General features: G+C 33.0%; 6 protein-coding genes and 1 long non-coding RNA gene across 10 annotated transcripts in view; 2 read left to right on the plus strand and 5 right to left on the minus strand.

The window, feature by feature from the left end:
• Positions 1–11,115: 11,115 nt before the first annotated feature.
• On the minus strand, positions 11,116–18,799 carry LOC129905322 (uncharacterized). The gene is made up of 6 exons (XM_055980778.1): positions 18,359–18,799; positions 17,740–17,907; positions 11,875–12,059; positions 11,683–11,760; positions 11,495–11,620; positions 11,116–11,433 (listed from the first exon to the last, which is right to left on the minus strand). Exons 1-6 carry the CDS (start codon positions 18,516–18,518, stop codon positions 11,179–11,181), a joined length of 972 nt encoding a protein of 323 aa, XP_055836753.1. The 5' UTR covers positions 18,519–18,799; the 3' UTR covers positions 11,116–11,178.
• An 11,408-nt stretch (positions 18,800–30,207) lies between these two features.
• On the minus strand, positions 30,208–73,827 carry LOC129905314 (AP2-associated protein kinase 1). Of its 2 annotated transcripts, XM_055980766.1 has the most exons (9): positions 73,588–73,823; positions 48,155–48,276; positions 47,955–48,088; positions 47,334–47,886; positions 41,542–42,200; positions 40,937–41,331; positions 40,589–40,876; positions 31,664–33,219; positions 30,208–30,329 (listed from the first exon to the last, which is right to left on the minus strand). In XM_055980766.1, exons 1-9 carry the CDS (start codon positions 73,724–73,726, stop codon positions 30,321–30,323), a joined length of 3,855 nt encoding a protein of 1,284 aa, XP_055836741.1. In that variant the 5' UTR covers positions 73,727–73,823; the 3' UTR covers positions 30,208–30,320. The 2 variants fall into 2 exon arrangements, with proteins under 2 accessions (XP_055836741.1, XP_055836740.1); XM_055980765.1 differs by lacking the exon at positions 30,208–30,329 and having other exon boundaries at positions 30,793–33,219; positions 73,588–73,827.
• A 7,736-nt stretch (positions 73,828–81,563) lies between these two features.
• Positions 81,564–82,647, minus strand: LOC129905155 (uncharacterized). Its single transcript, XM_055980557.1, has 4 exons — positions 82,547–82,647; positions 82,200–82,487; positions 81,791–82,136; positions 81,564–81,723 (listed from the first exon to the last, which is right to left on the minus strand). The coding sequence occupies exons 1-4, from the start codon at positions 82,555–82,557 to the stop codon at positions 81,610–81,612; spliced, it is 759 nt and encodes a 252-aa protein (XP_055836532.1). The 5' UTR covers positions 82,558–82,647; the 3' UTR covers positions 81,564–81,609.
• A 2,176-nt stretch (positions 82,648–84,823) lies between these two features.
• LOC129905745 (glutathione S-transferase C-terminal domain-containing protein homolog) lies at positions 84,824–91,273 on the plus strand. The gene is made up of 2 exons (XM_055981308.1): positions 84,824–85,802; positions 90,277–91,273. Exons 1-2 carry the CDS (start codon positions 85,005–85,007, stop codon positions 91,240–91,242), a joined length of 1,764 nt encoding a protein of 587 aa, XP_055837283.1. The 5' UTR covers positions 84,824–85,004; the 3' UTR covers positions 91,243–91,273.
• An 837-nt stretch (positions 91,274–92,110) lies between these two features.
• Positions 92,111–94,143, minus strand: LOC129906522 (kelch-like protein 2). Its single transcript, XM_055982302.1, has 2 exons — positions 93,846–94,143; positions 92,111–93,784 (listed from the first exon to the last, which is right to left on the minus strand). Exon 2 carries the CDS (start codon positions 93,770–93,772, stop codon positions 92,111–92,113), a length of 1,662 nt encoding a protein of 553 aa, XP_055838277.1. The 5' UTR covers positions 93,773–93,784; positions 93,846–94,143.
• A 4,458-nt stretch (positions 94,144–98,601) lies between these two features.
• Positions 98,602–107,548, minus strand: LOC129906461 (uncharacterized). Of its 2 annotated transcripts, XR_008770790.1 has the most exons (10): positions 105,751–107,548; positions 105,240–105,696; positions 105,022–105,152; positions 104,390–104,562; positions 103,705–104,320; positions 100,986–101,136; positions 100,511–100,919; positions 100,363–100,450; positions 98,894–98,998; positions 98,602–98,827 (listed from the first exon to the last, which is right to left on the minus strand). It is a non-coding gene; the product is annotated as an uncharacterized LOC129906461 (long non-coding RNA). The 2 variants fall into 2 exon arrangements; XR_008770791.1 differs by lacking the exon at positions 100,363–100,450 and having other exon boundaries at positions 105,751–107,547.
• A 35,271-nt stretch (positions 107,549–142,819) lies between these two features.
• The window catches only part of LOC129918990 (WD repeat-containing protein on Y chromosome-like), a 5,627-nt gene continuing 4,267 nt past the window's right edge, over positions 142,820–144,179 (plus strand). For both annotated transcript variants that reach the window (XM_055999784.1, XM_055999775.1), the window contains exons 1-4: positions 142,820–143,338; positions 143,394–143,505; positions 143,567–144,096; positions 144,148–144,179. The exon at positions 144,148–144,179 is cut by the window's right edge and continues 922 nt beyond it. In XM_055999784.1, the coding sequence (XP_055855759.1) occupies positions 142,892–143,338; positions 143,394–143,505; positions 143,567–144,096; positions 144,148–144,179 (1,121 nt within the window). In that variant the 5' untranslated portion in view covers positions 142,820–142,891. The remainder of the gene's footprint in view (positions 143,339–143,393; positions 143,506–143,566; positions 144,097–144,147) is intronic.

Consider the following 144,179-nt stretch of genomic DNA (forward strand, 5'->3'; position numbering starts at 1 on the left):
TTATCATTACCTAGTTACAAGCTATTTACATGATCTATTAATGGAGCCCTAGATAATAGAATAATCAATTTTGAACCTTAATCTATTAAATGGATATTTATGGTGGGCAATTGTAGTGAGTGTGATTCTAATGAAAAGGATTATCATAATATTTATAGTGGTAAGTAGGATATACTATTACAATAATTAAATAATTTAGTTATACGAAGTTTCAATTTCAGTTGAGCTTGACAATGTACCTACTTATTTTTGAGTTTGAACAGATCTCAAAAGTCAAATGCACTTCTTTTTTTTTTGGCTGACGTTCCTCTTTAAACTGTTTTGCTCTGTTCTATTCAATTCTTCTCATTAAACAGACTTGCAGATGCAAAACTTGACTAAAAATTTGATCTCTAGAGTTTTTGCTTTGGCAAGAAGAAGAAATGTTATTAGTATAATTTTTGAAGTTTTAAATACCATCCGACTTAAATTGATCAAAATTAACTACGTTTGCAGAACGAGTGTAGAAAAGACCTATTAATCCAGTTAAATAAGGGTTTAACCTCGGAATGAATGTTAGTAGAAATTTTTTTTGCTCAATATCTTCCTTTTGCCATTCTATAACATATCTCAAAAGTCTAGAAAAATCTCATGTCCGCTTGTCGCGATTTCAAGGTCATATCGCGAAATGGAGATTTTCAAAATTAGCAAAAATAGGCTATGGTAGTATATACACATATGATACATGATTTCAAGGTATTTTCTAATGCTGATTCCAAAAAATCTAAAATCAAGACAATCTGACGTCTCTGGAAAAAGTTATACCTGTTTTTCATCTGTCAACTCATATTATTATAAAAGTTGCAAACTTACTGCCGAAAAACCCTTAAAAGTTATGGTAGATGGACCAAATTTAGCATGAAGATTTTAGAATCCATCATTATTAAAAATCAAAACAATCCCTTACAAAAAATATATATACCTACGAAATAATGGTATTTTTTGATGGAGGGGCAAATTTTAGGATATGCACTAAAGAAGATTCTTGTTTATCTTAGGAATAAGTGCAAATAGGCTAATTTTTTCATTTTAATCTTTGTTTGGATATTCTTTAACTACCCTCAAAAATCTAAAAAAATCTCATGTCCGCAAGTCCTAATTTTCTTGGTTTGAAAATAAGGTGCAGATTTTAAAAAAATGGAAAACTACACTTCAGATATTTGTGTCAGATCAACATGAATAAGGTGCATTACTTTTCAGGGATGGTCAGGTTGACTTGTTTGTGAGTTTTGTTGGAATTAGTGTTAAAAAATACCTTTAAATCATGTCGCTTATGTTGGTATACATATAAAAATTTAAACTTTTCTTATTAATTTTTTAAAATCTGCACCTTATTTTCAAACCAAGAAAATTAGGACTTGCGGACATGAGATTTTTTTTAGATTTTTGAGGGTAGTTAAAGAATATCCAAACAAAGATTAAAATGAAAAAATTAGCCTATTTGCACTTATTCCTAAGATAAACAAGAATCTTCTTTAGTGCATATCCTAAAATTTGCCCCTCCATCAAAAAATACCATTATTTCGTAGGTATATATATTTTTTGTAAGGGATTGTTTTGATTTTTAATAATGATGGATTCTAAAATCTTCATGCTAAATTTGGTCCATCTACCATAACTTTTAAGGGTTTTTCGGCAGTAAGTTTGCAACTTTTATAATAATATGAGTTGACAGATGAAAAACAGGTATAACTTTTTCAAGAGACGTCAGATTGTCTTGATTTTAGATTTTTTGGAATCAGCATTAAAAAATACCTTGAAATCATGTATCATATGTGTATATAATACCATAGCCTATTTTTGCTAATTTTGAAAATCTCCATTTCGCGATTTGACTTTGAAATCGCGACAAGCGGACATGAGATTTTTCTAGATTTTTGAGATATGTTATAGAATGGCAAAAGGAAGATATTGAGCAAAAAAAATTTCTACTAACATTCATTCCGAGATTTACCCCTTTTTTCTCCTTATTTTACTGTATTATATGGATTCTAAATAATGAAATTGGAGGATTTGAACGGAAAAATAATCTAGTAGTTTTGTTTTTTGTTCAGCTATAGAGATCAATTCATTATAAAGCTGAAACTTACGTGGTCACTGTGGCGTATGAGTAACATGTTTTTTTTTATTTTTTAAGCATTCTATACGCGAGTAAAGTTTTTATTTAAGAGGCTATTGTGCTGTGTCAATTTCAATTTGACACGAAAACATTAGATATCTTTTTGTTAACCAATTCTTCCAAAGTATGAATAGAATATTAGTACCTTTATCTTTTTTGAGCAATCAATAGATAGGTATATTTTTTATTTTTTTCGTTGATCAAATAAAGTAATAATCTATCTAATTAGGGCTGGTATTTAAAAAAAAAAACTAAAAATATGGACCTCATTTTTATGTTTGTGTAAGACTTTGGATGATTATCTTTGCAGAGGACTAACGGATAACTTTTTCAGTTCAATTGTTATTTGAATACCAAGACTGTTGTTTTTAAAAATTCTCCAGAAACATCTCCAATAATAAAAATTAAAATAATTGATAAGTACTACACTAATAAAATTTGAGATGTGAATATCCTAAGGGCATTAAAATTTGGGGGCCCTATTAAAAATCTAATACCTATGTATGTATATAAAATTCTCGTGTCGCAGTAGTGTTTGTTACCAAACTCCTCCGAAACACTGCTGGACCGATTTCTATGAAACTTTGTGTTCTTATCGGATAGGTATGAGAATCGGCCAATATCTATTTTTCATACCTCTAAATTGTTAGGGTGGTCCTGCCAATTTTTTTATATCTTTTTGAAATGATCTTTACAAAATTTTTTGTGTATGTCGGGTAGGTCTGAGAATCGGTCAGCATGAATTTTCATGCCATAAAATGGTTAAGGTGGTCCAACCAAAAAATTTTTGAAAGTATTTTTGGAACAATTTTTTTTGAAATTTTGTGTGCATATCGGGTAAGTTTAAGTATGGGCCAACATCTTTTTTCATACCACTTAATGGTTAGGGTGGTCCACTCAAAATTTTGTCTTTTAAATTGTTTTGGATTTTTTTATGAAATTTTGTGTGCATATCGGCTCTGAGAATCTACTAAATGGTGCGCGAAGGTATTTAAATTACAAATTAAAAAAAAAACTTTTTGACTAGTGAATTCGAACAAGGCTTTCGATTTTTTCTTCCCTGTTCGAACAAGGCATTCGATTTTTTCTTCCCTGTTCGAATTCACTAGTCAAAAAGTTTTTTTTATAGAAATCAAAGTATATTTTTCTAATGGTTTCTTGTGCGCTGAGCTCGAACCCGAAGTCAGAAAAATTCTATCACATCACGTTTTTGAGATATTACCATGCAAAACATCACAAAAATAGTGTTTTGGACGTTCAAAATTCAATATCTCAAAAACTTTTCACGTTAGAGCTATTCTAATGCTAGATTCAAATTAAGAAGGTCAAAGGCCATTAGGAAAGTATAATTTAGTTTCTATGGAAAATTATTTCTCGCCAATATTACTGTCATTTACGGAAAAATCGATCTTAAAAATGGTTTTTTTGTTTTTTTCAATTTCTCTCAATATTTTCTAAAACAAAAGTATAGTTTTTCCACACAATCTTAAATAACTGGTTTTAATCTAAATAATTTCATTCCAAACTTTTCAAAAATCAAAAATTTTTTCGGTAACTTTTTTGATTGAAAAATAGGCTATTTTTTCAAATTAAATTCGTCAAAAATCCAAAAATTCATTTTTTGCTCAAAAAACATTTTTAATAGATAGAAAACATAACAAAGTAGTTTTAAACCAAGTTTTGTTAAAATCCAACCATTTTTGTAAAAGATAAAAATAAAAAATCAAAAAATCGTATTTTTGCATTTTTCCAATATTTTTGAGGTTATAGAAAAAATTGTTTGAGTAAAAGTTGTAGACATTTATACTAGCTACAACTTTTGCATTTGACTTTTTTCGATAGGACGTCTAGTTTTGACAGAAATCGTAAAAAACCATGATTTTTGACACCCACCCCACTTTTTCGCCCACCCACCCCCTTTCCACCAATTTTTTTGTGGGCAATTTATTTTTCCCCTTTCATATACCATTTATCCTAAATTTTCCCACCACCCTTATGCTGCTAATAATTTGTTCAACTTTTGCCCTCTGAAAACCGGATTGGCACTGGTCTAAAAATCTATTAAAAAGAAACAATATTTTTAAAGTGTAGTTAAAGCGCAATCTGCCCGATGTTGAGGACATAATGACGTTTTTGAACAGCAGCTACCGCAGCTTGACTGAGTTAGTTCGATCGCAGATCTAACTTTATGAACAGGTCTAACGCAGGCCTTAGTTAGACAGACGTTTATGAAAACACCCCAAGCCACCTATACCACCTATGAGACGAAAGCTTAAACAAAAAAAATGAACTAATTTTGACTGCGCATTTCATCAGTTCTATTGAAAAGTTTTATTATTTGTGGAAATAACTTGTGGAAATGGGCTCAATTGAAATGGGACTGCTTTGGAAGCTTTGAATTAAAAAAAGAATCGGTTCGCCAAGTCGAATGTTCTGAGCTAACAAACGACTTACAGTCAAATTTAGAACCTCCACCTTTTGAGAAGTTGACAGCAAATTTTAGGAGTGGAGGTTTAACCAAAATGAGAGTACATATTTAGTTTTATAGCCTTATGCGTTAAACATAACGAATTAAAATGTCTGGCAGCTTCAAGTTGCAGTTATAGTTAATAGTTGATAGTTTTCCAACACATATGAATAAACTGAATTCGTACTATTTCATATTTAAAATACTGGAACTGATGCTCCGTCATTTAGTTTGAGACTGAAAACATCAATTCTTGATAATTCGATCAATAGAACTCAAAAAACATTATTCTTTTATTTATAAAGTCCTATATTTGATATTGTGACCCGATTTTTTTTTTTAGAAAAGATTGACACACTCCAATATTGGAACTAAATAGCAGAAGAGGTGTAAGGAAGTCCGCCCGCCGAATCAGCTAGTAAGTTATAATTTTGAGGGACCATTTTTTATGGAAATTCCGATAGACAAATTCATAAATACAAATTATATTTAAATTATGAAGCGTTGTTTATATTTTCAAAAAAATGTATTTATTTAGTACCGCTCTTAAATTGTTGTTAAAATTATTTTGACCTATTTCTAGAAAATATTTCAGATATACCTATTATATAGAAAACAAACAAAATCACGAAATATTCCAACACCTCTTCTGTTTAATCTTATCATTATCCTATGTATGAAAAATATGCCTACATCTTGATAACTAAGAGCACGATAATAATCTTTTTTCAAAAACAAACATTTTTATATATTACAAACATATGTAGCCGAAAATTTGTGTATGTTTGTGTATCTAAAAGTTCATAAGATATTTTGGTTTCGATTCTATTTTAAGAGTTTGTTGATTTTTTTTTTTGAACTTTCTTGTGCACGCATTTGAAAGGTGATTGTAAACAAAGAATTTAAATATGTATTTTTTTTTATTCGTAAATAAAATTGATCTTGAAAAAAAATGCACTTTAACGATAACACCTAAGCTTTTGGATTTTTTTGGTTCAAGTTCTTAATCATTATGTTTCTTTACAAAATTCAAATTAGAACTGTACTTTGATCACATGATTTAATAAATTATTAATTTTCAATTTATTGTTATCAATACTTGATGGATTGATAGTAAAAAAAAAAATATAAGAAATCTCAAAACTTACATTTTTTTTTCGTTTAACACTATCTGTTAATTATTTATTTATAAATGCCCTAATTTATTATAACTTCAATTTTTTTAAACAAAACCACTGACTGCTTTGCTTGCTTATAAGTCGTGTAACCTCAAACTCTTGACGATTACTGACGGGAGAACTCAATTCTGAATTGTACAACAACAAAAAGCGAAAAACAAAATAACAATAAAATACAAAGTAAATCAACACCTACAAAGCTTATAAATAGAAAAAAAATGTTTTTTTTTTTTTATTTCTTACATCTGGTCGATAGATAGTTTGGAATAAATTTGATTAAAAAAACAAAAACAACAACAAAAAATTATTAATTTCACTTTTAATAAAATATTAGACTCAGTGATAAACACTTGAGTCAGGGTCAACTTTAACTCAGGTTTCTATTATAAAACTATTGAACTTGTACTCATATCGAAGTAGCATTATGATAATGATAAATATTGTGTTAACATAAAAACAAAAACAAAATTGAACTCACATTTTGAATAAATAAAATATAAATTTGATCAAAAAATTTGTTGTTATTCTATTAGCTCCAATCCACTCGCGAGGGTTTATCAATTGAAAATGTTTGCCGCAAAGATTTTCCTCGGCTTTTATATTTGTTGTCATCTGGCTCTGGCTGTTGTGTTCTGTTCTGTTCTTATCAGGCCTAAGTTTTACATGAGTGTGTTGTTGTTGTTAATAAAATAAATAAAGAAAAAAAAGTTCGCATACATTAATAACATTCTCTATAATAACAATGTCTATTTGTAGAGTAGAGTGTCTTGCTATCAGCTGAAAAGGCCAGGTTTTTATTTTGTTGACGAAGAAATTATAAAATTTCTCTTGGTTTAAGTTGTTGCTTTAATTTGTTTAGAAGTTAGATTATAATAATTAGGATTGTATTAAAAGGTTGACATAAATATATGTAAATAGCGATAAAAGAATTAAAGTACAATATTTAATATTACCAAAAGCAAGTAGGCATTTAGAAGTGGAGATCGTGATCTGATAGCAAACTTATATAAACTGTAGATTTGTCTTACAATTATACATTATAATTATATTACGAGTACACTAATATATGTTCATATATTCACACACAATACCTACATATAAGTTAGATCTCAGTTGGTTTAATCACAACAAAAACATAGGTGCATGATAGGAAAGTAAAATTATAAGAAATAACATTTTTGCATTAAGTTTGTCAAACAAAATAGTGAGATATGAAAGAGTACGTGTGGTCATATACACTAGCCCAAACAAATTTAAGGAATTTTCATGATTCTTTAAAAAATGATCGTATCATGTAAAAACAGAAAAAAAAATTTCTGAACTTCTTCTAGTTTTAGGATTTTAGAATTTTCTAATTTTTCCAATCGATGAACCATGGTAGCATCCACAAAAAAGTGACGCCATTTTCTTCCGTTCCATTTGAAATTTTTAGCAGTGCGGCAAAAATTTCAATTCAAAATTAAAAATTAGCTATTAGAGATACAAAAATCTTCTATAGCTTATTTGAAAGAAATTAACCTAAGGTTGAATACAAATTTAGGATTTTTTTAGGGTAAATATTGGTAAAAAAAAAATTGAAAAAAGCGACTTTTTTCTAAACGCGATGCTGTAGAAAGTTGAATTTTTTTGTAATCGATAGATAAAGTTATTGCAGGGCTGACATTAGTACTTAAAACAATTCTTACAAATTTCAAAACCAAGTTAAAGGTAGACCTTTGACATAGCAGTGATTATAGGTAGGGGAAATTTTTTTGACAATTTTAAAAACGTCATTCGAACTATAATAAAAAAAAAGGTTAGGGGTCTATTACGGATTTTTTTAAGTCTCTGCGAAATATGAATTTTTTTGGGGTATTTTTGGGTAAGTTTTTATTTTTTTAAATATTTCGTAGCCTTTAAAACATCTCAAACTTATAGAAAATTTAGTCTATAACCGTGCGCAAGTATTTTTACCGGTTTTTATTTTTATCTTTTTTCTTCAACATAAAAATAAATGAAATGTATGCTGTAGATAGATATTAGACAAAATTTCAATCAATTTTGTAGCCACAGTTTTGAGATAACTGTAAAATAATGTTCTTTTTTTCAACACGTTCTTTCTTTTGATCCAGAGCAAATAAAAATAATAATTTAACTTTATTGAGCATGCTGATAATATTACCTTTCATTTGATATATCACACATAACGGTACATTCACTAAAAGCTACACAATGTTAAATTAAAAACTTCAGAAATACCTCAAAAGACCTGTGGAGATTTGTTGAAATTTCGACATGAGGCGTATTTTTTCTATTACTCAGTAGCTACTCATTTTTGATTTTATTCGCAAAACAATAATAAAAATTACACAAGTAAGTATTTGTTTTTATTGTTTTTCGAATAAAATAAACTCCTGCTCAAAATTAACGCACACTTTTTTTTTCTTTAGTTATACCCCTGCATCTTGTTTGAAATGGCTTTAAAATTATTTGTTGTATTTTTTTGTGTTTGCTTATTGTTTAGCAAGTCAGAAAAATGCTAAATTGCAACAGTATTATTAACCAGAAAAAAGATAAACCAAATTTAGCAATTCAAGGTCTGAAAACTGATATTAAAATAATTTTTGTTTTTTAAGAAAAAAAATTTAAAAAAATGGAAACGCGTGACAGTTCTTTCCAATAATTTTTTTCAATACTTGGCATTGTCTCCTCTAGCGCATATGGTAATTTGGAGTCGTCTATTCATTCCACGAATTAAGTTTTGAAGGTTTTGTTGTAACTTTTCTTTCACTGCAGTTTTCTGTTAATCAAGAATGCTTGGAGGTGGATTTCGGCCGCAAATGCATTTTTTTCAACATTTCCTAGACATGTTCTATTGAATTTACATCCGGATATCTGTGTGGTCAATTCAAAGGTGGCACATTTTAATCATGAAGATATTCTCAAACCACTCTAGCATGCATTATCGTGCATCAGACTGATTTGTGGACCAAATCTAGGGGTGATTGGAACCGCATGCTGTTCGAGAATATCAGCCAAGTATCTTTGGGTACTTAAATTAGGTCTAGGAGATCTCACTAACTCCGTAGGTGTTGTGAGGCAGAGTTTACTCCATGAAAATTTATGACTCATCTCTAAAAGGTGCGCGGGTTGACAGATAGACTTCAGCATACCTCTCCAAATCTTCCCCACAAACATTTTATTCCATACCTTCAATTTAAGCTAACTCCTGTCTTATTTGAGAAAATAACCACGATACTGTGAGATAAAGTAATAGTAGGACTTTTTTGTAAAATAAATATGATGTGCGTTAAATTTGAGCAGGAGTGTAGAAAAATAAGTAGCTACTGAGTTGTAGAAAAAACACGCCTATGGTTGGCTTTAAAAAATTCTTACTTTTTTTGTAGTCATCGCAGAAATATGGTTGAAGCGTCATATGAAAGGTGAAATAATAAGCTTTCTTATGATATAAAATCTAATATAGATTGTTAAAGAAAAAAATGTATTTAATGGCGTGAGAAGATAAAAAAGATTGATATTTTTGCTTTTTTTGATGAAAACTGATTGGGTTCAAAAATTGTACCTCTTTTTGTAGACGTCGCAACGCGTCGCACAGACATGGACGATATAAATGTTTTGAGCTGAAATAATAGGCTTTCAGATGGTATAAAATTTATTATAGGTTGTTCTACAAAAAAAAAAATGGATTTTTGGGTGATGGAAGTCATTTTTTCACTTTTTTATTTTGATTTTATTTTTATTTATTTTTTGATTTTACATTGTTTTTAATAAATTATTTTAATACTTTTTGCGCATTGTAAAAATTTAAAAATGGTTTTATTCTTTAGAAGAAATATTAGGCTTTTTAATATTGTAAATTATGATTGTTTGAAATAAATAAACGCTTAAAATGACTCATTTTAAACAAAAGCACACAACCTGTTTTCTTACTACGTTATCACGTAAAATCATCGTTGATTTTTGTTTGTTGTTTTTATTTTTCTTTTAAGAAATTGAAATTTTTTTTTTTAATAAATGATTATAATTTTTAGAAAGGCTATTTATTAAGCTTCAAGTTTTTTTTTTTAAACTCCTAATATATTTTTTTTTAAGCTGCAATATCCACCTCAAACCAAAAAACCATAATCTTGACTTTGACTATCAATATCTTAACAACGGATCACGTTACAGAAAATTCAAGGATTTTAAACATTTCATTTAATTTTCTACAATAACAAATTAAGTTTACTTTGTAATTTGGATTCAAATTTTTTTTACTCTCGAATTTTGTTTTCATTTTCTCTGATAACATAATCAAAAGCTTTAGTTGAACTTAAACAGTAAGTACAAACGAACCAGTCCTATATTTTATTTCGAAGCAATCTTTTAGAGATGCTTTAATTAAAAAGATAATTAAGATGTAAATAAAGATATATGCAGTTATCTTAATCATCATTTAGCATTGGTATCTTTCAAAATATGGGTTTAAGGTATAATGCCCATTTTATCATAAGAGATCAGCATTTTCGAAATAATTTTGAGAAAGCAACAACAGAAACAGATCAAAATATTTCGTCTACTTAGATTTAAAAGTTAATTCTAGCCCTCAAAGACCATGTTAAACCGGCAGAAAAGCAAACCTTGGTATTAAATTAAAACTGAAACTATCTAGCTTGGAAAACGAATAAATTAAACAATAATTTTGCGTCAATACCAAATAAATTAAACAATAATTTTACGTCAATACCAAATTTGTAGAACCTTTAAAGAATTATTTATTTTGACAAAAAATGTTCTTGTACGGTAACTCTTGCGAAAACTTGTGTGGTCACCATGGTGTTAATTTATAAAATGAATAGGCATAAGATAACTTAAATTCAAATGATAACTGAAAACTAAAAACTTAAAGTAACTTTAATGGTTACGAAATAAAATGTACGTATTAGGTCACTGTGGCGTATGCGTAACATTTTTTTTCCCATAGAAAAGCTTATTTAATCGAACCATTAGATTTGTATTATCATTTAATAGTGTTTGGAAAAGCAAACACATATTCAATTTGTACATCATATTTTTTTGTAATCGTGGCAACAAGCTCAACAAAACCTGGTTTTTTACATTACTATCGCTTATTTTTTTATTGGACTAATAGTTTTTATTGGACCCTAGTTTCATCGAATCGAATATAGTGCTACTTGGATCCTATGAAATGCCAAAGTTATTGGTAAACTTAAAAACACAATCATGTAAAACATTGCAAAGAAAATAATTTTATTCTTTGAATTTAAACGAATCCAAACGAATCGAAAACAGAACATTTCATAAATTAAAAAAAAATAAAATCATAGGAAACATAAACTTACAAATATTAAGTTAGGTATTAAAAAAAATAATATTTATGAAGTAATTATCGTTTTAGAAAGATCATCAATACATTTTCTTATACTTAAAATATCGCTAGGATACACACGGCAGCAACCTCCAATGATTTTCGCTCCCAATTGAGACCATTCTGGGACAAATGTTGCTAAAGGAACACACTTTTCGGCACCTGTCCAGCCGTTTTGTTCGTCAAATTCTTCACCACGATTGCTATAAACAATGAATGGAATGTTTTTATCTTGAACGGATTTGAATAGTGATGCTACAATCTGAAGAAGAAACAAAATTGTTAGTTAAATTTCAAGATTTGTTTAAGATTTTTTGTATAACCTTTGGATCGACGCAATTAACTCCAATTGCCATACAATTATTTGTGGCTGATTTTTCTTCAAGCCTTTGTTGAATGGACAAAAATGCATCTTTAAACTTCTGGCCATGGGCAAGATGTTCCTGATCCTAAAATTATTAAGAAACTTTCCATTAAACACTGATAGATAAGTATTTTCTTTCATACATACTTTACATTGAAAAGAAACCCAGAATTTCGTATTTGGGAATTCATCACATAAAAGATCAACTACTGTTTCGGCTTCTTTCTAAAATAATAAAAATATTTCATTAGTTCTTGTCAAAAATGTATATATAACGTAATTTGCTTAAAATACAAAAAGGATCAATGTATTGTAAGACTAGAGAGGGTCTGGACTTACTTGACATGGGATTGTTTCAATTGATAGTCCGTCAACGCCCTCAGATAAACAAGCTTCAATTCGAACTCTATGCCAATCACGCATCACATCATTTGTTACACTTTCGTCATAGCTTCCCCGGTATTCCGATTTGTCACATAAATGTGCACCATAAGGTCCAATAGATGCCATCACAAGAGGTAAACCTTTTAAAAGAAAGTGTGTTATAAATAATTTGTGACAGGTAAAATTGTGAAAAACATAATTTGTTATGATTTGTTTATTGGTTTGTTATAAAAAAGGAAATAAAAAGGTATTCGAAAACAGAAGAACTTCGAAAATAGACGTCTTATTCAATATTTTAAACCAAAAAGGGCACATCGCCCAATATTTGTCAAAATCCCTTTTTTTGTGTAATGTAATGTAATCTAAATGCCAGGAAGCATCTTCAATGCTCAAAGAAGAGTTCAAAAGCAGTGCCCTTTTCGAATAAAATTGTTTGTAACATAAAAAAGAAACTTTAGAAAGAAGATTCGGAAATGTGAACTTTTCTGTAAAATGCATGTTTGATTATTTATGTATGTGATATAAAAGGTCAACAAGCTAAAAATAGTTTCATCAAACTATGAAGCTTTTAATTTTGTTTTTTTAAGTACAGTCGACTCCCTCTAAGTCGAATTCCCTCTAAATCGAATTTCCCTCTAAGTCGAACTCTTTCACCATTTTTAATGAACAATTTTGAAGAAAAAATATTAAATAAATCCCTCTAATTCGAATTTCCCTTTAACTCGAAATGATTTTCGAGTCCCGTGAAAGTTCGACTTAGAGGGAATCGACTGTACATATTCCGCATACGTCGTAGTGACCAAATTCGAGCAATGTTTTATCACAAAAAGTAAAAAGATAATCAATTCATATTTATATAAAATAAATATTCCCATTATTATGGCCACAAATTGGAACTATATAAGAGTTCGGAAGTAATTTTCTTATTTTTTTTATAAGATTAGATAAGATCTAATGTACATGGAAGAGCCAGTGGGGGTATTTTATATGGGATTAAAAAATCTTTATGGGGTAATCTTATTAATTTTAAAATTATTGAATCTAAAGTTATTTTTCATATGGTAAGCAACAACTTAAACTATTATATCATTCCTATTTACTTAAACTGCAATAATTGGCTAAGCGATTTCGATGAACTTGTTGATTTTATGAATAACACGTCTCTTGAAAATGTATTAATCGTCGGTGATTTAAATGCTAGGATTGGTGAATATCAAAATTCTTCCGTTAATTTATTGCGACCACGAGGTGCGCTGGCTGAGAGTAGATGTTCTAAAGATGAAATTTATAACCGCAACGGGCGGAGTCTAACAGAATTTTTCGAAGTTTTCGGTCTATTCGTTTTAAATGGGTCTTCTAATAGTGATGTGGTGAATTTACTTTTGTTAGTGGACAGGGACAATCCGTGATTGACTTTGCTGCAATGTCAGGGGACTGGCTTAACGTTATAGACGACTTTGAAGTTGCGTTAGTCAACTATTCGGCTCATTTTCCATTAGTTATTAAAATTCAGCTTAAGGAGTTAAATCAACAAGCTACACCTTCTAGCTTTAACAAGCTCAAATGGTCGGAGAACAGTGCAAACCTATATAAAAGTCTCCTGTCCCGGCACTTCCAATCTCTGCCTCAACAATCCATTGTCTCTTCTGAAAAGATATGTGAAAGCATAGAACAGGTTGTAAAGGCTGCAGCCCCTTTTGCTGTGAAGAGTACTCACACTTTTGTAGCTAAAAATGTATGGTTTGACAAGGATTGTAAAAATCTTCGGAAACTTTCGTTTGTTTACCTAAAACTGTTTAGAACTACCAATTCCCAGTTTTTCAAAAACATCTACCTTCGTGTTAATAACGACTTTAAAAAAATGCTTTTAAGTAAAAAAATTATTTATTTAAAAAACGTGGCTAAGAAATTAGAAAACTGCACTAACTCAAAACAATTTTGGGACAATGTACGCGAGCTTGGTGGGCGCAATCAGGGTATGAAGTTCTCTTTAGAAGCTGAGACGCTAGCAGCTCATTTTAAAACTCTGCTCTCAGCTGATGAAGACCTTCATACCTTTCAATACGCACTGCCTGACACTAGAGTCAACGAGCTGGATATGGATTTCTCTTTGTCTGAACTGGAAGTAACGCTCCAAAAGATGAAAAATAACAAGGCTCCTGGTGTAGACGGCATACCAGTCGAGTTTTATAAAAACAGCACCACTGATTTAAAAAACTACCTCGTTTCTTTCTTCAATAAATTGTATAGTGATCGATGTGTTCCCAACAGTTTCAATGAATCTGTTATTTTTGCCATCTTTAAGAAAGGTGACGTTAACGCTGTGGAAAATTATAGAGGAATTTCAATTTTGAACTCAATTAGAAAAACTTTTACTGCAATTCTGAACAATCGGCTTACAAAATGGATTGAGGATAACAGTATTTTGAGCATCTTTCAAGCTGGTTTTCGCCCAGGTTTCTCGACCACGGATCATATCTTTGCTATTTCAAGTATTGCCCGCCAATTTATAGATAGAAAAAGCAAACTATACACTTGCTTTGTTGACTTTAAGGCTGCATTTGACAAAGTTAACAGACAAGCTTTAATATACAAACTCTCTTGTATTGGTTTGTCACGAAAGTTTCTCCAAGTCTATGCCAGTCTCATTTCATCAACAAATGCAAGGGTATGGGATGGCCTCGCATTTTCAAATCGTTTTGAAACATCTGCAGGTGTTCCTCAAGGATGCATCCTCAGCCCATTATTATTTGCCCTGTTTATAGATGATGTTTGCAACTTCCTTCCGGGTGGAGTTCATTTTTCAAACTTAAAAATCAAAGTCCTCTTGTACGCAGATGATTTAGTTATGCTTGCTGATAATCCTTTTGCGCTTCAATTGCAAATAAACCGTCTAAGTTCATTTTGTGAGTCTTGGGGCCTACAAGTAAATACCCAAAAAACTAAGATCGTCATATTTGAAAAGAGACAGTCAAGAAGACGTCCAGAAGAAAACTGGTTGCTAAACAATGTACGCATTGACGTTGTACAGGAGTTCAAATATTTGGGAGTCCTTTTGACCTACAATTTAAGCTTTTTAAAGCATGCCAAAGAAAAAAGCGACGAAGCGAAATTAGCATTAAATATTATGTGGCCAAAGTTTTTCTCTAACCAAAATGTTGATTTATCGTCAAAATACAAAGTTTTTAATGCGACGGTTAATGCTTGCATGACGTACGGAGTTCAGGTGTTCGGATACACGTACCTTGAGGCCTTTGAAACCGTACAAAGAAACTTTTTTAAGAGATAATTCCGTTTGCCAAACTCAACACCTAACTATGCGATATATGTGGAGTCTGGTATAGCCCCTATATACATACAAAGCTTAAAAGCAAGCGCAGACTTCATCACTAAAGTAATGAAAAGAAGTGAATCATGTCTCCATAAAATAATTTTAAAGAAATTACTAAGAGTAAATGCTTCCCCGTTCAAAGACTGGAACGAACTAGCTGTTTATTACGAAACATCTTTAAACTTATCTGAAAGTAACGTGGCTGATTGGCAGGCTCAGTTTGCTGATGTGATTGCTAAGGTTGATCACAAAATGTGTCTGGATAATCTTTCCAAAGCATCTTCTACAAGATCTAGAGCAATTTACAGTAATTTAAATCATCAACTACTCTCGGACGTAACATACTTTCGTAACGGTTATTCAGCCTCTGTTATAGGTATCATCTTTAGAACTAGAGTTGAAATTTTAAATTTAAACTTCATACCTCACCGTCCGGATCTGCCTCAACTTTGCGATCTATGTAACGGAAGAGTAAACGAAGATATTTACCATTTCGTTGCGGCTTGCCCAATTTTGCAAGAAATCCGTCGGCTACATTTTCAGGAGAGTTTTCTATCCTTACAAAAACTTTACGAAATCTTAAATGGAGCAAGAGGCTGGATCAGCCTCTATAATTATTGCCAACATGCTCTTTCGTACCGTAATAGTTTCTTATATTAAAACGAAGTCCTATACCCACTTCTTGCAGTTTCTAAAGTAAATAAACTCTGTCAAATTACTTTTAACTTTTGATTGATATGTTGCTGATATTAAACTGATATTAAACTTAATACTTTTTCTTTTGTGTTTCAAATCACGATAAAATTGTTAGTAATTTTTTAATAATGCCTAATCAAACAAACTAAAATGTGTAAAATTTTGTGTTTCAAATCACGGCAAAATTGATAACATTGTTAAAAATTTGTACAAATACCTATTTATTTAAAGCAAATTGTGTAATATATTTTTTGTGTTTCAAATCACGGCAAAATTGATAACATTGCCAAACTAAAAATATTTGTTTGCAGTTTTATATATAAAAGTGAAAAAAATCTTTTATTCATATTTTCTAATTTTATTTTTGCATTTTATTTCTTTTATTTTTTAAATCATATTATGAAATGTCATATCAGGCAGACGGCAGTATTGCCATGTCCTTATTCTTAACTATAAAAATTGTAAAATTTTATGATGAAAAAATAAAGAATATTATCTATCTATCTATCTATCTTATTTTTTTTTTTCGTTTTCAAGTAAAAATGATTTATAGGTATGATATTGGAAGAAGTTTCTTTCAAATGGAAAACTGTCAAAATTTTTGTGTGTAATGAAGAAAATAAGAAGGCACAATTGTGATAAAATAATGTTTTTTTCGAGCTGTTATTAAAAGTCCCTGCTATAGAACCGTTTTTTAAATTTCTAAATTTCTGGTAATCGATTTTAAAAAAAGGCTTAATATTTTGTGTTGATTAAACCAATTATTTAAAACGGATTGATTATTTTTTTTTAAGAAAATTGGCCAACAAAGATCCCACAAAAGCTATACAAACTATATTTTTCTTCTTTTGAAGCTTATAACATGATTTTTAAATGTTGCTTTATCGAAACAGTAGGTACACAATATTTCTTATAAATGGCAACCAATAGTTTTTAATTGGCAGTTAATGTTGAAAGTTGGGGTTTTTTTTGAAAATAAGCAAAAATTACGAAATTCAAAAAAAAATATTTTTCCTTTATTTTTGGATTTTAGGAGAGTGCCCAAAAATAAATATTAAATAGTTTTTTGTTTAAATTTTTGCATTTATGTACAAAAATAAATTAATTAAACTTATTTTTTTAGTATTTAAATTTCGAAATATGTAAGTAAATAATAAAGATATTGAATTTTTAAAAAAATATGTGTTATATTACAATTAAAGGCAAGTCAATTGACATTATTAATTTTAAAATGTTCGATCATGGTTTAAAGCGGTAAAGTGCTCATTAATATTTTCTAAAAAGTGGCACACCAATTTTTATTTTTATAATTCTCCAGCGATATGACAAAAATATAAAACAATATTTTTAACAAAAACTGTTGTAATAACTATTGTAATTTAGAAAAAATACATGTGCTGTCGAAAATAAAGTCCGTTTGAACCGTTATTACCCACAGAACCGGTCTCTTGACTTCTGACTTTCTCATAAACGACGTAACCGATTTCAACCCAAAATTTTGAAATTTTGTTTGAAATTTTTTTTAATAAAATAATGTCCAACAGTTAAAAAAAATTCTTTGTTATAAAAGAAAATACGTTACATACTTAATTTGGAATTAAATTTAAAAATATTTTAAAATATTTTTTTGTTGTTGTAAAAACAAATTTTATAGCACGACGCACAAACCGAAGAAAATCGTAGCTCTGAAGCAATATATCCCTAAAAACTGTTATTTTCTTAAGAATTCAAATTTCATACGAAATAAAAAAGTGCTAAAATAGCTATAACAAAATTTTCAATATAAAACTTACCAGTTTCTTTTGGAGAGTTTGTCTCCAAAAATATCTCCCGAGCCCTTTTGGCCAATCTGACACTATTTTTCATCACATCGATACTTTCCTCACGAGTTAAATTCAAATGCTTCATGAATCCTTCCACACTAGCTTGATAAGTATTCGACAAGATAATATCAGCGCCATCTACATTAATTCAAATACAAATTCAAACACAAAAAAAATACCGTTAAATTCAAATCAAATATAGTTCATTTCATTATCTCTGAACTCATTCACAACCTTGAGAAAAATAAAAGCAAATTATTCATTCAGAGAAATAACTAAATGTAAACAAAAGAGCTTTGTAGTGCAGAAATTTGGAAAGAAGTTGTGTTGTGTCATGGTGACCTTGTCTGTGGTGAATAATTCATTTATTTTTTTTTATCTTTTATTTTTTTGTTATTTTGTTGAAATTGTAAGAATGAGATAGTCAACCAACAAACACGTACTTCTACTCTAGCACATTGAGTTTTTGTTTATTGGGCTTAATTTTTTTTTTCTATAGGCACACTGGCACGTAGCGAACAATAATGAATACGTAATAAACTAGACTTTTGCAATAAGAAAATAACTTTTTTATGGAATGTTAACTTACTTTCAAGGAAATCCAAATGGGTTCGAATTACTGCATCGGGATGTGTTACATCGTAACGTGCACTCCAAAGCGGGTCACCATCGATAGCTTCATTTACGTGCTTCGATAGTTGAGTTGAAAATCCTCCACATTTAACAAGGATACCTTCTTTTTGATTCATTTTTGGAATAGAACTGAGATAGGGCTAAACCACACCGCTACGAAGTTTGAAAGTAAATGATTTCCAAAAAAATATTTCAAGAAGAAAATGCAACAAACGAAAATAACTTCTTCACTGCAGTTGGAATGTAGTAACAAAAAAAAAAAGAAAGAAAATAATCCCAACGACAAGAACGAGACAATCAAAACAAATGTTGAAAACTTAATGAAAGCAGCAGTGCAAGTGTCATCTGTAGGAAAGCTTTTTTTTTAAGGTTGGAAGAGTGATGTGAAGACGTGGAAGAAGAAGGTTGAATATAGTTGTGAGGGGAAAGTTGGTCGGCGGCGAGACTCGTTCAAAGAAGTTACCAACGATAACCGTTTTTTTTTCTTGTATTTGTTTTTCTTTTATTTTTGACTAATTGCTATTAAATTGATATCAAATTGAATTTGAATTTCAATTCTGCTGAGTGTTTTTTTTCTTTGTTTTTCGTAGACAATTGATTTGGTACAATGGGGCGTATACTTGTTTATTTTTTTCTTATCGCTGCAATGATTAGGTATAAGACTTAGAACAAGGGATATCAAATGTATTTATTTTTGATTGGCATTTATCTTTACCAAAAAAAAATTGAAATCTTTTTTGATAAATTAGCCAAACGAGTTTGTTTTAAGATTGAATTGTTTGTGTGTAGTTTAGGTTATAAAGATAAAGATTCTGTGCGGCAAATTCTGTTTAGACAATGATAAAAAGAACATGAAAAATGTTTCCACAAACAACAGAAAATTTAAATGAAAAAACATGTATTTTTAAAATCAAATATTATTTATTGACATCTTTTGAAAACATTCTATAAAGACAATAAACTTTGGCATAGGTTAAGTTGGAAAAACCGAGGTGGTATCCTTAGGGCATGTTTTTCATAGCGAGATTAAAGTTAATTCTGGATCTAGAAGAAAATTAAACTTAGCCAAAGGTTCCTATTTTGGATGGAAGAATGTTTTTTTGACGGGACAGAGGGAGTAATATGCAAAGGGAAATAATCAGTAAAAAATATGTTCTTGGGATAAAATTGGACATATTTTTGTTAAGTTATTTTTTAATGCTGAATACCTATTATGAAATAAATTGAATGAAATTATTGGCAAATTATAGGCAAAGGCTTGTTTTTCCACTCACAACCTTGAGAAAAAAAATATTCATTCAGAGAAATATGTAGGTACCTTAACAAAAGAGCTTTGTAGTGCGGAAATTTGGAAAGAAGTTGAAGAAACAAAAACTGAATTAAATTATAATATAGAGAAGCACTTATCTATACATGCTTTGAAATTTTTTTCAATATTATAGAGTTAAAAATATATTTCAAAAAACTCATATTTTACAAGCTAAGTACAAAAATTCGAAATTTTTGAGTTTTGAGTACATAAAATAAAGCAAACCACAAAGTGCACAATTATCTACTAGTTTTCAAAAGAAAACTTTTCGATACGTCTCACGGTTTAAGCGTAATATGCAAAAAACCGTTATTTTCGACATTTGACACATTTTCAAATCGCGATATCTTCTTAACGATTGCTCATAGAAGAAAAAGTGATTTACAATATTTTTAGGAAATTATAAGTACTCCAGTCAAAGCGTCATTTGACCTTGCGCGGAGAGGCACTGTCAGTTTTTATTTCATGGATCGATAGGGGTATATTTAAAAGGCTTAAACCCAATTTCTCACCACCTGATCATTCTTATTAGCGGAGTTATTCGCAAAAATGCATTTTTGGGATATTTTACTTCTAAGCTAATATCTTTGCTCCAGATTGTCGTAGACCAAAAAATAAACATACAATCTCTTCCTTATAATATTTTCTATCGTTGTATGTAATTTCATTGTATTTAAGTGAGTAAATACAAAATGGCAGCCATTTAAAGTCAAATTCTTCTTATTAAAAAACACAATTTTGTCATTATTTCGAAAAAGTTTGACATTTTTTTAATCTATTTTGTAGCCCTATTCATGTCCTGCATTTTACAGAAAAAATCAGCTCTTTATCACCAAAGATGGCCGAGCAATTGATAAATGAACGCATGCAAAACCGGTGTGAAAACACCCAAACATATCGTTTTTTGGGAATAAGTCGGCTTCAGAGTGTCCTACGACAAAAAATAAAGCTATTGATTGTTCGTTACAACATTTTCTATCGATTCAGTGCACATTATTTTTGTTGAAACAAATAAAAAATAAGTAATATTAAGTCAAAGACGTTTTTTTGTTTAGCAAACTCTTACCTTATTATTTTGTAAACGGTGCAAGTATTGGCTAAAAAAATAAATTACTGTTGTAGTCCTTTAAATTATCTACAATTTAAAAAAAAAATTAGCTCTCTACGACCCACACGAGCTGAGAAATTAATTTTTTTTAAAGTTCCAAATGCCCAACGAAAAACATGAGACAAATCCTCTTATAACAAGAAACAAAGAAAACAGCCCCACTCACTGAGAACTATTATTCGCCTTATAAACAAGGGAAATTTTTTTAAATTTTCTTACGGAATGATGCTTTCTTAAAATTATAATAACTCGGCTCGTGTGGGTCGTAGAGACCTAATTTTTTTTTTAAATTGTAGATAATTTAAAGGACTACAACAGTAATTTATTTTTTTAGCCAATACTTGCACCGTTTACAAAATAATAAGGTAAGAGTTTGCTAAACAAAAAAAACGTCTTTGACTTAATATTACTTATTTTTTATTTGTTTCAACAAAAATAATGTGCACTAAATCGATAGAAAATGTGTTAACGAACAATCAATAGCTTTATTTTTTGTCGTAGGACACTCTGAAGCCGAGTTATTCCCAAAAAACGATATTTTTGGGTGTTTTCACACCGGTTTTGCAAGCGTTCATTTATCAATTCTCGGCCATCTTTGGTGATAAAGAGCTGATTTTTTCTGTAAAATTCAGGACATGAATAGGGCTACAAAATAGATTAAAAAAATGTCAAACTTTTTCGAAATAATGACAAAATTGTGTTTTTTAATAAGAAGAATTTGACTTTAAATGGCTGCCATTTTGTATTTACTCACTTAAATACAATGAAATTACATACAACGATAGAAAATATTATAAGGAAGAGATTGTATGTTTATTTTTTGGTCTACGACAATCTGGAGCAAAGATATTAGCTTAGAAGTAAAATATCCCAAAAAATGCATTTTTGCGAATAACTCCGCTAATAAGAATGATCAGGTGGTGAGAAATTGGGTTTAAGCCTTTTAAATATACCCCTATCGATCCATGAAATAAAAACTGACAGTGCCTCTCCGCGCAAGGTGAGGCCCTTTTTTCCGACGCTTTGACTGGAGTAAAGTCAGCAATATACTTTTTTTTGTAGCTTCCTCCGTTTCAAAGTTTTATACGAAAACCTACATTTTCGACATTTCACCTTTTACTCACTCAGAGACTTTTGGGGACTTTTGACAATGCTGTAGCAATTTTCAGCTCTATGCGAATTTTTTCTGGGGTCTATTTTGATCGATGTAATCATTTTATAAAATGATTAATCTTTGGCATAGGTTAAGTTAGGAAAACCGGGGTGATAAATGTACCTAGGCCAAGTTTTTTAGTGCGAGATTTAAGTTAACTTGGATCATTAAACTTGGCAAAAGGTTTTCATTTGAAATAAGGATAATGAATAAAAAGTCTTTACAGTATTTTGGGTGGATAGGTGTTTTTTCGCGGGAGAGAGAGAGTAGGCCATTAATCATTAAAAAAATATGTTCGTGGGATAAAACCATACGACACCATATTTTTTAAGTTTTATTTGAATGCTGAATAGGTATGTAGTATTTTAGATTTATTTCTTTGCGGTTATTATCTACACATTTTTAAATTTAAATTTTTCGGACTTCCCACGATTTTGTTTTGTTTTTTTTTTTTATCGATACATTTCGTGTAATAAAAAAAAAATAAAATTGCCGTAAGTCCGAAAAATTTAAATTTAAAAAGGTACGGGAAAGTTAAACTTTAGCTGGGAAAAAATTCCGAAATACATTTTGACCTTAGGGCTCGAAAGAGCATCAAGACACGAGTCTAAAACCACATTTTGCATAATCGCACCTAGAGTCTTTTGGCCACCATTTTGTTTGTTTATAAAAATGTTTGTTTTTCACATACATAACTTACGTATTTTTGAACCTACAGAAAAACAATGTATGACAAACTTGAAGATAATTTAATCACCTACAATATAAATATGTTAAATAACCTTTTTCGATTATCCCTTTGGTTTAAAAGTTAGGGTGGTTTATTTAAATAAGTCAAAGGGTATGATTTTCTTATATTTGTCATATCTCTTTTATTTGAGTTTTTTTTTGAAAATTAGTTCGTAGTAAAAGTTGTAGATTTTTTTATTACCTTCATTGTTGAATTAACGGTTTTTCGATTTGACAGACCGTTTTCAATTTGTAGGCAAAAAACTTCAAAAAATTTTGTTCATTGGGGACAGGTACTAACACAGGGTAATTTGTATAAGGTAAAAGAGGGAAATAGACCCCCTCCCATACGATTTTTTTCTTGTCTGACTGCAACTTACACCCCCTTGGTTTTTGCTACACTTTATACAAATTACCCTGTGTTAGTACCTACCTTTGTCCCTATACACAAAATTTCAATTGTTTGAAGTTTTTGCCTACAGATCGAAAACGGTCTGTCAAATCGAAGAACCTTTAATGCAACAAATGAAGGTTATAAAAAGGTCTACAACAAACTACTTTTCAAAAAAGCTCAAAAAACCACCCTAACTCTTAAATCGAAGGGATAATCGAAAAAAGTTATATTGTTGTTACCTTATTAAATTATCTTCCCGTTTGCCATACACTTTTTTCTGAAGATTCAAAAATACAAATATATATATTTTCAGTGGAATCCCATGCATTTGCATGCGCACACTTGGCCCCAAATTTTTGCGTACACTTACCATAAATGCAATTTTTTATTGTTTTTGATGAAATATTAATAAATAAATACTAAAAACAATAACATTTTAATTGGAACATGAAGTTTAAATAGTAAGCTCAATAAAAAAAATCAATTGCCTTCACTTTAAGTCAAAGACAAATCACTGTCAGAGTTTGAAAATTGTGAAAAATTTTAAGGAATGTTAGCTTTTTTCTCTTTTGCTTCTTCTCGAAACATTTAAAACAATAAAAGCATTAATATAACGGACTTCGACGAAGATCAGATATCTAATTAATTGTGCATCAGCAGAAATTTAAATTTTTACACTAGTTTCGAGAAAATTGCAATGCGCACACTTACCGGCTGCGCACACTTACCACGAACGACTCTAAGCAGTATTGTCTTATTTTGCTGGGATAAATGATTCATCTTTGGCGGCAAATGGAAATTCAAATATCATTTCATATGAAGAAATCTTAATTGTAAGTGTTGCCGTTAATTCTGAATAATTTTTCTTTTTGAAATTTGGGCCTCTTAAGGGTAATTTATTTAATTTTTTTTTGGTAGGTATTGGCTAAAACTCTCCCAAAACTATTAAAAAATTATGTACAAAAGCCAATAGTACTATCCACAAAACGTAGACTAAAGTCAAACCACTCATTTTCGCAAGATTTTTACTCTTAAAACTTTAAACGCGTTTTTCTTGAAACCATTTCTTTTTCATCTGAATTTTTTTTGTGTAGCAGTACTTACGCTTACGAGTGATTTTTTTCTATATATTAAAATTTAACATTTTTATGGTTCTTTTTCCCCAACTTTTTTCGAAAAATAATTTTTTTTTCAAACACTAATGTCATTCCTTTAATAATAAATTAATCAAAAAAATCCGTTGTTTTGGTGTGTAATTTAAAGAGAATTTTGTTTTTACTTGCGATATAGGTACTATAGGGCAAGTTCAGGATTCGTAAAAAAAATCGAACTCGAGATAACAATTTTACATGACATTACGATGATGGAGAAGGCCAAAAAAGTGGGTCCGGCAATTCTGTCTGTCTGTCTGTGTGTCTGTCTCACTTGGTAGTTAGCAGTTTTTGGTGATTCCCTAGAGGGGAAATTGAAATTTTTTTTATGACCAAAACTAACGGTACTTGCCATATAACGGAAATAGAAAAAATAATTTTTTTCAAAAACGGCTCTAACGATTTTGATTTAAATTTTTGTGTGTAGTACTACACATAAGAGCCAACTTTTAAAATAAAAAAAATATTTTTTGTACAGTTATTAACGGTACCTGTCATAGAACGGTTTTTTTCGTTTCTGAATATCTCGTACAATATTAACCCTATTATAATGAAAATTTTTATACAAAAGTGTTTAAGTAAAGGTAATATTAAAATTTTAGAAAATTTTCAAAAAACGCATTTTTGGATTTTTAAAAAATATTTCAAAATTTTTTTTTTGAAAATCAATTTTTCGAAAACGGATTGATGAAAAATTTTGAAATTTACAGCCCTATGATGGTAGCCGATCGGAAAAAAGTTCCGATCGGAAGATTTTTGTATTCACGGTACCCGAATTTGACAAGAAAAATTAACTTCCAAACAACGCACTCATTTCCCATTTTTTTTGGTTTTTATATTTTTCGGATAATATTTCACGTTTGAATTTGTGTCGGGAAGAATCGGAAAGAAAAAACAGCAAAAAGCACAACCCGCCGCAAATATTTTGACAGTTCACTGCATAGCATCGCATTTATTTTAAATTTTCAACGCGCCTAAGATTTTTTTCGTAAATCTGTCCGATTTTACAGTCGGAAGGGTAAAAATCATATGAAAACTGAAAAATTCGTACAAATCGGATACAAATCTCTTCCGATCGGCTACCATCATAGGGCTGTTAGTTTTTATGTGTAAATTAATTATTTCTTCAAAATGACATACCAACTATTTTTTTGAAAAATGTTAGAAATTTTTTATATACAAAAAATTATTTTTTTAAAAAACGGCTCCTACGATTTTCGAAATTTTTTTTCTTAAAATACCTTTTTATACAAGTAATAAAATGGCATAATTGTTTTTTATTTTAAAACATCATTTAAGACGGTGTTTAATTAATTATAAAAACAGATTTTATTTTTTTACACTACCTATGAAATTTCTTGAAAATATCAAATTTTTCCTAATTTTCTTGAATAAAAAGCTTTAACATTAGAGTTACTTTAAGCATAAGAGCAAGTTCGTGCGACCCCAGTCGTGCATTTTATTTATAATGAAATTTGATGTCATATTTTCTAATTTTTATTTCAGGATATGACTCATCAGATCTTATAAAAAAAAAATATTTGACTTGTTTTGTAGAGTAATCAATGTACAAAATACAAACCTTCTCAAGCAGCATTTCAATTGTCCAACGCTGTGTCACCCTAATCATTAAAAACTATTTAATACAAATAAAAAAATAAATAAAAACTTTACCTTGTGGACGATGATAGATAAAAATAGTACAACAAATCTAAATAAAATCATGACAGAAGCCTCCAGAAGTAAATTAATAAAAAAAAAAAAATAAATAAATCAATAAATGCTTGGTTGTGTATTTTTTTTTTTTTCCAATAAATAATATTTAATTTTTTTTGTTTTGTTTTAATGATACATAAATAACTGAATAATAACTATGGTACAGTATTTTATATAATATAGATACTTTAGGTTCAATATATATTTTTGTATGTATAATATGAGTTTATAACAATATAAAGGTATTTATAATATTTTGTTTTCTTTTTTTTCATTCCATTTCACTTTTTTTTTTTAATAATACTCTTATTCTTTTATTTTATTTATAATAATCATTTTAATAATAAACAATATTTTGTATTTTTTTTTTTTGCTTTTGTATTTTAAATGAGTACAGCTGCATGAAAGGTAAAATAAATTCTCCCATAAGAAACAAAATATTTTTAAACAGACAAAAAAAAAATTTAACTATATCAAACATCAAAAATAAAAGCATTTCGTTGTGAATTTGCATTATTTTATATAATATATCAGAGCAGTAGATGTAGATTATTTTGTTTAAATTAATTAATTTTGTTTTGTTGCTAAGTGTAAATATTTACCTGAATTTTGTTTTTGCGTGTGCTTTTAAAGCATTTTTTTTTTGTTATAATTTGTTTATTTTTATTTGTTTTGTATTTTATTGTAAGTGGACGAGTGTGGTTCTTTATTTTTTGTTTTAAACAACTACATCTCCAAGAAGGAATGTCTTTTTTGTTTTAACTAAGTTTTTTGTTGTTGTTGTTATTGTTGTGTGTAGAAAACGCTAAAATTAATGGTTATTTTTTGTTATTTATATAAATATAATATATTTTTTAATAAATTTTTTCTTCGCAATAATCACAAAAAATTTGTAGTTTTTTACAACTAATAAAATGCTAACATTTCTCTTTTATAATATTTTGTGTGTTGATTTTTTTTTGTTTGTTTTTCTTTTCATTTAATTTACCAGAAATAAAAAAGAAAATTAAATCTCACAATTAACTTTGGCTTATCTAAAATTCAATATTACAATTTATTTTTTATATTTTTTTTTTTTCATTGAAGTTGTTAACAACATTTAGTTTTTTTTTTTATTATTTTTGCTTTATTTTACTATGTATTCAAAAAATATTCAATTTTTCTCTGCAATCCCATCTTGTTCTAGTTTTTTAGATGTTTTGCAATCATTTTTCTAAGAATACATAACATTTAAAATTTTGCTTCATGATTTCCTTCTTTGTTGTTTTTTTTTATTTGTTTATTTTGTATTAAGATCGAAATATTTAAACTCAAGGGATTTTGAAGAAAGAGATATGAATTGAAATAACAGAGAATGAATAAAATTAAAAAAAAAAAAAAATTACTACTGAAAACCAAACTAATACTGCTTTAACTTAAGACCACTGTTACATTGATACAAATCAATGTAAAAAAAACCATAAACCTATTTTTCTTGTTTGGAGAATTTATAAAGTTACCTCAAATTTAAGTTCAGAATCTACTAAACTTTTAATATACGCTTTCAATTCATGGCGCAAGTTATTATGGACAATCCATCAAACCACAGCCTAGAACAGGGAACATGTCATGAAGCAAACGAAATTTTCTAGGAGCTTTTTTCAATGTATGGGACAAAATAAGTTACGGAGCAATTGATTACACTGGTCGGCAACGAAAATAGAGCTAGAACCTAACCATACTTTTCTGAAGGATTTTTGTGTGCTGAGTCCGAATCTGAAGTCAAAATTTCACTGGCACATCACATTTTTGAAATACTGGAATATTTAAAGCTTAAAAAAGTGTTTTTCTGGGTACATTTGACGTCAAATTACACCACCGTAAAATACTTTTTTTGCAAATCTTTTTATGCAATCTCATAACGCAATATTGTATCCTCCTAAATATATTTACTTTTTTTTCAAAATTAATTTTTTTCACAAAGATATTGGAAAAAGAAATTTATGATATCTCAAAATCTTGCTACATAATCATAGTGAATGGTTGTTTTGATTCAAATTTCAGTTTGCGACTTCTGATTTGGATTTTAAAAAGCAAGATATTAAGGAAAAATGTATTTTTTTTTTTTGATTACACATTAAAAATAACTCCATTGAAAATAAGTTTTTGAGACTTTATGGTAGAAATAGTTATGAGTATAGCTCAAAAACTAGACGTGATAGAACAAAACTGTAAACAGTTTTGGAATTCAGCACAATAAATTTAATTAAAATCACTTTACAAAGTTCTTGATCCCGACTTTTTTTTTTAGCCGCCCAGTGTTATCGATAAATTGCTTAACTATAAATTTCCATTCCCCATAATCTATTCTCTTATAACCTTTTTTTTAATCTTTGTTTTTGGAGAAGAAAAACCGTACAGGTTGTACAAGGACATTAATCTGGTTACGAGTAAAGTTGTAGCGACTGAGATGGCTATGTAATGTGGATAACAATATTCCTGCCCGGAAATTTTCAAACTCCAACCCAGAGCAGTAGAAGAAAACCTTGTCTAAGGTGGCGAATGCAAGTGGAATGGGACCCAACTTTGCATGCGAAACTGGATGCACCTGGCTTAGGATAGAGCTGGCTGGAGAAACTTGTTGGTGGGGATTTAAGCGTGGCTAACAGATCAACATCTACATACATATTTTAAGCCGTAAACCGGAATACTATTACTCCCTTAATGACTGACTAAACAGAGACGCATATATTTTTTGTTTCATTTAAAAGGTACCGTTATTCTTTCTACTACAATTTTTCATATTTTATTTATATATTGTATCCTAGATCCTGGTTTAGATAAAAATATATAAAACACCAGCATGCAGTTGGCCTTAGAAATAGAACTTTACAAAGCCGGCAGGACTCCGCTTTCTGAAATCAACTCGGTCCATTCGGCGGCGGATTACTAGGGTGAAGCCGATACGTGGGAAAGTTATGATCCCCTCGACAACGAGATTGTAACAGCGTCGAATAATAGGAAGGAGAAGGACATTTTAATCGTTTCATAAAATATTCAACTTTTATTGTACTTATTCGTTAAGAATAGTCAATGAATAAATTTATGAAACTAGAAATCAATACGGGAATGACCGTACCAATAAAAACTTCCTATTATAATTTTAAAGCAGAGATCAAAAATAAATCTCAACCTTTTGAAAGGTTCCTTAATAACTCTTATTTGTTGCCATTTTCAATAAAGGTCATAAATTAATTTTTATTTTTAAAAAGGACAAATTTCGGTCAAGGTCTGAGAGAAACCTTTATTTTGTATTTTGTTATGTTTCGGACAACCAGAGAGATTTATCGCTGAGAGAAAAAAATAAATTTCATCTGCAAATGTATCAATTAGAACATCGGTCTCCTGATATATTCGAAATTGCATTGGTTAAACTTGTTTTCCCAGCGACTCAAATCACAGTGGAAAATAAAACATTTTCGTCTCTACATTTATTTTAAACGAAAAGAACTTTGAGAATCTATTATTAGTTGAACAATACATAAACTAAGAAAAAACATCCTTTTCATATTTATTTTTGCAAAATAAAGACATTCTTGACATATCCGACATTTTCCTTTGAATTGACCATTTTTGATTTATTTTCAGCGAAAATGGTTAAAGGTCGACCTTTTCCATTTATTTTTTTGTAAAAATCTCAACCATTGAGAGATATTTAAAAAAATAAAAAATAAATCTCAACCGATAACCTTTATTTTTTTATTTTTAAAAATAAATCTCAAACCTTAACCGAAGCTATTTAAAGTAATGTGGTAACTCTCAGAGAGAAACCGATTGAAAATAAAGGTTGATTGTTATTTCTGGTCTCTGTTTTAAAGTTAAAATTTCTATAGATTTGGTTAAATAAGAATTTTAAATAAGGTTAAGCTTTCTTATTAAAAAAAAAGTTAAACATTATGCGAATTTATACTCATAAATATAAATTGTAATTATGTAAATAAAACTGTGTCGTGTTTTTTTTTTTTAAGTTTATAACTTATTTAATACATGCATTTGTGTTAGTAATAATATAAATTTATTTATTTATTTAAAAAAAAAAAAAATACTTTAATCAATTTCCTTGTTATTTTTAATAAAAATTCTTCAAATAACATTTCGATCTTTATATACAGTTTATGGTTTTTTTTTTCTTCTTCTTCTTCTTTTTTGTTTTCAATGAATAATAATACTTCGTATATAATAAATTTTTCTAAAAATATTTTTTAACTTCTCCATTAATTCTATTATGTTTCTGTTTGTGTATTTGTATCTTTACATTGTTTTTTTTGTTTCTTATTTGTGAATTATAGTTGTATATGTATATGAATTTATTTTTCATTTCAAAAATGCTGAAATTGTAAATTAAAAAAAATAATAAGAATTTATATCAAATTACAATAAAATAACAATATTTTTTTTTTGTCAAATTTTTAACAACAATGGAACATAACATTCAGAAGGGTAGAATAGACAAAGGAATAACACTTATCCACTGTGGAGAGAGAGATAGGGATAGGCTTAGATTCGATAAGTTTCGTTATATTGCGCATTTATAGTAGTTTTTTTTTTAAATTCCCATAAAATAATATAGTTTATTTTTTTTTTTTTTTTGTATAATTTCTCATCAGTCTCTTTCGTCACAATTCTGATTTAGGTTTTTTTTTTTTCATTGAAGACTTTCGAAAAATAATTTCGATTTTCTTTTGTTTATATATGTTAATTGACACATTTGACACTTTTACAACATTTTTTTATATTCTTATTCAACACACATATTATTATTTTTTTTTTTACTTAATTTTTAAAAAATACTTATTATTTTTTTTTTTAATTAAAAGTATTTTTGCAAAACTTGCTTAAATTCTTTCTTCAAAGACTTTTTAGTCTCGAAGATTCGCTTCTAGGAGAATAAATTACTCCGTCTCTTCAAAGAGCCAAATTTCTTTTCGGCTTCCAAAAGCATCTTCTCATTGCGTACCACTTCGAATGGAATCGTCTTTGACATACGATCGATTTCTTGATCCGATGGAAAATCTTCAAAGCTCATATTACTAAATCCAGCTTTGGAACTTTGTATAGTATTTGATTTAAAGTAGCCAGCTTCTTCTTCGTCATTGTCATAGGAGGATTGTGATTTCTTACTTTTGGATGATGAGACTTTCTTGTAGGTTCCGACATTTGATTTAACTTTTTGTGAGATTTTTGCTGGTAGTGTTCGCACTCCCAGATGAGATTTTTCTTTTTTCGGTTTGGATGAACTACTACTAATACCTCCACCAGCAGCAGCAGCTGAACAACCCCCACCACCACCACCACTGCTGCTGGATGGTGGTACTACAGGTTCTTCTTCATCGTCTGGGGTAAAATCGGAACAATGATCTTGGTTAATTTGCACGAAATCATTATCGGCAATGGGATAGAAATCGTGCGGGGTTTTTAGAGCACTGGACGACGACGACACACCGACAGGAAAACCACCCATATATTGGGTATTGGTGGTGGACGAGGATGAGGACGACGAGGGAAGTGGTTGTTGATGCTGTTGTTGATGCTGGTGTAGACCAATAACGTTTGGAGATGGTTCAGGGGTTTTATTTATAATTATCGAGTGATTAACGGTAACCAATTGCTGGACTGGATCGGGTGTAAATTGACTTATAGGGGTGACACATTTACTAATTACCTGTGGAAATGGCTCCGAGCCAAAGAGATCACGCCCATTAGTCGTCGATGATGATGATGATGGGACTTCGATGGGTGGCATAGGCAAAGGCGGCAACGGCTGGGCCGATATTACTGTCACCATACCAAAATCTGAGGAACTTTGAACTTTACATACTGCCGGCACTTTTGATGGTTTGGGCGGAATAGCTGGAGGAGGAGGCATAATTGGTGTAATACCATCAATAAATGGATTAAAAACCGGCTCATTGAACTCATCAAGTTGTTGTCTTCGAGGTTTTGGTGTCAATGTTGAGGGACGCACCGATACCGGCGGTGCTGGGAGAGCTGGTGGTTGCGACTCAGTTAAATAGGTTACGAAAGAATTCCGTTTACCTTGTCGACTGTCCTCTTTAATTGGTGTAGAAGTCCAAATTTCATCTTCCTCCTTCTTCGAATCGACCACAGGAAGACTCTTGGCTCGACTTTTCTTCTTCTTCGGCAATGCTACAGGCATTTTGAATGGCGCCATAGCAAAGACATCCAATTCTTCTTCATCATTTGCAGCTTCTGGAGATTCTTCACTCTTACCCTTCGAATCACTATCTCCAGAACCATAATCTAATTCATCATCGAGTAAAAGTGGTTTATCACCAAACTTGTGTAGGAAATCATTCGATGAAGGACTGAGTTCATTCTCATTGACAACATTAATGCCCCCTTCGGCAGCCATGCGATCCTTCTTCCTCATTCGAACTTTAACAACAACTCGACTTACGTCATCTTCATGAGTTGTCACACTTTCACATTCAGCATGATAAGCTGATGAGCTGCATGTCTTCACACTCTCACTTATTCCGTCATCCATGACAGGTTTTTTGAATCGATTTGCCGAATTCATGTTGTTCTCATCGAAAAAGTCATCATCTTCAGCACGCAAATCACTTGCCGATCCAATTGAATCAGCATCTTCGTCACGTTCTGCTGAAGATTTCTTCCCATCAACAGATGGCTCTGAATTGTTGTTTTTCTTTTCATTTTTGCTTCCAGATGATCCAGAGGCGGCTGCCTGCTGTGTGGAAGTGGAATTTGATGATGACAAATTTTTAGCTTTCGTAGAAGATCGTAGTTTTTTAACTATTGGAACTTTGATTTGAGTCTTATCGACTTTATGATAAGCTGCTTGTTGGATTTTGTGAATCTTCTCTGGAATGTTATTGGTTACAATGTGTTTGAATATGGTCTTCTTGCTGCTTCCATAGTCTTCATTGAAGAACTCTGAATCAGAGTCATCAGAAGTTGGATTATCGTTGCTACGCAGCTTTTCGTATTTATTTCGATCTTCTAACGGTATTTTGACATAACTACTACCACCACCGCCAACACCGGCAATGGTTGTAGTATCACCATCACGTTCGGAATCAGAACGCAAATTATTGAGCAATGAGGCTTTTTCTTCACTTGAAATCACTTCTAATGTTGGTGAGAGCAGCCATTTGGATGAGGTTGACGATGTGGTGCCACAGGCTTGGGGAATGGTGACTGAGGTGCTACCACTGGTGGCGCTCCCACGATGAGCTGAAATAAATCGAGGTCTTTTATGCAGTATAAAAATTGAGTGAGTGTTTTTTTTTTTGAATTTTTTGAATTTTAATTTGTGTGTGTTTCATCAACTACTAAGCATTTATTGATTTGTCAAGAGAAGAAGAGACAAAAGCAAAAGAGAAACAGAAAGAGAGAGAGAAGAGAAAGAGTTACCACCACCACCACCATTACAACATCTCCAATTACCATCAAAGTTGTCTATGTTTTTCTCTCTTTTAAAATTTTTTTTTAAATTTTTATTCAGCAGAGACCAAACTTATTTCCTAAATAAAAAGAAAGAAAAACACAAAAGACCATCTTCCAAATTTTACATATTTTCTTTTTAGTAAAGAAATAAAATAAAATACTATGTTAAAATATGCAGAAGAAAAATTTAAATAAAAAATAATAATATTAATGCAATGGGTGGAAACATATAAAACAAAAAATAAAATATAAAATAAAATAAATAGTGCCACATTCTTTCATAATATATATGTATTTGCATTTTATTTAATCATTTAAAATAAATATATATATTTTTCATTTTTTGTTTTTGTTATAATTTATTATATAGCTTATATATTAAATAATTTTATTTGTTTTATATATGCATTTGACAATATAGCTATTTTAAAAATGTTTGAAAATTCTTCATTCTTTTTTTAGACCCTTTTTTTTTTGTTCGATTGATTATAACAGATTTATATTATTTTTAAAAAAATAATAAAAATTATATTACTAATTTAAAAAATGAAAATTAAAAACAAAAAACCTTGACCATTGTATTTTCATTTTTTTTTGTATTTTTCTATATGACACTCAAACTTGTACACTTGACTGAAAAAATATTAAAAAGATATTTACAATTTATATATTTTTATTTTTTTTGTTTAATTAGTATGCATATTATATTATATATTTAATATATTTTTAAAGATTAAAAGTTATAGTTAATATCGTGTTGGTTTTGTACCTAGCATTTTTTGTTTTACTTTTTTTTTGTTTAATATTGTTCAGACGAAAATTTAGGAAGTTATGTGTGTGTGTGTGTGTTTTTGTATTCAATTCGACTATGCTAAAAGGATATTTTTTATTGTGATTATAATGATGATGATGGTTGTGGACGTATGATGACACAGAAATATGTTATGAATATAAACATTTAATGAAACTACATAAAGTTTTATTAAGAAAACATATTAAATTGTTCGAAAATTAGGTCTAATCAAAATTATTTCTCGGAAGAATTTAAAAAAAACACTAACATAAAGATGCTACATGAAGTGAACTACTAGATTCTTCTACCTCAACTACAAATGCAGACTCAAAACATCTTGATAAACGCCTGAGTTAAAATTTTAGAAACCATTTTTGATAGACATTATAATGAAATATATTTTAGAAACAATAGAGTTGAAAAGTTTTGTTATATAAAAATGAGTACATAGTTTCTATCCCCGCAGACAATAATAAAAATCAATTACAATCAGGCCAATAAGAAAATTTGAGTCGTCTCGCATTTGAATCTTTACGCTTTTCAATACTGGTGTTGGCGTTTGCTTCAAAGTGAAAGCAATATTGGAATGCACTTTTATACGTACATGCCCTTCAATTCCAAACGCCAAACAACATTTTTTTAATTTTTCGTGTTTTCACACTTTATGACTAGATTTACCGCTGTTTCATGGATGGCAATCCGATCATCAAATTTCTTTTATTCCATTTGGTGGTGGTGCTTAATAATTTGTTCACTTTAGTTGAAAAATGATTTGCGTGAAACTTGAGTATTGAACCATAGTTCATAGACTAGTACACTAAAAACTACGAGAGCCCCACCCATATGATTTGCATCACCCAATTCTATGTTTTTAGCTTATAAACGATTATTATCAATAAGCTTTATCACAAATTCCATTGTAGGTGAATACATCCTACGTGTCCCAAAAAAACTATCTCAAAATCCGTCGTAGTAAATTCGGAGTAGAAAAAGTTCTACGATTTTCGAAATTCGTAAAAATCACTGAATTCGAGTGGAATGGAATGGAGCCCTTTTTTCTACGGCAGAATATTTGTGTCAGAGTCTGAATGAAAACAGGTTTTATTTAGGTAAAATGAAAGTTATTTACATGTTGTGTGAAGTAATTTACAATTTTTTTGGTTTAAAATTATAATTTGTTTTATTTTAAAGTTCAAAAACAACAAATAATGCCCAAACTCAAAGGCTCACTGAGTTGTTAAGTTGGTTCGATAGGAAGTCTTGTATAAAAAGCAAGTTGACATAAAAGAAAAAAGTTATTTCCATTAGAATGTTTACAAAATATTTATTAACATGGGCCTTACTAATAAATCCATCAATAAATACGCATTTAGATAGATACCTACCTACTCAAATTTTAAAGACGCCCTAAAAATGTGGTTTTACCAATAACAAAATTAATCACTTCTTTTACTAACTACCGCTCTTTCACTAAATTTACTGCAATTTATAACAGCAAAATTTATCAAAACTCTTAAAATGTAGATACAAAATTAAAAAAAAGTCTTCCCAATCTTGGAATCGAACCCCAGACCTTTCAGGGGTTTGACAAATTTTTTTTCTGAACAAGACAAACGAGAACGAAGGTCAAACGATAGGCAAATGACAGTCGTAACATTTGAACAAGAACGAAGTACATAGTTTCAACGATTATGGTTTTACAAAATAGGGCCCCAGATACTTTTATGCAGGCAAAATATTTCTCCTTAAGTCTGGCGCCTTAAACCGCTTGGCCATCCTCACATAGAACTGAAGATCCATTTTTTTCCAAGCATTTTTGCACTGATTTTCTTTTAATAAATTGAAACACAGGAACAGAAATAGTTTTCTTAACGTTTTGACGTTAAACAGCTTATTTCGAAAACGAGTATGAAAGCTCTCAATGCGGCAAAGGTTTTTTCGATTCCACTCGGAATTAGTGATGACAGCTTGTCGTAGATCGGGACGTAGCTCTCCGTGCGGAGATTTATTACGATGGAATTAGTGATATGGCTGAATCAATAGACCAGCATTTTCACTAGTTCTTTGAAGTATGCAATCGTTTTTCAGGGGTTTTCTCCACACTCTATTGAATATTAAAAATTCGTTGCATATTTAAAGAGTGCAATCAGAAAAAAATAAACCGTATCCCATTGTCCCCTATAAATACCCGTAGCCTAGCATACAGAACTTTTGTAAGTAACTGAATGATCGTTCGAAGTGTTTTCAGAATAATTGATTGATTGGGCGCATCACCAACTCCCAATGGAACCTGACATATTGTAGTTGCAATACAGGGAACCAGAAGTTTGCCAATGATTGCCAACTGGTTGGAAGAGCTATTCTTCTGTTCCGCTACACCTCAGCGTTCGAATGGACTGCAAAGACTTAAATGCAACACAAGCCGATAAGCTGAACGACACTCTTAAAATAATAAGTTAATTCTTTACAGCAAAATATTTGCGATAACGATTTTATTCGCTTGGAGTTTGAAGACAAAAATCACTTCGGAATATCGAAACAATTTTCCTTCAACATGATTTGGCCACTTGAAATATGTTTTTTTCGACAAAATGCAGTTCGGACACTTTAACAGCCACCATACAAGGTACTATTAAAGATTTCGCGCTGTTACAAGACTTCTTTCGATAGCCTGAAAGCAGCGTTCATCGCGTTCACTTGAACACTCGATCTATTGGGGTATGAGTTTAGTGCAAAATTACCAATAAGATTTTTAAGTTTATTAGTTTCGTTGATTTTCTCGATATTCAGTTTTCATTAACATTTTACGAAGGCGATACAATTTATAAACCTTACAAAACTTTAAACTTTGCATTCAAGCGAAAAGTCTTGAGTGAAGTGAGAACTACACATGAAAACCAAATATGGGTCATCTATTCGATAAACATTCCATTTTCTAATAGCATATTTAATTATGAAAATAATAAACCTACATTACGAAAAGTATATTTTGATATTGGCTACATGCAATCTCTATATTTCTAACATGCAGGTGGGATTGACTAAGCTCATTTGTCTTAAAGAGTTTGCTGCTGCGTTAAGCGATATAAAATGTTAAAGTGAAGATTTATATTTTCGTATGCAATTTAAAATATTTGTTTTCATTTCAAACAGCTTTATAACTAGAGTTACCACGGGAAAGCAATTTGTATCTTTTTGTCATAGTAAGGTTTTTTTTCAATAAGCAGAGCATAAGATTTTTTACTTTCGACAAAGATATTTCGGTTCTTTAATTTCAAAACTCATTGCATATGCCCCAAGGTTGGCCGAAGGCAATTTTTTTTTTTTTCGAAATTTTGAATTCAATTGATACATTGCCGATTATGTGGCCAACTTTTAATATTATGTCAATAACTTTAAATGAAAACATTGATATTTTTATAATTTTAGAAAAAGTTAATGAAATGGAAGCAATGGTTAGAAACATATGAAATGATACAAATTTGGAAAATAGAAAATAGAATATTTGTGTTAGTAACATGAATGCTTAGGAATTGATTTGATTTAATAAAAAGGATAGAACTCAAAATTTAAAACACAAATTAAAAAAAAAAATAAACATTAACCATCAAACAAATTTTTAAAAATTAAATTTTGTGTATAAAGTTTTTGTTTTTTTTTGAAAGAAATATTTAATAAAATAAAATACCCCTTTACAAACTCTATTTTATATTTTCTCTATTCCCCATATATACAATAATTATATTATTTATGTATAAGTAATTTAATAACATTTTGTTTCATTTAAATTTATTTGTCTATTTTTTTTTGTTTTGTGATTTTTTTTTTAATTTAATATTTTCTGTTATTTGCGTATTGTTGAAACATCCTGACAGAAGAGAGCTTTAAGTACACTACATATAGAACACAAAATAAAATTTTATTAATTTTATTTGATTTATTTTATACTTTTATCGTAGAACAATAAAGCTTGTCTACGCTGCTAAAAATTTTCACATTTAAACTACATGAACGCTGGCAATGTTGGGGGCTTTGTTGTGCCAAAGAGAATTTTTTGGTTTTTGAATTTGTTCAAATGTCAGTCTTCTTTTTTTCTAAACGATTAAGTAAGGATACAAATAAAGAGAATAAAATCATAAACAACGAATCAAAATATATTGCACCAAAAAAAATTATGAAATACTACATCCGTACCTTGAGTATTAAACTTGGCTACTGAATCCTCTAAATTTTCCCGGCAGTGGACCGATATGAACTCACAAGCAAGAATACTAAACTAAGGGTTAATGTTTTCTTGATTATATAGGCCTTTATCAGCACGAGAATAGCAGCCCTGAATGAGATTGATATCATTTAGCCGAAGACGAATGATCTGGTTCTGGGTTGGCTATAGCTCCAAAACTCTACATTCAACTCAAGAAATCTTATTTTAGCCAACTCCCGACCCCCCCACATCTCCTTTCCAGAAAGTTCAATGCTGTGTTTTCTTGAGAATTATTCATATTAAAGCAAAACATTTTCTACAGGTATATAACTTTGAGTATCAAGAGTATCAATGTCATGAGAAAGTGCATCTCTGCTTAAACGTTTGGAATCGGTAGGTCCCTTTCATTTTTTTAAATTAATTACACGAACACTTTTATGATTGAGTGTTGTTTGTCACTAGGTCGTGCTCCTTCATGGGATATTGCATGTGCCACAATGTTTTTATAACTTTGAGGTGGTCAAGAAATTTGTCTATCTGACACTGCTGTAAACTCGGCAAATTACATTAGTACAGAGCCAAAATTAAGGCTTAATTTAAGCAACTATCGTATCATGACATCAACATTGTCATTAACAATGGTCAGGAATTGTGTGGAGGCCATTTCGGTAGATGAATTTTTCAGCAATGCAACGCACATTCTTCGCATCAGCTAGTTTTATCACATAGCGCTGCATAAGGCGTTACTGCTATAGTGTCTGATTTGAGGGAACCTTTTATTTAGTCGATGCGATTGATATTGGAATTAGTGGTAGTGTTTAGCTACTAAAAGTGACTTTGAGAGAAAGTAGAACTATTTTGCCTCGAATACATCTTAAGTCACTGTATAGATTGCGTACTTCTAATGAGCTTTTATGTCGCATCGTGGTTTTCAATCGTTCAAGGATTATTAAATCCTTTCGAGTTTAAAGTTTAAGGTTCAAGCTAGGAGATCAAATTCTACCAATTCAACTTAAGATTCGGTAAAACCTCAGTTGGAAGTTAAAAGGGGGGAGAAGAATTCCCACTAAGGTACTTCTCCTTAGATCCATCCGGCAGTGGAAAAATCTCTAGAATGAGATCAACGGTGGCGTCTACAGTTCCAGTTAGGATGAACTACTTGGTGAAAACCTTATATGGGCTACTCCGAAATATTCAGAGCTAGGGCCAATAAGGAGCGGCTTGCGGCCTGCACTCGGATAAAAATACTTCATCAAAACGAAAATAAACTTCGAGAAGGCTAACAAGATCGAATTGAATCTCCTCTAATTCCGAAAAGAAAATCCATTCGCACCTTAGCTCTGTCGACCGCTTTTAAGCGACACAATGCGAATTATAAGGGCACTAAAGAGCTTGGCAGTCATAGGGAAGATTATTCATTAATTACAATTGAATGCATAAAAATTATAAACAGAAAAAGGGGTACTTGGTAAGTCAGTGGTAAATTATAAAAAATTATTAAATATAAAAAGAAATAGGGAATTCGACTTTCGGTCTAAACTAAATCCAGTGCATTCCATTGGACATTGTGAAGATTTTTTAAGTGTTTCTGACTACATTTTCCAACTTTTCCCCTAGAGTAAATGTAATCAGAATCACTTGGTAGCAATTATTGTAGTCTAAAGAAACACAAATATAATATAAAAAATAATAAACCGTTAATCTAAAAATATTGCTTGCAATTTCTATAGTTACACAAAGTACATAAATACAACATCAAACATTTACATATTGATATGCAATTAAGCTTTGAGCAAAAAATACCAAATTCACAGTCATTATTATTATAACTATACACCTTGGAAACAAATCTTCAATAAAAAAAATTCTCTTTTGCCAAAACCCACAACATTGTAATGAAATTTTGTGTTTGTTTTGAATTTGTTTTCTGTTTTTTTTTTTTTTGGTTTAATTTTGGTTATTTTAAATTTTGAATTCCTGAAGGACATCGACTGATGTGTTTACTAAGAGCTGGAAGAAAATACAACTAGATCTAAATGGGACTACTCCTCTTCTGCATTGCACTGGGTAATCAACACGACGGCATCTATATCGTCTGTGTGTGCGATTTCTAAGTTATGCTAATATAAATTTTATATGAAAGAAATTTCATGCTTTACCTCCGGTTTTTCTTAGTGCTGAGGCTTTCTCACGCAATCCGGGTGGCAAGCTAAATGGTGCCGAACCAAATGGGTCCTCAGGGATGATGGGGTTGTTTATAGTTGGCCCACCGCCACTGACACCAGTGGTTGGAGCTGCTACTTGTGCTACAACTGGGGCTACTCCTGCTGGGGGAGCAGCAGATGCCACCACGGGAATTGGTGTGGACTGCATTTGATTGTTGCTGCAGTGATTGTTTTCAGTCGGTGTCAATGTGGATGCAGTCGAGCCTGATTTTGCTGTAATACCTTTAATTTGAAGACATAGAAATTTAGATTAAATTGAAATGAAAAAAGGAAAAAACTCACTTCCTTGACTACCACGCTGACGAATCTTATCAAATTCCACTTCAAAAATATGATCCTCAGTCATTTGACTGAATGGCTGCTCTTCGAATGGATTCCAAGCATCGACCCTTGCCTCAAGGGTGAGCGAAGCACCCGCAGTAGCTGCAGCTGATTCTAACGACGTTCCTGTCGTATTAGCTGGCAAACTAGAAAGCTCTGTATTGGAAATGGAAGCAGAAATCGATTGCGATAGCAAGCGTGCATTGGCCATATTCTGTTCGGATAGGAAAAGCCCGGGGTTGGAGCCTTGACTGCCGCCACCAGCGCTGTTGGGTGGTGATTCAACGTTACCACTGCGGCTCTTCACAGACTGATCGTAGGGAGCAAGGAACTGGGAAGTTTCGTTTGCAAAAGTTCTGGGTGTGGGACAAATTCAATAAAAAAACATTCGGGCAATTTGGAATCGGAGAGCATTCAACAAGCACAGCGTAACAGAAATTAAAAAAAAAAACAAAAAAAAATATTAAAAAAGAATGAACAAAAAAAAAAATACAGAAAAAATACAAAAAAGGACAATATTTTCAAAGGATCAGTTAGCAGGGCAAGAATACAAGACGGATACTTACTTATTGAATGCCGAAGTGTCGCTTACATTGCGTCTATGACCACCGCTAGACTTTGGTGGTGTCAGCATTGTTTTTGTTGGAGTTCCAAGTGCGGCAATCATGTCCGGTGGAAGTGACATCGGCTGCTCGGGCAGAGTATTCTCAATGGAAGCAGCTGCAATACTGGCTGCTTCACTAAACGGATCTGGGTAAGTTGATTCAAAGAGTCTATCCAAATTGGCTCTGTTGCCTGTTGTTGGAGGCGGCGGTACTTGTGAATGTGCCGTCGGTATTGGCTGTTGCATTGCTTGAACTGGTGTTGTGACTGGTGCTGGCTGTTGCTGGGTTTGTGGAGCTGCTATTTGTTGTTGTTGTTGTTGTGCCGGTTGCTGAGATGGAGCAGTAATTGCTGGGAAGTTTGCTTGGAATTGTTCAACTACGGGTTGGGGTGATGTTATATTATTGCGTGGCGATGGACTAGGTGGTAAGCCCAAGGACAATGGGTGCTGACTGTGTGCTGAACTTCCTTTAGGTCGTTGTCTAGGTGCAACACTTGTTCCAGATTCTACAATAGGTACACTTTGGGGCTTGACTTTGACGGAAGCAGAACTGTGGAGGCGTTTAAATTCAGTCTCGAATGGAGGCACTGCCAGTTGTTCGAGTACGGGTAGAGGTGATTTCTAAAAAATTCAAATTGTTTAATTTATTTAACATTTATTTTTTAGTTTAGTTACAAATTTTTTATTATTATTTTGTTAAATATTCAAAAGTAGGTTGCAAAACATCCATTAGGTATGTCACCTCTGAGTAGTTCTACTAAATTGTTAAAAAGTCAACAATGAACTTTGGAAGGATCGGATACCGCAACTTACATGCAAATGAGGGGTTGGGTTCGATATCCCGCTTTTTATATTCCCGTTTTTTTAAATCCCGCTTTTAAAATCCCGTTTTTCATTATCCCGCTTTTTATAATCCCGCTTTTTAAAATCCCGATTTTTATAATCCCGTTTTTTATTATCCCGATTTTGCAAGCAAAACTAGTTGTTTTATTTTAAAAAATCGCGCGATTTTTTAAAATAAAACAACTAGTTTTGCTTGCAAAATCGGGATACTAAAACAAATTAAAAAATGAGACATTGTTCTAAACGCATTTAAGGGGTAATAACACCTTGTAAACCATGAAATCGAGCGTCATTTTCATCGGCGTATAAAACAAAGAAGAAATATTATTTTCTTTTGGTGTTTGTTTAGTTTAATTAAGTATATTAATAGGTAACAGAATAGGCTAATGTTAAATTTTTAATGATGTGAAATTTTTTAAATGGCGGTGTAGTTCAGGATGATAGTAAAATCCTGTGCTCCCATCGGGCGACCAACTAACTCCTACAGTTTTTAACCGATTGGGCTGAAATTTTGTGTGGAGCTTAAAAATACTATTCTCTAGTGAAGATTTTTAGTTTTTAAAGAAATGGCATTAGTTTGAAAAAATTATTTCATTCCAAAAACAAAATTCGTTGAAAAAAAGACTATAAAATCGTTAAATTTTAATATTTCAAAAAAATCCTACGTACTTCACTAGAGAATAATATTTTTAAGCTCCACACAAAATTTCAGCCCAATCGGTAAAAACTGTAGGAGTTAGTTGGTCGCCCGATGGGAGCACAGGATTTTACTATCATCCTGAACTACACCGCCATTTAAAAAATTTCACATCATTAAAAAATTTAACATTAGCCTATTCTGTTACCTATTAATATATTTAATTAAACTAAACAAACACCAAAAGAAAATAACATTTCTTCTTTATTTTATACGCTGATGAAAATGACTCTCGATTTCGTGGTTTACAAGGTGTTATTACCCCTTAATTAAAAGCTTTAACAAAAAATATAATATATAAAAAAATAAGAAAAAGTAAGGAATGTGATACTAAAAAGAAATCAATTAACGAACTAATATTTACTTTAAAGTTTCAGAAGAACAATCAAATCGTGATAATCCCATAGATTAATAATAACATAAAATGATCACAACACCTTAAATTAAGTACACACTACATAATCAAAAGAAATTTCATTAAAATATATTTCAACTTATATTTGGATGCATTTCAACAATTTTGATATTTAAATAAATGAAATTTCTTTTACTTGTGAACTCAATTTAAGGCTTTAATCATTTTATATTTTTATAAAAGAAATACCGTTTTCATAATGTGTTGAATTTTTTGTCTATTTCTCATGATTTTTTTTATTTGTGAATTAAGCATGTATTTGGTTAAAAAATCGGGATTTTCGGGATTTGACGGGATTTTAAAATGCGGGATTTCAGAAAACGGGATTTAAAAAAGCGGTATTTTAGAAAACGGGATTTTGAAACTTTTTTTTCGGGATTTTCGAAAAACGGGATTTTAAAAAGCGGGATTCCGATACGCTCCCGCAAATGAGTATTCTTTTTTGGATATTGGTCTTAAGGGAGAAAAATAAAAACAGTCACGCGTGGACTTAACAAGCCAGCTCGAAATAAATAAACTTTTGTGATAAAATACAAAATATTTTCAGAAAAAGTGGAAGTGGAGTGCTTTATGGTCGTGTCTTCTTGAGAAAACCAAGAATTCCGCCAGTTATCTGTAAAACCATAGAAATGGATGAAAGAAAGCATAAAATCGATCGTTTTTAAAGACGAAAACTAAACTTGTAAGGAGAGTGTAACAATCTTAAACAATATTTACTTACGATTCAAAAACAAGTAAACGAAATTCAATAGAGAAATCACAAGCATGATTTAAAAATCTGAAAATACCAAATCGACAATTTGCTAAATAGCAATGAAGAACAAAATTCCTCGAGCGAGCAGCCACGAAAGTTAATGTGGATAAAAGAGCCACAACGAGAATCAAAAATTAAATGAAGTTACTAGCTACTAGGTTTTAGGTGCTAGAAGCAAACCTTTGTAGCTTGTTGTAACAAGCTTATAATTATGATCCCGTTTTCAAAAAAAAAAATTAATTTGTGAAGAAATCCAAAAATATATTTTATTCTTATTAGGGTTATTTAAACGTTTCTGTATGAAATATTCGTTGAAATCGTGTTAACTGCTTACCAAAAATTCAAAAATAAAAAAAATTCCATTTGCATGTATACATATTTTTTTTTATTTCAGAAATTGGAACACTCGTCAGTTGACTTATTGTGAGACACCTTGTCAATACGCAAATTTTGTTTACATTCAGCTCAACTTACATAGATTTTTTAACAAAAACCTAATGTGAACTATATCCAACCAAATTAAGAGCTCAATTGATAGTCGTTGCTCAAGTTGAGATTTTTCTCAACTTAAGCATTCCCTCAAGTAATGTCATTTTTCGCAGCAAGAATAGAGCGATCCACTTGAGTAGAGTACAATTTCGACTTGAGGATAGACGATATTTAACACTAAAGAAATAAACGAATAGGGAATTATTCAATAATATATATTTTTAGATGATAGTTTCCTCAAATCAGTCAAATTTCATTGTGAGTTTGATTGAAAAAAAAAAATATTTTGTCAATTCAAGATTTAATTCTACTAAGTGAATGCTTAAGTTGAGAAAATTCTTAACTTGAGTAACGACTATGAATTTCGCCCTAAGATTTTAATCATTAAAACCGTAAAAAGCTATTTAAATCAATAATTTAACAAGTCCAATTAAATATAGTGCTTATTCTTCTACTTTACTGATTTCAATAGTATATAAAATTTGTATTATAAAACCAATCTTCTTCTTCTTGGAACATTTCGCAGAAAAATCTTTAGAGCCGTTTTTGCAATCAAAGGCAAATAGAAGATTTGTTTCATTTTCTAGGATAAAATCCGAAAATAAGGAGATTTCCTTTGCTTAAAAGAACCCGAAGATTAAATTGATTAAGAAAGTGAAATATTCCGATATGAATTCCAAATTTCAAACGGTATAGTTTTCATTCCATTTGGACTACAGAGTATACTATACTTTATTGTGAATGGACCCCATCATTTTCTAAATCATGTCATTCAAATGAGGTGATAATCATAATCATTTCAAATTAAAAGTTTGAATGGAAAATTTTCCCATTTGTCCTAGTCAAAACAGGTTTTAAACTAAGACAGGTAAAATGAATACATGGGAACTATACCAAAAATACTTAAAAATTTAAATGCCTGCATCTATTTAAGTAGAATAACCGTAGGTAGTACTATGAAGGGTTGTTTCACCTGAATCTACGAGTTAAGGAAACAACTTGCACAACCATATATTGAAGTCAAATAGGTTTGAGGCTCAATCATAAGAGCCTCGCTCCAGAGGCAAGAGAACTGGCGCTTATATCTCGAAGTAATTCAAATACTAAAAGCAACTTAATAACTTGGAGACAAAGCTTTAAAAGGAAATTTCCTATAACTCAAATAATTGCTGGCACAATAACCTAAAGGTCATTGATAACCCACAAAAGACACTTGTTCAAAATTCTTAGTTATTTATTGGAAATTAAAAAAAAAATATTTATTATAAACCAGCGCCAAAAACACATCATCATTATTTAATCTGCCTATAACGAGTTTAAACCAATTCCAATAGAATCTATCCAAACAATGAACACCAATTAAATATAAATTTTTTGTTCAATCTTTTTTTATTGATACAAAAACAAAGACACAACCCAACATGAATAAATTCTTAATCATTTTCAACATGAAACAATAAAGACCACGACATCATACTCCTCCAAGTCCACCCCGAGCTATGAGTCTTCGATTCATAACACTGGTCAACAAGGTTTTTGCCACAAGAACCAAAATATACTTTCCTAGTAGTTTTTGGGGTGCTGAATCCGAATCTGAAGTCAGAAAAATTTGATTGGCCTTCGTTTTTGAAATATTACAGTTAGAAAATGTCAAAAAACGTAATTTTGGCTGTTTTCGAGGTTATGTTTTTATGTGGAGTAATTAATTGTGAATAAATTTGTAACGGTGCCAATAAGAGCTAGTTTTATTCATTCAAAAAATGTTTAAATCTTTCCGATATCTCTTTTATTGCCCGAGATATTTAAAATTTAAGTAGCGGTCTTTGAATCAGAAACAACACTGGCCAACCAAATTACACTTTTTTTTGCCACAAGAATCAAAATATACTTTTCTGAAGGTTTTTGGGTTGCTGAACTCGAATCCACAATCAGAAAAATTTTATTAGCCTTCGTTCTTAAAATATTACCGTTATAAAATGCAAAAAAGGGTTTTTTTTATAACGGTTATATTTCAAGAACGGAGGCTAATAGAATTTTTCCGATTGCGGATTTGAGTTCAGCAACTCAAAAACCTTCAGAAAAGTATATTTTGGTTCTTGTGGCAAAAATTCTGTGGCCAGTGACTTAAACTTTAGATTAAATTTAGTTTCTCTTTGACTTATTAAATGAAACTAAAGATATCTCGAGCAATAAAAGAGATATCGGGAAAATTTAAACAGTTTTTGAAAGAAGAATATCTGTTCTTATAATAACCTTTACAAATTTGTTTATAATGAACTACCCCACATAAAAACAGAACCTCGAAAACAGCCAAAATTACGTTTTTTGACATTTTCTAACGGTAATATTTCAAAAACGAAGGCCAATCAAATTTTTCTGAATTCAGATTCGGATTCAGCACCCCAAAAACTACTAGAAAAGTATATTTGGGTTCTTGTGGCAAAAAAAAAGTTAAATTTTGTTGACCAGTGTAATTAATTCGATAAAAAAAAATGAAGACAAACAATTGGAGGAAGAATAAATTGAGAAAAAAACAAAACAAAAAAAAACACTTACGTGCAGATTTTGTACCGGATTCTCTTTGCCTGTTAGCTTGAAGGCAATCTCACACACTTGGAATATATTGGGTCGCTTTTCCATATCTGGTTCGAGCATAAATTTTATCAATTGATGCATTCCTTTTGTGTACTTTGAATTGTCAGGAATCCAAAAGTTACCACTCTGAATAGCGAGTGTACTCTCACCAAAAGGCAAATTAAAGAAACATAATTTGTACAGCAAACAGCCCAAGGCCCAAATATCTGCTTTTGTTGTTATGGGCTTGCCACTATACAAATCAATCATTTCAGGTGCACGATAGGACAGAGTTGTGTATTTTTGAATTTCTTCTTCAACGGCAGTTACACCGTGTGTTGTAGGATTTAGGATTTTTGCAGTGGCCGAACCAAAGTCACACAATACGAAATTGCCAGCATCATTTTGCAGTATATTCTCAACTTTGAGATCACGATGGATGATCGGTGTTTGACAATAGTGCAGGCGTGAAACTGCCTCAGCGATATCACAGAATATAGTCAACACTTCTGATTCGGTGAAGCCAACTTGCAATCTAAAATAAAGTAAGTTACGTGTTATGAATAGGAAATATAATTTATTTTTAAAGGATATTTGACTAACCTTGCATTCATCATGGCCAGCATGTGATGCTTGCAGTAAGGCATTAAAAGAAGAACCTCACAAACTCCATTGCCCGTATGAGTAATGCTTGAGTCGATATAGCCGATTATATTTTTGTGGCCATTTAAATTGCTCTATTAGGGAAATATAATGGTAAATTAAATTAGATAATTTTTTTGGGGTAAGATGATCATACTTACGGATATTTGAATTTCTCGTTTAGCTACATTCAGATCATGCTCATTATTTACATACATACGCTTAAGGGCGTATTTAGCATTTCCTGAATTGGCTTTTGCCAGAAATACCATCGCAAAACCACCTGAAAAAAAGATAAGAATTTCAATTATTTCAAAGAAGAGGTAAATGGTATTATTTGTTTTATTTATTTAATTCTATTGTATAAGGAAATCATGGTGACCAATAAATAGATGGATAAGTGTTTTTGCTAGTAAATGAATTACATACTAGGTTTGTTGGTAAGAAACCCATTTTTAACTTGTGATATACATATGTACAAGTACATTAGTACATTATATGGCAAGTTATGCATTCGGAAAAAAAAATGAACTTGAGATAACAATGAAATATCATAAAACGGTGGTAATTCGAATGGGAAAAAGTTTCCAAAGGAATAGTCCGAAAAAAATTTCAATGAAAAGGTTCTAAATAGCCTTTATAAATGAAAACAAAATCACAAAAAGGTGTATTTTTTTTTTGAAAAACATAAAAAATAAATCCAGTAAGAATAGACGAAAAATAATTTTTTCAAGGTAAAAAATTGTAACAGGCTGATTTTTGGTATACAGCTTGTTGTAAGGGTGGTTTACAATCTGTGAAAAGTCCTGAAGTTTCCTCTGTCCGCTAGTCCCATTATAAGGGGTCAAAGGTCACAACATCTAAAACCTAACGTTTTTAAAATTAAAAATGTTGTGATCTTTGACCCGTTATAATGGGACTAGCGGACAGAAGAAACTTTTTTGAATTCATCACATCCAAAAACATTAAGATTGGGTACAAAAATGAAAACAGTTTTTAATATTATTTGTTTTCCAGATCTATGTTATATACATTTATGTACATAACTAAAAATTATCTAATAACTTTCATTTTCATTCTGAGTAACAAAGTTGAAAATTAACTATTTTCAATATAGTCAACTTTCTTTTTTTTTGTTACTTTAATGTAACTCACGCCCACCCATAAACTAAAAGTACCTATGTATCTAAATATTGTATAGTATAAGAGTATATCTACTCGTACTCTTATAAACTGATTATTTAAAAAAAAAAGTAGCAATGTACGATCTAATTAATTTCCATAAATAGACAGCGACCTAATACAAGAAGGTAAAGCATCAGTGAAGCGGATGGAATAAAAAAAAGGGTACGGCATAAATGTCAATCAGAAAATAACGCATAATAAACATGAGAGCTGAAAATGACCTCGAGGTTGTTACTCAAAGAGATATTTCAACTTGTATATTATTTGTATATATTTTAAAAGCAACTTCTAATTTGAACGTAAATATGATTTTCAAAATTACATGTGTGGCAGTCATGATGGAGCAATCAGACTCTTATAATTTTCTTATTAAAGTGTCGTCTTATAAAATTGTTAGTTATGGTTTGATGAATTTGAAATAGAACGAAGTAAAATTAAACTATTGAGTCACATACATATCTTATGAAAGAGATTCAAACAAGAAAACCTTCGTTTTAAAAATTCAAGCTGATTTTATAGTTTTCATTCCTTATCCTTATTTATTTAAAAAAAAATAAAAAAGAATACAAAAGATATGTCCTGGAACAACGATGCCATGTTCGTATTTTTAATTGCCTTAAGTTTGAACTTCTATGACATAATAAGCCTTTTAATTTTATCAAGACAAAAATTGAATTGAAGATTTCTAATGCAAACATACTCGTTAATATAATCTATAGATTGTTTAAATGACCATATCATGGTATGTTATTCGTTATAATTTATCACAATTAATTAATTTAAAGAGGAATTAAAAAAAAAAACAAATATTCTCTAATAGAAAACTAACATCTTGTATAAAGCCAGTAGTGTTGCCAATAATAAATTTTATGACGTCGTCCTATAATATTGATGAATCATTTCATCTCATAATATAAACAACAATTCTTATAATTGCCCCTGAAAATGTCGCTATACGCGAATTGTTTATGTTCTTGAATAGTTACATTTTTTTTTTCTCAATCAAATAATTAGCAAGATTCAATGAACTTGGTTGTTATTTGCGTCTTGTTTTAAATGAAATTATGTATGAATCTGAAGAAACACAAAATAATTTTTTAAATGAGTAAATGTCTTCAAATTTTTTTTAAATGACCGAGAATTACACCACATCTCCTTTTTGAGATCCTTCATCCTTTTCGAAATCGAATCTTATTATAAATTAAGTTCTTACGATGTGGAGTTGGGTTTTATTACCGTGAATAATTTGAGTTATTTATAATCAAATACTTAAACTAAATAATTTAAGTTCAAAAAAACAAAATTATTTATCTCAAATCACGTTTTAAAGAAGTTACACAGTACACACATAAAGAGTAAGTGCGAGTAAAGCATTTGAATGAATCACGAACGTTGTTATTTAGAATTTATGAACTAATGTACGTGTGGGTTTTATTGTTTTGCTGGTTGGTTTGGAATTTCGACACAATTGAACGTTTAAGATGACAAATAAATAATTCGACATAATTGGTAGGTATTTTTTCACAAATAATATGTAAGTAAGGAATGATTTTATTGTTTGCATTTAGAGTACTTATTCTAATTTCAAGATTGTTAAATGTAAACAAAAGTAAGTACAATAAAAAACCTGAGGCTAAGAGTTGATTGTTTAACTATAGTAAGCTATTCAAATCTGTTTATCTTGTATAATTCCAAAGAAGTAATGTTTATTTCTGCTTCTATTTCATGGATCGATAGGGTCTTATTTACAAGCTTTATGCCTGAGCTTTACTTCCTGATGTGTTACTTTTTCTACCAAACATAGTTGTTATAGTTATTCTTTTTTATTTGCATTTATTTATTTTAAGCCATTATCTAGGTAAACGTATGTCATAAAAAAAGGATTTAAGATAAGAATATTTATAAAATTTGAATTTCTACTTTCAAATTAAATTCAAAATTAATATAAAATAAGATAAAATAGAATAATCTCGATGAGTTTTCTTCCAATTTGTAAAGCAAGTGAAATAATGAAATAGTGAAAAAACTTTTATTTTTAATAACAGCAACAATTAAAAAGAAATATTTAAATTATCCTAACGTTTAGGATTTTTTCATTTATATTTTCTTGTTCAGCACCCCACTTTACATTAAAAAAAAAAACAGTACCTACAAATTCTAAAATAGACTTTTAGCCCAGTCGGGATGTACAAAAAATTAAGCTGAAATGGAAATAATTAGATCGTGCAATTTTTTTTCATAGGAAGGTAGATGGGATCATTGAGAGCTTAAAACCAGTTTTTCGGGGAAATCGACCTTGTGCTTAAGCCGCCATCTTGGATTAAAGGTAAAAAACGTTTTAGTGAATAACTCGGCCATTTTTGATTTTTGACAAAAATTATATATATGTATAATACTTGTAGAAAATTTTATTTTCTATAACTTTTATCTTAATAAATTTTTCTATATGACCCATATTTTTCCAGTTAACTTGAAAAAACTATACTCCTACTCAGCTTAAACTTTATACCCGCTTTGATTATAGACTCATAGATCCACGCAATATGGGAGTGTTTTTCTATGTTTTTGGGCATGAGAAATCTAGGTGCAATGTTAGTTTTTGCAAATTTCTGATATTTTATAAACAAAAGGAACTATCTCAAAATCGGTAAGTGTCGTTTTAAACAAAATTAGTAAATATTATAATTGATGTCTAGCAAGACAATTAAGTCTTTGAATTTTTCAAATCGCTTCATTAATGCCTGAGATATGACCAATTGTTTATAACTCACTCTCTCTTTTAAGCTTTTATTATAAACAATTGGTCATATCTCAGGCATTAATGAAGCGATTTAAAAAATTCAAAGACTTAATTGTCTTGCTAGACATCAATTATAATATTTACTAATTTTGTTTAAAACGACACCTTCCGATTTTGAGATAGTTCTTTTTGTTTATAAAATTTCAGAAATTTGCAAAAACTAACATTGCAGCTAGATTTATCATCCTCAAAAACATATGAAAATACTCCCATATTGCGTGGATCTATGAAACTATAAATCAAAGCGGGTATAAAGTTTAAGCTGAGTAGGGTATAGTTTTTTCAAATTAACTGGAAAAATATGGGTCATATAGAAAAATTTATTAAGATAAAAGTTATAGAAAATAAAATTTTCTACAAGTATTATATATATAATTTTTGTCAAAAATCAAAAATGGCCGAGTTATTCACTAAAACGTTTTTTACCTTTAATCCAAGATGGCGGCTTAAGCACAAGGTCGATTTTCCCGAAAAACTGGTTTTAAGCTCTCAGTGATCCCCTCTACCGTCATATGAAAAAAAATTGCACGATCTAATTTTTTCCATTTGAAATGTTTAATTCGACTGGGCTATTTTTTAATGTAGAGATGTGTATTCGTAACTATCAATGAAAACGATACCTGCTGTTTTTTTTTTTTTCAAATCTGATTTTCTCCCAAATTACTAATTGAATATCGATGACATTTTTTATTTAAAAACATTTGTTTAGTTTATAAAAAATTACCTAAATTTTGAAAAAAAAAAATGTTTGAATTAAAAAAAATTTATTTATTATTTTTTTTTTTTGAAAAATCAAATTTTCGAAAACGTGAAAATGATTTCTTTTTTTTATTTGCGTTTCCGTACAGTATAAAAAATTATTTTTTTAAGAAACGACTCTAAAGATTTTGATTTTTTTTTTCTAAAAATGCAAAGAAAAACGAATTTTATGTTTTTTTTTTAAATTTTTTTCGCAAGCATTTACCAAATTTCTACATAAAAATCTTAAAAAGTTTAGCAACTTGAACTCTAAGAGCAAGTTTGTGCGATCAAGTCGTGCATTTTATGTAGTTTACATTTCAGCTAATCATCTTGTGATGATTTATTAATGTACAAATACACAATATGCGCAAAATACACAAATGAAACTTATGTATTTTTACAAATCGTCTGATATAAGAATGTTTTTAAAATGTTAGCAACTACAATGATTTGTAAGCGACTAATCATGCATTTTATTTTTAGGTAAGTTTTTTCCAACCAAGTTGTATAAACACCGTTGGTCCAAAAATTTGTTCTCTCAAATCTTAATTTTTGATTGTTAAGTTGAATGTTGGTTAAGTTGAATATTTTTTTGGCAAAGTAGAGGCATCAATCCAAAGAAAAGAACTCATTATTGTTTATAAAGTTCAAAACAAAAGAACAAAACAAAAACTTATGGTCTTCTATTTTTAAAATTTAGTATGTATGAGGTACTTCAAGTTTAATTTAGTTGATAATTGTCCAATAACATACGAAATTATTAGATACTTAAAAAAAAAAAAAACCAAGGCGGTTCCACATTGTGAAGTTGTGCAATCTTATCGATCGTGAACGTGATTTCAGACAGACAGTATAAAGGAGTTTTCCACATCCACCACCACTCCACTCCACTTTTATTGAGTGTTTCATTTTAAAATGCAATTTTTGTATCCATTACTTTACTTTTGCAATAAAATAAGATGGCGCATAGACTTATGGCCAGTCAGCGAACATACTGTCTGTCCAGTCCATCGTGAAAATACAAAAAATAAAAAATACTCGACTTTTGGGTTTTACTTCTTTTTTTCGAATTGAACTTTTTCCGTTCCTAAACATATTTAATAGTATGGAGCGTCGTCGTCGGTCGTGTACATGATATGAATCCCAATCTCAATATATTTAGTCTGTCCGCACTATGCTTCATCACACAGTTTTCATCGTAGTAATATGATTAGCCGGCAATGATATGGCGAGAACCACTTCCGCTTATGTTTCCGTTTGAATTAGTTTTTGGGGTTTATTTTGGAGCAGGTGCCTTCTCTGAATGGTGGTCTATTTAAAGTTTTTTGTTTTTTTCTTTTTGAGGAATGCCGCATTGAAAAAAGGTGAATCTTTTATTTAGCCTTGGCAATAGGAAATTTTTGGTAGCATGAAGAATTTATTGATTATTATTTTTTTTTTTTTTTGTTTCGTTGCAAATTCAACTAAAAATAGGAAATTTTTTCAAATGTAGGAACACATCAGTATATAAATTCTAATCGATTTAAGTGGTTGAATGTCTCAATGCAGCTTGTACAAAAACACTTGATATTTTCAGGGTAATAATAGGCAATGAGCATGTTATGTTTTTTTTTGTCCCAAAAAAAAAACCTTTGAAGTGAACTTTAAATACAAAGGTTATAATATTTTTGTTTGCTTTCAAATACCGACAGTAAGGGCCAATTTATTGAGCTTCCATTAAATTTTGAAATTTATCGTTTTAGTTAAAAGCGATTTTAAACTATTGACGCCTTTAAGTAAACATCATTAAAAATTCATTTAATTCACTCTTCTTTAGTTAAAGCCTTTACTTTTAATGGAAACGTTAAATTTAAAACTCTGTTAAAAATATCCTAGGGAATTTTTATTTTTTTTCAATTCAAACTGTCAAAAGCAACGATTTTGTCAAATTGAATTTGAAGATTTTAATTATAAACAATATGAAAAAACATAAAAACTAAGGCGCGTAATTTTTTTGGAGCTGAAAACGGAAGACGAAATCCCACAGACAAAAGTCGCGATATACAAAAGTGTTCTGAAATGTTCTGAGATGATTATATAATGCAGCACCTGAACCCTGATTGGTTTTACTAGTAGTGTTTTTTTTTTTTAAGTGGAGAAGATAAATCTAGGAGATCTAGTTCTATACATATGTGCCTTTCTGAGCTAAGAAATGCATTTTCTTTGAATTTTCTTCTATTAAAAATCTAAAATGAAGTGTTGTCTCTCCCCTCTAAATATCAATGAAAGAATTTCTGACGAGTTGCAGTCATTTTTTATATGCATAACTTGTTTATGGAATAAATACATTTACATACATATGTATGTACCTACAAAAAATTCGCGTCTGGACTTTATTCATAATTGTTTTGTTGTTTTAATATGTTTTAATAATTCTTTAGCTCATTTGACGTTTTTCTAATAAATTAATAAAATTAAACAATAAAGAAATGACATTTGACTCTAATGGAGAGTGAATAAATAGAAATCCTGTTTAAAACCTCAATTTGCTCTAAAAATCCCTCTTAAAAGGTCGAATTTGGTGTTTTAACAAGGGCTTTAAAATTTAATGCCCAATTAATTAATGATGTGAAACTTCATAAAAATTCTTAAAAGAGACTGAATTAAACGAATTTTGTTTTTAAATTTAAAATTTCCATTTTTAATGGAGATTTAAGTTTAATGGAGAGTCAATAAATTGGGCCTAAATAGACTTTATTGATTAGTTTTATTTGCGGCGCAGATATCTATGGATAAGGTTGAAATTGGTAAAAAATTACTTTGAGTTCTCCATACAACTTAGTACTAAAACCACACAATTTATTTATTTTTTCAGCAATTCTTTAATTTGTTTTATAAAAGTAATGATGCCATCAGATAGTGCTCCGTAAATACTACAAGACCTCATCATTAGTTTATTTTTGACAAAAAGTGGACATATGCCCTTTTTACCCTGGACCCGTCAAATAAAATGAACGACTGGGGTCGCACGGACTGACTCTTGCAGTTTAAAGCACTTTTATGTTAGTTTACTTGTAGATTATAGGATTTGGTTTATGTAGGGGAAGAGCCAACATGGAGACCAAATTTGTGTTAAATAATTTTTTTTTTTTGTTATTTGACTTTTTTGAGAAAAAATAAAAGTGTAGTTTTATTGCAATTGCTAATAATATTACGTAAGCAAAAATTGAACATTGTTAGAGCCGTTTTCAAGAAAATTGCAATAACTTATTAAAGATTTAAGGGAAGAGCCGACATGAGTGATTTAAAAAAACGGAAATTCCATATTTCCATTATGTGTATTTTTAGGGAAAAACTAAAAACGCAGTTTTGTTAGAACTTAGTACAGCATTACGTGTGTTAAATTTAATCAAAATCGTTTGAGCCGTTTTCGAGAATTATTCCAATAACTCGAAAATTTTGTATAGGAGGTATACGTTCTAAGCGAGATATTAAAAAACAAAGAAAAAATACAACCTTGGAATTACTAAAAAAATTACTTCAAGAAAATCTGTCCACCCGTTTAGGCTGTAGCTACTTGTACAGATGGACGCCCCGACGCACAGATGCACAGACCGACGTCATGGCGAAACCCACTTTTTTGGACTTCTCTATCATCGTAATGTTAGTTTTGATTAATACCTCGACATTTTTTTGACACGAAACCAATACTTGCCCCATTGAGCAAGTAAAAAAAGCGGTCCAAGGTGGCTACCTTGTGTAACACTTAACGTTGCGTTGATTAAACTTGACGAGCTAGATCTAAAATGTACCCTATGATGACGGTTCGACAAATAAGACTGGATTTATGGTACATATAAACATTTGTTTACAATGAAAGTCTCCGGAAACATTTTTTTTACCTATTCGTGTGGTATATTGTACATCAGATAATAGAATAAGGTAAAAAATCTCAATCTTCAATTCATAAAATCAACCCTCAGGAATGAAGGAAGCTGGACTCAAATTTTTGTCCAACAGTGTAAATCAGACACGGAACAATTTAAATCTCTCTGTTTTCTAAAGTAAACCCAGCGAACCCCACGGTTGGAGAACTTACATAAGCCATGTGCGGGAGTTGTAGTCTGGCCTTCAAGTTATGTACGCTTACACAATCAACGGGCAACCCAATATACCAAACCTATGTTGATGTTGAAAACAAATTAGTTAAGATCAGTAAGCTCAGAATTCAGCCATTAACTAAAGTAAGAAAATGCTCTAAGAACTCCTTGAATAGAAAATTAAAATTAATTAACTAAAAAATTCAAACTTAAAAATTGGGCCTTAAACTTGAATAAATTTCTTTAATTTATATTAAATTAATTTATGCATTAATCATACATTAAATTTATTTTTCCCTGCAGTTGAAATTTTGCATTCAAAAAGCTCATGTATTAAAACAAAAGAAAACACTCTTGTGTCACTTGCCTTACACTACCTAAACTTTCAACTTTCTGGCGAGTGCAAAAAATTACTTTAATTACAGTTAATTTAATATTTATATCATCTGCCAAGTTCATGTGTGTTTATTAGCCATACATCATCATTACGGTGATTCCGCAGCTGAGTTATACAAACAAACATGCATGTAAAATGTGTAAGCATGTTCGTTAAAGTTCCACTCACCTCAAGGAAGAAAAGTAGACATCAATTTTCTTAAACCCGCCCCTCCAACCTCCCCCAACCCCTTCCACCATCCAACCATTCTGCTTTACCTTAACGATATAGTTGGAAGAAAAGTATAAAACAGAGATAGCAAAATGTTCAGCTAACATGTCAAATTCAGATTCAGAGTACCTTACCTATACAATAAATGGAAGAGAGAATGAAAAGCTAAAGCAACATGCCAAGAATATTGTGAGTAGGTATTGTAGACTTGTGATAAATAAAAGTAGGACACGTATCCATAGACTATAGCGGCGACAGCTGACTCACCGTTCGTTGCTATAAGCGCAGCCTAGAGTAGAGTAGGTATTATGGCAAAAATTATGAAACCAATTTATTCGACTGGCTCTGAGAAGCGTGTGTGTTTTCATTTCAGTTCAGTTTTCAGTAACAACAACAATAAAAACAAAAGAAAACTCAAATTTCTTCCCAGTGGTGTGCTGTGTGCTCCGCTTTTAGCCAGCACCAGCTTTGTGGTTCATTCACACTATACGCTGTCAATTTGAAGTCCATAATTGAAGAAGAAAAAAAAAAACTATTGAGTATAGAGAAGAATTAGAATAATGGAAGTGCTCCGGTGTTCCACCGCAATTTGCCATTGAATTCCAATGAAGCTTCTAAGGCTAACAACTCGACCGACCGACCAACGACGATGTTGCGTCGTGTCATCGACAACACAGCTGCAAACTGAGACTTGCTTTCTGCAACAAGCAATATGCAATATATACAGCGATAAACAAATTTATAAAAAAAAAAACCAAGTAATTGTTTATTGAAAATTGAAGCAAAAAACAAAAATAAACGCCGTTTGTTGTTTGAATTTAAGCTGGGCGGTTTTTTGCATTGACTTTTTTTTTTTAACCGGTTTGGTATTTTTAATTGCAAAAACGTCTCACTTGATGTGTGTGTTGTTTTTGTTTCTGTTTTTATTTTGTTATATTTTTTTCTTCAAGCCGTGTAATTGGAATTAGAGAGCAACAAATTGATATTTTCATGGTGTTGGGTGATTTTTTTAAAGTTTTTAATTACACTGTGCAAGTTTTTTGAAAAAAATTTTTGAGACAGGCGCGCGATTAACTGTTTCGCCCTATTTCTTACCCGAGAAATTCATTGGCATCATTAGTTTTTCGATTTATCGGTACGACTTCGAACAAAATTTTTTTTGAAAGTTTTTTCAATTATTTTGAGAATTTTCCACTGTTTTTAGTCATTTTTCAATCAAAAACAATGTTTATATTGCTAATAATTCTGCTCAAACGTTATTTGCTACATTGTAAACAATTTTGAACAATTTATTTGAAAGTTTAGTGATTTTTTTTTAAATTTTTTTAAAAAAATCGGAATTTTTTACATTGTTATCGTTTTTTCGCACAAAAACAAAAACATGTTCTCTTTTGCACAAATACATAGCATTTTTTCCATTAAAAATTAATTTAACTGTTAATTTAGTGTTGGTTAAACTTTGACATAATATCGATAGCATCGATAACAAAAAAATATCGAGTATATCGATACTTCACAAAACTATCGATAGTTTCAATACTTCCAAATTATTTTACCACAAGGCTACCGATATTATCGATAGCTTTGAAATTAATTAAACACAATTTGAACTACAAGTTAAGTTTTCGTTTGACATATTGGATGTAAACAACGAATTAACATAGTGTTTGGTAGATATCGATAGTTTCCATTGTCGATTGTATCGATAGTTTTAAGAAAAAAATATCGGTAGTCTTGTGGTATAATAATTTGGAAGTATTGAAACTATCGATAGTTTTGTGAAGTATCGATATACTCGATATTTTTTTGTTATCGATGCTATCGATAGTATGTCAAAGTTTAACCAACATTAAATTAATTTTTAATGGAAAACATGCTATGTATTTGTGCAAAAGAGAACAAAAACAGCGAAAAAACGATAACAATGTAAAAAATTTCGATTTAAAAAAAAAAAATTAAAAAAAAATCACTAAACTTTCAAATAAATTGTTCAAAATTGTTTACAATGTCTTTCTACTGGTAGCAAATAACGTTTGAGCAGAATTATTAGCAATATAAACAATGTTTTTGATTGAAAAATGACTAAAAACAGTGGAAAATTCTCAAAATAATTGAAAAAACTTTCAAAAAAATTTTTGTTCGAAGTAGTACCGATAAATCTAAAAACTAATGATGGCAATGGATTTCTCGGGTCCGAAATATGGCGAAACAGTTATTCGCGCGCCTGTCAAGAATTTCGACTTGCACAGTGTTATAAATATACATATAGAATATTGGCTTGATGTCATTTTAAATTTTCATATAACAATAACTATGTTTTTTTTTATTAGTCAACTCAATCTTTGATTTTATTTTTTTTACTTTAGATTTATTTATTATTTTACTCTTCCAAATGAATATTGGTGTTTTTGCCTCGGTTTGTACCAAAAGTTTTTTTGGGCCTACCTTTCTTCTGGCTTTTAGCTTTCCTTTGCCCGTCTCGCTTTCCATTACACTTCTTGAATGGCATTTATATCTACATTACCAACGCATAGAGCGTCCCCAAGTGGTTTTGGCTACTCATGGTCTGTTTAGCGACCCCACATTCCACGGGCAGATCCGAAATCCTTGTTTCGTTTGCAGGGTTTATCATCAGTAAATCCGTCCGTATCCGAGGTTAGTTGTCGTTTCATAACAACATCTTACCCTACTTAGAAAACGAGATCCTCTGAACTTGGCCAACTAAAGAGGAATCAGTTTTCTTAACATCGCAACAATCTGGTTGATCATTATCAATTTTCAATCGATCAACCAAATATTCAAATCACGGCAGATTTAGGAAAAAAGCCAGGAACATCAATTCGATACTCATCATTTATTTATTCAAGATCGCGTATGATTGTACGTAATAACCGCCAGGTTAAGCAAAGTTTTATCGAGAAAACACACTGGCCAGGCAATAGTCGGCCCTTCATGAGTCGCCAGCGGAAGTAGTTAACATTCCCATAGGAGCCATGAAGGCTGAACTAGTTGCAATGAATATAGCTTACTATTGTCCATTTCTCGAGTACAATTCGATGAGATGATTCAATGCAATTCTATTTAATATTAGTAAAATTATTGGTTATTCAGAAAAAATGAGTAAATGTTCAGCACGTTCAGCACCGAAGAAAAGTGGTCCGATAGAGGTTCTTTTTTAATCGGACAGGTCCATTTAGAAAGATTTTTCTCTCATTCGTACCTATAAACCACGTACAAAATAACTGCCAATATAGGTACCAACAAATTTCAAAGCGCTTTTTAACTTTAACTTTCATTTTCAAATCAATTTCACTATGTTACTCGTACTGTGCTCATTCTTTTCCTTTTTTAAAACAAGTATCGAAAAACAAAACAATCAACTTTAAAAACTCTATTGCACTCTCAAATAGTTTCCTAAGTCCGTTGGTCAAATTAAACAGGTAAAACAATTAGAAAAGAATATTAAAAACGTGGTCCATGGTCCGATTAGCAGTTGTCCCGATTATAGAGAGAAATTTGTATGAAAAATAGCAGGGAAAGCATTAAGTGCGGTCCGAATAAGAGGTGGTCCGATTAGGGCTGCCAGACGTCCCGATTTCGGCGGGACAGTCCCGACATTTGGACCCTGTCCCGGTATCTGTCCTGATTTACAAAATGTTCCGATTTTGTCCCGACAATCCATTTTCGTTCGAAAACTTTGGGGAAGAAAATCAAAGTCACTGCTATATAAAAATAAATGAATAACATTTGACATTTCCTTACTTGGAGCATGTGTGAAAATTAAAATTATTGGTCCATTATTTCTTTGACTTTCTGTTGTGTATTAAAATTTTAAACATGAAAAGCTTTTAGCTTCAATTTATTCATTCTCAATTATTTTTAAAGTCCACATTAAAAATAAAAAAAACTGTCAAATCGCATACAATTTTTAAAACTCCTTCTTTCAAAAGGGAACGTTAAATTTAAGGGATATTGGTGCTTGGTACCTACATTTATTAAAAGATCTATCTCTTGATAGTTTTTTTATTTTTAAGGAGGAAGACTTTGTTATTTTTCTTTAAGTTCTGTTTTCAAAAAATGGAATTTTTTCCAATAAGATTCATACTTTTGCATAAAATGTAAGCAATAAGTCAAATGCATGGAAAAGTTTGGAATCACACACGGTCTATTACTTTTTTATTTCTTTTTATTTTTATAAATTTTCCATTTCATGTATTTTTTTCTGTCCCGATTTGAACCGACTTTTAAGACATGCTGTTTATCTGGCAGCCCTAGGTCCGATTATAGAGTGTCCCTATTAGCAAGTTTTACTGTATTAGGCGCACACCGTAAGTTGCTGGCATTTGAAATAAAAATCCAAAATCTTTTTTCCTTTCTAAGTGACGACGCACATCAAGAATTCAACAAGATTTCAGGAAGATTTTTCAATAAAAATCAGGATCTTCTTTTATAGCAAAACTCAATTCTACGAGTAAATAAAACATTTTTTAAATTAAAATCTAATAGCTTATTTATAATTAATTTTCACCTATATAACTATTAAGGTCTATTCAATTTTCTTACTTCTGAATTTGTTCTACTTGTCGGAATACAATTGAAGGAGAACACATCAAGACCTCATAAAATAATTGTCACACTGCAGCCTACCACGGCAGTTTTTTTTTTTTTTTTTCTAAAGTCTCTTTTCAACTAAAAAATCAAACAATGAACATGAAGTACATATAGTATTATAAAAAAAAAAGAAACAAGGAGCAAGAAAAGGAGAACAAAAACTTTAAAATGTGAGTCAAGGAATATAGACAGTTTGGAGCCTTGAAGGAAAATTGTTTTTGTTCTTTGTTTTTGTATTTCTTTTATGCTATTATGTCGTCTTGATTAGATGTTTATAATATTGTTCCTTATAAAACACCCTACTTTTGTGTGATGCCTATCAAAAATGAAACAAAAAAAAAAAGGTGAGCCACCAACATTTTATTGATCCGAGGACACAATTTTCATTTGATGATTAGTTTCAAGGGTTTTTTTTTGCTGGAGGCAGTATGTGTGTTTTCTTCTAACGTCTGAGAAACCCATAAAGTCATGTTGTATTTTCTAGACAAAAAAAACTGCATTCTGTGCTTAAACAATTACAATTTATTGCACTTAATTAGCATTGTTATTGCAAGTTGGTACGTTTTTTTTTTTTTTGTTGTTCCTAAATTAATTTGTAACTTACATGGATTTGTGAGTAATGTATTGAACTTTAAGCATTTGCAAATGTGCAAATCAATCATCCACCTGAAGAGATAAAAAAAAAAACAACGTATGTTTTATGTAAATTAATTAACTTTTATACTAAAAGTTCGTATACACACTTTGAATATTTTATTAAAGGTGCTAAAGCTGTGTCGTTTCTTTGCAAATTTTTTGCGATAAGATTTTCTTTACGATGTGACCTTCCTTTAGGTGGGTATTTTTCTTATTTTCTGAGTGTGTATATAGTCGATAACTACAATATTCACACCAATTTGCAAAGTTAACTAGCTGATTTGTAAATTATTCGTAACAGAATGTTCCTTCTGAGACAACAACGACGAAAAAACCAATAGGGTATCGTATAATTAAAATAAATCAAGTTCAATGAAGGAAACAAATTTAAACATAAATATATGGATTGGAAATGAGTGAATACATTATTTAAAATTAAAATACTTTTTCAAAAATTGTAGACTAGAAATTTGAATTTTAAATATTAAAGAAAAAAAATCATACTCGGGAAACCAATTTTAATTTAACTAATTGAATATATGTACGAAATTTCCTATGGGTATAGTCTAAGAGCCCGGTCGATTTGAATGTGCTGAACTCCCGGACGATTCTTAGATTTACATACCAAGTGTTTTTTAATTAGAATTAGAAGTACAAATATCATCTTTCAAAAAATAAAAGACGACAGCCTTAGTTGGAAATCTGTTAACTCGAAAATGATATCTGTGGTGGAATCAGTTAAAGCCGATAGTTGATTGTCAAAAAACGATAATTTCAAACAGTTTTGAAAAATGTAGATACAGTGATGGACAAAACAATAAGACCATTTCGTCTTACTTTAAAAACAAATCATAAAACACACATTTTATTAATATAAAATTTACAGTATCAGGAACTTAAATCAATTCATTATCTAACAAGATTTTTTGTTTAAATAAAAAAAATAAATAAATACGAAAATAAATTGATTTCTAAAGCGGTCAAAACAATAGGACCACTACTCAAAAAATGGAAATTATTTCATATTTCAATTCTTTTTCTGGTCCAAACCAATAAATTGTCGAAAAGCCCTTATTTACCATCACCGCACATACTTTTGGAGGCTTTAATTCCACTAATTTGCGAGAAGTTCGTCTCGGTATTACATACCAAGTCTCTTGAAGTTTTTGCCACAATCCTTATTTCTCGACTTTTTTGCACCCAATGAGTTCTAAGATAGCCCACAAATTTTCAATTGGACTTGGGTCCGGCGATCGGGCAAACCAAGACATAACATTAATTCTATGCCCCTTAAGCCATATTTGAACTGGACCCAATGTATATTTACGGTCATTATAATGCATAAACTGCCATTTTAGGGACATTTTCCATTCCGTATATTGAAAAAAATCTTCTTTTAAGAAATTGGGATACAAATGCTGGTCCATGTTTTCTTTAAACCAAAAAATTATACCTACTGCGTGCCAAGAAAAATACCTCCACACGATGATGTTTCTACCACCGTGTTTAAGCGTTTGTCTTGTGTATTGCGGTTTGAATTCTGCGTACTCTGGACGCCTTATCCATCTTTTGCCATCTGATCCCACTAATTTGACTTTACTTTCGTCGGACTACAGAAGATTGCGCCATTTTTTCTTCATTATCTGGTCCAATCCAATTAAAAAGGTTTTTTGCAAAATTGATTCGGTTTTTGCGATGCCTCTTGCTGAGGAGTGAAACTTCCCTGGGGATTGTTTGGAAGAGTTACTTTTCTTATGGTCTTCTTCTGAGCGTTTTCTCACTTATTAGCAAGTTAAGCTCTAATTTAATGTCCAAAGATGACCTGAAAGTGTCTTTTTATGACAATCGCATTATTTCTAAGACGTGTTTTTGTGAAGTTTTTCGCTTTGTTCCTATTTTAAAATTTTCTTTTGGGGGATCTAGTGCGTTTAATACAAACTTTTTTTAATTAACCTATAGTTTCGGCAATTTCCCGTTCTGATTTGCCTTCTCTTGTCAGTTAATGCATCAATTCTCTCACGGCTGAAGAACAATGGACTCCAACCAAGACCCATTTTAATGTTTTCCCAATTTTTTTTTGCTCCACTAATATTAAATGATCTCACAAGAGTATTCTATTTAAAATATTGTTTAAAATTTGAATCCTAGGTAATACAAAAATAAATGACTTCACTTGGTCCTATTGTTTTGTCCACACGATTTGAGAGTTCTTTTTAGTTTATACATTTATTTTTTGCATCAAATTATCTGTGCATGTTCTTTTTCTTTTATTTCATAATAGTTCCTTTATTTTAAGCCGAATATAGTAAAAAGAGCCTTTTTATATAATTTTAAAAAGAGATAGAGAGAATATTTTAAGAGTGATAGAGGTGGTCTTATTGTTTTGTCCGTCACTGTATATTTTAGCTCAAAATTTTTATTGAAAAATCATAGGGTGTTCCGCAGGAAAATCACTTGGGACCTCTTTTTTTTTTTTACCCATCAATGACGTACTGTTATCTTTACATAAAAGTGAAATTCTTATATTTGCAGATTTTGCTTGTATTTTAAAATCAGCAGATGGTGTATTTTTAAATCTGAGAGTAAAAGGAATACCCATCAGATTTTCTTTTGAAATTAATGAACTGATAAAAACGACGAGGTTTAGAAAGAAGGCAGTTCTACATTTTGTTTAAGTACAAATTTTATAGAGGTTTAAAGAACATTGAAACATTTGAGGATGCAAGCAAAATTTGTATTGCTCGTTGATTTTAAGAATGATATCCAGAATTTGGTTCATTTATTACGAAGAGATTTGAATTCTTTATTATACCACGGAGGGGAAGCCGGACAACTTTACGAACTTCAAAAGGAATGTAATGCATTATACAGTCAAAGAAAGCAGTTCAGAAGAATGTCGGAGCATTTGTGTGAGTTTGTCATTGGTGCTTTATGCCCCTTTCTGAAACAATTCAGAAAGGAGCAAGTATAGGCATTTTCTGTACATAATTGATTTCAATTCTTAACTGTTTAAAATAGAACTGTGTCAAGTATATGTTGTTGATTTTTTGTTGTCTGACATTTCTTATGAAACTATTTGTTTCTGGGGTGGAATCGGCTTACTTTATAGTCGATAGTTAATAGTCAAACACCGACGATATTGCTCCGTAATTTGTCGTTTTTAAACTATCAACTATCGACTATCGGCCTTAGCCGATTTCAAAAAGCTATAGTCTCTTTGAAAATGTATGCCATTGAAGCTCAATTTTCTGGGTAAGCCTAGTATACAGATTGAGCTAAAATCTTACCCCATATACAAAATTCTAATCCAAACTAAAATTAAGGACAGAACGTCTTATGAAAGCTTAAATTTAGCTCTTACTGAATACTAGGTTTTAAGAAGCGGCAAAAGCGACGTTTTTGTGTCATTTCTCATTGCCAAATTTTCCTTTTCCTATCTCTTCACCCAAGTGGACAACTATGAAGTAGGTTTTCGCAATATACAATCTTGGCCTTCATGTCTTAATCGTTATCACAAAAGTGCCATACCTACCTACCTATAGTTTATTTTTTTTAAGAGTTTTGTTTTTTTTTTAGATTATTTAGGTTATTTGTGTCCTCGGTTGTCGTTAAAAAAACCTTCTTTCTAAAGTGCTCCCAAGTAGGTATAATAATCTATTAATTTATAATTTTATTTATTTTATTTGAGTTACTTCATTTGTTATCTTATCTTACTCGTCATTCACTCGCTTAGCTACATTAAATCAGTAGAAGAATCTTTTTAAGGTAGGACACAATCATACAATTAAACGCATTCTCTCTACATTTCATATTTTAATATGCTGATAAGGAAAATGTGCAAATTCATAAGAATCGAAAATACAGTAAACCCCAAAGGAACCACCTGCTCGAACCTACAATTCGTTGGCTGAGAATTATTAGGTTGCATTTCACACAAAATACAAAAAATGAGTTTTATACACCAAAATGTTCGTAATTTCAACGGCTTTTAGGTTAAATTTAAAAAAAAAAATTAATTAATGGCGAAGATACTGGTAAAAACCACATACAACATCAATGGTTTCAAACAAACTTATTAATATAATAAGGTTACATGTTACAAAAATAATTTTTGAACTTTTTTGCATAAATTTCTCAAGATGAAATCTTATGGAAATGAAATTTTATTAATTAAAGTAAAAATAAAAGATTTTTTGATGTTTTTGCTAGTATTGAACAATAGGGCTATTGCTAAAAGACAAAGAATTTGTCTTTTCCCGTTTTGTACTCTCCAAAATATATTTCATCCAACTAAAGCTTTGAAATAATTCAATCGGATTAGGTAGTTAGATACCTATTCTTACATCTGAAATTTTTTTCCAAAAGTCAAGATGTTACTCTATTCACGAAAGTGAACTCTTCGTTTTTCATCTTAATTATATTTATTTATTTCTATTTATAATTTCATCGTATAAAACTTTTTTTTAACTTGAAATAAATTTACTTACTTTAAACATGGAGAAAAATAAGGCACTAAGAATTAAGATTATACTCTACGTCTACATAGTTCACATTTTCTTAAAATAATAAGATTTCTAATAAAAAAAAAAAAACTAGAATCCGTTTAAACCGTATTAAAATCATAGTGAACTTCAATTTACTTTAATAAGAATTTTCTTTTTAAGAAAATTAAACTGTATCTGGTTATTGAAAATTAAATATGAAACAAACGTTCAATTTTATTAAGACTTACATTTAGCACCGTAGATAATTGTTTTGGAAAAAAAGTATGCAGATTTTCACTTAATTTAATACAGATTCAAATAATTGTTTTTAGCATGTCTTTTTTTCCGTAAATCTAATTCAACAAAAAAAGGAATTGTTGTTTTCTTTAAATGCAACTACGTGATTTGCGGTATTTTTTCTCTTATTGAAAATTATAAGATCTCGTGGCTTAACCCTTTCGAACCCAAGCTATGAAAATCAATATTAAAAAATGTTTTTTCAGTATTATCGTGTCAAAAACATCACAACTAAGAAATATGAATAGCAAAAAGTTATGTTCCAAATAAAATAAGTAGCAAAAGTAATGTGTTATTCTCATGTTACGTGTTAGTAACATACACTGACAACTGAGAAAATAACTTTTTATAGAACAATAATATATGCTACTTCTGCTATGCCAAAAAGCAAAACACCTTCTGGATTAACTTTTTTTATAACTTTTTTTTCAAAATTATGGCCATGTATAAAAAAAAAATTTTTGCAAAAAAAAAAAGAAAAAGTGTGAAATTCAGTTCTTTTTTCGATAAAAAAAAACTAAAGGTATGATATTTGATTAAATTTTTGTAATAATCCAGTAACTAGGCATCATTATCTTTCAATTAAGCCATCGAAACCTAAAAAAATATTTAATGGAATATTTTTTACGAATTTTTAAAAATATGTTACATGAGAGTAACGCTGGGTCCGAAAGGGTTAAAGTGAACAAGGAAGCTAATGTTCTGATTTAAATCAGAATAAAGAGAAACAAGGATTTGACGCGCTTTCCTGGAAGTGGATATAGCCAAATTGTATAAGTATTTTTTCAGTCAGATTTGGGACAGTTGAAAACTGCCATATAAAATCGTTTGCACAACCTGTCAATGCGAGCAGTTATTTTTACTTATTACACCTTGTGGAAAAAATGGAAGTAGAGAAGAGATTCCAGGTATCAGGAAGAAAACATTGATGTTACTACTTTTTTTATTTTTTATTTAAAAAGTTTTTATGACCTGTAGTCCAAAATGCGTTTCGCCCAGGTATACAACAGTTGGGCCCCTCAGTTAGTATTTTTATTTTCATTACTTCAGTTTTCTGTTTTTTTTTTTTTTTTCTTCTGGTTTATAAAAACTAAAGTTTTACCTTTTATTTCTTTTGCGGCCCATACAAATTTAGATCTCGCTGTTTTGGCCCCTAGTAACCAATACACATGCGTGGTGTAAGCTCTTTATAACTATAAGGCTTTGTGTTGAACATAGGACCTTTTGATAAATTTTTACAAACTTTTTCATGAAAAAGTTTTACGTATTTAAAAAAAAAAACGCTCATTGAGATCTATTTTGGGTTGAAATCAATAATTTCTTCATGGTTTTATGAATTTTGTATGGTCCTTTATAGGTTAGGTTAACGTGGCTATCAGCAGGAGAGCTGATACACTTAGACCATGATTGGTCCGTTGTGATACCACAATGAATCTTTGAGATTTTTTCTCTTCCTATTCGTTGAACCATTTGGAGCTTCTAATAAAGCGAGCGAGACTACCTATGTCTATATTTGCTAGCTCACTAGGGTTGTTATAGAAGAATTTTCCCAAATGGAGTCTACGTCTTTGAGACAACGCAGGAAATCATTGGAATAAATTTCGAGGCGTGTTGCGTGCTTGCCTATTATACAGTGTCCTGTTATGACACCTATTCTGCCCATAATCTCGTAAAGGCCCTAAACACAAAAAATTTAGTTAGGGCCTTTACGAGATTATGGGCAGTATTACGGAGCTGATTTGTGATCTGCTTAGAGATATTAAACAATTAGAACGCTTCAGATCCAGTATTGGAAAGATCTGTTTAGTCTCTATACATGTGGTGATATTATTCCACTTCAGGTTTGTTTTTATTTGTTGCATCTTTTTTGAGCATTAGTTTACACGTAGCGATGGGAATACCTATGTTGACCTTATTTGGAAATAAAGGTATCTGTGTTCCACATTTGGCAAGTTCATCAGCTTTGCAATTTCCTGAAATGTCTTTGTGACCCGGCACCCAGCAAAGGTGAATGTTAAACTGCTGTGCCATCTCTATCAGAGATGATCGACAGTTAAAGGCAGTTATTAAATTGGTAGAGACAGAATCAAGAGATTTAATGGCTGCCTGGCTGCTGTCCGAGAAGATACGGATATCTTTGTTTGATACCACGTTTTCTTTCAGCCAAGACAGGAGTTCCTTTATTGCCAAAAGTTCTGCCTGGAACACGCTACAGTGATTAGGAAGACGAAAGGAGAGATTTATATTTAGTATATCTGAGTAAACACCTCCACCAACTCCATCTTCAGTTTTTGATCCATCCGTGTAAAAATGGATCGAATCATCTTCCAGGAATTCCCTATCCTCCCAGACTGATCTAGAGGGGATGGTTACCTGAATGTTTCTATCAAATTGCAGTTGTGGGATGGTGTAGTCTATTTTACTTGGGATTGATCCGAAAGAGTTCACAATAATAGAATGACCAATGGTATTATTGATCCATTGTGAAGAGGCTTTGAGACGAATAGCTGTACTTGCAGCCATTTGTTTGCCATATATGTCGAGGGGTGTTAGATGAAACAGCATGTCCAGTGCTGCGGAGGGGGTTCTGCGAAGTGCTCCTCCTGTGCACAGACAGGCTGAACGTTGGACTTTGCTTAGTTTAACACAGTAAGCATTAATTTCTAGAGCAGTCCACCATACTGACCCCCCCCCCCCCCCCTATGTTAGAATCGGTCTTTATAAGATTGCATCAATACTTTACTTCTATGTAAGACTAGGAAACATTCAGACAATTATTAAACACATTCAACATTTTTGATTGAAAAATTTGTTGATAAGGAAAAATGTGCAAATTCATAAGAAAATAAAAGAAGGTTAGGTTAGGTTATATGGGCTGACAGTTGATTTTGTTACCGTCACACTTAGATCAATGTAGATCCCTTGTGATACCCTGAAGTATTGTAACTTCATGAAAAAGTGTTAACCTATGAATGCTATGGTTGTTCAAGCCATTTAGAGGACTTGACAAATTTCAGTAGGCTATTGCCTGAGAGTTCCGATAGTTCTTCTAATTCATTAAAGAAGTAACTTCCTAAGAATTTTTTCCTAGTGCGACAGAGTGCTGGGCAGTGACAGAGGAAGTGAACAGTGTTTTCCTGTTCGTCCTCATTTCCGCAGCCTCTGCATAGATCATCCGTACTAAGCCCCATTTTCTTTTTGTGGTATCCTAGTAGGTTATGACCCGTTAAGACGCCTATTAGGGATCTTAAGGAAGGCTTACTAAGTAGTAAGATCTTATTTGATTTTTTCTTGTCGAAGTTCGGCCATAGTTTCCTGGTGTGACCGCAGGATTCTAGGAGGTTCCATCTATCATTGGTTTTTTGAGAAATCTTGTTGACGATATTTCGCTTTATTTCACATTGTGGGATTCTGATGCTATGGTCTATGAGAGAGGGATCAAGAACTGAGCCCTCCCTTGCAAGCTCATCCGCTTTTTCGTTGCCGAACACATCACTGTGGCCGGGAACCCAGCAGAGTCTTACATTATGCTGCATACCAAGAACCCTAAGCTCTTCGCGACAGCAAGAAACAAGCTTTGACTTGATTAAGGTGGCAGAAATCGCTTTTATTGCCGCTTGGCTATCAATGAAAAAGGTGATGTCAGCAGGTGATATCGCCATCATGGATATTTGTTTAGCAGCATTTTTCACTGCCAATATCTCGGCTTGGAAGACACTGCTGTGATCGGGGAGCCTGAAGGAAAAACCTGCACCAACCCCAGTGTTCATTTTCGAACCATCAGTATAGATAACGATAGTCGACTCATTTGAGAAAGGTACACTGTTTTCCCAATCTTGTCTGTTAGGGAAACTGACATTAAAAGACTTGTTGAAGTCTAAGTAAGGGGTCATGTAATCTGTACTTACGTTGTTGCCAACGTAGTTAGAAAGGATCGTAGTATGGCCGTTTTGACTAGTATTCCAAATGTTAGTTTGACTGAGTCGTAGGGCGCTGTTCGCTGCTAATTCTTGTACGACTAGATCTAAGGGAGTGAGATTAAGGATTGCTTCCAGACCTGCGGTTGGAGTGGACCTCATCACCCCCGTAGTGCTAATGCATGCTGCTCTTTGTACTTTGGTTAGGGTCTTCAAGTTCGTGGATTTCTCCAGAGCTTGCCACCAGACTAAACTGCCATAAGTCAGAATGAGTCTGACAATGGCGGTATACATCCACATGATTATTTTGGGATTTGGTCCCCAGTTTCTGCCAAGAATTCTATTGCATGAGTAAAGTGCAAACTTGGCTTTCTTATATCTTTCTTGAATGTTTGGACCCCAGTTAAGTTTCTTATCCAAGATCACTCCGAGATATTTCGCTTTATCCGAAATCTTAAGTGGGGTGCCATCAATTTTTGGCACTGGAAAAGGAGGAATTTTCCTTCTGTTTGTGAAAAGTACCAGTTCTGTTTTAAGGGGGTTTACTTTAAGACCGCATCTCCTGGTCCAGTTACTGACCTTGGATAATGCGCTTTCTAATTGTTCGCTTACAGTGGTTAGGTATTTACCTGTCGCTAGAAGAGCTAGATCGTCCGCGTAGGCTATAACCTTGACACCGCTGTTATTCAGTTTGATGAGAATCTCATTCATCACCAAAATCCAAAGAAGAGGTGATAGAATACCGCCTTGTGGGGTTCCTCTAGATGCGTACATTTTTATATGTGACCCACCTAATTCACTATTTATTTGTCTGTTTTTCAACATGCACACGATCCATTTTATGACCGTGTTTTCTATTTTAAGATCAGTGAGTGCTTTTTCAATTGCACTGTTATGAACATTATTGAATGCTCTTTCTATGTCTAGAAATGCTGCGAGGGTATATTCTTTAACCACAAGTGACTTTTCTATTGTTCTGACTGCACAGTGTAAGGCTGTTTCAACACTTCTACCTTTTGTGTATGCATGCTGAAAGGGTGATATAGTCCCCGGTCTTAAATAACTGCGGATATGTACATATATCGATTAATCTTTCAAGAGTTTTGAGTGTAAAAGAAGTTAGACTGATAGGTCTGAAATCTTTTGGTTCTGTGTAACTGGATTTACCAGCTTTTGGTATAAAGACAACTTTGACTTCACGCCATGTTTTAGGGACATATCCCAGTTGTAGGCTATTTTGGAATATTGAGATCAGGTATGGAATAATGAATTCACTACTTTTTAGCAGCATCAAGGGGAAGGCGCCATCTAGGCCTGGAGATTTATAAGGAGAGAAGGAGTTGATGGCCCAGATCAACTTTTCTTTCGTAATAATTTCTCTAGGAATTTCACATATTGAGTGCAAAGAGTTTGTAGAATCATTTTCCAATTCAGAGTTACAACCTGGGAAATGGGCTTCCACCAGGAGTTTTAGACTGTCTTGACAGGATTCTGTCCATCGATTATCAGGCCCTTTTAGGGACCCTATAGAAGTATTCGTCTTGGAGAGTATTCTCCTTAGTCTCGCCGAATGGTTAGTACATTCGATAGTGCTACAGAAGTTTCTCCAAGAGCTACGTTTGGCTCGTTGCGTTTCTGTCTTGAACTTTCTCTGACTGGTTTTGTAAGATTCCCAGTCACTTTCTGCTCTAGTGCGTTTAGCACGGTTGAACAGTTTTCTTGTTTCTTTTCTTATGCTAGTGAGCTCAACAGTCCACCAGGGTGGTTTGTTGTTTTTCTTCGCCGCGGTAATGAGAGGACAGCTTTTGTCCAATGCATCGCGTAGAATTCCTGTGAATTCCTCTGTCAGTTTATCAAGACCATTTGTGTTTAGGTTATTGTCAATGTTTAAGTGACTAATGTTTTTTACTATTTCCCTATTGAAGACATGCCAATCGGTACGCCTATTATTCCTAAAAGGCTTAATGTGCCGGGCAGCATCAGGGACATAGAATTCTATTAGCCGATGGTCGGAAAAAGAGATTTCATCTAAAACCTTCCATTGTTCTAATTGGCAAGTAACTGAATTACTCGTCAAGGTAATATCAAGAACTTCTTCCCGTGTTTTTGAAAATAAAAGAAACAAAATATTATAAAACCTAGAGGAACCACCTGCTTCAACTTACAATATTTAACAATTTTGAATATAATTTATGAATAAATACAAAAAAGAGTTTTCTTAAAAACACTTCACTTACCTTCTGCCAGCACATCTTCAACCGTCACAGACACTCGACCCACAACAAACACCTTGCCGACAAAACTATTTGTCTCCTTTGTCGTTGTGCTGTTTTCGAGCTTCTCGTTTTTGTCAAATTTTGAGAATATTTTCTTCATTGTGCCTGGATTCTTTTGTTTCAAAGAGACACAAAATCTGGAACACAAAGCTTACTTGTGTCTCTACTTATGTATTGGTTTGTTTTTTTTTTTTTTTTTTTTTGTTGGCCAAGATTAACCTTCGGCTGTAGGTTAATCCCTGCTCTAGATTCTTTCCTCCTGCTTTTCTCTTGTTGTGGATTAAAAAAAAAAAAACTAAACCAAAATTTTTAAAGAAAAATGCTGCGAGTGGGTGGCAATCTGGCAACACTGATTACACCCTCTCTCTCTCGTGTGTTTGCACAATTTTTTTTTCTACTTCTTCTTTTTTTAATATTTTTTTTTTTAAAGCACACTTGTCGAGTCACCCTCAAATCCTCATCACGATTTGATCTTTTCTTTTCTAGCAAAAAAAAAAAATAAATAAATACAAAAAACTTTTTAAAACTTTATTAATAAAAAATAAACAAAAATTAAATAATAACACACGACGAGTTGGCGACAATCACACACACACACAACGACGACGGTGAATTAGATTTGCATTTTTTTTTTTTTGCTATTCCTTTCCTATCGGAAAAGACGACAAACGACGACGACAGCGACGAAGATCCAAATCAGACGAAATTGCACACAAAAAAAACTTCAAATAAATTTTTTTTTTTCTTTTTGGAAAAAAAAAATATAAAATTTCAGATTGATGGGCGTTTTGGAATTAAAACATTTTCTTGATCATCATTTTTTTTTTTGTGGGATTTTCAGGGCAAATCGAAGCTTGTCTTCATGCATTTAACTGCGATTTAACTTATTTCAATTTGATTAATTTATTTGATTGTGAATTTGCACAAAAAAAAATAAATTGACATTTTCAGGATTTTCTTTTTTTTTTGTGAAATTCTTGTTTTTGTTTGCGTCTCGCCCACACTCTACTCTTCTCACATCGAATCGATTTTTTATTGGGAAAAAAGTTATACAAAATAAAAAAAAAAAGAAGATATTGCTGTTTTTTTTTTTTATTTTCTGTTTGAAAGGATAAATTGATATTTTTTATTATGTTGGGAATAATTTAATTTTATTGGTTTTTTATTGAAAATAATTACAATATTTTTTTTAACTTGGTTTTGTGAATTTTTTCGCTTTTTGTGTGTGTCGTCCTCACCTGGAGAACTTTTCACTTTTTTAGCGAGCGATTGCGATTCCCCTTTTCTTTTGGTCGACTGCGATGAGAAACGTCATTGAAAAGTGGAGAGTGTGGATTTTATGTTTGGAGAATTTAGAGTGAGTGGGTTTTCATATTTTGGTGGCTAATGTGATGTTGGGAAGAATTTTGTAGAAGATAAATTTTTGTATATAGGGCGATTCTGTAACCTGTTTAAGAAAATAGGTGTGTTTTTTATTACAACCGGTCTTAACTAGACAAAAAAAACGCAGTCTGGGCTAAGCAATTTACATGTTAAATACAACAACACCTTAGCCCCTTGGGCTTAGTTGTTTAGCCCGGAGATTTCTCTGGGCTTAACTTTTTGAAGAGTTCTAAATCTGTGCTACCAAACTAATTTTTTCATAAATTGTTTAGAATTTGTTTAAAAACGTGAAAACTCACGCTTGGAAAGGCAAAATGTACTAAAATAGTTTTGCTAGCATACATTTTTGTATCTCTTTGTAAAACATACATGAAAAATACAAGGAAATGACGAAAGCGAAAAATATGACAACTCTAAATTTTTGCTGTGTCAGCTGTTTTCGGAACATTCAATATACAGTGCTGCCAAGATTTCAGGTTAAGCCCCGAGGCGTTTTTTTTGTCCAGTTAAGACCGGTGGTAATAAAAAACACACCTAATATTAAAAAAAATGGAAGCACACATTTTCGAAATTGATCAAAATGAATTGCGCAAATTTTATTGAAACTAAGTGCCAGTTGTACAAACGTGGATCAGCCTTGGTTCAGGAATTTAACCCACCGATTTCGGCGGACTAGCTGCGGGTCAACTTCGGTTCAAGCATGAATGTGGCTATTTTTACATTTATGAACCTTGAACCAGTGCTAAAATTCAGCCTTGCTACCTATTTCAGAAGATAAAAGTTGCTGATCCACGGATTAAATATTTGTACAACTGGCCCTAAGACAAAATACAAATACAAAATTCTCTGCAAATTTTAACTTGGCTAAAATTTGATCAAGAATTTCAGTCGAGTTGTGCTAAAAAATCATTTTTCTCAAAAAAAAAAAAAATCCAAACTAAAGCCTAGTACGCTGCTGATGCGAAACGAAATTTTTTCGTTAACGAAATCTTGAACGAAATTAAATTTATTTTGTTTTTGCTTTTAAACTTATTTTCTGATGTTTTTTCTTGAATTTTTTTAGTTGTATTTTCATAATTTTTACTTTGCTATAATAGCCGATGGTATTTTTTGTTAACATGTGAGCGCTTTTGACTTTGGAGACTTCAGAATTTTTCGTTTCGCTTCAGCAGCGTACTAGGCTTAACTCAAGAAAAATGGAGAATACAATAGCCGTTTTTTATTATCACACATGATCCATATAGAAGATCATTAATTAACACGTTTTACAACAACTACATGAGATCTTCCTTTTCATCAGGATCACAATTCGTGATTCTGATGAAAAGTAAGATCACGATTTGTGATTTTGATGAAAAGCAAAAGATCTCATATAGTTGTTGTAATACGTGTTAATTGATGATCTATATGAATCATGTGGAATAATAAAAAAACAGATAATGCCAGCTAAAATTCAGTGAACAGAGGGCTTTAAACGTAGTACACCGCTGAAGCTCAGTAATGCCGATTTTTCACGACTCGATTTTTTCCGTGCGACGAAGGCTTTTGATTCGTGTGAACGTAAGCATATTAATTCAACTGATTTTTTTTTCGTATTGTATTTTTTCCGTGTGACATAAATAATATACAAAATTTGAAGTGGGAAACTAAAATGCGATTTTTTCGCTGAAGTTCCGCAGAACACAGCTGAAATTCTTAAATCAATTTAAATTGCTTGTTTTCACTTGAGCCGAAATGGGATAATTTCGCATGTCAAATCGTATAGAAAAAAAATTTAATTTGAAAATCGAACTGACTTGCGTAATTCATTTTTTGAAGGGTAATTTTTTTAGATATACCTAAGAAATAAGGTGTTTGATGGGAACTTTTCACGAGTCGATTTTTGCCGTGCGGCGAAGCTTTATTTCGACTCGTGTGAACGTAAGTCGCAGGCGACTAAAAAGTGACAAATCTCCATAGAAAAATTCTAGTCGACCGACATAAATCGTGCGGCTTAAATCGACTCGTGAAAAGACCCAATAAGTAATTTGCGTGGAAGGCAAAACACGTTTATTTTGCCTCAAAACGACGATTTTATCAATAGCATATTTTCACTCGACACTAGAATTCATAAATGAGATAATTTCGAAAATTATAACATTTCGAATGTCAAATAGTATAGAAAACAAAACAATTTATTTTGAAATTAAAAAGTTTTTTTTTTAGAATTTGTTAGGTAATTTTGTTTTGATCCCCACTGTTAAAAAAGCATTATGTTTGTTCGAGAAAAAACTGCAGTTCCAGTTAAGTGTCAACACTGATTCTACAAAAAAGAAAAAAAACGCGGGCTTCTAGTCTATTTTTTTAGAACCAAATTGAACACAAGACCAAACGGTAAATCGTAAGTATGTACCAAGAAATTTGTTTGTATAAAATTTAATTTAAATTCAACTTTAACAAGAAAAGGTGCATACATTTAACCAACTTTAATATATTTGACCTCAAAATTCTTGTAAGTTCCAAGTTCTATTATAGTTTCCTGCTTCTGACGAGGTAAATAATTTTAATTTGACTTTGTTTCAAGTTCAACCATTTCATAAATATATCCCAGATCCATCACGAATCACAATGCAAAACCAACAGCGTACTCGCACCCCACTTCACAACAAAGTCGACAAACTATATCAAAAGTTTATCTGAAAGACTTTTTACTCTATGCAACAAACAACAGTTAACCGATATTTGTATCATCGCTTCCGATGGAATCAGATTCAATGCCCATAAAGTTGTTTTGGCAGCTGGAAGTGATTTATTCATGGAGATGTTTGCAACTCCTTTAAAAGAGTCAAAATCAAATGAAGTCGCATTCAATGATGTAAATGGTGAGACTTTAAAATCTATTTTAGTCTTTATCTATACAGGAACTATTGACCTTAAAATGGATACAGTAGAATCCATTTTGAAAGCATCAAAAAAATTTCAAATAAAACCGTTAATGGAAGAATGTTCCAATTTCATGGCAAACAAATTGGACATTTCCAATTGTTTGAATAATTTACTCTTTGCTGAAAAATATGACTTAAAAGAACTCTGTGAGAAGGCGTCCAAATTTGCTTATAAATATTTTGAAAAAATATCAAATAATGAAGAGTTTTTAAAGCTTAACGAGAATCAAATATTGTTGATTATTCGTAACACAGATAATTATGGGATATCACAAAAAATTGTCTTTTTAAAACTGATTGAGTGGATTGAACGTGATCCACAGAATCGTGAGAAGTCGGCCTTTAAATTATTTTCTCAAATTAAACATCAATTGTTACGTCCGGATTTTATTAGACGCAATCGAGATAAGCTTCCCAATGAGCCTCAATGTTTGAAAATGATCTGCAATTGGTATGAATGGCATTTGTTTTCGGAAAATACGAAGTCGAAGGTGAGCAGCCTAGATGCTAGTGAACTAAATGAAAGTGAACTTGAATTTTTACAAGCGGAAATTGAAGAAACAAAATTGATTTGGTAATTTCGTTGTAACTTTTATATATTCCAACTGTTTTCTTTTTTTTTTTTTTTAATTCCTACATAAAATATACCCAGTTGATATGTATTTTTCTTTTTTGAATTTTTATAATACAGACACTTTTGTGTTTGTATTGCTGAAAGAGTGATTCTTCAAATTACTTGTTTAAGCCTGGTACGCTGCTCGCGCTAAATTTTAGCTCCCATACAAATTATCGAAAAATTTTATCTGACCTAAAATGGATCCCATACAAATTATCGATAACTTGTATGGGAATTTTATCTTGGCTAAAATTTAGCGCGAGCAGCGTACCAGGCTTAAAATAAAAATTGACTTATGCTTTGATGAAATATGTATATGAACTTAAAAAAAAAATGTCCGCATTTTTTGAGAAAAACTAAAAACGCAGTTTTGTTAGAATCAATAAGTCTATTATGTATACCAAATTTACTCAAAAACGTTAGAGCCGTTTTCGAGAAAACTGCAATACCTTGAAAACCTTATATGGGAGATATGCGTTAAAAAGGAGATATTAAAAAAATAAAAAAAAAATTTGTCTAGGGAGTAACGTAAAAATCATCTGTACCAAGTTTCAAGCAAATCCATCCATCCGTTTAGGCCCTATCTCGATATACATATGGACGCACAGACACACAGACCGACGGACGGCATGACGAAAACCACTTTTTTTATCTTCTCCATCATCGTAATGTTGGTTCTGATTAAGGCTAGGCGCACACATGCGATTTTGATCGCGCGATTATTCAAATTAGATTACAAGAATTTCAATGACTGTAGACATAATTTTAAAATTTTTAATCGCGGGAAGCATGTGTGTTTACAGGCATTGAAATCCTTGTGATCCATTTTTGCGACTGAATAATCGCGCGACTAAAATCGCATGTGTGCGCCTAGCCTAAAACCTCAAATTTTTTTTTCTACATGAAACCAATACTTGCCATATAGAGCAAGTAAAAAATAAATCAAACATATCCAACCTTCTTATCGGCCCAATTCTGCTATTCGATTCACGTGAAACTCTTAAATAAGAAGCGTTTAAATGGGGGTTGAAATAATATTTAAGCAATTTTTTCTTCCTTAGAATTCCTAAAATAGACGGAAACAACGTTTTGCCTAAGAAAGTTAAGGGTTTTTCAAAGCCAAGACGTTTTATCATAATGCTAGATTTATGTTCGATTTACATTGATCTGCATACCGAAAAGTAAAGGGGGATAGGTATGACCGTAGACCGAGAGCCGGGATCAGATTTCTTGCGCGAGAGGTAACCGATTCATATGAATGTCAGAGGTAGTCTGGGTCATGGTGATGACGAATACCTTAGTCTGCCTGCATTTATTGGGGGCTTTGTCGAGAAAAAGCGCATCAAAAGTACCATTTTTCTGAAAATCGATTTAGTGAGGGTAACCACTTAAAATTAATCACAACAAAAACATAATTGTTAAAAAAAGAGCCAAATTCTCCTATGTTAAAATTATGTTGGCACAAAAAGTACTGAGATATAAAAGTTTAACAAGTTCTAAAGATTGATTTAAAATTTGTATCAATTAAATTTTGTTTGCCAATTTTTCTTTTAATTAAAGATTTTTAAGGTTATTTGAAAAATTGCCAAGTAAACAATCAAAATTTATTTGATACAAATTTAAAACCAATCTTTAGAACTTGTTAAACTTTTATATCTCAGTACTCAGTACTTAATTTTTTCCTTTGTATGCACCTCAAGACCCATCACTGTACCAATTACAAGTTTCTACGATAGCGGGAAGTTCTTCATAATTTTGATGATCTGTCAGTGAGTGAGTCAGTCAGTCAGTTACGGTTTTTGCGATTTCTGAAGCTCAGGAACTACTCATCCTAGGTAGCTGAAAATATGTAAGGAGTTTGTGTTTGACCAGCTCAACAAATGGAGCGAGTTTGAAATTTCTGACATATTTGGTATAGAAGTTAAAGGGGGGTCGAAAATGGCCTGAATTGTTTCCTGTAAATAAGGTTATAGTGCCAAAGTTGCTAGAGAACTTGGCTGGGCACTACCGTGCCCCTTGATAGATATCCAATGCCACACACTCACTTATAACAAATATACCAATGGCAGACATTTTAAGTGGGGCCAAATCCCGGCAGACGGTCCCGAAAATGCGTTTTTTTGTGGCGTTTTTAGACTCTTTTGTAACCACCTAAAATTAGTGGCATCCTGTAGCGGTGGACTCCCTGATGATAAAAATACCCATGGCAGACATTTTAAAAGTTGCCAAACCTCCGGTATACGGTCCTGAAAATGCATTATTTATTACTTTGAAGTTTTTTTGTCTACAGATCGAAAACGGTATTTCAAATCGAAAAACCGTTAATGTAATAAATGAAGGTAATAAAAAGATTTAAAACTTTTACTACGAACTAATTTTCAAAAAAAGCTCAAATAAAAAAGATATGACAAAAAAAAGAAAATTAAATGTTTCAAAAAACCAAAACCAACCTAACTCTTAAACCAAAAACCAATTTAACATATCGTCGGCACAACGCCAAAACCGCGAATCTGCCTTTTTGCGACATTTTTACTTTAATGCGTCATTTTACTTGTTAACGGTCCCTCTATTGACTGCCTCGATCCCAATCCTCCATTTGTTGCCTAAGAGCATTAAATATCAATGTCCGTTGCACGAGTTTCCATAAGATTGCATGAGTTTACAAAACTTTGAAGCCGTTTTTCTCAAAACTACAATTTTGCAGATTCGTGGTTTTGGCTTTGTGCCCACGATATATTGCAGGAAATTAAATTATCGTCAAGTTTGTCATACCTACATTATTTTTCTGTAGGTTCGAAAATAAAGTAAATTTTTTATAAAAAAAAAAAAAAAAAAAAATGGCGGCCAAATGACTGGGTGCGATTGTGCAAAATGTGGTTTTCGACTCGTGTTTTGATAGTCTTTCGAGTCCTGAAGTCAAAATAAATTTTGGAATTTTTCCCCAGCAAAAGTCTAACTTTCCCCTATTAACACCTAATAATAAAAAGTCTTGTAGGCAGAAAATACATTTTTTTTATTTAACTTAAAATCTACGTCGTTTAAAAAAATCCTAAACATAACTTATAGGCACCTACTGACGAGTTCATTGATGGCTGCTTTTCGGTTACCATATTCTCCGCCTCTCTTGAAACTAACACTAACCTTTTTCTGCCAACCGTCTTTAGGATTTCCAAGCTAAAAAAAAACAAACAAATACATATTTTAATTTGATTAAAATTCTACAAAATTAAACACAACTTACCGCAAATGGACTAATAAATGAGGTAACTCTTTCGAAATTCGGTCCAACTGTGAATATCTCATGAATGATATCCTCCAAACAAATGATTCCCTTCTCGCCAAGATGCTCTTCAATCATTGTATTCGATTGAATTGGTGTCTTCTTGCGGTCAATCATGGCGAAACCTTTTTTGAATAACAATTCGCGAACCGTTGCTATTGTGGGATAACCATAACAGACAAAAGGTTCAGCCAGTCTCAGAAGAATTTGGTTTTCTTTGTTATTCTTTAGGAATACGGCCTGATGACGTTTTGGTATGTTCCAAGCTTTGAATATTTTACTTGTTGTTTCGTCAAAGACTTTCTTGCTGCAAATAAAAAGGCAATTTCGATAAAATAAATACTAAAAGTTTGTGGCTGTTTTATTTTACCCAGCATGTCTAAATACAAGCAAAAGCTTTTCGTTTGTGTCTTCTTCCCTAGTCACTTTGCTATGCAACAAAGTTTGCTTGATGCGGTTGGAAGTTCTTTCGGCTTTTATGTGATTCATAACAAACGACTCGGCACGTCTGAATTTGTGGTGTTCCTTTTTTTTGGCTAAACGCTTTTGATGCTCTTTGCGTTTCTGTTCGACCACTGATTTGTCTTGTAGAATTCGACGCCTTCGATGGGCAAGGACTGCAACAGTTTTGCCAGGAAGTTTGTTAGGAACTGCATATCTATAATGGTTAATGGTCAAGTTATTGTATTGTTAAATTCATTTATTATTTTAATTTACTTGTCAGACATGGTTTTATTTTATATTAAAATTATAAAAAAATATATTTTTAAGCGACGTAAAGGCAAAGTTTCTCACTATAAACACGTGCGGGTAAAAAGAAATGTGTCAAAATTGACAGCCCCACGTCAAAGTAAAAAAAAAAAAATGATTGTAGTGAAGTTGGATGCAGTTTAATTACACATTTTTGAATTTGTACACTACAAACCAAAAATAAACATTTTTTTTCATCAAGCGTAGTACGCAGATGAAGCGAAACGAAATTTTTCGTTGGTCAACGAAATGATTTCGAAATCTCAACGGAAAATATAAATAATAAAAAATAAACCTAAACACTAGTCTCAGAAAGGTATACCATATGACAAAATGAAAAATAAAAACAAATAAAAAACAATAGGATCATTATTCCGCACACAATTAATGTCCCAGCGGCGACTCTGTTTGTGTGCGAAAAAGAGATGTAGACTTATCAATTTCGCTGTGTCGAACTGCGTACTTCAGAACGAAAAGCAGAACGGAATTTTCGGCTACATTTTCGTTGCGCTATTTTTGTATTTGATTTTTTGTATTAAAGGCTTAAGGCTTGGCCACACCGGAGGGTACGCGGTAGCGGTAACGATATTTGTATTAAAAAAATTCCACATCGGAACGTTGATGTGTCGGTTTGAAATTTTTTTCATACAAGTACCCGTACCCTTACCCGTACCGCTACCGCGTACCCTCCGATGTGGCCAAGCCTTTAAGGCTTGGCCACACCGGAGGGTACGCGGTAGCGGTACGGGTAGCGGCAACGATATTTGTATTAAAAAAATTCCACACCCGAACGTTGATGTGTCAGTTTGGAATTTTTTCCACCCGTACCGTTACCTGTACCTCTACCGCGTACCCTCCGGTGTGGCCAAGCCTTTAACCACACCGGAAGGTATGCGGTAGCGTTACGGGTGCTTGTATGAAAAAAATTCCACACCTGAATATTGATGTTCCAGTTCAGAATTTTTTTTATACAATTATCCGTACCGCTACCGCATACTCTTCCGGTGTGGTTAAGCTTTTAAGGCCTGGCCACACCAGATGGTATATGCGGTAGCGGTACGGGTAATTGTATTGAAAAAATTCCACATCTGAACGTTGATGTGTCAGTTTGGAATTTTTTTTATACAAGTACCAGTACCGCTACCGTCTACTTGTATGAATAAAATTCCAAAATGATACATCAACGTTCAGATGTGGAATTTTTTCATACAAGTACCGTTACCGCTACCCGTACCGCTTTCGCTACCGCATACCATCTAGTGTAGTCAAGCCTTTAAGGCTTGGCCACACCGGAGGGTACGCGGTAGCGGTACGGGTAGCGGCAACGATATTTGTATTAAAAAAATTCCACACCCGAACGTTGATGTGTCAGTTTGGAATTTTTTCCATACAAATACCCGTACCGTTACCTGTACCTCTACCGCGTACCCTCCGGTGTGGCCAAGCCTTTAGTCTTCACGGGTATGTACATATAACTAAATTAACACAGCTTCTCCACCGAGCATACAGCTGCCCAGCATCACAGCCACAATCCAACCCATAAACAGCACAATTTTTTCTGTTTTTGCTCTTGAGTTTGGAGATATATGAAAAATGTGTTGTTTTTCTGTTCTGATGTTTCTCAAAAAAACTTTTCTGATCTGTCCTTTTCCTCATTGAACAAACTTATTTGCTCAATATTCAAAACTCACTCCCTGAACACATCCCACCACCATAAAAAAAAATTCTTCATCATCTGTCAAACCTCCTCATCTGGGAAACCATTGAATAAGAAGTACAGGAAGGGGTGTTTATCCAAATAAGTGAAGCCGCTTTTTATTAGTGTGAGTTGTACAGATGCACATGTATTGGTAAAGGGTCGGAGTGCAGATATTTTGTTCACTCAAGGGGCGCCAACAGAAATGTAACTGGTCTCGTGAGAAACTTCCGTATAAATGCTATTTTTCATCATAATTATATACGAATTTTAAACTGTTTTTTTTCCTAAACTAAAAACAGACTGAAAATTGTTTTAAAATCATCAAGAGTAGCTGAAACATTGGCGGTCAATGATTGCATCGCCTTGTCATCACCAATAAGAGTGAGTTCGCCCCTGGAAAACGAGCTCGAAATTTGACAGATTATATAAAATTTTTGACAGTTTATATAAATTTGTTTTTTTTTTTTAATTTTTTTGTGGCTTCACTCGCCAACTCTATAGGTGTGATATACACCCCTTCCTGTACTTCTTATTCAATGGGGAAACCATTAAACGAACCAAAAACAAAAAAATTATTTCTTTTTGTTTCAACTTTCTATACTTTTTTTTATTATTTTTATTTAAAACCAGAAATCTATTCTGCCAAAACTTTTATTAAAGTCTTCCTACACCCACAAAAGTTTTTTTTGCTTCCTCTTCTTCCTAAAAAACTTCAAAAACTTAAACATGGATCAACTATTTGTCGAAATCGAATTGATCAACAGAGATAACCAAACCGAAATATACACCACCGTGCACTCGTTCATTGCCCTGTATGTCTACAAGTACCTGAACTCTCCCAGCAATATCAAACTCAATTATGTCAAGACATACTTCCACCAACATGCTAAAATAAGACTTAACACTGAAGCTCTCAACGAGCTCAACGACGATAGAATTATTTGTAAGAATAAAAGTACAATTCAAGCAATTAGGGATCTCAAATTACCTGCTTATGTCAAGGACAAGAACACTTTCATTTCTGGATTGTGTGCTGTGTGCAGGGAAGTTGTTGACCGCAATGTCGATTCCGATCGAAGAGAATTGCTGGGCTTTAAACAGAGTTGTCTGTTGGCACCAGCAGAGAGTTCGATATGGACACGTTTTTGTGAGGTTAATATTCTGCAAGCTCTGGAGGAGGTTCTTTTGGGAACGACGACGACGAGCACAGAGTCGAAAGTATACGAACTGCCACAGGAATTACCCAGATTTGAGGCTCATATGGGTGAGCCTGTGCGAATGCATAACATTTACAAGTTGGCCAGGGAGAATGCCAATAAGAAGAAAGAGAAAAAGGGTAAAGTTATTATTGAATGCACAACACCAAAGGAAACTCTGGGCATCGAGCATCGATTTGCCGAGGGGATCACATTTACAATTGCCGATTTGTTGCTCTATCCATGCTTCAGACTGATTTTAGGACAAATGCCAGTTAGTTTAGTGACGGCGGATGAATTGCCTCGGATTCATCGGTGGATGAAGGAGGTGAGTTTTTTTTTTGTTTTTGTATATAGCTTTTAAAGTTTTAAAAGAATTCTGAATTAGTTAAGTCGTTAATCGGGTTTTTGTACATTAGGGTAGTCCATTTATAACAGTTTCTGACCTATCGTCCCTTCTTTTCGCAATTGTTGTTAGATCTAACTTTTGTTTATGCTTCTTAACATCGTCTTAGGGCAAAAATTGGGAAGGGGTCATAAAAAAAATAGTGAACTTTGTTCAAAGTAGCATTCAAACAGACTATGCTCTTCGATATACTGATTTTAAGCCAGTAGCGCTGATAGACTTAATAACAAGGAAACTTTGGGAGACTAACCGGGTAATGATTGCAGATCACGTCTCGGTTTTCACTGACGGGTCCAAAACAGACCTAGGAGTAGGGTCAGGCATTTTTTTCAGATAACACTCCCATAAACAAATAATTGAAAGTCCCAAACTTCGGTAGTGTTTTTCAAGCGGAAGTTTTTGCAGTTTGCGAAGCAGCTTCTTTTTTGAGATTGATGTACATATGTACAGTGGCCATTGTATATATAAACTATAGTACTATCATGAATGTGAATTTATTAGGTCCGCTTCCTTGAACTAGGGTGCGCTGCAGTAGCTTTATTCCAGTTTTGGAAAGTAGAATGAAGGAATAAAATACGTGTGTAAGAGGGAGAAAGGTACTTTCATCTTTTTAAAAGGATAAAGAGAAAAAACCGAAATCATATGTTTGAATTTCGACCTTCGAAATAGGGAAGGAGAAATGTAAACAAAATATTTTTTGTTTACAACGCTTTGTTTATTTGTTGTTGCCTAGGTGATAGTAATTTGAGTATATTTAAATCAAACAATTTATTTTTGCGAATTTGAATAGATTTTTGTTTTGGGACCTTTATTTGATATATTCTAAGGCAATGTTGCAACATTTAACTTATCTTGTATCGCTTATTATTTATTAGGTATAGTTTTTACCTTATAATTAAAATTGATAATATAAAAATAAGTTTTAAACTGCATCATTTTGAGTTATAAAGTAAGTTAAAAACTAAATCATAAAAGGGAGCGTCAACGAGTCAGATGAAATTCAAAGGAAGGTCATTAGTTTTTGGCATAACAAAATGTTAAATGTTTTCTTAAGTTTTATGATTTTTGTCAAGTTTTAAACCTTTCGTTTTAATTAATAAAAAAGCTCAAAAATTTAACAAAAATCTTAAAATAAAAAAAATTAAAAACTACATTGTATGTGTACAATGTACCTACAATTGCATATCTACAAATTTTTAATTATAAAAAATCCACTTTTCTAGAATAATCAGTTGTAGAGCGCCCTGTATTAAGAAAGCAAAAGTTTTTGTTTTTATGTATTAAAGTACATAAAATAATAATATAGCATTACTCGCTTTATTATTTCATTAATAAAATAAATTACAGTTAAGTTAAATGTTGCAACATTGCGTAAGAAAATATCAAACAAAAATTCCAAAACAAAAATGTATTCAAGTTTTCAAAACAAAATATTCTATTCGACATCAATCACCTAGGAAACAAGGAAAAAATATTTAAAAAAGAAGAATACAAAAAAAAAAAAAACATTTTCAAAGAAGAATACAATTTTATTTTTAAATTTTATTTCAAACGTGATTGCCACATTAGTCAAATTTAACTAAAATATTTAAGCAGATTTTTATAAACGCGAAATACATACACTTAAATACAATCATCTTATGCCACATTCACTGCAAGTATTGATAAAATGTTTCGAGACCATGTTTGAAATTTAATGTTTCATTATTTTCTAAGAAGTTAAAAATGCTTCTCACTTATTAAAGAGAGAAGATTCAAACAAATATTCTACAGAATTTACGTTTTGTTAATTTCGCTGTCAAAAAACTGAATCTAAATGAAATTCAAAAATATTAAATGTTTCTGGACATCATTAATCTGATGGGGGAATTTTATAACTCTTTTACGAAACTTAAATATTTTTGCTATTACTATTTATCATATAAGACTTTATATATTTGTCTTGGTTAAAAAACAAATATCTACTATGTATTTATTTACAATTTTTTAAATTTATTTGAAAACAAAATAAGTTCTTAGAATCTAATCTGTTTAACTACATAAAAATAATAATTTTTACTTATGGACATTGGACAACCGTGGTTGTACGTTTTAAGTTTTTTTTTTTCAATTTTTAATAAACAATTTCCATTTCTACTTATGCATCTTTCTATCTCCCTCTATCTACAAAGCTAAATAGTGACATTCCCCCTAAATTGAAAATTTAAATAATATTCCAATATTTAAATAATATTCCAATATTTTGGTGACTCCTTCATTATCTGATTATTCTTAGTCCCCCACTCCTGCCTAAATCATTCCAGGATTAGGTCCGCTCCCTTGAACCAGACGGCGCTTCAGTCGATCGAATTCATGATAGTACTATAGTTTCTATATACAAGGCAGTGGCGACAAAATAAATAGCACATGTACCCTAAAATTTCTAAAAAGAAAGTTTTTCGCACTTTTTTAACTTAAAAGAGCTGTTTTATTAATGAGGAAGTAAGAACACAGATATATTTGATTTATTAAAAACGAAATTAAGTACATTGAATTCTTTAACAAAAAATAACAACAAAATCATTAATACACCTCATGTTTTTTAGGACAAAATAAATAGCACATTTCCTAAAAACAAAAACAAATTAACAAAAATTTTAACACAGTTAAAAGAAAATAACTAGTATTTGGTTGGGTAATCCTTATTATTTATCACAGCATAAAACCAGCGGTTAATAGACGTAACAAGACTCCGAAATCGTTCAAAAGGTACTGAGTACCAAGCTCGTCGAAATTCCTGCCAAAGTTTGTCCAAATTTGAGGTATCAGACCTGTTAATCGCTTTTCCCACGACACTCTACAAGTCCTCAATAGGATTCAGATCTGGGGACTGGCTTGGCAATTCCATAACACCGATTTTTTGGACGGATAGCAATTGTTTCACAGACTAAGTCTTATGTTTTGGATCGTTATCCTGTAGAAATGTCCACTTAGGATTTCCTTGTACTTTAGGTGGTCCATAATACCCTCTATCCGATGAAATGGCCCCACACCATGCCCCACCATCCTTTATAGTCTATATTTTATACTGCGGGTCACATTTCAACTGCCCCACGCGGGGAATTTCCGTATGGGGCACTTGGAAATGCCTCTTATGCCGCATAGGGGGCATTGTGAATTCTTGGCCTCGGTGTTCGTTCTTTTCCCTGACGATTGATTGGAAAAGTTTGCTTTGGAGTTTGAGAAATTCCAGAATCTTGGGATCAGTCGTCATTTTTTTAAAGATGAATGTTGTTTTGATAATTACGAATTGAGTTCGTCGCCAAATTGTTATATACGTTCAAGAATACAAGTCTTTATTTAACAAGCTAATAATTTAATTTAATTTTCATATTCATATTGTTCTACTACATTATAACAAAGCTACGTGATTGATTTTAATATAAATAGTTACAATATTAGTATATATTACCAAGTGTTTTTCTATATTGCTAACAATTGATATCTTCATAGATAGCCAGGCTGCAATTAAAGCCATTTCCTCAGTTGTCACGAAGTCCAAACTAGTTGACCCTAATGCCGACTTTTCACGAGTTTGATTTTAGCCGCACGATTTGTCGTACGGCTTAAGTCGACTAGAATTTTTCTATGGGGATTGTCACTTTAGTCGAAAAGCTTCGCCGCACAGCTAAAATCGACTCGTGAAATGTCGGCATAAGCACAACAAACACAGTTACCCTTCGATGGGTCCCAGGACATCGTGATATATAGGGCAGATGAACTGGGTTTCAAGAAATCTGTGGCCGATCCTTTCTAAGAACAAAATCGAGATCCGAGTGGGATGATTCGACTTGTCGGATTATCACCCCGTTCAACCTAACCTAACCTAGCATATGTTTCTGAGGCATTCGATGGTAATGGATTGGATACCTTTCATGGTAATCCAAAAGATCTAGGATCTTTCTTTTCCAAATGGCCCAGTCTAATTCTCCAGATGAAAAATTTATATTTCTGGAACCATCCATCGCAATCAAATAAAAATTCTCCATATTCGTCTTTAAAAAATTTCAAAATCTATCTTAAAATTCTTGTCCTTTAAAAACCTTCTTCTTTCAAATTTTGTATCTTTATAAAACAAGTATTTCACGAATAGGCGAAGAGGGGCACATAACCTTTTATAGTTTTTAAAGTTTCAAAAAGATTCTGCATTCGTAAAGAAATAATTTTTTGATTTTGTTATTTTCATATAATTTCCAATAAAAATGTATTTAATATTTTATTTGATATCAAAAACAAATTTAGAGAAAATCGAAAATGCAACAAGTGTAGTTCTTATTTAAAGTAAATAGTTTTTATGTAAACAACTTCAACAAGTTTCCACTTGAAATGGCTCTAATCAATTTTTCTTCATTTCAAGATTGAATCCACAGACGAACAATGTCAGCAAGTTTTGGAGGAACTATACCCTGAGATTAACATATCAAAGAAAACGCATACATCGTACAAAATGCCCGAGTACGAGCACACAAGTTTGTACAAGAGCGATCCGAAACGCTACAAACCCCGCAATAGAATCTTCACCGAGCAGAGTGAAATCGATTCGAGTTTGGAGAAACTGTCGCCGCTCCAAATCGAGTTCTCGAGCGACACCGATGTTGCTTACGATATGCCAATCGATTGGAATGCCATCGAGCCAGACCAAAGTAAAACTAGTGCGCTGCCTGAAGAGCGGCTGGATAGAAAACGAAAGCAACTGGAGAATGTAGCGAATGCTGTCAAATCTCTGGCTGAAGATGGCGATAGAATTATAGACTTTTGCAGTGGAACTGGTCATTTGGGTATTTTGTTGGCCCTAACACTGCCCAAGTGTTCGGTAATATTTCTCGAGAACAAAGCAATATCACTGCAAAAGGCCAAAACCCGAGCTGAAGAGTTGGGTCTAACTAACTGTCTCTTCTATCAATGCAACATTGACTATTTCGAGGGTATCTTTGATATTGGGACATCTTTGCATGCGTGTGGGACAGCCACTGATATTGTCCTGAATCAGTGCATTCGGAGCAGGGCTAAATTTGTTTGTTGTCCGTGTTGTTATGGATCGATTCAGCCAATGCCACACATAAAGTATCCTTTGAGCAAGAGATTTCAATCGGCATTGAGCGAAAGAGATTTTTTGCACATAGCTCATGCTGCAGATCAAGCTCACGAATTGGGAACATTGAATTGTAAGCCAGAGACAACGTTCCAAGGGCAAATGTGTATGGACATTGTTGATTCGGATAGGAAACTTCATGCCGAAGAAGCTGGCTATGAGGTGATATTGACACGATTACGTCCTGAGAATTGTACACCGAAGAATAGATTACTTGTTGGAGTGATATGATTGTGGAAATAAACTTAATAAACGATATTAATTATTTTTTTTTATATTTCATTATTTCTAGGAAGATTATTGATTGTGACTTATACTTTCGTCTTTAAATTTATATTAAAAGAAAGACCTCACCTATATAAGTTTATTTAATTAAGTCATAGAAACCATTTTCCCTTTCAGAAAAAAGCTTTTCCATAAAAAAGAAAAAAATTCAAGTAACAATTAAGTTCCATTCAAAGCAACATCAATCTTTGCATTTGGTATACTTATGATATCATAATTATCACCATTTAAATGATCCACCGAAGACCGAAGAGGAGTCGAGTCTATATATATAAAACTCCATTCATTAGAATAAGGTTTAAAGCAATTGATTTTACCATTTTCACCACAAATAACGTATTAAAGTCCACCTGCAACAGTACCTAGAGGACTACAAAGTGGTTCGTTCATAGGAGCGACAGCTTGCCATTTTTTGAAGAAAAATTATATTTATTTACAAGCCTCTTCCAAGAACAGTTAGCATAGCAACCGCCAACGATATACAGCTCATGATTTAGAACACCTAATCCAAAGCCTTATCTTGGCATATCACATTGAAGTAGATAAGTTAGTTCATTTGACTGGAGATCATAGCACTTTAAAGAATTATTTATTTTAACAATAAGCTTGTTATTAGTTGTAAGTAATTTTTCAATTATTGACAATGGAAAGCCTGGAAAAGTTTCAGATGCTTTGCTAATCCCTGTAAATTTATTAAGAAAAAGTTAGAGGCAACCTCTAGAATCCGAATGCAATATATAGATAAAAATTATACAAACAAAAACATGATTTTGCAGTTTTATTTTATTTTGAGAAAAAAAAAATTAAATAACAATTAAGTGTTTCTGTTTGGTATTGTAATGATATCATAACTATCATTGAAATGATCCAACGCAGCCAAAGTTTTCAATTTCTTTGATTCGGGATTGTATTCTTGAATGAAGTTTTGAAGAGTATTAGTATTGTCATATCCTCCACATATTATAAGTCGATTATTCCAAGATGTGCATTTAGGTTTAGACAGTGCGAGCCTCATTTCACACTTATTCCATAAACCATTACATAATATTGAAACAGAGTTAGAAATCGGGTTGTCCCAGAGTTGACCTCCAACAATAACAAGTTTTTCTTTAACATTGGAGAAACAATAATTTGAAGTTGGTGAGTTCTGTGGAAGGTTTTTGTGAGTCCATTCATTAGAATGAGGATTAAAGCAATGAATTAAATTAGTTTCTTCATTAACAACGTGCAAAAGCCCATCAGCAACGGCTACACTAGGATAGAAAAATTTTCCGTTCATAGGAGATACAGTTTGCCATTCGTTTAAAGAAAAATTAAATTTATCCATAAGCCTTATCCAAGCCTTTTTGCCGGTACTTAAACCACCAACGACATACAGCTCATGGTTCAGCATAGCTAATCCAAAGTCTGATCTAGGTATATCCAATTGAGGTAGACTAGTTAATTCTTTTGACTGCAAATCATAGCACTTTAAAGAATCATTTACTTGAACAATAAGCTTATTATTTGTTTCAAGTATTTTATCGAATGACAATGGAAACCCTGGAAGAGTTTCAGATGTCCAGGTGTCCAGCTTTGGATTATAAGTGTGCATCTGATCCTTAACGATCACAACAAGTTTATCTTTGGAAAACTCCCTGGACTCCAGTCCAGAACTATTTGGTGCCAGATGCCATGCAAGCCAATCGCATATCATAAGCAAGCATTCAATTTGTTTGGGCAATTTGTCTCGCTGTTGTTGTATAAAATTGGAACTCAACGACCAATATCGAACATGCGAAAACAATTTGAAGGCATCTTTTTCACGATTAGGCTTGTCATGCTCCATCCATTTCATCAGACTCAAAAAGACAGTTTCTTCCGATTCCACATAAAGGTCTTTATGAGAAATTATCATATCGATTTGATCCCCAGTGAGTTGGAGAAACTCGTCGTTATTTGCCACTTTTTCAAAATTCAAAATAGCAAATAGAGTTGCTTTCTCATGAAGCTCTTTTAAGTCATGTTGATCAGCGAACAAAACTATGCCCAAACAGTTGCTACAATCCAATTCTTCGAACATGAAATTGTAACACTCCTCAATCAATGCTTTTATTTGAAAGAATTTAGCTGCTCTCAAGATGTCCTCTACTGTGTCGGTTTGCAGATCAATAGCTCCAGTATAAATAAAAATGAGAATAAGTTTTAAGATATCACCATTTACTTCTTTGATTTTGACCTGAACAGCTTTTGATTCCATAAGAGCACCGTTAAACATAGTTCGAAAAAAATCACTTCCAGCTGACAAAATAATTTTGTGAGCATGGAATTCGACATCATCGGAGGCGATAATACAAATATCAGAGAGTTCATGTTTTTCAAGAAAAGTTAGCTGATTATCGCATAAATAATTTACATGCTTAATCGATTTAGCTATTTTAATCTTCTTGGGAGCAAGGTTAAAATTTGGAACAGATTTTTCTTGTTGCTCTTGCATTGTTCCGGATACCTATCTGGAAAGAATTTGGGTTTCAAATTGTTTGCTTGTTTTTAAAATATGGTAGAAGTACCTTTTTCTGCTTCAATTTTGTTATTTTCAGAGTTTACTTTTTCGCGTAGGTGGGTTTTTGTCTCTTGAAGTTTAAAATTCTTTTTCACTTTGTATCGTACGACGTGGTCGTACCGATGAAATAAAATTGTATGACTGAAAACTGTGGCCGCAATCAATAACCGCTTCAGTCTGAAAATCCAACTTTTGAGGAGAGCAGTTGGAAGTTGGATTTTCATTCTGGAAAAAAATAACCACTTTTAGCACAAAAACAAAAATGATTCATAGAGTGCATGGTGTCTTTTTATAGATACCATGCATAGAGTGGACTTAACCCTTTATCTTATCAACTACTTATCTTTTGTTATTATTGTTTATTTTATAACACAAAAAAAATTCCTTAAAGTTGTTTTTGCTAATTTGATTCCACTTCTTCTGGGTAGCCTATGTCCAGTGTTGCCGCTGGGAAATTTAGGCTGGTCGCAAAAAAAGCAAAAACAGGGGTCATGACAAAAAAAAGTCGCATTTCCAAATTTCTTTGTGTATGAATCAAAATCAAACCAAATATATATAAATTGAAAACAAAAATATCAATTCAAGTGTTTTTATTTATTTATTGAAACATAACAACTTAAAAAAAAAAAATATTTTCATTTAATACTAGTGGAAAATTTACATTTGTATTAAAATAATTTACATATTACATTTATGTATACCTACTTACCTATGAAAAAAATTAATCGGAAATATATTAAACCCAAAAAATTAATTATTTAATAAAATCTATTTTTAAAACTTAAAAAAAAAATCAAATAAAACAAAACAAAAATGTATTTAACCTTTTCGATACTTAATATGTGAACTAATGTCTTTTATTTAACTTATACTAAAATGTATGTCCTATTTTAACAAAAGATTGAAATAAGTAAACAAATATGTATATATGCATTCTAGGGTTAAGACCATGACCATTAACATTAGTTTTGCGCCGTTCTTGTGTTATAAGCGTTTGAAGGTAGCCATATTTATTTTTTTTTTTTCGATTTTTTAAAAATCGAACGTGGAAACTTTTTTATTTTTATTTCTAATTTTTCGAAACAAACTTTGGTAATTTTATGTATATATTTGTTCAAATATCTTATCAGAATCCATTTAAGACTTTTATATGAAAAGTGCATTGCGTATATCTCGAAATATTGCCATTTCAATGCAATCATGTCAAACAAAATTTCGCTTATTTTTTCGATGAGAGCGTTTTTCAAACCCCATTTTCTCCGCTTTTTTTGTTGTTAATATTTTTATATATTTCTGTATAAAAACCCTATAACACTACAAATAAAGTGCCTTGGCACGTCTGTTTTTATCGAGAGAAAATAAAAACTGGATAATTATCTGGATTTTTCAAAAATCTATAAAGATAAAGTTTTTGCTGCTTTTAACATGTAAATTGTTTTGATTTCAAATATCTCGATGTCGTTTTTTTTGTTCAAAATCTATATAGATAAAGAAAAAAAATAACAAGCCTCATATAAATTGTTAGTGAATGGTAGATAATCAAAAATGAAATTCACAGAACAACGTGTTTCCGGAGTATTGTTAAGATTTATAAGTGTTTGTAACAGCATTAATTCTTTTGTTTTGGATCAAAAAAAAAATTTAGCCTCGTAAAATTAATCCCAATTCAGACATATGTATAAATTTCACCAAAGATAAATTTGTATTCACATCCATATAAATGTTAAAAAATTTACCCGCGGCTAGATATTTAATCTGAAATAGGTTGTCACTATTTTTCAAACAACTTAAGATTGATTTAAGCCTTGTACCCAGATCGAGCTAGATTTCAGCTCCCATACAAAACGTCTGTAAAAAATGTATGCTCTGCAAGAGTTTTTTTTTATTTTTGAAATTTTTTTATCACTAACGGGTCCCTGTTCTTTAACTTTATCACTGGCGATAAATGTTTTTCAACATCTATATCCAGTTACAGAACATGTGCACATGCCTTAAAAGAAAACGATTAATAAAATCATCGATATTTTCTGGTTTGATAAAAAATATCGTTGATGCACTCTTGAAATTACTCATCCCTAGCAAAAGCAATAGCAAAGTGCCTGGCTACACAGTGATTTTTCAATCGATTGAAAAATCACATGCGGTGGCTACACACTGTTGTGCCCAATCACGTTCCACTTTTACATTTTCTAGGAACAAACGTCAAAAAGAGGAAAAATTTAGGAATGGAACTGTACTGCCCTCAGAAAATTCAGTTCCCTTCGTGAGCATCTTCCCCCTTCACTCCTCATCCCTCTTGCCTACAAAGTGCCTGGCCACACAGTGTTGTGCCCAATCACGTTCCAATTCACATTTTCTGGGAACAAATGTCAAAAAGAGGAAAATCCTCACCCCTCTTGCCCACAACCTGAATGGATAGGCGATTGAAAAATAACTGTGTAGCCAGGCACAAACTCACTGCTTAGGCGATTGAAAAATCACCGTGTAGCCAGGCACAAACACAGACATAATTGCAGAGTATTGTTAAACAGATACAGAGTGGAGAGCAGCGTTGCAACTTTGCTGCTGATCCTTCAAATCAAATTCCAAGCGTTTTAAGGAAATAATAAACTTTGTAATAAGTTGTGTTGAAATGTACAAAATCTGCTCTTAACTCAGAACCAGCTCTAAAAAGCTGCAAAACACCAAGATTAACGCTGTTTAAAGTATTTTTGGCCCAACAGATAGAGCCTATATTTGTGAAAAAAAAAAAAATCTAAAAGGAAGTACAAATGCTTAATTTAAATTCTTTACATGAGTTTGGTTGTAATAAGAAAAGTATTCTGACTGTTAGCTCAACATACGGGTATTTTGATTGTTAAATGAAATCTACTGCGATTTTTTTTAATCTACTGCATTTTTTTATGGATCTACTGCGCAAATTTTGTTTGGAAGTGGCAACACTGGTGAAATTACTTACATATATGTAACAGAGGTTATGCTAAAAGCGAATGCTGATCCTAAGGATTTTGAAATAGATTGTAGACGTAAAGGCTTAAAAATTAAGGTAAGAGATGTTGAGTTGCATGCCCTTGTTCTAAACCTGCTTAAAAGTTCAAAAATCAATGGTCACTCGTTCACTCCTAGGGAGTTCAAAAAATTTAACGTTGTTCTAAAAGGGATTTCTTGTAAGTTTACTCCTGAAGAGGTTAAGGCGGGTATCATCTTTAAAGATCCGTCTCTCGTTGTCGACGTGAAGCGTTTCGAAACTAAATGGTCCAAAGAGAACAATTTCACTTTGGACTTATTCCTTTGTGTTTTGGACAGTAGGGAAAGCTTGATCAAATTGAAAGCAATGAAATCGATAATGAGTCACAGAATTAAGTGGGACTCAGTCCGAGGCTCTGGTGCCGTCCAATGTTTCAGGTGCCAACGTTTTGGCCATCTGTCAAATTACTGTTCCTACTTGGCAAGGTGTGTCAAATGTTTAAAGCCCCATGCTGAGGGTGAATGAGATCTTGGCCCCAAGACTGAAAGTTCGGTGGCCTCTTGCGTCAATTGTGGTGCCACTGGGCATCCAGCAGATTTTAAAAACTGTCCCAAAAGGACTGAATACTTAACAAACAAAAACAAAACAAATAGTGCGGTTCAAGCAAATAAAACCTTTGCTGAGGCAATCGGTGGAGCTAAATGGCCTCTCAAATACCAGGGCCCTCCCCTCAAACCTTCGATTCTGGCAGCAATGTCATTGCCGACTTTCTTAATGAGTCAAACAAATTGTTTGGACTCCCATTCAACGTCTTGTTTTCAAACATAAAAAAATTCTGGCCCTCATTTTTAAAATTGGAGGAATCCCAGAAGCCAGCAGCATATCTGGCCTTTCTCGCTTCTCTCACTCCATGAACATCAACATCATCTCCGTTAATGTTAATTCTTTCAAATCTAGCCACAAAAAAATTGAGGTTGAGCTTCTTCTTAAAGACACCCAACCTGTGGCTCTATTAATCCAAGAAACATGTCTTAAAAGCCATAAAAAAATCAGCTTTAATACGAACTATGATTTTATTAACAACGGTTGTGGCCGCGGCACCGGTATTTTGTTGCAAAATAACCTCAAAGCATTTCCTAAATATTTTTTAAACAACGATATCTCAGCTACTATCGTACTTATCCCTGTCTGTGTACAAAATATCAACAAGACTTTGGCATTAGTCTCCATCTATATTCCTTGTAACATTGGTCCTAAGCTGGTAACAGCCGTCAATGATCTCTTGAGTAGCCTTAATGGTTATGATTACATTATTATCTGTGGTGACTTTAATTCAAGACACCAACTCTGGGGTGACACAAAAGCGAACCTCCCAACTAACAATTTTGATGTTATAACGATGGTGAGAAGCTTCTCGTCATCACTAATTTCACACCTATAAGACTCATATAACCCTGTTTATCATCAAAAAGGCCCCCTTTTTTTACTCCTATTAAACCTATGAGAAGTAGGATGAAATACTCTTGTAAAGTTTCTCATCAGTGCCGAAAGTGGTATTCGATCCTATAACTGTGGGAAGAAGTACACTGTAAGACTACTGTAAAGTTTCTCATCAGTAGCCGAAAGTGGTATTCGCTCCTATAAGCCTACCACAGAATTCTTATTGGAAGCATAATAGGCCTATTCAATACCCACCAGGAGGGAGCATACAAAAAACAAATAAAATAAAAAACGAGAAATTATTTATAAAATTTTTTATTTCAATTTTTATTTTTATAAAAAAATACACTTCCAATTTACCAGCACATCCTTGACCTGGTTCATTGTCCAAAATAATTTTCGAGCAGAATCATATACTGTTGTCAGTTCACTTGCATTGGGCTGAGAATTCGTGAAGAAAGGCTTCAGATTTTGTCTTATTTGGAAGATTGCAGTCTCTACGAACTAAACGAGTGATAACGAGCTGCTTTCTGTACAAAATCAACTTCATGCTCAACTTGACCATTACACCAGGAAATGTTCTATAAACAAAAAACAAGGGATGAAAAAACTAATTGATTTGGGAATGTTATTGATCGAAAATTTACCTGGATAAGAAAGTACACTACACTTGATGTTTCCTCCAAGAAACAAGCATGTTATTCTCCTTTCCAGTAAAGGTGGTATCAGCGGCATATTTTTCATCTCCACCACTGGAAGCATTACGAACAATTGAATTCATGTAATGTCGTTTTCTTTCACTCTATTAAGGAGTACTCTAAATTTTTACTCCTTTTTCTGGAGTGAAAGAACATAATGAGAGTAATTTTATTTTGTTTGTAATTGTGTGTGTGACAAGGCTAAAATGGATAATTGTCTTGAAAAAAAATAGTGATAACAGGCCTAGGAAAAACATTTTTTGAATTAAAAAAAAATTAATATTAACAACATATGAAGCATAATAATATCGTTGATAAGTTTATAAGTTTACCGGAGACTCACGGTAGAAAATCTTCCCTCCCTTTTTTCGAACTTTATTTCTCCCTTGCTCTTATGTGCGTCTCGCTTTGCGTCTTCGTGTTGAAGCGGACTTAGTTTTACATTTGGTATATTTTTCATTATGCTTCTGATCGGTTTTTTGCAGCCTAACTGACACACACCCTTAGTTCGATTTTATATATTGTAAAATAAAAATATCCCATCAACGCAGAAAAAAATGGGATATTTTTGTTATATGGCACAGGATTTTGTTTTATTGATGAAGAACACTGGCTGAAAATTTTTTTTATTCGGTTTTCAATTTCATTTTGGAAAAAGTGAAGAATTAACAAAAAAATGGAAGAAATATATCTGGCGGAATATAATACAGTAGAAAATATATTCATAATGGTTGTTTTTGTTAATAACAAAAGAGTTGGAAAGAAAAACATTTCGCATTTTTCAATTTTCAAACAAAATTTTAAAATGTCAAACTTCAAATTCATAAGTGTGTGTGCAAGTCCGTGTGCAAATCGGTGTAAATCTGACTAAAAATGTGGAGTAAATCCGGGGTACTCCGTAGTACTAAAATTACTCCGGAGTAATTTTTTTTTATGTCGTTTTCTATTGACGAATCTCAGAATGAGAATTGTGAATCTGACAGCTGAAAGGGGGGGTGAAGAGGGGAAATAGTGGTAAAATCTCAGATTTCATGATCTATTTGCGTCCTGAGATTCGAAAAAATGACAAAAAAATGAATCTGAGATTCAAGAATCTGATTCTGGATTTTTATCAAGATTCACGCATACAAACACACGCACTTTCACACACACTCCTCTGTTTGACATTTGTATGAACATTTGTTGTTGTTTTATTTTTTTTATACGCACAGATTTCGCACACAATTACAAAACTAGATTTCATATTCTATTTGCAGTGGAAAATCTGAGAATTTTACACAAAAATCTCAAAAGTCAATAGAAAACGACATTACACTTTTGTGGCGTAAAAGAACACAAAACCTTCAAAAGTGCAAAAATAAGTACTAAAAGGGTACTCTCATTGGAGTGAAAGAAAACGACATAAGAGTGATGCTCACTTTTAAAATATTCAATAGAGTTTCCAAATATTTGTTGCAAATGCCATGTCGGCCACGCTCTCCAAAATTGCAACAGCTTAAATGAAATCTTAATAAGAATATTTAAATTTTTGGGAAAAATATAAATATACGCTTGAAATAGTCTTACCTTATCAGTGTCCTGGACGAGAAAAGCTTGGAGAGAGTTAATAACCGTAGCAATCGGCTTCTAGTAAATCAATTCAGCAGTTTTGTGTCTAATAGCACCAAATAGGTGATACCCATAAGCATTTTATAGATTCAAATTAAGACAGGTTTCGGTAGCAGTTATCGCAGCAGCAAACATTTTAACAATAGATTCCATGTGTGCGACAAACTGTTCTAGTGCTACATCGGTTAATGAAGCACCCAATTCACTTTGTCTTGGATCAGCTAAACAAATTGCAAGACCTCTTGAATCCATTATCCCTTCTTTTCAGCTTCATGGCGAAACAAATAAACCAATAAACTGCGTAATGACATTGCGAACGGATTTTTTGTGCTCCTGCATAAGTGCATTGGTCATTCCTTGTTTAATCCTGTAAATTAATAAAAAATGGATGAATGTTATGTAGGGGAGAGAAACTCTGCATTTTTAATTCTACTTTCCAATCGCGCTGTTTTCCCAAAAGCTGTTTTAACAAAACCTCCGAACGTTGACGGAAATTATAGGTTCCTTTGAGGACACAACAATCTGGCATAGTGCTGCAATAGTTTCGGGATGCTTTTGTAGTTTTCTTGCGAATCAGCTGTTGCCTGCAACACAAATAACAAAATAAATGGTTGAAATTATACAAATTTAGAAAGCTCAGCTCTTTCAAGATGTAATAAAAAGTAAGATGATATTCCCCTTCCGAGAAGAAAACAGGGCCAACGGCTAGGTTCAACGCATCATTTGAACTTAAGTTCAGATTTTTCATAGAACCCAAAAAATCATCCGAGTTTAAGGTGACATTAGCGAAAGCGAAAAATGTACTTTTTTCATTTACTTGGATTAACTGAAAAAGAATATTTATTTGCTAAGCCCGGATTTTTCAATCGTCAGTTGGGCTATCAGAAGAATAAATGCCAATATAAAAAAAAAACTTTTAAAATTTGAATATATTTCAATTTAAAAAATGATTACTGTATCTATTTGTTAATTTTGAAAAAAAAAATAAGACCATTAGGTTTATCAAATTTAATCGAAGTCGTAAGAGAAATTTTCAAATGAATTGGAATACCTCAAAAACGTTATATTGGAGAAAGGCGTTTAAAAGTAGATATTGAAAACATAAATACCTAAATGGGTCTTGAAAATTACCCAAGTTTTGTTATTCAATCTTTTATTAGTTTGAATCGTTTGAAAACGATTATATTCAAGATTAATGTCTTAAGACTCAGGGAAAATGACAGCATCATATTTCATATTTAAAATAAAAACTTAATTCAATTTGGCCTTCACACCATGCATTAAGAATATTAATATTGCAATATCTCACATTCTTAACACATAGAGCCAAACCTCCATAGCAAAAGTTTTTCCTAAGTTCATTTGATACCAATTTCATTAATGGCTGTCGAACGTCCAAAATGCTCATTCTCCTTTAAAAAATTCAACATGAATAGCCTAGCAACTCCATAAAATTTGTAAAGCCAATTGGCCAAATTTATAGTTTTTCATAACCTTTCACTTTGTGTCTTCTAAAAAAACTGGGGTTTATCTTATTCATAGACAATTAAGATAATCAAGAATCCACAGAAATTTTCGGGTGTAAGTGGTTGAAAAAAGTGAACTTTTTGGTTTTCCCTTTTATGGGAGCATTTGAAAGTTATTTTGTAGTTAAATTGCAATAACGATGCAGTTTTTTTTTTTAAATTACTCTGATGCCAAAAAATATTGTAGCCACTAAAATCATTGTTAGTTAGAGACAAAAGTTTTGGCTGGCATCTTTATATATTCATCTTCCTGAAATATGCATTCAAAGAAGTTATTTATTTTTATTTTGGTGCCACGCATTTTTATGGTATCTCAATATCTTAAAAAAATAGACTTAGATTTCCATTATGAGCTTTGTTAACAGAATACAGACTACAAAACTTGGTCATCTCATACATACAATTCAAAGACAACATTTTTTGGTTGCGAATGATTAACTAAACGCTAAGACCATTAATATCTTCCAAGGTAATTTTTATCTTCCACAAATTTTCATAATAATAATTTGGTCACGAAACTAAATTTTCTTAATATTAAAATAAAAAAAAAAAGTAATTCATCTTTTAAACACAACTTCAAATCATTGTATCTAAATTTTCTCAAAAAATAGACACAGATAAACCTATAAAAGCCTAATGCTGGTTCAAAAACTCGACCTTTTAGCTCGCAACCCAAAAATGTTTATTATTTTCCACTAATTTTCCTCACAATATTTTGTTTGTCGCTGCTGCTAGAGGAAATTGGGTTTTTTTTTTTTTTAGTTACCCTTAGTTATATTTGTAGTTTTTTAGAAGCCTTCACCGGACCACAAATAAATAAAAACTTTTATGAAACAGAAAACTACAAATCCATACTTAATTTGTGCTTGCTACTACAAGTCTTTACAAGTTTAACACTAATAGTGTTATGAAATAAGCCTCTGGATTCACTCAAGATTTATCTACAGCTAGTCTATTCTTCTACAGCTTGCTTCAGAAGCTTTTCTAATATTAGAAACTATCACACACCCAGGAAAATCTTAACCGTTGCATACAAACTTTGTTTTGTTTATACAATATCAAATTATTATGAGGAAGCCCCGCTTATAACATTTCTTTGGCCCATTAAGAGCCCCGGTAAGCATGCAAGTCCCAAGGAAACAAAAATCACTGCAAAACTAAGTTGGGAATTATATATTGATTAGAGTGGCCTAGATTACTACTGAGTAAAAAAGTTCCAGGGGACTTTTTTCAAACTAAACTCCTGTTTTGATATCACCTAGAATCTTTAACCCCAATTACATTATTGTCTTCCAAATAATTAAACAGAATCAAAAGTATATAATTTTTTTCAAAACATTCATGCCTATTACAGAAGACGCAGATGCACTGCGGCGGGAGTGAGAGTCACTTTCACAAGATTTCGTATTACCGAAGCCGCCGGTGCGGAAGTGATAGAATGACATTTGGCCATGTAAGTGTCAACAATGACATATGTCGGTAAGAAGTTAAGTGTGTTTTCGAGGATCGATAATACAGTTCATCCCCGGGAGTTCACTGATTGAAATTTGATTCGGTTGCGGATCGAGTAGATTCCCGGGGACTGAGTCACTGCGTCTTCTGTAATAGGCATGAATCATTACATACCTATCGACAGTAATGGCAGCTGTGACATCCGCTGTGAAATTTGTGAGGCCAACTCCCATTCAAGTCGTTCCGGCGGAGGCAAATGATGTTTTGGCACACTATCATCAGCGTCGCCCATTGCAAGTATATTTTTATAGATTTTCTCCAGCAACTGAACAACAGCAATGCCCTCCGAAGGAGAATGCTGTCTTGCATTAAAAGTTTCCACCAGAGGTTCATCCAATGCCAAAACTATGACAGCCTTTTCAATAAGGTCAATATTTCGTTGGTGGCACGATCTAGTGCCAAACGTGATATTGGTTCAGCCGTTAATAGAGTAATTGGTGGTGGCTTGGCCGGCAAACATGGCGCATCATTGAGAACAAATAGAATCTGTGAAGCTATTTATCTCTCGGAGAGTTTGTCACGATCGCTGGCACTGTGTGGTGCTTAACACAGTAAATTTGATTCCGACAAAATACAATGATATCTGGATCTGCATTTGGTTGTGACAAGTGTTAGGAATCACGTTCAATACCTGGTCTGCGGCATGAACCAAGTAATCGATAGTATTGTGCCATGCACAGAGGTTGATTTTTTTTCACGTGATGTTGCACGTTCTTGTTGTAAGTTGCCACTGAAATGGAAAAAGAAGTACAAAATTTTTTTTGAACTTGATCCAAATTTAATTGGAAAATAAACTTACGTGTCAAGCATTTCTTTGTGCTGCATTATTCCTTCAATTATGCGTGCTGCAAATCGAGCTACATCATGAACGGTGGTGAATTTTCTGGGAGGGAACACCATGCCAGGATTGGAATTAATTGGCAACGGTATTGTTATGTCCATGTACGTGTCATTTAGCCAATATTAAGAGGCCTTTAAATAAAGAAAGAGAATTCTCTCTTAGGGCTAGATATTAGTAAGACCCATCAGTAAAAATTTTGTTTAGCTATTTTGAATGCTTTAAACTTATATTTTACAAATACTGAATAAGTTGGGGGCTTATTTTAACTATTTTTTTCAAAAAGAAGCAATGCATTTGGTGTTAAATTTTAGTCACAAATCCATTTTATAAATTTAACTGTTCAGTAAATTTTATCAGTAAAATTTATAAAATGAATTTGTGACTAAAATATAACACTAAATGCATTGCTTCTTTTTCAAAAAGTTAGTGAAAATGTGTTTTTAATTTATTTCATCAGTATTTTGCATAAATTCGAATCTTAAAGTATTCAAAATAGCAAAACAGAATTTTTACTGATGGCTATTATTGAGCCTTAAAGTGCCCAACTCTATTACAAATCCCAATAATTATTTTTTAGAAACAAAACTTACAGCTGGTGAAATTCCAAACAAAGCAACAGTATGCACATAAAACTTCTCTTTGAGCGAAATGACGATAGTTTGATGGTTCATTGTGATGTGACCTCGTTTATAGATGTTACAAAAATGGGCCAGGTTGTAAACTTAAAAGAAAAAACTTTTTAGACTTTAAACTTAAAAGAAAAAACTTTTTAAAACCAAACATTAACAATTTATTTTTCTGAACTTACGTATGCATAGAAAAAGCAGCAATAGTTTTCTCACCACCACTCAAATTACTCATTGACTGAAAACGTTTTCTTGTTGCAAAATAATTATAACTTATTCCATCCAAATGAGGTTCTTAGATAGGCCTGTGCGTCTTTATTTCTTGGCCTTGGAAACGTGATGGCAAAATCGAATATTTTTCGAAAGTTCATTTTTAACTTTTTCAAATGCGGCCATTGCTTTCTTTTCAGAGAACATTTTTAAACTCCTAAATTCAGATGCAACTATCCCTGTAACACGATCAAGCTTTTGCGTGGTTTTCAGGTTGGGCGTTTAAATACGCTCCACAATGTCAAGTTTAGATTGTAAGTGTTTTTGTTTTTTTAATGTGAATCATTTAAGTTTGCAAAGTTTTCGACGAGATTTAAGGCTTGGCCACAACGGACGGGTATGCGATAGTGGTACGGGTAATTGCGAAACCTTAAAAAACCAATCAGTATTAAGAAAAAACATTAAATCTTTGTAAATAGTTACCTGAATTTGGCTTTCAACTTTCAACAGTTCACTCTGTTGGCGCGATTTCTTCAACAACTCTTTCATTTCCTCGGTGCTTTTCTTTTTGCATTTTTTACTGAGTCATATATGTATGTAAGTATTGTGATCCAAAACTGGGAAGTTATGAAGATCTTCAGGGCGCTCCCATGCAGATTTACGTGTCGATCGATTACCAGCGATTGGGGTACTCGAGATTCGGGTACTCGAGATTGGGTGACCCTTGTCGATGGTTTATTTGCAGCAGCAGTTTTCTTGTCTCCGTCTTTTTTCTTTTTTTTATTTCCGTTGGAATTGCTGCTGCTTTTTCCTTGAACTCCTTTAGTTCTTGTAGTTTGATGGGCAGCGACTGGTGTCGATCTATTTCTATATGCCACAAAAGGATCCAAAGGTGCGGTGTCTGTCCACTCATATGCATGTGTGGGTTTTGTAGAATGTGATGAATCTGGTTCATTGGTGGTGGGATAACAGTCTGCCGAGTAGCACCTGAGTGAGCTTGCATTCGCTTTGTGGAAGTTTCAAGAGTTTAAATTTTAGATTTTGCAAAACAGCAGCATCAACAAAAAGCAAACAAAAAAGGAAGTTTGGCGAATTTGAAGTTTAAATAGTATTAATGGGTGCGTTCAATCACCTATTGGAGGTACGTTATTTTTTCAACAATAGTTAACTATTGTTTTTATGCCAAAAAAATACTGTTGAATTGTCATGCTAGAATTTTGTTGGGTTTTTTAACAAATATAGGAATGATTTATTGTTAGTTATTGTTAAACTGTCAACCACCAACAAATTTGAGAATACTTTTATGTGAATTATAATAACAAAACATCATATTTTTTATTCAAAATAAATCCTCTCGCTTTGCTTACAACAACAAAAAGCTATCCGATAGCTTTTATGTTGGCTGGTTGAACGCACTCATTAATTTTTTTTGTTGCAATTTTGTATTGTTCGTTCGAAGCATGAGAGTGCAAGTAATGAAAGTGCAAGTAATAAAAATTAAAAAACAAATTGTCCCCTCGAAGAAAACCATCGACGTCACCACAATGTCAGCATCACAGAAACAGCAGTCAAGCCGAGATGATGATACTGCTGCTTCTTTAACTTGTGCCTCCGTTTCAACACCAGAAGCATCAGCCGCAGCCTTGATTTTTTATATGTACTAACATCAAGTGGAGGATAGTATGAATAATACCACGAGCTCTGGAAAAGATCATAAATCCACTTACCTCTTTTAACTTGGGTTGTTTGATAGCGATTGATAGCTTTAATTTAGCGTTTGGGTTCTCTTCCACGACGACGTGTGGCATTTCCTCATCTTGTGAGGTTTTTGTGACTTGTGAAGTTTGCAAGACAGAAAGGGGGGCTAGTTTTGATGATGATTCTTTCGGATGAATTTTCGATTCGTAGAATACTATTTGAGCTTCTTTGAAGCTACCACTAGCACAACCACCATTACTGGTGCTGCCTGAATTGCGACGCGGCACTGAAATTCGTTGTTTGGTGCCCATGACACAGCGTAGGTATAAGTTGAGCTTCGGCAGAATAATTGAAACACAAATAATTTGAATTACCAATTGTTATCATTGCGCCTTGGGTGAAATTTGTTTCGCCATCACAAGTTTTGTTCTATGGATAACTCTGGCATCGTTTTGTTGGACAATGGTCAATTCATTTTCTTCACTTGGATAAATAGTACAGTGAGAGCAATGTAAGTGAGGAACCAATTGTTATTTCCCCTGAAATAAATAAAATATAGTTTTTTTTTTAATTGGTTAATGTATTTGTATTTTATTTTCACTTTTAAAAAACAATCAATAAAACATAACGCACTTACCTGAATATAAATTTCAATAAAAATGGTGCAGTACTGCAGTTTATTAAAACACTACATATTTTGGCGTCCTTAAAAGAACAATCGAGAAGCTTTTATAAACCTTTCCAGATGCTACATTTTGTACACCTGTAAAGCTTTATAAGAATAAAATTGTTATGATGATAAGAAGCTTCTTATGACCTCTGTTGTTGATTCCTATAGGATTAAACGCTTCTCGACATCGTTATAGTGTGCTTATAGGTAATTTTCTCATCACACCTATAATCCCACTATAAGATACTGCTAAGAAGTTTCTTAGCAGTATAAATATCAGCGTTTACTGATAATTTTTTACCGTGGGTAGTATACCAGCTTTATAGGTGCGAATAGCCCTTTTTGCTCGAAACTCGGAAGGAAAAATGTTAGTTGGGCTCAATGGTCAATACTTGTATCAATGGTTTGTCAATGATCATTACTTGTGCCCTTGATTATGAAAGTGGACTAAGTCAAGTTTTTAAAAAAATTGAGTTAAGCTCATAATTGGCATTTCATCACTCTAATTAATAGTAATCTAAGTCAATTTTGGTGAATCTGCAGAAATTTTACCGTTAGGCTTTGTTGTTTTTTTGGTCGATAAACAAAAATAAATTTCTGTTTATTATGAAAGTGGACTAAGTCAGTTGTTTTTATTTAAATTCATGAAAATCTTTTTCGCTTCCATGCTTAATACTCCAGTCCAGCTTATAGCACAGTTTGGTAGACGACTCAAATATTGTCTTAGACCCAATTCCACCAAAAAGTACAATTTTGCCCTCCTCAGTCCATATTTAATTTCACCATTTTCTACAGACTTTTGGGAAACTTAAAGTGGAATTGGAACCTTCCGCGGGATTCTGGCGTTTAGTTCGTTATAAAGTTAACGTCTACGAATGTAACGGTATAATTATCAAGTTTTCTTTAATCATATTAGACGATACACAATATTTATTTTTTTCGGCTGTAGCGAATTATGCGACGGTCATCACATCATATTCAGTGGTGTTTCATTTTCACCCACGAGTTTCGGGTACGTTTTAGAAGCTCAGAGCATTAGCAATTGTTGATTCATTGTGTCCTAATATCGACCTTCTTTCCTTGTATATTTTGCCTTAAGTTTGAAGATTTTTCGAAGATCTATCATTTCATCCATATATCTACATTCTACAATGCTTTCCGCAGTCTACTAAACGAAAATATTCGGAAAACACCGATTTTCTTTGAACCTAAATTTAAGAAAAAAAAACCGAAAAAGCCTTGTTTATTTTGCATATTCTTTTGAAATTATCCACCAATTGTTTTTGATTTAATTTAGATTCTCGTTATATCTACACTGAGGGAAAAAATAAATTGAAGTTAAAACGCCTTTGTTTCAAAGATGAACTACTTTGATTTATGTGACTTTAAGATACGAAACCATAACAAATTAACCATTTTTCAACGTTGATTTTAAAATGTTCATCTTCAATGGAAAATCATTCCGAATAATAGCTAAATCAATGTGGTTTTCATTGATTTTAGGTTGTTTTATGGTGGCTTTTTCCTCAGTATACTGCTAGCAAAAACAAAAAATACCTCTGACCACAAAGTACTAAAAGTGATAATTTTAGAGTATCACTTCCTTTATTTTGAACACAACCCGCCCATTATCAAGATTATTCTAAAGAGATCCTAATTGAAAATTCTGGGTCCTAATTTCTTGATTTTTATAAAATTTTTGATAAAATGTTATTTTCACGAATAAAATTCATTAATTTTCAATGTTTCGAGTTAATTTATAATTAGGTTTCCTTAAGTTAAGTCACCTTTTCAATATTTTAATTATTTTGAAAGTGGACTAAGTCATTTTGTGTTTCTAATATTATATATTTTTAGTAGCTAAAAGTAAAATTTGTATGTAGTATATAAGTTTTACATTATCCCACCCTATACTCATTGAAACATTTCGTCGCTTGGAACAAAAATATTTTTTAAATTATTCAAACGCAAAACATTAAATATCTCAAAATGAAAAATATATGACTTAGTCCACTTTCATAATCAAGGGCACACTTAAACTTTGATATTGTCGCGGCTGAGGGTCCTACCCGTCCAAGTTCAGGCTCACACATCGATTTCTGCCTTATTTCTTCCAACCTTCGTAACCCAAATCACCTACAGAATAATATTGCTTGCCTTACTCTCAATCCGATCTCTGACCATTACTCAGTATTGAAACGATGAATTACTGAACTACTTTTAAGATAAATGTCTGAGCACACTAAAGGTAGAAATGTGAACTCACCTTTAATAATTAGGAAACTACCCTCTGAACACATCCCTAAGAAATTCCCTCTGCGGAATATCCCAAAATATCCCACTGGACTGGAAGTATGAAGCGCCCCCTCTTGGAAAGGAAGTTTCGAGAAGCAAAGACGAGAACCTTCGAAGACATTTTCGAATTCCGAAATTCAGGTATAAAGGGGCAGCGTGGACCAGGGATGAAAAATCGTTTTTCAGCATTGTATCGAAAGTGGAATAAAAAGTGTATCGAATTGTACTTTTTGATTCTTTCAACTTTTATAAAAAGAATGAACGAATAACTTTATAATTAACAAAAAAAAGTTTCAAAAAGTTCGGAATATTTTGCAAGGCATTTTTGATTTTATGCTTGCGTGATACAGTGAAAAGGAGTATAGACCGTTTAGTCAATAAAACAGTAAATTTGCAGTTTAATTGCAGCTGTATTGATTAATTAAATTGATTAATTAATTTTTCTTCGATTAAAAAATTAATTTTGCTGGAGATTTTTGATTCTTTTAACTTTTATTGAAAAGTTATTCAAAAAATTAATTTTTTAATGATTTTTCTTCCCTGGTTTAAATTTAGGTAGGAGATTCGCGGCCACAAAATCGATTGCGATTTAAAGAAATATTCCGAGGGAAAAAAACTCCTTTGGAGATTCACGGTAAGGTCCAGTTTCATTAATTGCAATTTTTTTTCTTCGAAGAAAATTAATTAAAGCATTAAATTTACCCTTGAACGTTCTGTACAATTCAAGAGTATTGTTGATAAATATTGTAGTTTTAACCAAATCTTAGAAGGATCGAATACAAAAATGTATGCAGAATATCTATCTATAAGGTACATTGTTCAAGTGAACGGACAAAACTGTATCGAATTTAGTAAAAGTGTATTTGTGTAATTTAGCAAAGCCAAGTGTATCGAAAAAAGTACAATCGTATCGACTTTTGCAACCCAGGCGTGGACGTCGACCGGAGACAGTTTCATCTTGAAAGTGAAAGAGTACAGTACAAAGTGAAATAAAGTGTTGCGAATTGTTAGTAGTAAATAAAGTGATTTAAAAGTGTGTTTGTTTGAGCGAATAATAAAAGTAAATTGAGTTGAAATAAAGTGTGTTCTTATTTGAACGGAAATATAAGTGGAAATTAAATAAGTTTTATTGTGAACCTGGAATAAAACGTTACATTGGTGTCAGAAGTGCACGGAGAAAAATGAATCTAGTATTTTTCACTCCAAATGACTAGTAAGATAATTAAAGTAAAAAGCCTAAGATTTTTAATAAAATTTATCTTACGTATTGAATTTTTACTGGCTCCGTAAAGTTATTTTTACAAGTAAATTATAGTGAGCAAAATATAGTAGTACAAACTTTACCTGTAGCAATATTTTCTTTACGTAAAGTAAAATTTATTTTCAACTAAGAAATTGTATCACTTTTTTTACTTTAAAATTCTAGTTAAAAATATTTAAGTGATTTCTGGGTAGATTTTGCAAGTTTTACCTTACAGTACAGTGCCCTAGATAAATAAAACTCATACTGTCATACAGTGCGCCATTTTGCAATCCCTTTATTTTTGTATCATAGTTGAGTGCGGAATAATTGAAAAAAGTAAGTTCAAATGTCGTTTTCAATTTGTGTTTATAATTTGTAATTGTGTCAAATTTTTTTAATAGTTAAACCATTAACAAAAACAAACTATAATTATTTTCTTTGAAGCCTCCAAGGAAATGATTCTTTGCATGTCGACGAGTCTGAACATGAAATGTTTAATAGAGGAGCACTATTTCATGTACAAGAGGATTTATCCCCGGTTTGTTCACACTCGATTATCTTGTAATCAAGGATTTTTGTACGGAATAATCCTTGATCAAAAGATAATCGAGTGTGAACAAACCGGCCCTTAATCTTTGATTTTCTGGACACGAAGTCTTACACCAGAATTTTAAATCATGATGCGTTTTTTTTTCTTTTGGAAATATAGTTTTTTTTTTCAGGACTTACTTTATGTCTTATTTTGAGCATCGTTTTTTCCGCAATTGCAGCTGGCATATTCTTAACAAATTAAGGTAATTTCATATTATTAATGATAGTTTCCTAAAGAAAATTGTAATGCATGAATCTACCAATATTATAATAAAATAAAAGTAATAATAATTATTGAAAAACATAACTGGGTCACACATACTTCCTCCTAAATCGCTTTGAGGAGGAATTGCGCGCAATTTTACCTAAGTTAGATATGTTTTTCAATAATATTTATTATTTGTATTTTATTATAATATTGGTAGATTCATGCATTACAATTTTCTTTAGGAAACTATTATTAATAATACGAAATTGGCTTTATTTACTCATGAATTATTTACCTTCCACACCAGTTCAAGTTACTTTAAAAAGTAGTTGTTTTCAGCCTTACTGTAAGGTAAAATATGTACCTTATTTCTAGTGATTTTTGTTTGAAATTCATACTAAAAAATGCTTTACTGTAAAGTAAATCAGAAGCTACGAATTTACTAGAACAGTAAGGTAAAATTGATCTTATTGGGGAGTCATCCCTATATTAACTGTACATTATAGTTAAATGTACCAGAAATAAGGTGGTACATACCTTATTTTTTCTCCGTGTGGGATAAAACTTACTTATTTGTGCGAATCAGATAATTTCGCGAATAAAATAAAAAGTGCGCGTGTGTTTTAACAACAAAAAAAGTGTAAAACATTTTGAAATAAGTAAAAGTGCTCGCGTTTTGAAAAGTTAAAATGGGTAAAACACTAAATCAGTTAAGTTTGACAGAGCTGAAGGCGGAATTAACTAAGCGAGGTCTTCCTACTGCTGGATCGAAAAATGACCTCATTATTCGTCTGCAGGATTATTTAACCCAGGAAAACGAAAATTTGGATACATTTCAATTCGAAGTTGAAATGACAGAAGAACAAGTAAGTACTGGTTCCGATATGTCGTCCATGATGTCTGTTCTCCTTGCTAAGTTCGAGGAAAATCTTCTCAAACAAATTGAGGCACAACGTAATGAACAGAAGGATGAACAGAAAAATCTTCTTGAACAAATTGAGACACAACGCAAGGAACAGAGAGAACAATTAGAAAAACAACGCAATGAACAAAGAGAACAAATAGAACAACAACAGAGTAATGTTCTCGAAAAAATAGAGGCACAACGTAACGAACAAAAGAGCGAACAACAGAATCACAGAATTCAAAAGAGCGAGGAATAGAGTTACCTTTTTGATTAAAAGAGCAAAGGCAATATATTTTTCTGATCAATTTGATTCTAATCGTAGTTTAAAGTTCCTTTGGAGCAGAGTGAAACAAATTGGACTATGCAATAAGGCATCTGTTATCAGTACAAATATTGATGTTAATGACCTAAACCGCAAATTCACCCAACTTTCATCTGGCTTGCCAATGTTCTTACAAAACAATAACTCTGTTTCTCACAACACCTCCTTAGATGCTTTCTATTTCTCTGCAGTGGACATCAGTTCATCAAGTAAAGCAATTCTATCAATAAAATCCAACAGTGTCGGCTTGGATGGTATTAATCCGAAATTCATTAAGATGTTGCTCCCATGTATTCTCCCTTACATTACACACATATTTAATACCATTCTTATGACTTCGGTCTTTCCAGACCAATGGAAACAGGCTAGAATAACACCGATTCCTAAGAACAGTAGTTGCACTGAGTTTCGTCCAATTGCGATACTTCCATTTTTGTCTAAGGCATTTGAATATCTTGTTGGAGAGCAAGTTAAGCAATTTCTAGAATCTAACAACTTTTTGACATCACTACAATCAGGTTTCCGATCTAACCACAGTTGTACAACAGCTCTAATCAAGGTTACTGATGACATACGTCAGGCTATTGATAGAGATGAGGTGACATTGCTAACATTAATTGATTTCTCAAAAGCATTTGATTCGGTTAATCCTTTTATACTTAGCTCTAAGCTTATAACACTTTTCAATTTTTCAAACCACTCTGCTAAGCTTATAAAATGTTATTTATCTAAACGTTTTCAAGCTGTTTCACTTAATCAAATGACATCCGACTTTGTGGAAACAAATATTGGTGTCCCTCAAGGTTCAATACTTGGCCCCCTCCTGTTTTCCATGTTTATTAATGATCTACCTCTCGTTCTTCGAAACTGCCTCTTCCACATATATGCTGATGACGTTCAGCTTTATACATCATTTCGTATTGGTCTGATGGAAGACGGAGTTCATCGAATGAATGAAGATCTATTGGCCTTATCAGAATGGTCTAACAAAAATGGACTCTTATTGAATCCTTCTAAAACTAAGACTTTGCAAATATATAAACATTCACTTAATACCTCTCTTCCACCCGTTCTATTGGATGGTGTTTCTATCGAAGTTGTCCCTAAAGTCAAATTGCTGGGTATGATAATTAACAGCACATTGACATGGAACGATCACATAAATTCTGTGATCTCTAAAATATATGCTGCTCTACGAGGCCTCTCCATCTGTAGAGACATACTACCAATAAATGTCAAAATGACTTTTCTTATTTTATCAAACTTAATTGTTATTATGTATAATTTTTATTTATTTTTTTTTGTTTTTTTCTATTTTAACTAAATTTTTTTATGTTTATAGCTTATTTCTGAAATTGTTATGTAATACTGTGCAGTCAAAAGAATTATATTCTTATTGTACAGAAAATGAATACCAAATAAATAATGATAATGATAAATAATCTTCTGGAAAAATTGGAACAGCAAAAGAACCTTCTAGATGAACAGAAAAACCTCATCGAAGGTAAGCTTGATGCTATCGAGAACAAGTTCTGTGCTCTTGATGCTTCCATCAAAGGTATCTTGAGAAGTTCTCAAGAAAAGTTCGAGAAAGTTGAAGAAAAACTCGAGAAAGTAGAAATAAAATTCGATGACAAATTGGAAGTTAAATGCAAAGTTTTACCGAAGAACTTGACAAGGTTCGAAAAATTAAGGTGCGAGAAAGTCCTGGTGAGTATTTAAAGAAGAAAGAAATGCATCCACCAACCTTTGATGGACAAAGTTCTTGGTCGATCTACAAGAAACAGTTTGAGGCAGCTGCCACAACAAATGGCTGGGATGACGAAGACAAATGTATAGCGCTGACTCTTGCTCTTAGAGGTCCTGCTGCTGAGTTGTTACAAACTTTAGCACCAGAAAAGAATGGTAACTTTAACGCTCTTGTCCAGGTCATTGAAAAACGCTTTGGAGATGGCCATATGCAGGAAGTCTTCCTCGTCCAACTCAATACAAGAGTCCAGAAAAGAGGAGAAACTCTGCAACAACTCCAAGCAGATATCGAAAGGTTAGCTCATCTGGCTTATCCGACAGCAGGAGACGACATTATAAATCAGTTTGCGACAGAAGCCTTTGTTCGTGCTGTATCCGATATAAATCTTCAGCGAGCAATTCGAACAGCTGGAAAACGTTCCCTTCCTGAAGCATTAGCGTTTGCACTAACTATGGAAGCAGCAGAACAGGCTTCTCAAGGCGTTCATCGGGTAAGAGAAGTTGCAGTGGAGGAATGCTCTTGTCAAAAACTCGCATTCCAAAGAAACCAGCGAGACGGAGCTGCTCGATGCTGGAACTGTAACAAGACTGGACATCTCCAGCGGCAGTGCAGATTGCCACCAATAAGAACTGCTTGCCAGCACTGTGGAAACAGGAATAATGCCCAACAACGAGGGGCAGATGCTGGTTTCTGGTATCGATGGCCCCAGAACCACAATTCAAGTCTCACAGACTAAACGAGACAACAAAAGTCTGACAGTGAAGGCAATCATAAACAGCAAACAACACGTGGCTACAATTGACACCGGTGCTACCGCCTCTATTGTACGAAGAGACTTGGTAAAGATGACATGGCTACATAACACCAACAGCTACCGTCTGAAGACCGCCACAGGAGAAGCAGCAAGGGTGTACGGTGAAGTTCGTCTTACGATCCGTATGGCAGAACTAGAGTTTTCACATGTGTTTTTGGTGGCAGATATATGTGATGAGTGCATCATTGGAATCGACTTCATGAAGGACCATGGAATCATTTTGGATATAGGTAATCAAGTCCTGATTTACGGAAATGTGGAGATCACAATGGTCTATTGCAACGAAAATTCAACAACAATTAGAACTGTCATCAAAGAAGACACGTGCCTGCCTCCTTCTTCAGAAGTTTTTGTGTGGACGAAACTAAAGGGGAATATCGGAAGCCATCGATACCTCATGGTTGAGCCAGAAGTTGAGCAAAGTTCCCAAAACGTCATCATCGGGAAGACTCTAGTGGCACCAAAGAACCACAGTACACGTACAAAGGTAATATATTCCGAACTGACATTGGTCGCCAAATTGTCAAAACATGACAATTTGGCGACCAACGTCAGCTATCGAATTCTTAATTGTTCTAAAATACCGACGAAAAACGCACAAAAACCGAAAAACCACGCACACCACTAATTTTTTAACAATTATCGAACATTTTCCACGAAGAAACACCAAGAAAATTTGTTATTTTTCAATTTATAATTATTTTAAATGACATTTTATAAATTAAAACAAAAACAAATTTCCTGTTTACTGCGATTAAAATATAAAAATCAAAGGCCGATTTGACAGATTGGTGCCCATTTTTGACAAACAAATTTTGACAACGTTCGGAATATATTACCTTATTATGTGTACTGTGCCAATGAACAACATGGTACCTGTACGGATACTTAACATCAAACCGTATCCAATAAAGCTTAAGAAAGGAGAAGTTGTTGGGCGATGTGAATCTGTAGCCGCAATAACTAAGATCAACGAGGTGGACACACGGATGCCTGTGAACTCGGAGAAACTAAAAACTCAAATTCTCAAATCAGACAACTTGAGTCAACATCAGGTAAATGTTGCTGGAAGGCTTCTACACGAATATGCTGATATCTTCTCTTCACCCAGCGCGCAATACGGCCGAACACAACTGGTGCAGCATCGAATCGATACAGGAGATGCTAGGCCGATTCGTCAACCAGCAAGACGTCTTCCCTTGGCCAAACAAGGTGAAGTTGAAGAAATGATATCGTCAATGAAGAAAGACGGGCTGATCGAAAATTCTAAAATCCCTTGGGCATCACCGGTAGTTCTCGTCAAAAAGAAGGATGGAAGCACTCGATTTTGTGTCGACTACCGCAGGCTCAATGATGTGAATAAGAAAGACAGCTACCCACTGCCAAGAATCAGCGATACTCTAGATGCAATGGAAGGAGCACAATGGTTTTCAACTTTGGACCTGAAGAGTGGCTACTGGCAGGTAGAAATCCATCCAGAAGATCGGGAAAAGACGGCTTTCTCCACAGGAAATGGTCTTTGGCAGTTTAATGTCATGCCGTTTGGGCTATGTAATGCTCCAGCTATACTTTTGAGCGCTTGATGGAGTGCGTTTTAAATGGATTAACCTGGAAATCTTGCCTAGTCTATTTGGATGATGTCATCGTTTACGGGAAAACATTTGATGACCATTGTGAAAACCTCTAGGCTGTATTCCAGAGGCTACGAGAAGCACATCTGAAGTTGAATACAGAGAAATGTGCGCTTTTCAAGACCGAGGTTAAATATTTGGGGAATATCATCTCATCCCAAGGAGTAAAGACTGATCCTAAAAAAGTTGACACTGTGAAGAACTGGCCAACTCATCAGGACAAGCATCAACTTCGGAGTTTCCTTGGCCTGGCAACGTACTATCGACGATTCGTGAAGGATTTTGCGAGAATCGCCAAAAGCTTGCACCAACTTACCGGAAAAGGGTAAACCCTTTAAATGGTCAGGTGAGTGTGAGAAAAGCTTTCAGGAACTGAAGCTGCGGTTATGTGAAGCTCCTGTGCTGGCCTATCCGACTCCAGGCAAACAATTCATCATTGCCGCAGATGCAAGTAATGTTGGAGTTGGTGCTTTTTTATCGCAAGTTCATGACGGAGAAGAAAAGGTCGTTGCCTATTTCAGCAAGGTACTCTCGAAACAAGAAAGAAACTATTGCGTGACCAGAAGGGAACTTCTAGCTCTAGTATTGGCAACAAAGCACTTCCATAAGTACATCTATGGACAGAAGTTCCTTCTTCGCACAGATCATGGTGCACTGAATTGGCTTTTGAATTTAAAAAATCCAGAGGGTCAAGTAGCAAGATGGATCGAGATACTTCAGACGTATCAATGTCAGATTCAACATCGAAGAGGAAAGCTGCATTCAAATGCAGACGCATTCAGCCCTTTCGGCAATACAATTCAAATCCACAAATCAACACCAAAGAAAAAAATTATATAAATATTGACTATTAAACTTTTTAATTGTTTTTGTGCACTAAATACAATCAAATTAAAGTTGTCAAAATTTTCGAAGATATGTGTTCGAAGGTTTTTTTTGTTTTGTTAAGTTGGCTGTACTTCTTTCCCGAAAACGAAATTCCGATGGAGATTGCCGATAAGGAGAAAAATTCCCGGGAGACAAAACCTACTCCGGGGGAAATTTCTCACGTGAGATTGCCGATAGGGCTGATTATCTCGGCGCCCGTGCAAGCAAGACTGCAAGCATTGCACACGACTGGAAGAAAAGGAAGTTGTCGCTGTTAGAAGAACGAGAGCTGATCCCATTTTCGGCTGGAGTAATGAAGAACTCAGAATGGCCCAACTGGAAGATTCGGACATCGAACCCATCCTTGCATGGAAGGAACATCAAGAGAAACCAGAATGGGCTGACATCTCCGACCGAAGCCCCACTCTCAAAGCATATTGGGCACAATGGGACTCACTTCATGTGCAAGAAGGGCTACTCAGGCGTAAGTGGGAATCCGTAGATGGTAATGCAGCTAGTCGTACCTCAGTCAAAGGTTAATGATGTTCTCCGAGAGATGCACAATGGAAATTCTGGAGACCATTTAGGCATCAACAAGACTCTGGAAAAGGCAGGACAGCAATTCTACTGGTTACGTATGAGAGAAGACGTTGAAAAGTGGTGCCGAAAATGTGATACTTGTGCCGCTAGCAAAGGACCAGCTAGAAAAATCCAAAGCAAGATGCAGCAGTACAATGTGGGTGCACCTTTGGAGAGGATTGCAATAGACGTGGCAGGTCCTTTTCCCGAAACCGACAAAGAAAACCGGTATATCCTCGTAGTGATGGATTACTTCAGCAAGTGGCCTGAGGCATTTGCTATCCCAAACCAGGAAACCAAAACAGTTGTGGATAAGATTGTCTTTCATTGGGTGAGCAGGTTCGGAGTACCGATGAAACTTCATTTCGACCAAGGAAGGAACTTCGAATCGAAGATCTTTCAAGAGGTTTGCTCACTCCTTGGCATCAAGAAGACGCGAACAACACCGCTTCATCCACAATCTGATGGGATGGTTGAGCGATTTAACAGGACGCTGAAAGAACACCGGTCAAAAGTAGTCAGTGATAATCAACGAGACTGGGATCGACATATTCCATTATTCTTGATGGCTTATAAAAGTACAGCACATAGTTCCACTGGACATACACCATCGGAAGTCCTATTTGGCTCAACAATACGCCTGCCAAGTGAGATAAAATTCGGATGTGTTCCGAATGAGCCACATGAAATAGATGAGTATGTAGATAACCTGAAAGAAACACTGGCTGACATTCACTAACGGACAAGGACAAATATAAAAGCGTCCAGTGACAGGATGAAAACAAGATATGACGCACGAGCTACAGCAACAGGGTTTCAAGAAGGAGAACTTGTGTGGTTTTACAATCCCCACCGACAAAAGGGACTATCACCGAAGCTACAACAAAACTGGGAAGGTTTACCGTATACAGAGAGGGGTAAGAGGCAAACTAAAGGTAGTTCATTCTGACCGTTTACATCGTTATAATGGTGAAAGAAGCAATGGAGTTGTTCGGCACGAACAATCCTAAGACGAGGGCAATGTAACGATGAATTACTGAACTACTTTTAAGATAAATGTCTGAACACACTAAAGGTAGAAATGTGAACTCACCTTTAATAATTAGGAAACTACCCTCTGAACACATCCCTAAGAAATTCCCTCGACTGCGGAATATCCCAAAATATCTCACTGGACTGGAAGTATGAAGCGCCCCCTCTTGGAAAGGAAGTTTCGAGAAGCAAAGACGAGAACCTTCGAAGACATTCTCGAATTCCGAAATTCAGGTATAAAGGGGCAGCGTGGACGCCGACCGGAGACAGTTTAATCTTGAAAGTGAAAGAGTACAGTACAAAGTGAAATAAATAGTCTAAGAGCCGGGAGCAGATTTCTTGCGTGAGAGGTAACCGATTCATATGAATGTCAGAGGTAGTCTGGGTCATGGTGATGACGAATACCTTAGTCTGGGGATTGTCGAGAAAAAGCGCATCAAAAGTACCATTTTTCTGAAAATCGATTTAGTGAGGGTAACCACTTAAAATTTATTGATAACCAACGCCACATATTCACTGATAACAAATATACCAATGGCAGACATTTTAAGTGGGGCCAAACCCCCGGCAGACTGTCCCGAAAATGCGTTTTTTTTGCGTTTTTAGACTTTGGGGTAACCACCTAAAATTAATCGCATCCTGTATCGGTGGACTCCCTGATAACAAAAATACCCATGGCAGACATTTTAAGTGGGGCCAAACCCCCGGCAGACGCTTTTGAAAATGCAGTTTTTCTGAAAATTTATTTATTTTACTTTTTCACATAACTCGCGTATTATTGCACCTAGCAGAAAAAATTGTATAGCAATCTTGAAGATAATTTAATTTCCTACAGAATATGTTAAATACATTTTTTCGATTAAACCTTCGGTTTAAGAGTTAGGGTGGTTTTTTTTAAGCAAGTCAAAGGGAGATTTTCTTATTTTCGTCATATCTCTTTTATTTGAGCTTTTTTTAAAATTAATTTGAGGGATCTGTAGGAAAAAAACTTCAAAAAGTTTGCAATTTTTTATATAGATTTTTCCTATATAAAAAATTGCAATTTTTTGCCCCTCCCCGCCTAAAACTATACGATTTTTTTCTTGCCTGAGTGCAACCTACACACCTTGGTTTTTTGTTACATCTATTGCAAATAACCCTGTACTATGTACTAAAAAATTGCAAACTTTTTGAAGTTTTTTTCCTACAGATCGAAAACGATCTGTCAAATCGTAAAACCGTTAATGTAATAAATGAAGGTAATAAAAAGATCTACAACTTTTCCCTCAAATTAATTTTAAAAAAAGCTCAAATAAAAGAGATATGACGAAAATAAGAAAATCTCCCTTTGACTTGCTTAAAAAAAACCACCCTAACTCTTAAACCGAAGGTTTAATCGAAAAAATGTATTTAACATATTCTGTAGGAAATTAAATTATCTTCAAGATTGCTATACAATTTTTTCTGCTAGGTGCAATAATACGCGAGTTATGTGAAAAAGTAAAATAAATAAATATTCAGAAAAACTGCATTTTCAAAAGCGTCTGCTGGGAATTTGGCCCCACTTAAAATGTCTGCCATGGGTATTTTTGTCATCAGGGAGTCCACCGCTACAGGATGCGACTAGTTTTAAGTGGTTACCCTAAATAAATCAGTTTTCAGAAAAACTGCATTTTCAAAAGCGTCTGCCGGGGGTTTGGCCCCACTTAAAATGTCTGCCATGGGTATTTTTGTCATCAGGGAGTCCACCGCTACAGGATGCGACTAGTTTTAAGTGGTTACCCTAAATAAATCAGTTTTCAGAAAAACTGCATTTTCAAAAGCGTCTGCCGGGGGTTTGGCCCCACTTAAAATGTCTGCCATGGGTATTTTTGTCATCAGGGAGTCCACCGCTACAGGATGCGACTAGTTTTAAGTGGTTACCCTAAATAAATCAGTTTTCAGAAAAACTGCATTTTCAAAAGCGTCTGCCGGGGGTTTGGCCCCACTCAAAATGTCTGCCATGGGTATTTTTTGTTATCAGGGAGTCCACCGCTACAGGATACGATTAATTTTAGGTGGTTACCCCAAAGTCTAAAAACGCAAAAAAAAACGCATTTTCGGGACAATCTGCCGGGGGTTTGGCCCCACTTAAAATGTCTGCCATTGGTATATTTGTTATCAGTGAGTATGTGGCGTTGGTTATCTATAAATTTTAAGTGGTTACCCTCACTAAATCGATTTTCAGAAAAATGGTACTTTTGATGCGCTTTTTCTCGACAACGCCCCAAATAAATGCAGGCAGACTAAGGTATTCGTCATCACCATGACCCAGACTACCTCTGACATTCATATGAATCGGTTACCTCTCACGCAAGAAATCTGCTCCCGGCTCTCGGTCTAAAAGTGTTGCGAATTGTTAGTAGTAAATAAAGTGATTTAAAAGTGTGTTTGTTTGAGCGAATAATAAAAGTAAATTGAGTTGAAATAAAGTGTGTTCTTATTTGAACGGAAATATAAGTGGAAATTAAATAAGTTTTATTGTGAACCCGGAATAAAACGTTACAGTATTAATGCACATTAATCTCCAAAATTTTTCTCCCTTTCCGTTTCAACACCAAAATTTTCGATGCTTTAAAAATACTAACTGGCAATCTTTCAATAGTACCTTAAATTCTCAACTTGAAAGTACTCTTATCCCTGAAGATAGAAACCTCTCTAACGAAGAAATAGACTCCGTCATCTCTGAGTTGACGAACACAGTCAATAATTGCATTGATGGGCATAGTTTTTTAAAAACATTCAAACCTTACCATCTCAACATATCTGAGGAGACTTTAAAACTTTTCAAAACAAGGAAATCCTGGATATCTAAATTAAAAAGAATTTTTCACAGATTTGGCCATCGGACGAGCCTTCATTATTTGGAACTTTCAGCCAGAATCACATGTCTCAGTGTAATCATCTGGAATAAAGTTAGAATCGATCTTAATGCCGAGTTCTGCTCGAAACTAAGAAGCCTCAAACTTTCCCCCAATGTCTTTAAATCCATTAACCAGCTAACTCAGAGAAAAAACAATAGTAACGCATCCCTCCAGGAACTCACTTGGAACAACCGTTCATTTGCAACCTCTGGTGAGAAGGCCTCAGCCTTTAGCCAATATTATGCTGAACTGTATGCACTTAAAACTCCTCAATACGACAACGAAATTTCTTTGTCGGTAAACACTTTTAACAGTAGGTACCTTTTCAATTTGGAATAATAACTTCACACTAGACACCTTCTCTCCTGTTAATAAATCCACATCGATTTCTTCTGAACCTTTTGTGTCAACTTCATATATCGAATCCACTTTAAAATCCCTCAATAACAAAAAGTCGGCTGGCCCAGACAGAATTCCCAATTTTGTTATTCGGAAGGCTAGACTCACATTGGCCAAATATCTTACTCCGATTCTGAATAATTGTATAAACAATTGCTATTTTCCAATTGCATGGAAACAAGCCAACCTAATTCCCTTAAAAAAAAAAGCTTCCTCTAACCGCCTTGAAGACTTTCGTCCCATTTCTTTATTATCCAATTTTGGCAAAGTTCTTGAAAAAATTCTACTTAGTAAAATTCATAATCATTTTGATGAGAATCCATTAATCCAACATGAACAATTCGGTTTTAAACGTGGACATTCCACCGAGCATGCCATCCTTTACCTACAAAACAACATTCTAAATAACTTAAAAGCCAAAAAATGCACAGTCGCTTGTTTGATTGATCTAACAAAAGTCCAATTTTAAAGTTCAAGTGACCTCAACTCCAAATTTATAAAGCGTTTCGTTATTTTTTTTCTTCGTTATTGTGATCTAACAAAAGCTTTTGATTCTGTCTGGCACGACGGGCTCATATATAAACTTCATCGTTTGAACTTCCCTACACATTTCATCAAAATCCTGAAAAGTTTTCTTTCAAATCGTAGTCTGTCAGTTAATTTTGACAATATCAAGTCCAATCCTATTAATATCCTTTCAGGAGTCCCACAGGGCTCAATCTTGGGCCCTTTTTTATTCAATATTTACCTCTCAGACTTCCCTGTCCAATGTCCCCATTCTAACTCTGCTCTTTACGCAGACGATACTATCATATTTATTAGCCATGAGAGACCGCATGAAGCCCTTAAAGAAGTTAAAAATCATCTTCTCCTTATTTTACCATACTATATGAGCTGGGGAATTGACATTAATTTTAACAAATGTGAATTGATTTGTTTAAGGAATGCCTCGGGTCGTGGCCACCACCTCGCTGTCCGCGAAAGCAAACAACTAAAATTAGTAATCGAAAATAATGTTATACCTCTTAAAAAATCAGTCAAATACCTTGGCATTATCTTTCATGAACGTCTCAAAATGAACCCTCATGCTAGGGGTGCTCTTAACAAAGGCAAAGCGGCTGCCGCGATGCTCAAAACGTTACTCAACTCCAGAGACGTTGAGAAAAGAACCAAACTTCTTATGTACAAAACTCTAATTCGACCTGCGATAACTTATGGTTTCTTATCTTGGTTCCAAATTACACCTAACGTTGCACTAGAGATCCAAAGATTTGAAAGAAGAATCCTTCGGAAATGCATTTCAAAATTTAGACGCCCATCTGGTAAATGGTTTTGTAATAAATCGCACTATCCAAAAAAAGAATTCAGTCTCTTCAACATCATGCTAACCCTAGGTGTGTTTTTTATTACCACCGGTTTTAACTGGACAAAAAAAAACGCCTCGGGGCTTAACCTGAAATCTTGGCAGCACTGTATATTGAATGTTCCGAAAACAGCAGACACAACAAAAATTAAAAGTTGTCATATTTTTCGCTTTCGTCATTTTCTTGTATTTTTCATGTTTGTTTTACAAAGAGATACAAAAATGTATGCTAGCAAAACTATTTTAATACATTTTGTCCTTCCAAACGTGAGTTTTGACGTTTTTAAACAAATTCTAAACAATTTATGAAAAAAATAGTTTGGTAGCACAGATTTAAAACTCTTCAAAAAGTTAAGCCCAGAGAAATCTCCGGGTTAAACAACTAAGCCCAAGGGGCTAAGGTGTTGTTGTATTTAACATGTAAATTGCTTAGCCCAGACTGGGTTTTTTTTTTCTAGTTAAGACCGGTTGTAATAAAAAACACACCTCCTATTGTCCAAAACATATTTGAAGAAAACATTAACTTCTCGGTCTATGACAGGTACTATATCTCGCCCATAAGTATAACCGGTGAAAGCTCGAACGCCCTTTTCGAAACAACTAGCGATGACCATTCTTTTCTTCCTCCATTTTATAAAAAATGTACTCCCAACAGCTATAGAGGCTAGTCATCTTGCAACTCTCCATCTACTTAATAAATAAATAAAAAAAAAAAAAAGTTATTGTTCATTAAAATAATTTTAATCAATTAACAAAACAACTAATGTACAAATATCATTTCAAGACTTTAATATATAGTAACGTAAAGACTGCACAAACTTGTGTTCCAAATTAAATTGTTCTAGCATAGTAACTTATCAAATATTTATTTATTTTTATACTACCTACTTCATCCTAAGAGATGGATTAAAAATTAAGTTACATACATAAGGCCTAACTAAAAATGATCTTACATTAAATCTTAAATTTGTAACCTGAATACATAAACCAAATATATTGTACAATTTCGCTTTTGCCTTGTTCAATTAAATAACATCTGTAAACTTGTATCTTTCTTACACTCAAACAAAAATGACAATATATGTATGTATAAATATATGGCCATCTACTGTAAGCACACTCGTGTCAAAATAATATTTTCAGTCGAACGTCTGTCATCTCTTTCATTTTTATTATTGTTATCCCTTTTTTTTACCTTTCCCCCTTAGGTTAAGTCAGAAATAATGAAAGCTGAAACACAAACACGCTTTGCCGTCGATTTTGACAACTGCGAAAAGTTCAACTATAGGAAATCTGTGTATCCTCACACAATGACGCTTTTCTTACGTACGCTTTTTTTGACAAACGTAAGGAAACGTAAGAAAGCGAGCAAAAGTTCAACCAGACTGAACTTTTGCTCGCTTTCTGACATTTAACAGACATAGTTACAGTCACCCACATTATTATTGCGCCAAATGTGAATAAAAAAAAATAAATTATTGCAAAACTATGTGTGTTTTTTAATTTCTCTATATAGATTTTGCACAAAAAAACGACATCGAGAATTTTTAATCAAAACAATTTACGTATTAAAAACAAAAAAAATTTAATGATGTTTTAGACTGAGTTTTATTGTTAAAAACAATATATTTTGATTGGTTTTGTTTTTATAACTATAGGATTAAAGAATAAACAAATTTCTATGCATTTTTGAAACACATTAATATCCTTTTTCATTTTTCCACAATTAAATCAAGATAAAGACTTGGTCCAATAATTTTGTGAGTGACTGTGTTTTTTTTATTTGACAGCAGATTTTATGTTGCAATCAGCTGTTCAAAGTCAAAGTGACAGAAGCGCGCTTTGAGGATTTCTCAACGTAACGCAACGAAGCGACGCCCTAAAGCGTGAAAGCTGAAACACAATCACGCTTTGCCAGACGCGTCATCGCGTTACGTTGAGAAATCCTCAAAGCGCGCTTCTGTCACTTTGACTTCGAACAGCTGATTGAAACATAAAATCTGCTGTCTAATAAAAAAAAAAAACACAGCCACTCACAAAATTATTGGGTCAAGTCTTTATTTTGATTTAATTGTGGAAAAATGAAAAAGGATATTAATGTGTTTAAAAAATGCATAGAAATTTGTTTATTCTTTAATCCTATAGATATAAAAACAAAACCAACCAAAATATATTAATTTTAACAATAAAATTCAGTCTGCAATATCATTAAATTTTTTTTGTTTTTAATACGTAAATTGTTTTGATTTAAAATATCTCAATGTGGTTTTTTTGTGCAAAATCAATATAGAGAAATTAAAAAACACACATAGTTTTGCAATAATTTATTTTTTTTTATTCACATTTGGCGCAATAATAATGTGTGTGACTGTAACTATATCTGTTAAATGTCAGAAAGCGAGCAAAAGTTCAGTCTGGTTGAACTTTTGCTTGCTTTCTTACGTTTCCCTTCGTTTGTCAAAAAAAGCGTACGTAAGAAAAGCGTCATTGTGTGAGGATACACAGATTTCCTATAGTTGAACTTTTCGCAGTTGTCAAAATCGACGGCAAAGCGTGATTGTGTTTCAGCCATGATTGTGTTTCAGCTTTGAATTGTCTTTATTGAGTGGACATTCCCAATCTTGAAATAGAAATATAATATTGTAACGATGAATTACCGAACTACTTTTAAGATAAAAGTCTGAACACACTACCTGCTACAGTAAAGGTAGAAGTGTGAACGGACCTTTAGGAATTAAGAAACTTCCCTCTGAACGCATCCATAAGAAATTCCCTCGACTGCTGAATATCCCAAAATATCCCGCTGAACTGGAAGTATGAAGCGCCCCCTCTTGGAAAGGAAGCTTCGAGAAGCAAAGACGAGAACCTTCGAAGACATTCTCGAATTCCGAATTTCAGGTATAAAAGGGCAGCGTGGACACCGACCGGATACAGTTTAATTTTGATAGTGAACGAGTACAGTACAAAGTGAAATAAAGTGTTGGAAATTGTTAGTAGTAAATAAAGTGATTTAAAAGTGTGTTTGTTTAAGCGAATAATAAAAGTAAATTGAGTTGAAATAAAGTGTGTTCTTATTTGAACGGAAAGTTAAGTGGAAATTAAATAAACGAAATAAGTTTTATTGTGAACCCGAAATAAAACATTACATTGGTGTCAGAAAAGTGGAATAAAACTTATTTATTTGTGCGAAGCAGATAATTTCGCGAATAAAGTAAAAAGTGCGCGTGTGTTAACAATAAAAAAAAAAAAAAAAAAAAAAGTGTAAAACAGTTTTAAATAAGTAAAAGTGTTCGCGTTTTAAAAAGTTAAAATGGGTAAAACATTAAATCAGTTAAGTTTGACTGAGCTTAAGGCGGAATTAACTAAACGAGGTCTTCCTACTGCTGGATCGAAAAATGACCTCATTATTCGTCTGCAAGACTATTTAACCCAGAAGAACGAAAATTTGGATACATTTCAATTCGAAGTTGAAATGACAGAAGAACAAGTGAGTACTGGTTCCGATATGTCGTCCATGATGTCTGTTCTCCTTGCTAAGTTCGAGAAAAATCTTCTCGAACAAATAGAGAAACAACGTACCGAGCAGAAGAGTGAACAACAGAGTGTTCTCGAACAAATAGAAAAACAACAGAGTAATGTTCTCGAAAAAATAGAGGCACAACGTAATGAACAAAAAAGTGAACAACAGAATCTTCTCGAACAAATGGAAAAACAACGTACCGAACAGAAAAACCTTCTAGATGAACAGAAAAGCCTCATCGAAGGTAAGCTTGATGGGATCGAGAACAAGTTCGTTGCTCTTGATGCTTCCATCAAAGATGTTGAAAAACAATCTCAAGAAAAGTTTGAGAAAGTTGAAGAAAAACTCGAGAAAGTAGAAATTAAATTCGATGACAAATTTAAGGGAATGGAAGTTAAAATCCAAAGTTTTACCGAAGAACTTGACAAAGTTCGGAAAATTAAGATCCGAGAAAGTTCTGGTGAGTATCCAAAGAAGAAGGAGATGCATCCACCAACCTTTGATGGACAAAGTTCTTGGTCGATCTACAAGAAACAGTTTGAAGCAGCTGCAACAACAAATGGCTGGGATGACGAAGACAAATGTATAGCGTTGACTCTTGCTCTTAGAGGTCCTGCTGCTGAGTTGTTACAAACTTTACCACCAGAAAAGAATGGTAACTTTAAGGCTCTCGTCCAGGTCATTGAAAAACGCTTTGGAGATGGCCATATGCAGGAAGTCTTCCGCGTCCAACTCAATTCAAGAGTCCAGAAAAGAGGAGAAACTCTGCAACAACTCCAAGCTGATATTGAGAGGTTAACTCATCTGGCATATCCGACAGCAGGGGACGACATTATCAATCAGTTTGCGACAGAAGCCTTTGTTCGTGCTGTATCTGACATACATCTTCAGCGAGCGATACGAACAGCTGGAAAACGTTCCCTTCCTGAAGCATTAGCGTTCGCACTAACTATGGAAGCAGCAGAACAGGCTTCTCAAGGCGTTCATCGGGTAAGAGAAGTTGCAGTGGAGGAATGCTCTTGTCAAAAACTCGCATTCCAAAGAAACCAGCGAGACGGAGCTGCTCGATGCTGGAACTGTAACAAGACAGGACATCTCCAGCGGCAGTGCAGATTGCCACCAAGAAGAACTGCTTGCCAACACTGTGGAAACAGAAATATTGCCCAACAACAGGTAAGCGATACTACCAACACTCATCCTCAACTTGATTCCCATTCGGGAAACGAGTAAGAACCAACTTCGAGGGGCAGAAGCTGGTTTCTGGTATCGATGGCCCCAGAACCACAATTCAAGTCTCACAGACTAAACGAGACAACAAAAGTCTGACAGTAGAGGCAACCATAAACAACACCCAACACGTGGCTACAATTGACACCGGTGCCACCGCCTCTATTGTACGAAGAGACTTGGTGAAGACGACGTGGCTACATAACACCAACAGCTACCGTCTGAAGACCGCCACAGGAGAAGCAGCAAGGGTGTACGGTGAAGTTCGTCTTACGATCCGTATGGCAGAACTAGAGTTTTCGCATGTGTTTTTGGTGGCAGATATATGTGACGAGTGCATCATTGGGATCGACTTCATGAAGGAGCATGGAATCATTTTGGACATAGGTAATCAAGTCCTGAAATACAGAAATGTGGAGATCCCAATGGTCTATGGCAACGAAAACTCAACAACAATTAGAACTGTCATCAAAGAAGATATGTGCCTGCCTCCTTCTTCAGAAGTTTTTGTGTGGACGAAACTAACATCAGCTTAATGTTGCGGGAAGGCTTCTTCACGAATATGCTGATATCTTCTCTTTACCCAGCGGGCAGTACGGCCGAACACAACTGGTGCAGCATCGAATCGATACAGGAGACGCTAGGCCGATTCGTCAACCAGCAAGACGTCTCCCCTTGGCCAAACAAGGTGAAGTTGAAGAAATGATATCGACAATGAAGAAAGATGGGCTAATCGAAAATTCCAAAAGCCCTTGGGCATCACCGGTAGTTCTCGTCAAAAAGAAAGATGGAAGCACTCGATTTTGTGTCGACTACCGCAGGCTGAATGATGTGACGAAGAAAGACAGCTACCCACTGCCAAGAATCAGTGATACTCTAGATGCAATGGAAGGAGCACAATGGTTTTCGACATTGGACTTGAAGAGTGGCTACTGGCAGGTAGAAATCCATCCAGAAGATCGGGAAAAAACGGCTTTCTCCACAGGAAATGGTCTGTGGCAGTTTAATGTCATGCCGTTTGGGCTATGTAATGCCCCAGCTACTTTTGAGCGCTTGATGGAGTGCGTTTTGAATGGATTAACCTGGAAATCTTGCCTAGTCTATTTGGATGATGTCATCGTTTACGGGAAAACATTTGATGACCATTGTGAAAACCTAAAGGCTGTATTCCAGAGGCTACGAGAAGCACATCTTAAGTTGAATCCAAAGAAATGTGCACTTTTTAAGACCGAGGTTAAATATTTGGGGCATATCATCTCATCCCAAGGAGTGAAGACTGATCCTGAAAAAGTTGACACTGTGAAGAACTGGCCAACCCCTCAGGACAAGCATCAACTTCGGAGTTTCCTCGGTCTGGCAACGTACTATCGACGATTCGTGAAGGATTTTGCGAGAATCGCCAAAAGCTTGCACCAACTTACGGAGAAGGGTAAACCCTTTAAATGGTCAGGTGAGTGTGAGAAAAGCTTTCAGGAACTGAAGCTGCGGTTATGTGAAGCTCCTGTGCTGGCCTATCCGACTCCAGGCAAACAATTCATTATTGACGCAGATGCAAGTAATGTTGGAGTTGGTGCTGTTTTATCGCAAGTTCATGACGGAGAAGAAAAGGTCGTTGCCTATTTCAGCAAGGTACTCTCGAAACAAGAAAGAAACTATTGCGTGACCAGAAGGGAACTTCTAGCTCTAGTTTTGGCAACAAAGCACTTCCATAAGTACATCTATGGACAGAAGTTCCTTCTTCGCACAGATCATGGTGCACTAAATTGGCTTTTGAACTTCAAAAATCCAGAGGGTCAAGTAGCAAGATGGATCGAGATACTCCAGACGTATCAATGTCAGATTCAACATCGAAGAGGAAAGCTACATTCAAATGCAGACGCATTATCTCGGCGCCCGTGCAAGCAAGACTGCAAGCATTGCACACGGCTAGAGGAAAAGGAAGTTGTCGCTGTAAGAAGGACGAGAGCTGATCCCATTTGCGGCTGGAGTAATGAAGAACTCAGGATGGCCCAACAGGAAGATTCGGACATCGAACCCATCCTTGCATGGAAGGAACATGAAGAGAAACCATAATGGGCCGACATCTCCGACCGAAGCCCCAATCTCAAAGCATATTGGGCACAATGGGACTCACTTCATGTGCAAGAAGGGTTACTCAGGCGTAAGTGGGAATCCGCAGATGGTAAATCTTATGTAATGCAACTAGTCGTACCTCAGTCAAAGGTTAATGATGTTCTCCGAGAGATGCACGAGGGAACTTCTGGAGGCCATTTAGACATCAACAAGACGCTGGAAAAGGTACGACAGCAATTCTACTGGTTACGTATGAGAGAAGACGTTGAAAAGTGGTGCCGAAAATGTGATACTTGTGCCGCTAGCAAAGGACCAGCTAGAAAAATCCAGAGCAAGATGCAGCAGTACAATGTGGGCGCACCTTTTGAGAGAATTGCCATAGACGTAGCAGGTCCTTTTCCTGAAACCAACAACGGAAACCGGTACATCCTTGTAGTAATGGACTACTTCAGCAAGTGGCCTGAGGCATTTGCCATCCCAAACCAGGAAACCAAAACAGTTGTGGATAAGATTGTCTTTCATTGGGTGAGCAGGTTTGGAGTACCCATGGAACTTCATTCCGACCAAGGAAGAAACTTCGAATCTAAGATCTTTCAAGAAGTTTGCTCACTCCTTGGCATCAAGAAGACGCGAACAACACCGCTTCATCCACAATCTGATGGGATGGTTGAGCGATTTAACAGGACGCTGAAAGAACACCGGTCAAAAGTAGTCAGTGATAATCAACGAGACTGGGATCGACATATTCCATTATTCTTGATGGCTTATAAAAGTACAGCACATAGTTCCACTGGACATACACCATCGGAAGTCCTATTTGGCTCAACAATACGCCTGCCAAGTGAGATAAAATTCGGATGTGTTCCGAATGAGCCACATGAAATAGATGAGTATGTAGATAACCTGAAAGAAACACTGGCTGACATTCACTAACGGACAAGGACAAATATAAAAGCGTCCAGTGACAGGATGAAAACAAGATATGACGCACGAGCTACAGCAACAGGGTTTCAAGAAGGAGAACTTGTGTGGTTTTACAATCCCCACCGACAAAAGGGACTATCACCGAAGCTACAACAAAACTGGGAAGGCCCTTACACAGTAATAACCAGAATCAACGACGTGGTTTACCGTATACAGAGAGGGGTAAGAGGCAAACTAAAGGTAGTTCATTGTGACCGTTTACATCGTTATAATGGTGAAAGAAGCAATGGAGTTGTTCGGGACGAACAATCCTAAGAGGGGGGCAATGTAACGATGAATTACCGAACTACTTTTAAGATAAAAGTCTGAACACACTACCTGCTACAGTAAAGGTAGAAGTGTGAACGGACCTTTAGGAATTAAGAAACTTCCCTCTGAACGCATCCATAAGAAATTCCCTCGACTGCTGAATATCCCAAAATATCCCGCTGAACTGGAAGTATGAAGCGCCCCCTCTTGGAAAGGAAGCTTCGAGAAGCAAAGACAAAGACTTCGAAGACATTCTCGAATTCCGAATTTCAGGTATAAAAGGGCAGCGTGGACACCGACCGGATACAGTTTAATTTTGATAGTGAACGAGTACAGTACAAAGTGAAATAAAGTGTTGGAAATTGTTAGTAGTAAATAAAGTGATTTAAAAGTGTGTTTGTTTAAGCGAATAATAAAAGTAAATTGAGTTGAGTGTGTTCTTATTTGAACGGAAAGTTAAGTGGAAATTAAATAAACGAAATAAGTTTTATTGTGAACCCGAAATAAAACATTACAATATCTACAAAACGTGCTGTAATAAAATAAATTAAATATTCTCCCTGTATAATGAGTAGCCTGACCAATTCCAAGTCGGCAATTAAAAATTAATTAATAAGTCAATGGGTGCGTTCACGTACGCACAGATACCCTATCCAAGATACCTAAGTATCCGATACGTTTGTGAACACGAATCAGCTGTTCTTCAAATCTCCCATAAGATACACAAGAATCCAGAAATTTTTAGGATACCTTTGGATTTTTTTGGTTTTCAGCACATGTATTCGATCAGCTGAGATTTTATATGGGATTACAACAACACAAAGGTATCCGGATTAGTGATGGGAACTATCGAATAAAAACTATCAAACTATCGATAGTTTTAAAATATTCATTCATTCCATAGTTTAAAATTATTCATTCGAATAGTTTTTTCGTTCGATAGTTTTTTATTCGATAGTTTTTTCATTCGAATAGTTTTTTCGTTCGATAGTTTTTTATTCGATAGTTTTTTCATTCGAATAGTTTTTTCAAACGATAGTTTTTCCATTCGAATAGTTTTTTCAAACGATAGTTTTTTCATTTGAATAGTTTTTTTTATTCGATAGTTTTTTCATTCGAATAGTTTTTTTAAACGATAGTTTTTTCATTTGAATTTTTTTATATTCAGTTACTGTTTTCTTTCAGTCTATTGGATTGTTTTTTTTTATTCAGTCATAATTTTATTTCTCTACTATTTTCTTTTTCTCTTAATTTTACAAATTAATTGTAAATGTTTTTATCTCTGCATTTGAAGGAAGGACTGAAAAGGAAGACGAATGATGAATTGATGATACACATATTGTGGGATCTTCCAAATGATATCTTGAAAGTTTTTCAGGATTGAATTTATGTGTTTTATGTTGGAGTGCCCATATTTTCAAAACAAAGGCGGTAAAGAAGAAAAAGAAAGGCGACACGGTGCATGAAAAGAATAGAAGTTATCTGTCGGTCAGTGCGGTGTTATAAAAAAGTGACAAAACAGAAAAAAACAACTCGTTGACCTGGAAAGCGGAACATGTTCATTTTTCAGTCAGTGTATAGTTTATGATCCTAATTAGTGGGAAAACCCATAATTTCAATCACTTGACGATACATGTCGCCGGAAGATGCAAAACATTCGCGCACGCACAAACAGCAGGTATCTGTGTCAACAAGTGGATTTTGTAAATAAATAAAAGGGTTGTTAATCGGCTAGACAAATATATGATGCAACTGTGTGGTTGGTTTGGATTATTGTAGGTATATACTTCTGATATTTGCAATTTTGCATGTGGACGAGCAAAAATAGAAAGAGTAAGAAAAGGAAACAAATCCTTTTCATAATAATATTTTGTTTCTTTTTGTGCGCAAATGTTTTGCCTCAGTGTGGGTTTTCCACTGTTTTCGTTTTAATTTAAATCATATCATATTTTAGCAAAAATTCCTTTATGATTCAGTATTTGTTATTTATTATTTAATGTAACCTCAGTTAAGAAATAGTATTTAAATTCTAGTTAAAAAACTGCAAACAGTGAAATAAAGTATGTCCTTTACAAGGTCAATATATTAGTAAAAACTGGAAAAAATAAATCGGATAAAAAAATTGCGAGTAAACAATAACTGAATATTTGATAGTTTTCATTCGATAGTTTTTATTCGATAGTTTATTCGATAGTTTTTATTCGATAGTTTATTCGATAGTTTTTATTCGATAGTTTCATTCGATAGTTTTTATTCGAATGAATAAATGAAAGAATGAATGAACTATTCGATAGTTCAAATCATTCAGTTACTAACTATCGATAGTTCAAATCATTCGATATTTCCCATCACTAATCCGGATACCCTTGGATCGGTACGTGAACGCACCCAATTAGACTAAGCATTGACTTCAAAAAAGACAGACGCTGCTGATTTGTATAGCAAACAAAATGTAGATGGCCATAGTTTCTATGCACAAAAATTGTAGTTCAAGCGATGTGCCGGAAGATGTCGTTACGCTAACTCAGTTCTATTAACCACTTTCTTCCACAAGCGCTAGTAATGATTGAACCAAGATTTAAAAAATTTTGTATGGAAACGTGAAGGAACTAGCAGTCCATATATAATAGGTCAATGAGACCAAGTATCTATAAATATACCTTACTGTGTACATCATGCATGTCAAACTTGCGGCCCGCGGGCCGCATGCGGCCCACAACGAATAACTTTGCGGCCCTCACACAGATTCGAGCTAAATATTAGGTCTCATACAAATTTATCGATAAGATGCTCAGATAAATTTTAAAACAGCAAACATTTTTCAACAGTTTGTATGGGAGCTAAAATGTATCTTATTATGAGTTTGTTCTGACCAATTAAAGTTCGAAATATGCTAAAATTTTTCTCGATCTACGTACCAGGCATGGAATGTACCTGAAAAAAAATTATAAATTAATAAGATATCGTGAATTAGGAAGCGAACGTTCTGATTTAATCCAACGGTAAGTTAAATCATGAATGCCCTAGATATGGCATTCTTTGTTTTTTTTGACCTTTGATAGCCAAAGGTACAAATATTTTCCCTTTTTTTGACAGTTTCCAATAATTCCAATGGAATAAAAAATTTACAGGGTTGCTTCTCACATCGAGATACAGACACAGGTTATTCTTCCAAATAGAGAAACGTATGGAATTTTTGTTTTAAAATTTTTCGATGCGAGAAGTTCTCGACTAAGTTACAGAACGTAAGCACAGGATCCATTTAAGACTTTTATCTGGAAAGTGCATTGCGTATATACCGAAATATTAACATTTCAATGCAACCATGTCAAAAAAATTTTTGATAATTTTTTTCTATGAGAGCTTTTTTTAAACCTCATTTTCTCCGCTTTTTTTTTTGTTAAGATTTTTGATATAACACAACAAATAAAGCACCTTCGCAATACTGTTTTTATCGAGAGAAAGTAAAATCTGGATAATTATCTGGATTTTTCAAAAATCTATACAGATAAAGTTTTTGTTGTTTTTAACACGTAAATTGTTTTGATTTCAAAAATCTCGATGTCGTTTTTTTGCACAAAATCTATATAGATAAACAAAAAAAAACACACTTATTTTTGTGATATAATTGACAGTTTTGTCATAACTTAATTAGTTTATATTTTATTAATTTTTTTGTTCAATTATTATGTTTTGGCTAATGTGGTATACTTGTCATGGGCTATTGTGGTATAGTATACCACATTACCCATTTAGCAATTTTGCTTCTATATCACTTTACAGAAGCAACAATAGCATTTGTTAAGCGTTATCGAATCAAAATTGTTTTTCGGGTAGACATTAGCAGAAAAGCGTCGAAAGAGTGCATTATTTGTTTTTTCTTCCTGCAAATAATTTTTCCACGGGTAGAAATTCTTATTTCATCACTTAAGGCCAAGAACGTTTTTTTGTCCATTATTAAGTATTTTTTTTTATTTTAATATATAATAACTTATTTCAAATCGAAATTGATTTACCTAAATATATAATTTTTTTCTTTCAAAATAATGTAAAAAACATTATATGGGTTAAGTGGTATAGTATACCACATTAGACGGCAGGGTGTACCACATTACACACTAGTTTTCGGAAATGGCAATTTCGGTGTCAAGTCAATGTTTTTTAAATTACTTGCCAAGTAATTGTTAGAATTATTCGAAAAGTGGGAATTTAAAAGCTTATATGTTTATGTGAACATCAACAAAATTTTTGGGAGCAAACCGTTCCCTAAATTTCTGTTGAGGAGGAAAAAACAAACATGTATACCACAATACCCCAACTTCTTCTACCCGTACCACTACCGAATACCTTTCCGGTTTGAGGATTCCAATCTCAAAAGTAACATAATGCTGAATTTTCTATACACAACAAATAAACACCATTTGACATTAAATACAAGTATGGATTAGGTATTTTATTCTTAATTCCCTTTCCCATAAAAAAGACAACATTTTTAATACAGGTAGTTCGCAAAAATACACAGAGAAAAATTAACTAAATTAATAGTTAAAATCGGGATAACTATTTTTAATAGTCATTATTGACTACTTATTTAAATAATCACATATGTATATGTTATTATTTTAATAGTTAAAATTGACTATTTAATGGTTAATTAAGAGAACACGAGTACTTCGATTTACTATTATAATACAGCCCTATTCTGCTGTTCGATTCACCTAAATCGAAAAATTTCCCCTTTATCACGTCAAAGTGGCTTTGAAAAACCTCTAACTTTCGAAAGCACTACGTTGCTGCCGTCTGCTTAAGAACTTTAAATTTTAACCCCCATTTAAATGCTTCTTATTTTAGACTTTCACGTGAATCGAATAGCAGAATAGAGCCGCGATGGTCACAAATAACTACATAATATAAACTATTTTGTTCTCTGAGTGTACCATTTATACAATTGATTTTATCGGACTAATCTTAGACTTTCCTTGTTTCCCAAAAAAACACCCTTTCACCTAAAACATTTTTTAGACTCGTTAGATTCTTGGTTTCTGTTGTAGTTTTAAGATTTTTTTCAATTTTCATTAGGCATTAGGGTGTCACTTTTTGTCACAGTTTTTATGGTAGGTACTAAGCATTAATTTTATCTTTAAAAAAAAACACCCTTTACTCAAGAATTTTTTTTAGAAATTTTTTTTTTTTTTTTTTTTTTTTTTTTTTTTGTCCGTGGGTAGGTGTTGAAATCTTCAAAAGATTCTATGAGGCCCGGAAAACGCGTGCTCATAGATATGTGGGACTCTTAACCACTAAAACCACCTCCTCCTCCCGATTGCAACTAAGTTCAGATGGAACTTATCTAGCAATTTATCTTTCTCGAAGTTAAGTTACGTGTTGTAGGTAACTTTCCGATGAAAGTTCCTACTGATGATATTTAAAAATAAATAAATAACATTCGTTTTAAATTAAATCATTTAAGTAATGGTTTAAATTTTGTTATCAAAAAAATACTTTAAAGGAAGTTAAACAAATAAAATCTCTAAAACATTTAAATTTATATTAATCAATGCCGATATTTTGAAATAAAGGAATTAAAATTGAAAAATTTCACTGTACCAAATCGGAAGGTTTAGTCCTTCGCAAACGTCGTACTAAGTTTGTCTCGTCGAGTATTTCTAGTATTGTTCTATTAGTATGTTCGACTAACCGTTTTCGATGTTTTTGGGCAAACGTTTTTATTTCTTCGCGAACCGTGGGGATTCCAAGATCCCTGTGAAGATCTTCGTTTCTTATATACCACGGCGCATTTACAATTGATCTTAATAATTTATTTTCAAAGGTTTGTAATCTATTTAAATTTGTATCGCGGGTACAACCCCAGAGTTGAATACCATATGTCCAGACAGGCTTAAGTACTTGCTTGTAAACTAATAATTTGTTTTCAATACTAAGTCTAGAATGTTGTCCGAGCAACCAGTACATTTCTCTTAACTTAATATTTAATTGATCACATTTATTTTTAACATGCGGTTTCCATTTTAATTTCGCGTCGAGAGTCATCCCGAGATATTTTGCCTCATTTGCAAATGGGACTTGAGTAGTATTAATAAAAACAGGTAGTCTATTTATTTTCTTATATGTAAAGTCCACGTGGACTGACTTAAATTCGTTAAGCGCTATTCGCCATGTTTGTGTCCATTCATTGACATTGTTAAGAGCATTTTGCAATTTACTTGTCGATTCGTTAATTGTTTTGCCTACTGCAAGTATTGCGGTGTCGTCAGCAAAAGTAGCTACAATTGTGTTTTCTGTTTGAGGTATATCGCGTGTGAATAGAAGGTACAGAATGGGACCTAAAACACTACCTTGTGGTACCCCAGCCACTATTTCCTTAAAGTCTGAGTAATCATTTCCGTGCCTAACGCGAAAAATTCTGTTCTCTAGATATTCTCTAAAAATGATAAAGAGTCCTTCAGGTAGGACTTGTCTTAACTTGAATTTGAGACCCTCGTGCCATACTTTATCAAAAGCTTGAGACACATCTAAAAAGACCGCTGAACAAATTTTCTTTTCTTCAAGAGCTTTCTCAATGACATCGGTGATTCTATGTACTTGATCAATCGTCGAGTGCTTGCTTCTAAAACCGAACTGGTGTTCAGGCACAAGACCCTCTTCTTCTATTATTGGCTGGAGGCGCTGTAAAAATATTCTCTCAAAAACCTTTGATACTACTGGAAGCAGTGAAATGGGTCTGTATGATTTCTTTTCATGTGATGGTTTGCCAGGTTTCAAGACCATTATTACTTCTGCGACTTTCCATTGGTTTGGAATATATTCTAACCTAAGAGTGGCATTCATTATGTATAGGAGGTTTATTAAACCTTTCCGTGGGAGCATTTTAAGAATTTCCGCAGTAATTAAGTCGTATCCTGGAGCTTTTTTTGACTTTAGCTTCTTAATTTCTTTGTTTAATTCGGCAAGCGTAACATTTCTTGTGATGAAGCTTTCACTTGACGTTATATTCATATTTATACTATCATTCAATGCTTGCCCATTGAATGGTTTGAATGTTTCCTCTAGGTAATCAGCGAAAACGTTTGCTTTCTCTTTGTCGCTTCTTGCCCATTCATTTTGGTCTTTCATAATCGGAGGTGCTGGAATCTTAGGTTTTTTCGTGGCTTTTATAGCTTTCCATAGAGAGTAGTTAGATTCTTTACCTGCCGTCAAATTTTCAAGGTAATTTTTAGCTTCGCGGTTCTTGAAATCTGATATCATCTTTTTAAGTAAATTACTTAAGTGATTTAAATTAGATTTGTGTTGAGGAGCACGAGTTTGTTGCCATTTTTTGCGCGCTTTTCGCTTTTCTTTAAGAACGTCTTTTATCTCTTGGGGATATTTAGCATCTTTGTACCCTGCAATTTCTCTTTGGCAAGGGGTATTGTTCCATGCGGCTTTTTGGATAATATTCACAAAATTATCTACCGCTGCTTCAAGCTCAAGAGGTGTTTGTAGTGATACCCTTAATTCAACATTATCCTCAATATCTTTCTTAAAGCCTTCCCAGTTAGTTTTACCGTTTGTTAGCCTAGGTGGTATTTCAACTTTAACAAGACTTTCGCTCATAGTGAGAATAACGGGAGAGTGGTCAGAGAAAAGATCAAAGCATTGCGTTATTTTGATTCGATTTGACGGTATTCCCCTGACTATAAAGAAATCAATCAGGTCAGGTATTTTGGAGGAATCTGCCGGCCAATAAGTTGGTTTTCCAGTAGAATGAAAGTCACAATTATTCTCCATACCGGCTTCGTATAATGCTCGGCGCTTTTGAGATATGCATCTAGAGCCCCAAAACGTGTGTTTAGCGTTAAAATCGCCACCAATGATTAACGTTGGTCTAAGTGATTTAAGTAAATTTGAAAATTCATTTCTATCGATTTTGTACCGCGGAGGGCAGTATATTGATGATATATTCAATGCATCATGTTTAGTTTTAACCTGCACACTTATAAGCTGCATCGATTCAAGTTCAAGCTTTAAGCCAATCGAGTGTTTGATACATTCTTTTATATACAATGATGCTCCGCCCCTTGCTTTGTTCGACGGATGAATTGCGTGGTAATCTAAAAAACCGTTTATATTGAAATTTGATTCTCTTTTAACATGGGTTTCTGATATCAAACAAATGTCAATATCTTGTTCCCGTATAACCATTTCTAGTTCTCCAAGTCTCTGCCATAATCCATTGGCATTCCACGTAATAATTTTAAGGTTTTCCATCATGTTTTCTTGTATACCGTTGGGGTCGAATAAATTCTTCAATTTTAGCTAGCCTATCACATATTTTATTATTAAGTTTGACCTGATCCTCAAATTTTGACAAGATTAAAGCCAAACATTGAGAAAATGCGTCAGGTTCAGGATGATTTATTACGGGTGTAGCTGCCGCTTTGGCGTATGAGTTTGCACTACTTTTTTCTGGAGACGTCTTTGATGTTGATGGCGTTTGATTTTCTTTGCCGGTATTGGGTCTTACTGTATTTGCCCTTTTAGGTGTCTTAGAAATTGGGTTTTCTGTTTGCTTCAATGGTTTTCTTTGTGTGTGAGTTTTTTCTCGGCGTTTTTGTAGCTCTTTGGCTACTTCACAGCCTCTATAGCTTGCCGGGTGACTTCCATTGCAATTAATGCACTTCGCTGGAGTTTTGATATTTCTGGTACAGTCTGCAGTTAAATGCTTTCCCGCGCATTTCACACACCTAGGTTCTTTTTTGCAATAGGTTTGCGTGTGGTTGAAGCCTTGACAGCGTTTACACTGAGGTACTTGCTTTGTACGGTTTCTTAGAGGTTCGATCTTTACAACGAGGTTAAGTATTGTTTTAATTTTGTAGATTTCCTCTAGTTTTTCTGTTTTATCAAACGTGAGTATGAATAGTGGGAGGCCACGTTGTACCACGACTGTTTCTTTATCTTTTTGTTGTTTTTCCTTCTTGACGATGTTTTCAGCATTTAAAATCTTGTAATTTTGTTCTTTAAGATCACTGATGACATCATTTTTTTGGCATGAGGAGTGTAAGCCCCTCGCCACGACGCGTAGAGGTCTTTCCGATTTGTTTTCGTATGTGTACCACTCTACTTGTTCTTCGTTTAGTCTTCGCGAAAGGAGACGATAGTTATCGGAGTCTTTTACACAAACTTTCCACTTGTTGTTATTAAGCGAGATAACTTTAAAATTCGGCGGCGGTAACGCCTTTAAAATAGTTTGTAATTTATTGAACTCCGCAACCCCGACAACATTAATCGGTGGCGGTGGCCTTATTTTAACAGGTTTTTCTTTGTTATTTTTATCGTTTTCTTTATTTACTTCTACATTCGCTTCTTCCGTTTCGGAAGAGGATGCACCCTCTGGTGGGGACGAAGCTTTACGTTTTTTGGTACGTCTTTTTGAGGATCTTTTCGTTTCACGTTCTAGTTCTTCTTCGTCTGTTTTATATTCAACAATATCCACTTGCTGTGGAGTTTCTTTTGATTCTATTTCTGTTTTAGTTTTTTTCAACATAACATTTTCTTTGCGAAGAATATCGATTTCTTGCTGTGCTTTCTTTAAGGCCTCATTTTCATTTCTTAGAAATTTTATTTCTTCTTTCAACTCTTGATAGAGTTGCAATGTTTCGTCGAGCCTTTGACGAAGATCTTTATTGTCTTTTACAAGACTTTCTACTTTCTCTGAGTCTTCTTTTGCACGCTCTGTCGTTTTGGGCGGACTCTTTTGCCCGGATACACTCGATGTTGGTGGTGGTGATCGAGTTATCATGGGTTTTCTTGAAAACGGATTTATCAAGCGTTCGAATTGGAATAATTGGCTCTCCCCAGAATCCTTAGAGCCGACCTCCGAAGAGGGTGGATTTTCCAGAAAATCTGAATTGCCACCTGGGGTATTATATCTTTCTGTTTTATTCATTCCATATTTTGTATACGTCATTCTCAGTATACGGAGGGTGGATTTTAGTCGCCTCTTACGACAGGCATGCCTACCTCGGGTATATTCTTTCTTTTCCCCTACCCGAAGGGGTAATAAACAAAATTTATATCAACTGATATCAAACGTTTTTCACAAATAACTCAGTCCCAAAAAAACACCATTTACCATTTAAAAACTTTATGAATTCTTTTTCCATGATTCATCTAAAAGCTCTATCCTATCCAGTGTAGCTATCACTTGTCCACATGGGTCTCGAACTTGGTTATATTTTACCTGTTATAATAAAAAAAAAAATAAGCACCCTTGCGTTAAATCGGCAATAAATCCATATAATTTCAATTGAATTTTAGAAAAATATGTCACACAGATTTACCCTAAACGATAACAATTCCGAAAAGGTAATTCGCCCCTCTGTCTCCTCATATGCCACCCGTATCGAAGAACGTCCCACTAGACTCCACGAATGGCTTCGAAGTGAAGAAATCGAAAAACTACATAAAATTTTTCGCGATCATCCACAACAAGAACTCAATAACAAAGAACTTCGAGCAGCTCTTAAAAGCTTCAACATATTATTCACCGACGATGAATTTAATCGGTTATTTTTGAAAATCAATCAAAACAAAGACTACAAATGCGATTGGGACGAATTTGTATCACATTTGATATTTGGCTTTCAAGATGATGATCCGAATAGTGAGAAAGAAACATTGATTTTACCAATTTCTGGATTGCCATTGATAAAAAAATCCGAACACCGTACTCCGATTGTTTCAATAAGTCATCTAAAGACTCTTGAAAAGGTATAATGTTGTTTACTTTTGTATAAGATTGTGTTCATCGGAAAATTTGAATTAGGGAGATGAACAAATAGAATCAAAAGGTATGTATTTGACAGCAAGTAAAGAAGGTACACTCAGATTTTGGTCCTCCGAGCTGGATCCGATTCGTAGTGGAATATCAGAAAGTTGTGCGTAGTTTTATATTTAATCTTGGTGGGTAAACTGAATTATGCAAATGGATATTTTTAGACTTCCTTAAAATGCCCACTTGGATTTTGGCCATACAAGCCTTATCCGATGTTGCCATCATTTGTACCTCTTCCACCGAAAGGGAATTACGTTTTCACGAAACCATGGCTTCAAACTTCAGTCTCCGAATTGTTATTCGAAGCATGCCTTTTGCCGTCTACTGTATGGCCTATAGATATGATAAAAATGGAGTCCGTATGTCAAAATTAATTCTTGGGGACAGTGGAGGAAATGTTAGGGTACTAGAGTTTTCACCAATTTTACGAGGTCCATTTCAAAGTAAACCTGGAACAGCACTTGTCGAACTATTTTGGTCAGATGTGTTGAATGGAAAATATCCCACCTTTAAACCAAGAGAATTTATTAACATTCACTTGGAGTTGATACAAAAAGTTTACTTTTCCTTTAAAATGAACATTCTCTTAGTTGCTGCAGAGTATAGGAATACAAAGAAATATAGAGGTCGCTGTCCAGGGACAATAGCAGTCGACTGGAAGGATTCAAGTCAAACTATTTTTCGAATACCGTTGGTAAGATTTTTTGCCTAAAATGTTTACATAAATTATAGCTTTTATCGAAAGGGAGTATCAGCGTTTTATCTCGATGAAACGAA

This window comes from Episyrphus balteatus, chromosome 1 (genome assembly GCF_945859705.1).
Source record: "Episyrphus balteatus chromosome 1, idEpiBalt1.1, whole genome shotgun sequence".
Taxonomy (NCBI): Eukaryota; Metazoa; Arthropoda; class Insecta; order Diptera; family Syrphidae; genus Episyrphus; species Episyrphus balteatus.

Coding starts and splice junctions, on each gene's coding strand:
- LOC129905322 (XM_055980778.1), bottom strand. CDS start 18,518: ATGAATCAAAAAGAAGGTATCCTTGTTAAATGTGGAGGATTTTCAACT. Junction 12,060..17,739: donor AAACTCTCCAAAAGAAACTG/GTAAGTTTTATA, acceptor TTCTTTTAAAAG/GTTTACCTCTTGTGATGGCA. Junction 11,434..11,494: donor TTAATTGCGTCGATCCAAAG/GTTATACAAAAA, acceptor TTTCTTCTTCAG/ATTGTAGCATCACTATTCAA.
- LOC129905314 (XM_055980765.1), bottom strand. CDS start 73,726: ATGAAGAAAATATTCTCAAAATTTGACAAAAACGAGAAGCTCGAAAAC. Junction 48,089..48,154: donor AACGAGAAATTCAAATATCC/GTAAGTATGATC, acceptor TTTCCCTAATAG/AGCAATTTAAATGGCCACAA. Junction 33,220..40,588: donor AGCACTAAGAAAAACCGGAG/GTAAAGCATGAA, acceptor GATTTATTTCAG/CTCATCGTGGGAGCGCCACC.
- LOC129905155 (XM_055980557.1), bottom strand. Junction 82,137..82,199: donor CTTGTATTTAGACATGCTGG/GTAAAATAAAAC, acceptor TTTTATTTGCAG/CAAGAAAGTCTTTGACGAAA. Junction 81,724..81,790: donor CATTTATTAGTCCATTTGCG/GTAAGTTGTGTT, acceptor GTTTTTTTTTAG/CTTGGAAATCCTAAAGACGG.
- LOC129905745 (XM_055981308.1), top strand. CDS start 85,005: ATGGATCAACTATTTGTCGAAATCGAATTGATCAACAGAGATAACCAA. Junction 85,803..90,276: donor TTCATCGGTGGATGAAGGAG/GTGAGTTTTTTT, acceptor CTTCATTTCAAG/ATTGAATCCACAGACGAACA.
- LOC129906522 (XM_055982302.1), bottom strand. CDS start 93,772: ATGCAAGAGCAACAAGAAAAATCTGTTCCAAATTTTAACCTTGCTCCC.